This window comes from Vipera ursinii (genome assembly GCF_947247035.1).
Source record: "Vipera ursinii genome assembly, chromosome: 8".
Lineage (NCBI taxonomy): Eukaryota > Metazoa > Chordata > Lepidosauria > Squamata > Viperidae > Vipera > Vipera ursinii.
The window spans coordinates 19,213,128-19,357,306 of NC_139519.1; the positions used below are offsets into that span (position 1 = coordinate 19,213,128).

General features: G+C 40.5%; 1 protein-coding gene across 5 annotated transcripts; it reads right to left on the reverse strand.

Moving 5' to 3' along the window:
* Positions 1-22,911: 22,911 nt before the first annotated feature.
* ARHGAP32 (Rho GTPase activating protein 32) lies at positions 22,912-115,734 on the reverse strand (the record flags this gene model as incomplete). Of its 5 annotated transcripts, XR_014493198.1 has the most annotated exons (22): positions 22,912-25,511; positions 25,556-30,143; positions 31,159-32,087; positions 32,862-33,731; positions 34,628-34,702; positions 35,775-35,920; positions 36,265-36,466; positions 38,187-38,332; positions 39,383-39,490; positions 42,434-42,516; positions 43,135-43,279; positions 43,961-44,063; positions 52,708-52,857; positions 75,352-75,433; positions 75,880-75,957; positions 76,846-76,968; positions 78,346-78,438; positions 78,968-79,105; positions 85,817-85,903; positions 103,263-103,347; positions 105,129-105,220; positions 115,624-115,731. XR_014493198.1 is itself a non-coding variant. In XM_083368660.1 (21 exons), 21 exons carry the CDS (start codon positions 115,729-115,731, stop codon positions 27,897-27,899), a joined length of 6,090 nt encoding a protein of 2,029 aa, XP_083224786.1. In that variant the 3' UTR covers positions 22,912-27,896. The 5 variants fall into 5 exon arrangements, 4 of the variants coding, with proteins under 4 accessions (XP_083224786.1, XP_083224787.1, XP_083224788.1 ...); XM_083368660.1 differs by having other exon boundaries at positions 22,912-30,143; XM_083368661.1 differs by lacking the exon at positions 85,817-85,903 and having other exon boundaries at positions 22,912-30,143.
* Positions 115,735-144,179: the final 28,445 nt, after the last annotated feature.

Below are 144,179 nucleotides of genomic sequence, written 5' to 3' on the forward strand. Positions count from 1 at the left end.
GAGGAGAAAACGGAGGATTTGGGATTAAATTGATTAAAAGACCATGACATTGGTTAATTTCTTGAAGGGAGCTGTTACATGATGAACTTCTAGAGCAGGGGTCTTCGAACTTGGCCCTTTTATGACTTGTGGACTTCAACTCCCAGAATTCTTCATCCAGGCACACTGGTTGAGGAATACTGGGAGTTGAAGTCGACAAGTCATAAAGGAGCCAAGTTTGAAGACCCCTGTTCTAGAAGTTCATCATGTAACAGCTCCCTTCAAGAAATTAACCAATGTCATGGTCTTTTAATCAATTTAATCCCAAATCCTCCGTTTTCTCCTCCAAATATTTGGCCAAAACAGAGTGTTCCAGATGATAGATGAGGGCTCATGAGTGCAGTGCTGTTAGGCTCACACTGACTACTCCATTTATCTCAGCTGGGCAGTTTTGATTTAGCATTGATGGTTGTCTGGATAAGATTAGCAATAAAATATCAAATTAGCTTTTGGCGTTGTGGGTCGAAGTCAGAGAAGTGCTGCACACAAGTACTGGATCCTGCCAGGGAGGGAAGGAAGGAAGGAAGGAAGGAAGGAAGGAAGGAAGGAAGGAAGGCCAACAAACAAAAAAATAAGGCTCTTTGTTCAAGCTAACATTCTTGCTACACTGCTGTGCAAAATCCTTCTGATCAAGATATATCCTGGGACAGAAAAGTCTCTGTGGGAATGAGGTTTACTCTCGGTGCATTTTCCAAGCAGATGGTTCTCTTCCTCCACCCAGCATCTCAACCTTTACTCTACCAGGGGAGAAAGGAGCTGTACCTAGAGATGAATGGCAGCAGGCAAAGGAGAACATTGATGATGGAAGAAGAAAGCGAGGGAGGGAGGAAGCTCCCTGCTAAAAAACCAAAATGCCTGCAGGAGCCCTGGGGAAGCTGTGCATCCATTGAGGCTTGTTCTACAGGCTGTTTATTTCGGAAAGCAGCAGCTGAGCTTTGATCCCAGGTGACCAAAGCAGAGGAATGAACTTCCTGTTCTGGTTTCCTGGGATACCGAGTGAGTTTCAAAGCTATAAAACAAACTTCCATTAAAGAAAAAAAAAAGCAGCGTCTAGCCCATGGCATCTGGTCCTGCACAAGGTGTGCCATATACTCAGAGCTGTTTTGTGATAAGGGTGCGTTTAGTCAGAGTACAGGTTGTCCTTCTATAAGCGGGTCTAAAATCAAAGCCCATCTGGAATCGTTAGCTGAGGGTTGCAAACATTCTGCCTGATGGAGAATATTTGGAAGCCTACAGGGTGCATAGACAGTTTTATTTTGCGCAGCCTTATTTCTCTTTTATCCCGGCCTTGCCCATCCTCCTAAAGAGGCATGTAGCGATGTTCTCTGATTATTTAAGAACAGGGAAATCTTGGAAGAAGGATAGTTTGCCTACCATAGAAGAATGGGTGTTTAAAGTATCGAATCTTGCAGAAATGTCTAAGATTTCTGCCTATTGGAAGGATCATTCACAAGAAAGATATATTTCAGTTTGGAGGAGATGGATAGATTATATTCAGAATAAATATGGGACTAAAAAGTTCCATTTAGCTTATGAGTAGATTTTAGAGGGATATTGTTATTAATTTTAGTGTTAGTACTTTGTATGTATCTATGTTAGAGGGGAGTTAAAGCACATTATGAATTTGGTTAATTTTATATTATGGATAATTTTTAGTTAGAATATGATTATTATATCTATAACCCTGTATTTAGCTCTGGGAAGCGGGGGGGAAGGGGTGTGGTTTGGGGTGGGTGGGTTTTGGGGATATGTATTGTAAAAAAATTTTTTTGTAAAAATCTTTAATAAAAAAAAAAGAACAGGGAAATCTTTAGCTGACTGGCTGGCTAGGGAAAATACCAGAGTGGATTGATAGCCCTTGCTAAGGCATATTGCCTTTTTATTTAATGTGTTGAGCAAAGCTAGTCAGCGTTGGTTTTAAAGTCATGATTCATGACTAGCATTTTGTGTGAACCCAGCCACAAACTGTTACTCACAGTTTATAGCTTAGCATGATGTGTCTATCCAGCAGAACCTAGCACGGTGCGGAAGGGACAAATGGGAAGGAAACTAGGCGCGTGACGTAAAGACAAGAACACGGGGGTCCAATGATGCACAAGGGTGGAGTTATTTGGCAACGGACTCTTCCCAGAGATTGAAACCTGGACGAATGCCTTTCTTTCCCACCTTTGCAAAAATACAAAAACTGCCTGTTAAAAACCAAGGGAGGTGCAGAGGTCCCTCGAGGGGCAGAAAGCAGAAAGCAAATCGAGGCTGTGTTCTTGCAGATGCATTTTTCTTGTCCCTTCTTAATCTCTTGGCCCCGTCCATTTCAGAGGATAAAGCCGAGGGAGGAGGGATAGAAAAGACAATCAGCACAGAAATTGCTTTCTTCCCTCAAGAACAGGAACCGCTGTTTCTTGCCACTCTCTAATATATATGAGTACTGCTGATAACAGCCCTCTGCCAGTAGCCTTTGGATTAAATTGACACGCTGGGCTTTGGGGGGAGGTAGGAGAGTTTTTGTTCAGATTTGTGAAAACATATCCTCACAGTTTTGCTGCTAACTTCACCCAGTTTGAGAGTCCCAGGCCCCATCCTTGGTCTTCTTCTTGGGTTCAGAGGAGGAGTTGCTACATTCTTAAATTCAGGAGTCTGTGGAGATTCTCAGTCATCCAGGTCGCGGTTGTCCCAAAGGTGCTTTTTTTCCAAAAGGCAACTCGACTTTGTTTTGTTTTTCCTTGAAGATGTTTTGTTTCCTAACCAAGAAGCTTCTTCAGCTCTGACTGAAGAAGAACTGAAGAAGCTTCTTGGATGAGATGTGAAACGTCTTCAAGGAAAGACAAAGTCCGGCTATCTTTTTTTTTGGGGGGGGGAAGCACCTTTGGGATTTAAATTCCGGTGATCCTCGATTTGCAACTGTTCAGTTAGTGACTGTTCGAAGTTACAAGGGCCGAGAAAAAAGTGAGTTTTGACTAGTCCTCATATTCACAACCATCACAGCGTCCCCACCGTCACACAATCAAAACCTGCACGCTTGGTGACCAGCATATATTTACAACAGTTGCAGCATCCTGTCAGCATCATTTGCAACCTTCCAAGTCAGCTTTTGGCAAGCAAAGTCAATGTGGGAAGCCAGTTTTACTTGTGATTCATTTAACAGCTGCAGTGATTCACTTAACAACCATGGTAATAAAAGGTCATAAAATCAGGCACAACTCATTTAAGAGCCTTGTTTAGCAATGGAAATTCTGGTCCTAATTGCAGGCATAGGTTGATGACTGCCTGTATGGAGGTGGCTGTTTGCACATAGTTCTAATGGGCAGGCTGACAGGTGCCCCAAATGGTTCAGAGGCACCTGATTGGCTATGCCAAAATACCCTGGGGTGGGGTGAGACACTGACACCAATTAGACACCTTTTCTGGCAGAATATTCATTAACAACCTAACACAGGTTTTTTAAAAAATGATTTTACCTTCCATATTTGACAGCTTGTATTAGCAACCTTTTCCCTGGGAGCCCAGAAATTGAAGTGACAGCATCATTTAAAAAGTATCCCCCCAAGCATCTTTAGCTGCCCTATTTCTGAGTCGTTTTTAAATATTTTTCCCTTTTCCTACCAGACTTTAGCATTAAACACTGAAAACCGTTTGTAAATGGTAAAAAAAAAATAATAAAACCCTGAAAAGGCCAGGCTTCAAGGGAAATTTTAGCCTGGTTAAATCACTATCCGCTCTGAAGGTCTTTACAGAACAATAAGATAGCCAAGGACTTCCTTTAAAAAAAAGAAAGAATGTGTAACAAAAGTCAAATATCTACAATATATTACATAGACACCGTCTACCAAATCCAGACAGCGAAATGAAATTCTTTGCCTTTCAGGGGAGAATATTACTGCTTAGATTCATCTATTAGTTACCATTTGCTTAAGGGCTTCTCGGAAAACTTAAAAGGCCTCTGTCACCCTTCTCCAAAATGCAACCTTATTTCAGTCATAGATTATTCCAGACAGGTTTAAGCCCACATCATTATGCTATTCCTGTCCATAATACCTAAATAAAAGAATCGCAGTGCAAAAGAATCAAGCACAAGGGACGTGAACGCTGCGATAAATTCACAGCATGCCAGAATAAAAGAGCCTTGGTGGAGCAGTGGGCTAATGCCTGCTTAAGTAACACCAGCTGCCTGCAATTAGTGCAGGTTCGAGTCCCACCAGGCTCAAGGTTGACTCAGCCTTCCATCCTTCCCAGGTAGGTAGAATGAGGACCCACATTGTTGGGGGCAATAAGCTGACTTTGTAATAATGCCTCTTGGGTGTGTGTGTGAAAGCCCTAACAAGCAGGCATATACATAGAATGAAGGCTACTGCTAAGCTTGTAAGCCGCCCTGAGTCTTCGGAGAAGGGCGGGATATAAATGGAATTAAAATAAAAATAAAATAAATAAATAAAATAAATAAATAAAAACAATCTTGTTGAAAAAGGAGGAATCGAGATGGCGACACACAACCAGCTTCTGAAATAAGAATGTTGTTAATTTGGTTCTTGTTGTTACCAATGCATGTAGGCATGTGAGAACATATACTGTATGGTGTTTTTCTTTGTTTGAACCCCACCTGGAGGTAAAATGAAATTTCAGTGGGATGAGTTCTTCCTTCAGGACGAGAATGAAATTATAGCTTATGTGGTTAAGGATTGGTTGTTCCCAGGAAGCCTGGGTTCAAGCCCCCTTGACTATAAGGTTTACATTTCTGCATTCTTGGACATATGCTGGATCAAAATAAAGCGACAATACAATCTCCTTCAGTCTCTTCCATTTCTGTTCTAGTTAGCTCAATTGGCAAAGACAATGATTGGGAAAGTGACCTACATCATCCAGTTTTCTGTCCCTCAAAGCTAACCAGATCCTTTGGGGAATCTCTGAAGCAGGACGTGGATGTACTATGTCCAGCCCTACTAAGAAGGACGAGGAGTGACATAATAACAGTGTTCCAATATCTATGGGGCTGCCACAAAGAAGAGGGGCTCCAAAGTGCCTGAAGGCAGGACAAGAAGCAATGGATGGAAAAATAATCAAGGAGACAACCTACCCAGAACTAAGGAGACATTTCCTGATGGTTAGAACAGTTAATCCATCCATTCCAGCAGATCCTACATGTGGCCATCATCTTTTTGCATGACTGGGAAAGTCACCTATCTAATCCAGTTTTCTGTTACTACCCCCAACAGGACATGGGTGTGCTAGCATCTGTCACTTCAGGCCATCATCTTATTGCGGAATGAATGAATGAATGAATGAATGAATGAATGAATGAATGAATGAATCTTTATTGTCAAAGTACAACTATGTATACATTGAGATTAGCTGAGCCTCCCTTTGTGCTCCCACCCCTCAACACACAGTGACAACAAACCCTCCATCTTACTACACCATGTGAACCAACTACACCACACACCGGCCTCCCAAGTCAATTCTGCATAAAATTCACAAAAGTTATTTCTCATTCAAAAGCCTAACAGCCCACGGATAAAAGGTGTTTTTCAGCCTGTTGGTGGAGCTGGCTATACTCCTGTATCTCCTACCCGATGGTGGGAGAGTAAAGAGATACCATCCAGAGTGTGAGTATATCCCTGAGAATTTTCCTCACTCTTCCAAGGCAGCAAGCCCTGGCAATGTCATCCAGTGGTGTCAGGGGACAGCCCACAATGTCTTGTGCTGTGCTCACCATCCTCTGTAATACTTTCCTATCCGTGGCTGTCAGACCATCATACCAAACCACAATACCATACGAGAGGTATGGGGAAGATGACCTACCTCATCCAGTTTATGCTTCCACAGAATAAAACAGAGGCTTTAGTGGGTTCCACAAGCAGGATATGGGTGTACAAGCACCTCCACTTGACTTCACCAACATCTCATATTGAGAGGGATGTTGTCTCATTGGGCGAGCTGATATATAGCCGTCACAACTAGTAGCCTCCAATATCCTTGTCATCTCTAAACTTGTTAGGGTGCTTGAATTGGTGTCATAACTGTCTGTTATATTACCAAATACACAGGACAACTAAGCATTAAAAATCCATTTTAGCGATCATAATATCCAATATTCTAATCCAGAACTCTGGCATTATTAGGAAGGGATAATCTTATTCTTATCCAATTAATCTACAGCATGCAAAAATTTTGTTGCTCGCTGCTTGCAGAAGCAGGCCTTAATATTCTCAACCATAGCTATTTCGATGTGATTTTATATAAGATTGCATTGTAAGGAATTATTAAGTCCAACCTCCTGTTGCCAGAAGAGATTTAAAAAGACGCCTCTGAGAAGCCTGCAAAACATTGTATTATTCTAGTTGATAGTGGAACATTCTTGATATTGATATGCTGAGCAGAAGTTGACTTTAATAACAGCTTATTAAAACTGGGTCGATACGAACAAATCCCATGTACACTGACTGAGGCATCATGGCAGAAATGGAGCCTTGATTAATTTAAATATGGATTTTTAAGTCTTGACATCATATCCTTAGTGATATGTGTACCCTATCTCTGCATTTTTTTTAAAAAAAAGAGATTGGTAATACAGGTATTCTTTGACTTATGACCACAATTGAGCCCAAAATTTATGTTGCTAAGTGAGACATCTGTTAAGTGAATTTAGCCCCATTTTACGACCTTCCTTGCCAGAGTTGTTAAGCGAATGAGTTAGTAAGTTAGTAACACGGTGGTTAAATGAATCTGGCTTCCCCATCGACTTTGTTTAACAGAAGGTCACAAAAGCGGATCACATGACCCCAGGACAGTGCAACAGTCACAATTACGAAGCAGTTGCCAGGTGTCTGAATTTTGATAATGTGACCATGGGGGATGTTGCGATGGTCATAAATGTGAAAAAAAGGTCATAGGTCACTTTTTTCAGTGCCATTGTAAATTCAAACAGTCAGTAAATGAACTGTTGTAATTTGAAGACTAGCTGTATCTACCACCAACAATGTTCAGCATGTGCAATCCATGTTTGATCCATGTACAATGGAATGGAATTGTAGTTATGGAATATATTCCATAAATAAGAATATATGGAAAATGGAATATATTCCGTAAGTAAGTATTACAGAGGGTAGTGAGCACAGCACAAGACATTGTGGGCTGTTCCCTGACACCACTGGATGACCTCGCCAGGGCTCGTTGCCTTGGAAGAGTGAGGGAAATTCTCAGGGATGACTCACACCCTGGACGGTATCTCTTTACTCTCCTACCATCCGGTAGGAGATATAGGAATATAGCCAGCCGTACCAACAGGCTGAAGAACAGCTTTTATCCGTGGGCTGTTAGGCTTTTGAATGGGATATAATCTTATGCAGAGTTGACTTGGGAGGCCGGTGTGTGGTGTAGTTGGTTCACATAGTGTGGTGGGATGGAGGGTTTGTTGTCACTGTGTGTTGGGGGGAGAGAGCACAGGGGGAGGCTCAGCTAATCTCAATGTACACATGTTGTACTTTGACAATAAAGGTTTATTATTTATTATTATTATTATTAAGAGTTTTACTGGACCCTGCCAGGGGCCAATCTAATCCAGTTTCCGTCACGTAGTGGCCAAACCTGTGCATTTAGAGATGGCCAAAAAAGGCAACATTTTCAGTATACTGCTGCATAGCTTGGTGGGCAGAAAACCACATGTTAACAGTTGCTTATGGTGTGCCTGGAGCAGTTAGCTTGGTCCAGGCATTAAAAAGACTCTCTATGGTCTTACATAAAGTAATAGTAGAATTTTTTTTAGGGGGATGTTTCAGCAACAGACCAGGACAGATTGCACTGAAATGCAGATTGGTTTACTGACAGCACTGGACATAAAAATTGCCTCAACTGGAGGAAGGTTACAGACCCTCTTTATAGGTTGATGCAAGCTAGAATGTGCAGGCAATTAGATATTGCAGCCGGGTATTTGATTGGCTGTAATGTATCGTGTGCCCTGGTGAGGTAATTTGGCTGTACCTATGACTAATGGGGAAGGACTACAAAGTCAATGGGGTTTTCAAAAGAAACAAGGAGGCTTTGTTTTTTGTTGGTTTATTTGACCTTTTAGATCAGGGGTCTTCAAACATGGCCCTTGTATGGCTGGTGGACTTCAACTCCCAGAATTGACTTGTGCCTGGCTGAGGAATTCTGGGAGTTGAAGTCCACCAGCCATACAAGGGCCAAGTTTGAAGGACCCTGTTTTAGGTCTTTTATTTAGTTAGTTTATTTGATTTTTATCCCAGCATTATTACTTTTAAGTAGTAACTCAGGCCATGAACATAAAGTACACCATACTCCTTCCTCCTGCTACTTCCCCCACAACAACAACTCTGTAAGGTAGGTTGGTCTGAGACAGAGTCACTGGCCCAAAGTCATCCAGTCATCTGTCATGCTTAAGGCGGGACTAGAACTCTCAGTCTCATGGTGATTGGCCCAAAATGACTCAGCCGGCTTTCATTTAAGATAGCACTAGAACCTACTGACTCTGTTTTTTTAGATCAGCACTTTAACCACTACACCAGCTTGCTTTCGGCCTTCTAAATGTTTTATGGTTAACCCTGACATTGTCCTTTCCTGGGAAAATGTCTTTTTTTTTTCAACTGAGGCAATTTCCCAATTTGACACAGATAACTGAATTAGCATTTTTATTATCCCTGAGAAGATGGATTTGAGTTAGGGAATTTAACTTGAAATAAACCCCTCAATTATCCATATGTCTCTGATGAACAGAACTATTTTTTTTCCTACACAAGTGAATGATGATGATGATTCCTTACACCTCCATTTCCCCAGGTGCTGAAATGTTGCCTGCCTTACAGTAAGGCAGTAAGAGGTTCCACTTATGGCCACCACCAGAATATGAACCCATTACCCCCAGCTTCCATTATCTCTCAAGTAAAAGCTTTTAAAAATGGAGAGTTTCCAGAGTGCTGTCGGAAAATTTTTAAAGATTTTACAGGTTACTTGCTCCTGCTAATTTAGTTGTAGTTAATCTATGAATTATTAATGTGCTGCCGGGATTATTATGGATCAAAATGACACTTCTGGATTTATATCTTAATAATGCACAATGTCGAGTAGTTTCACGCCCAGAGCTAGTTTACTGCTGTGACTACAGATTTCCATCTGGTTTCACAGCCTAGGTCAATATGCAAAGCCATATTATACAAAGGGCAGCTGTCCAAAAAAAGTGTGTCAACAGCAAGCAAAATTCGGGCGCATATTAATATCACTGTTGCAACAACACGTTTGAATCAATTTGGGGAACTTCCCAATTTTCCCCATTTCAGCTCTGCCAAATCAATTCAGTGTAAAATCAGTTATTTCACAATACTTGACATCAGCTCTAGCATTCTGAAAAAGCCAGCCTGGATGTTTACCCATGAATTTATTTTTCAATATGTTTACCATATGTCTTCATGGTTCTTGCCTTTATTTGTTATGCATGGCCTGCATAGAGATAATCAACAAATAAATTTCAGTTGAGGCTGTCAATGATACATTCATTTGGTCCTAATCTATTTCACTCCCAAGTGAGGCTAAGTACTTCATGGGGGGATGCAAATTGCTTTCTTTTTTTAACCTTCTTCTAGTGCCTGGTGCCTGACTATGTGTTGGGAAGCACCCAGCCTGGCAGGGGGGAGGGATCAAGAGTGGAGCTAGCCTGGAGTCACTGCACAATCACAAAAGGGCCAGGACCCTACATTCCTTGGAGCCCTATTTAATTGTTCCCAAGAATAGGCTACAGGGGGTGCAGTGCCTCAGTGGTTAAAGACGCTGAGCTTGTCAGCTGGAAAGCTGACAGCCCAGGTTTGAGACCTGAGCACTGTGTGACAGGGTGAGCTCCTGTTGCTTGCCCCAGCTCCTGCTCACCTGGCAGTTTGAAAGCATACAAATGTGAACAGATAAATAGGTACTACTTTGGGTGGGAAAGTAACACCGTTTTGTGTTCCTTTGGCACATAGGGATACTGGCTACATGATCTTAGAAGCATCCTTGGAAAATGCTGACCCCCTTGGCTAAGAAACAGAGATGAGCACTATCTCCTAGAGCAGGGGTCCCCCAACCCCCTGTCTGCAGCCCAGTGCTGGGCCACAGCCTGCTGGGAACTGGGCCACAGAAGTGGTGGGTGAGCATGCACACATGCAGCTGCATTTGTGAAAGCAGCGTGCATGCCTGGATGAAAAATCCCCTCTCCCCCTTCTCCTCTGCTGCTGACTCCACCAGTCTGCCAAGCCAGAAATATTGCGCAATGCTGCCCTAAATTTGGATACGACCTTTCCCTCACTTTTAAGATTAAGCTTCCAGTCTTGGGAGATTCCTGTACTGTAGGCAGAACATAATAAAGTAGTTGGCTCAAACTCTGCACAAGTGGGTGTCTGAGTGTTCATACCTGACATTATATGGACGTATGTCCTGACACCTGGCTTTACCTGCAATAAAATTTGTGACCAGCTTTGAATCAGCTTCACAATTATTGTTTCAGCTGTAATTCACATTGGAATCTCCCTTAATTTAACAAGAGACTGCTACATTCCAGGAATACATGATTGAGTTAACAATAGGCAACATAACAGATTTGTCCATAGCTCCCTCCAGTAGCTCCCTATAATATGCAAACTAGCACAGCTTCTTGTTGCAAATAACCCCCTGGTTATCAATCAAAATTTGGCCATAGTTATGAAAAAGTGGAAATAATAAGCCCTAAAATGCCATTAGCTCAGCAACACTAAATTAAAATGAAAAGGCATTTTCATTTTTCCCCCTGCAGAATTAATAATGCATATGCTCTCAGTCACTGTCCTACTGTATAATGGTTGCTATAACTGTGAAACCAGGGTGAGTTTTCATAACTGAAAGATTCGCCGGTTTTGATGCCCCAAAATGAAAAACAAGCATTAAGAAATTATTTCACCAAAATAGACTAAAGGGATAATGTAAACCAAGAGGATGTGTAATTCTCATTTAGGCAAATATGATTTGTGTCAATCCTGGTGGATCTTGGCATCCCCAACCAGGCTGTTATTTTATTTATTCATTTCTAAATCAGGACCAATCGTGATCAGATTGTTACCATCAAAAGGAATGTTGATGCTTCGATGAGACTATGAAACATTTCCTTCCTCTGTTCCATTTTGAAAAAATTTACATTGAAGCAAGATGTTGGTACATGTTGAATCACTTCCAAATCAAATTCACTTTGTACAGAGCCACAAAAATGTTGGCTCTGCAAATTTTAATCAAAACTTGTCATGTTATGAAGCCTCCAGATGAGTTGCTTCAAAAATTGGGCAATCTTGGCAATGTGAACTGTTCCTCATTAATGTTCTATATTTGTTCTACTACAGAAAACATAATGATTTCACCATTAAATATGCATCCACAAAATTTTTAATTCATCATAATGCATATGGGAAAGAATCTGATATGTCATAAAATGGAAGAACAATTGTGGAATGAAGTGGCAACGATCTCCACCTAGGGAGGCATCAGCTGCTCAAAACAAAATTTTACAGTGTAATATCAAAAATATTTCAACATTGGTGGATTTTGAATATGTATTTTTCCAACAGCGTCAAAATACATTTAGTGCTATTCCGGGGGAAAAGGCTATAATACTTAAAAGATATTGTGGTAAATGGGATTTTGAAATCATTTGATAAGTTAATGGAGGTGATGGATGAGCCAACTTTTCAAATTGCAATTATCATAGCTCTTTGATCTTATCTTTAAGAGAGTATGTGAGATATCTTTTTGTACTAGATGAAAATGAGACAATTGGATTATTAAAGCAACTGTAGGACTAAGGGAATATATCCGATGCATCAAAGTAAACATAGGAAGGAGATTTAGATAAAAACATTTCAGATAAAGTATTAAATTGAATGAAACATTTTCACTTGAAGGAAAGGTTGATAAGATTTTGTTGAGAGATATTTGTTTCCTAAGAAACTAAGACTTCCAGTTTTTGACCACCGCTTGAGATAGATCTAATGACATATATTTCAGACAAAGAAGGAAGAGGCCCAGAGACTGATTTTCCCTGCCAGCTCCATGGAAAAAAAATCACAGTATTAACTTTATGAAGTTGCAGCTCTGATGTCTGAAGGAATAAAATGAGTTAAGCATACGGAAGTGATGCTTGACTTAAAAGTAATGGTATCTTCATAGTCCCAACTATGAATCCAGATGGGGAAGAGAATTTATGGAACACCAAAGGTATCTTTCATATCTCATTCCCCTTGTCTTTTTGTATTTTGAAAGTATATTTTCACTAAATAAAAAAGGGAGAAGTGGAGATGGTTGGCCTCAAAGTAAAGCATCTTTTTCTAGTCTTATCTTTATTTCCAAAATTGGTTCTCATCCTTGAATAGACCACATAAGATTTCTTAAAGATTTTTTTTAAGGAAGCTGGTTGATGCTCAATTCTTTGTTTTAAAGAATGTGTATCCCCTTTCCCAGAAAAAAGGGAAAGATAAGCATGGTAAGGAGGAGAAGTTGGATGGGAACTAGATGTCTGAGAAATGGATGTTTTTCATTGGTTCCTTGCAACCACTTTGGAAATGAGCAAATTGAAAATTGCCTTACCACCCAGTTTTCTACTAATTCTACCTTTAAACTGTATTTGCAAAAGATACATCTTGCACACAGGCACCACTACTAGGATAGGAAAACAAGGAACTCATTTAACTTCCATTTAAATTAGAAGTGTTAAATTAACCATGACTTGGAGAAGAAAAAGCGAGAGAAAGCATGGCTTGCTAGTTGCTCTCCGTGGTGCTGAAGAGTTAAAGCAAGTTAGTTGACCTCTAACTAAGCCATTGGAACTGGCACATCCAATTATTTAGTCCAGTTAATCCTTCAGAACAACATTACTTTTAAAGTTTGGAGTCTTGAAGCCCTTTTCTCTGTGGGCACCCCGGAGCTATGGAATCGGTTGCCGGTGGAGCTCCGGATGGCGCCTGACCTTCGCTCCTTCCGTCGCGATCTGAAGACGCTCTTATTTGAACAAACCGGCCTGGCCTGATGGGGGATGGGTTGGGTTTTTATTGTCATTTTTAATATATGTATTTACTGTTTTTAGTTGGGCATATGTTTAATTTTCTTTTAACTTTTGTATTTTTGTATTTTTTATATATCTGCCCTGATCACCGCCCTGAGTCCTTCGGGAGAAGGGCGGTATATAAATAAAATTAAATAAATAAATAAATAAATCAGCCATCTTAGTAACTCTTTTGAAATGTTTGCCCCGCTGAGTCAACATTACCATCGGATCCCTGTACAATGGGAGAAAACTTTGGTGGTTGATCTTGAAGAATTCATGGTAGCCCCTTCCCCCCCACACACACACCTCCCATCTGATGTCAGACAATGTGGCTTGCAATTGCGCCTGCTTCAGTTTGCTCCTCCCAAGAGCCACCGTTGCAAGAAGACCCACACCAGGCTCACTTCTCCTTGCCTTGCATTGTTCTAGTCTTGAAATATGCTTCCTCTCAGTTTCCTTGGTTACTGATCTCCACTCACCCCACTTGTGTTCACTGTTTCCTTGATTGTGCATTGAAGCTTCATCCTGCACATAAGGACACACAATGGCAAAAGGGCAGGAGGCTGAGGTCTCTTCTCCTCTTGGTGCTTTTTTTAAAAATTCCATTTATATCCCGCCCTTCTCCGAAGACTCAGGGCGGCTTACAAGCTTAGCAGTAGCCTTCATTCTATGTATATGCCTGCTTATTAGGGCTTTCACACACACACCCAAGCGGCATTATTACAAAGTCAGCTTAATTGCCCCCAACAATCTGGCTCCTCATTTTACCTACCTCGGAAGGATGGAAGGCTGAGTCAACCTTGAGCCTGGTGGGACTCGAACCTGCACTAATTGCAGGCAGCTGGTGTTACTTAACCTAGACTTGACTCAGTGAGGACAACTTTGAATTCTCTAGAAGCCTATGGCTTAACCTCCAAGTCCATTGTGCATGCCCATGGCTGTTGAGTACAGAAAAAGACAACAACTTACGGACAATCCTCAATTTATGACTACAATTTATGCTGCTAAACAAGGCAGCTGTTAAGGGAGGTTTTTTCCCCCCATTTCAGGAGGGCAAAGGATTTTTCCCACTGAATAAAGTTTGGAAGAAGAAGTGTCAGGAGAAAACCTACTGGTCTCCACAAATCCTATAATCCGTTTAACTGTTTGTGAAGTGGGGGGGGTGGGGGGAACATTGTGGCTGTGTTTGAATTTTGCCCCAGGCCTTGCTGACCTTATAATCCAACAGTCTGATAGCAAACATGAATTGCAAGTCTAGATGGCAGCAGAGATAGGCAGATAATTGTAACTCTTTGTGTCCACCTAGTGGTCAGCTGAAGTGCTGAAAGCCAGGCTGATGGCTGGGATGGTTATTGAGGTGAACAGAATTGGTTGCTTCTTTGCTACACTTAGTGTGTTAATAGATTACAGTTGTTATGGCAGAGCCCCAACAGAATAAATTTCCATTAATGCTACTGCAATGTCATATATTCAGTGAAATATTGAGGGGGGGAAAATGCTCCTTGGGTTGATTTTACATACAGGGGATCCTAAATTTAATTAATATCTTCTTGAGAGGAGACTCAGAAAGCTGTCTGAAATTCTGGAGAACTGCTGATGATATTGTAACTGCTGAGTTCACATACCGTTCTTAAACCGTGGGTTACTTTTGTCTTATGTCAAACACAATTAGCTGGACTTATACTATGTCAAATCTATGACGTATGAAGATAATGGTTGGATTTATATATTATGGTAAACTACAAACCATGGTTTACAGAACAAGACAGGTTTGCAGACAAGTTAAGGCTCCTTTGTAATAGTCCTTGCTCTGTGAAACACCCTTTTCCCAAGGTAGTAAAGAACCTAACCCTTCCTTTCTTTTCAGAAGTGACACCAGTGTTATTCAATCATGCATTTGACTCAAGCTGATTACGGAAACCATCTCAGACAGGATTGTTTGAATTAGCTACTATGATTACTTTGGATTGTCTTGCACTGGGTTTACACATCAGGCTAAGTGACAAACCATGCTAAAACCAAAATGAATGCAGTCACTCAGAATTCAGAATTTTCTGGCCTATGCTGATTCTTCTTAAACCTTTTTGATAGACCTCATGTCTAAGGAATCAACACAAATAGAAATATTGTGTTACCTTACCTGGGCAGAAGGTTTTACCCAGTAGCTAGGATCTTCCATGACTGTCCTCCAATATCCATTCACAATTCACTACTGGTTTTTTGTTGTTTTTTTTAGAAAAAAGCTCACCATTCAAAGCACTCAAGGTTTATGAATCCACATCTAATGTAATTTGTGTAATTGATTGCTCATGAGCCATTTATCTAGCATCAGTCAGCAAGCTATTTCTCCAGCATCTATGAACAAAGTACACGGAAGAAAATTAACAGATGTCCTTGGGCCCAGAGGAGCAATATATTAAATAATTACTATTTCCTTTCAGAGGAGATAGTGTCATGATTTCACCCATGTTACATCCACCATCTTGGATAGATAGCCCCCGACTCTACTGCATATTTAGAAAAAAGTCTCCATAAGCATTGGAGATAAAATGGATGTGAGAAGACTATTCTTTGAACCTGAGCCGTTTCAGTCTTAGCATTTTTCCACTTCAGTATACATTCAGAGCCTGGTAACTCGCCTGTGTTTGCCATCTGCCTAAAAATATCCTCGAATCTCACTGGTATGTGACAGCAGCGATAACAAGAGGACGGCAGCCACCTTTGCCCAGTGGACGTTGTGCCAAGGAGGAGCCCGCCTTTTGCCCTCTGAAAGTTGCTTTCATGGCAGAAGAAAAAAAAAAGAGGACCACATTTTGCTGGTCTGATTCAGGGACTGCATGCTTTCTGAGGACAAGGTGTCAATTATCTATGCACACCCATTGTGTTAAATTGCCCTTCCCAACTGGAACACTGCCCAGTTCTCAAGCTTAATTCTATTCTAAAAGGGGCATTTGAACATGGAGAAAGTGGCTGATCAGACCAGAGTTTCTTCTGAGTTTTCAGTTCGGCCCATAGATTATTTTTTTTACCCTGGCTCTTCACTGTTTTTTTTCCAGCTTCTCTTGGGCATATGCCAATAACCAACGGCTATTTTTAAACAAGACAGTATCACCACAAGGAGAATGAATCCCTACACTTCAGAGGAAGACATTTGCCAGAGATTGCAATTCCACAGCCCCAGATTCCTCAAGTGCATGACGACAAGCCGACATGTGGTGGGTAAGAAAGCTTGCACGGGATGCTCATGGAGCCTTCTCTTAGCAAAACCAACCCTACTTTCCCAGCGTTTCCTTGTTCATTGGATACTCATAGGGATATGTGGAAAGCCCTTTACATTTGGCTTGCTAAGGTTTACATCTGTCAGGCCAGCCAAAGCTCAATTCTTGATTTGTTCACGCCAAATAGACAGAACCTTGCCAGACTAAATCTATATTCTTCTCGCCCAAGAGATCTACCCTCAGAGATTCCAGGGAGGGCCTGTTTACTCTCTTTCCTGTCCAGCTCCTAGCTGCCTTATGTCTTGTCTTGCCTCCCAACTTCCTTGGCATGTGCTCTCTCCTTCCTGGGAAAGTGTTGCTTCACTGTAGCTCATCACATCACTTTCCCCTTCAAAGGCACACTTCGCCATACCATCCTTCCTCCTTAAGAGTCCAAAACTTTCCCTAAACAATCACTTTTCCTTCCATCAAGACAAAGCTCTGACAATAAATACGTCAAGCAATTAAAAGTCAAAAAAATAAGTGTTGGATGTAACTCTGCCGTTCGTTGGCGGCATCCACCTGTAGTGGATTGGCTTAGAAAACTACTCAAGAACAAATGAGAAGGCGAAGACCAACTTTGAAAAACCGGATGTGTTATCCTCGTAGCCCTTAAAACATAGCAGTTGTCTCATCCCAGTTCAGGCTATTTTTCCATCTGGCCAGATATTACTGTATCTGTTCCAGCAGGCCGATCTCTTTTTATTAACTGAAGTTTCTGTGGCTAAGCCTGCCAACTTCAACCTTCAAAGCATTCGCTTAACCGCAGACTCTTTATTTTTCTTATTTTTTGCAGACATTTTCTCTTTTGTATTTGATGAATTCAGTGGCCAGGTTCACACAGGGCACTGAAGTCGTAGTTTGTTTAACCATGTTTCACCGAATCAGCCCCGCCTATTCACACTAAGGCATAAATTGTAATCTGCAAGCTACAAAAGCTGGGTTTACAGGATACGCTAAACCCGAACCAAGCAAGCTACATATCAGCTTAAAATCAAATCACAGATTCAGCCAATCATGGCTCACTCAGCAATCTATGGTTAAGATGATCCTGGTTTAAGCACAGCATGTCAACCCAATTCCCAGTTGGATCCACTGCAGATTCAGAGTTTTCTGGTGGTCAAAGCAGCCTGTACAGTTGTGATGCACCTTCACAACTTGCCTCCAGAAGTTGTGAATGCTCCAACACTGGAAGTTTTTAAGAAGCCATTGGACAACCATTTGTCTGAACTGGTATAGGGTTTCCTGCTGAGCAGGGGGTTGGACTAGAAGACCTCCAAGGTCCCTTCCAATTTTGTTATTCTGTGGAGAGCAACTAATAGTGGAACTAATGGGGTGGTTTTGACTTAGCAATCATTAAATACAGTGGAGAAAGAGAAGATATGACAAAGATCTGGCAGATTTACGCCCCCCCTCCCTCCCAGGCCACTTGAACACCAGTACTCTGGGAAATATCTATAATTTATTTTACCGTACAGGAAACATTTGCTACCAGTTTCCACTGTGGAAAGAGCAGGGAACATAATGTAATTGGACCAGTAAATCACTTCAAATGTAATTCAAGATTTAGAGTGGGAGGAAAGAGTGGGGCCCTTGGGGGTCCGTCGCTCAGCTTTTTGGAACCCCAACTACACAGTTTCAACATTATTTTGCTATCTGGGTATAATGATTTGGTAGGCCTGAATGAAACATCTCCAACATCTAATTAAACCGAGCCATTGAGATGCACCAATCTTGGTCATAGATATTTTTAAAAGGCAAAGAGGGGAAAAAAGTAGACAAATTATAAACCCCTCCTGATGGCTTTCTAAAGAAGAGATTAAACTTCTTCACAGCAACACCTCCAAGGCTGTTAAGAATGTGACAGTTAATTCAGATGCAAAAACAACATTTTAAAAATTTGAGGGAGTATTGTCATGTCATGTCATATGACCCGTCATCCCTTTTTTAGGCAAGGAATCTTTGAATTTCCAAAAAAAGTCCTCTCTGAAGATCCAGAAATGAGTCGATGATTTCCTGGAGTTAATATGTATAAGTTCTGGATACCCCATTTAAAAAGGGAAGAATTATTTTGCATCTGGAAAAGTACAATCCAGAAGAGCAGCACTTGGACCAAGTCTCTTCTAAAAGAATTGAGATACTTCAGTGTAGGGGCACACAAAAGCAAGAGATTAGGCAGAATGGAGAAAGGGATTAAAGGAGAGCGAAGCAAGGGTAGTGCTCAGATGTTGCCACGAATGGATTGAAGCATTTTCTCTCCTCTCCAATTTCCAGTAGAACTGAAATGCAGCCCCAATTGCCATAATTTTCAAAATGAGTTTATGGAACTCATTAGTATGACATTAGCCCGCAGCTTATATGACTCTAAGACCCATTCATGAAGTGTACGTGTGGAGTTGGAAGGAAGGAAGGAAGGAAGGAAGGAAGGAAGGAAGGAAGGAAGGAAGGAAGGAAGGAAGGAATAGATAAGGAAGGGAGGGAGGGAAGGAAGAAGAAATAGACAAGGAGGGAAGGAGAAATAGACAAGGAGGGAAGGAAGGAAGGAAGGAAGGAAGGAAGGAAGGAAGGAAGGAAGGAAGGAAGGAAGGAAGGAAGGAAGGAAGGAAGGAAGGAAGGAAATTAAGGGCTAAGAGGTGCGTTGGCTTTCTTCGTCTTCCAGCTTCCAATTTTTGAATACTGAGCATGAGCAATCTGCTTGATGCTTTACTGCAGGTTGAGGTTCATCAACTGGGGATTTTTTCAAATAATTTCTTTTCTCCCAGAATCTCAAAAGTACCTGTCTAAAACTAGAACCCTCAATATCATTTGTTATTTACTCCTCTTGGTTCAAGGATTTGGAAGGTGGAATTGCTAACCTTAACTAATTTATAAAGCTCTTTTTATGCTGGTAAATTCCTGCCTGGGTGACTTGCAACTACGGACCAACTTTTTGAGCCCGTGGGCACTCGCACAAAATGGCTGCTACAGGAGGCCTCTGGGTGCACGAAATGGCTTGGCAGAGCGGTCAGACACAAAGCACAAATTCCTCAGAAGACACACTGGCAAGGTTTTTTTTCCCCTCACTCTCTCTAATCGTCTAGGAAGCCTCCCTCACGTCCCCAGTCAAATCTGTCTTTGTCACTTAGGGATGAGGTGAGCACACTTCCGTCAAAATACCGAGCTGGTTCCATCTATCATTTGTATTTCCTAAGAATGCTAATGAAGCTTCTGCTTTGTTGCCTGCCAGCTACATGGAGAAAGGTTTTTTTTAAAAAAATACCGGCGTTCCAAATTCAAGTCTTCTTGTGCAAAGGGCAACCCTTGGTGCTTTCTGGATATTTTGGATATGTGCTCCCTAGTCACTGCCTTTGTTTGGAGGGTGTGTGTGGCAGGAATGGAAATCCAAGGTATCAGGAGTCCCCACACACACACATTTCCCCCCACTCCCCAAGTTGCCTTCCCCTTCTAACATTTATTTTGAACTTCAGTTTGGCTCTTTATGACCCAAGTAAAGAAAAAAAAAACACACCACCCATCTTTCATGTGACAAAGACACTATCTCTGACACCCCAAAGCAAATGTTGTATCAGCTGTTTAGCCGCACTCAGCACTTCAGCCTCTTAACATCACCTCAGCTGAGAGGCTTATTAATAGCCGGAACAATCCGGCTTTCTGACAGCTCCTATTGTTGTAACACCCGGAAAGTGACAACGTTCTACAGTACAGATCACCAAGGACCGGGAGGACTCAAGCTAGTGTCTAGCTATGATAACTCCACAAGGCGAGCCTTCCTTTTCCCCATTAGTATCCTCCCAATTTAAATTTGGGAATGTTTTTGATCCAAATGTCAAATTTCCCTAGACTAAAACTAAAAGGGAGCACAGAGAGGACTCAGGGGTGGGGAAACCTCGGCTCTTTTATGACTCGTGGACTTCAACTCCCAGAATTCCTGAGCCAGCATGGCTCCGTATGGAAACCTCTCCCTTTCCCCTCAGCGTGGCCGCCTCAGGAATTCTGGGAGTCATAAAAGAGCCAAAGTTGCCAACCATTGGAATAAATATTTGCAACCAGGTTTGTTGTCCCGGACAGCTCTGAATCTCACCCAAGCCCCTCCATACAGGAGGAGGAATGGAAGGATACTCGCAATCCTTTTTTGGAGTTGAGGGCCAAGAATGGAGTTGAGGATGGCCTGGGCAGCCACCCAACATTACGGGTCCCACCTTTGTGTCCTTTACGAATAGCAAAAGCTTTTGGTGTTTTCACTGGTACACTCAAGTAGAAATTAAGATGTTTGGTCCAACAAAAGGAGAATAAAGGGGGATTGTCAACCAGTTGGAACCAGAATTAATTAATGGTTAGGTTGAGGTCTATCAATACAGGGCTAAAGTAAATATTCTGAGATGGTCACCTATAAGCCCTTCCAATAGAGAAAATTTATTTTTTTTAATTTTAATTCCATTTATATCCCGCCCTTCTCCGAAGACTCAGGGCGGCTTACAAGCTTAGCAGATGTTGCAAGGCTGGTAAGTAAAGAGGGGAGAGGGGAGAGGGGAGAGGGGAGAGGGGAGAGGGGAGAGGGGAGAGGGAGAGGGAGAGAGAGAGAGAGAGAGAGAGAGAGAGAGAGAGAGAGAGAGAGAGAGAGAGAGAGAGAGAGAGAGAGAGAGAGAGAGAGAGAGAGAGAATAAAGGAAGAGTTTCATGCTATTCTTAGACAGGACACTCAGAAAGCCATCAGATTTGACAGAACACGTTTTAAATCATACTTTTCTGCATATAACCCACTTGTATTTGTTAAAACAAAAATAAAACCCTCAACCATGACCGGCATATGCCTAAGCTTTAATGAGTCCCACTGAGTTTCAGGGGCCCTGAAGTGTCACAGAAAGAATTGCAAAAGGGAATTACTGCCCCCCAGTGGCAATAAAGAGTATTGGCTGTTTTTTATTGCAACTGAACCTGTGCTGTGCAAAGCCTATTATTCTAAGCAGGGATTAAGTCACTACGCTTGTGCGTTCTCTTCCAAATTCTTTCTTAATCAAATTCACTTTTAAGTGGTAACCCATGTCTCCTGGTGACTGACCCAGGGCAAAGTCCCCTAGCGGGCTTTCATGGCAAGACTGGAACCCGTGGTTTCCCAGCTTCTTGCCTACTGCCTTAAGAGCAGATCAAACTGGCCTTATAACTGGAGTTTTTATTTTGTGACCTTATCCAGCAGACTGTTGCTTTCGCCCCCCCCTCCTCTGCAGGAAGTGATGGCTTTGTGTAAAGATAATCTGAACAAGCTCATATGGTAAGGGCAAGAAATGTGTTCAAATACAGGCCATTCTTTAAAAATTAATATAATACCAATGCTTTCTTCTCCCCTGTTAAACTTCTGCACTGGAAGCCTGCGGCCAGCAATTTATTCTTTCGCTGCTATTATGCTGTTTGGGGAGCATTTTGGCTGAAGAGAGGAGTAAAATAGGCTTGAAATAAAAGCGGGCTGCAAACAAAGTGTGTTTTGATTTCCTCCACGTAAATAGCAGTCAAGAGTTCCTGCTTGGAGGGGTGATGGCTGGGGTATGAAGTACATAACTAATAACCACAACAACATTACTAGGTCATGCCCCTGAACACAGATGTAGTTAAGTAGCACATAGTTATGACTCACATCACTATCTGCAATTGTCTAATGCAACTATCTAATGCTCTGGAACTGAAAACGTCCCTCTATTTTCTCTCCTTTTTTTTAATGAAGTCTTGTTAAATTAGGGTAAAGGTTTCCCCGCACATGTGTGCTAGTCGTTTCCAACTCTAGGGGCCGGTGCTCTTCTCTGTTTCAAAGCCGAAGAGCCAGCGTTTGTCCAAGGACATCTCCGTGGTCATGTGGCCGGCATGACTAGACGCCAAAGGCGCACGGAACGCTGTTACCTTCCCACCGCAGTGGTCCCTATTTTTCTACTTGCATTTTTACGTGCTTTCGAACTGCTAGGTTGGCAGAAGCTGGGACGAGTAACAGGCGCTCACTCTGCTACGCGGCACTCAGGATTTGACCCGCCAAACTGCCGACCTTCTGATCGACAAGCTCAGCGTCCTAACCCACTAAGCCACCGCGTCCCCCTTGTTAAATTGGATACGCCCAAAAGTTAAAACAATAAAAATAGTGGATTTGGGCAAACCGATTCTTCTTATTCTGGGTAATATTTCCTTCCCCCATGAGAATAATCTGATAAATTTCCCAAGATCAGTAACTCTCTCCCATATATGGTGACCAGTGGATTGTCAGGTAGTGTTAAGATGCCAAAACTGTAGGAAGCTTCAATAGAGTTGAAAGCTGGGCATTTTTTATATATTTTTTTAGTTCTGTTTTGGGGGACTGTTGTGGAATTGAACAGCATCTTTGTGTATACCTTGACGTATGTTTCCACAGCTTCCATTTTTAAAAAGTGATTGTGTGGTAGTGAAATAAAGACAAAGGGAAAATTGTACTGTCTAGAAATTTTTTTAAAAAAGATTCAGTGTTGTACTTCGTGGTTATTGTTGACAGCTGCTTTTATTTTATTAAATTTAGATGCTGCCCAGCTCTCCAATACGGTGACTTTGGGTAGCTTAGAACAGGGGTCCCCAACTTGTGGGCTGATTGCAACCAGACTGTGGAAATGACAGGCGAGTGTGCGCATCCTCATTTGTGTAAGCAGCAGGCGAGCACGTGCGCTCCATTTGCAGCAGGCACACATTGCACACCACTCGCACAAATGGAGCTGCATACGGGCACACGCTTGCAGGCTACTCAGCGGGAAACATCCCCACACTCCCCACCCCGCCATCCACAAAGCTGGAAACGTTGGGGAACTCTGTAACAGAACACACACAAAAAAAGTAGAAAAGCAATTAAAATGGTTAAAATGGTACAATTATGCCCAAAACACCCCACCCCAGAACCAAGAACAGTCTTGTTTTGCAAAAAAAAAAAAGCTTGTGGTTTCTATTGTGTTTATGCAATACTTGCTGAAATGTAATTTGGACTGTTTGATCCTTGAACCTCACTCACCTTTTTAAAAAGGGCTTCAGGTCAGTAACAGGTAGGGGAGAAAATTTTACTTTGAACACTCTTCGATGAAGTAGAAAAAATCTGTGGGATAATGGTGATGTTATGTCAAAAGAGTACCAATCATAAAAGAAAGGTCAAGCTGTATGATGAACATAGTAAAATGAAAACCAGTTGGTTTTAGCTCCGATTTCTCAGGTTGCACGGAAATTGTAGGTGCAAATGTGAATTTTGGTGTTGATAAGACTCACTTATGTGTTCAGGATATGAGAGATAAACCATTGTGCTTGGAAAATCATAGTGGTGTTATCTGTCGTGGGCAATTTTAATGCTCCAGACTACGACTTCTCTCTATAAACTCTGCAAATGAAAATACAGGAAAAATAACGGAGACCACAACGTAGACTTTAACCTGGCTTCATTAATTGCTGAGTTGTACATCTGAGGTTTGTGGGACTGTTAGGTTGTTCTGTTTTGTTTTTAATAGCACAAGACACCTGAAGTCTGGTCATAGCATTACAGTACAAATTAAAAATAAGAATAGTAAATGAACACATCCGCCCCCATACAGCGCGGAGAAAATGAGAATCTAAATATTTACAGGGGAGGGGAGGAAGTGGGAGGCACAAAAATATTTACACAAAAGAACATGAGCTCGTCGGCATATACATTTTATACCAGTTCTTACGCACAAGAGTAAAAAATAAAAATAATAAAAAATAAGACACTCTATAAATTAAAAAGAGAACACGTGGGAGAGCTCCCCAATCTTTCTGACAGGAGTCTCTCATGTGGCTCAAAAAGACGGGTCAAGTTTCCACAGCAGGAAAATAAAAACCACACAACAATCATTTCTTGTTCGTTTTTGCAATGGAGCTGTACAATATTAAACTTACTGGAAACTCTGAAGTCACTGAGCACATGTTAAAAGGCTACCATGCCCGTTGCCTGAGTTTCCACAGCAGAAAAATCTGGAGAAAATGTCATGCCGAAGCCACCTTTAAAAATTAAATTCGGGATCCTCTAAAGTCTACAATACCATTCCCAAACGCTGCGTTGTCAGGCTAGTGATGCTTTTTTTTTAACCACCAACCTGTTGAATTGAAACGGGGCGTCTGGGAGAATGCGTACAAGGGAGGGGGGACCCATCTCTCTTGGGCTGAAGGGGGAACATCGCTTCAAGAAAGTTGCGTTGCGTGTGGTGGTTTCGGCCAGAACTGTGCAATTCTCATTGTGACCCTCCCTTCCAAGCGGTAAGGGCCCCCCCACCAGATTACGTCTGCGAAGACCTAGGCACAATGTTTTTCACTATCGTCTGCATAAACTTTTACCCCTGATTAAAACTTTTCTTTAAAGTTAGGAACAAGGATGCAGGACCTACAAAAGCCCGCTAATGCTACCAAGGGAGGAAAAGGTTTTCCCCTTAAGCACACATACAAACCCTTGATTTAGATGGGAGCATATTCTACAGTAAGACTCTGAAGTGTCATCCATAGAAGAAAAGAAACTAAGGGAGCAACCGCTGAGGTTCCCATCCTCATCAGACTCCTGCCTGGGACCGACGGCCAGTTGCCACAGCTAATCAGAGCTAAGGTTGATGGCTGATCCGACAAGCATGGATTTTTAACCACCTCAACCCCCAGTGTTTGCAGGAAAAAGATGAACAACACTTACTCTTCCTACCGTGTGGGAGTGGAGTCTGGATTGGGTTCGTTAAAGAAGAGGGAGGATGTCTCCTTTAAAGTTCAGTGTTCCAAAATTAACCAGGGTACGTGAACAGGCCTGCATAGTTAATTCTATGGCTTTCATGGGGGTGGGAAGGAAAGAGGGCTTTAAAAAAATAAATAGCGATAGAAATACAGGAGGAACAGAGCGATGGTCGCAGCTCTTTCAAAAATCGGGAAACTTTGCTGAATTGATGCCATTAAACTCTTGGCACGGCACTTTCCCAACCGCGCAGAGGCCCCACGCGACAGGCGACAATATTTGGTGAGCGAACGCTCAGTTCCACGTCGAAATTAAGTTTTGGTTAAATGCTTTAAGGGGGTGGGCAGGCAAGGGGCCCAAGGATGCAGCTCAGGTATTTATGGCAATAATTGAAAACGGTATTAAAAAAATTAAGTGGAGTGGGCTCTTCCTCCACTAAAAAAAAAGAGAGGAGGGGTCATATACTCGTCAGCTCGGTACAAAAGTGACAAACGCAGGAGCTACAGACATGAAAAGAAATCTGCTTGGTTCTGAGCAGCAGATGTAAGGGGAGAGAATACAAGGAAAAGGAAGATACAGGTTTGAACTCTAGGTCTTGCTACCTGAACCTTAATTATCCTAAAAGACAACGGTATAACCCTGCCCTAATCCTAGAGGAAAACCGAACAACGTAATTCAATGGCTAGAACCCACAGCGGCCTTGTGCCACTCATAGGTTACAACTGGGCTTGCTAGAAGGGGCAAGGAAAGACCTTGGCAAAAAAAAAAAACAGTTTGCTTCCAGACATTAAGTGCATTGGATGTCCCTTCCTCTGTTTCTCACTTATGCAGCGTAAATAAACAAAAACAAAGTTGTTATTGTTATTGTTGCTTAAAAAGGGGGGTGGGTGGGGGTAAAACAGATGTAAGCTTAAATCACAGTGAATTTTCTGACCCCTAAATCTCTACTGAAGACAATCGGAACCTCAAAAGAAATATGCATCAGAAAAACCAAAAGAATTTCATCTGACTGTAGCTAGGGGACAATCTGAACAACTGATATTATGCTGGTTTTGAGAAGCTTCTGTTACCCTTATGAGTTACCTCAAGGCAAACCTGAGCGTAGGTAGTATTCTGGGTTCATGCCCATCAACTACGCTGTTAAGAAGGGCCCAGAAACAGAGAAATGACGCAGAAGCTTCCCACAGGCCTTATTCTAACTTTACATTGTTGTGGTGATCTCAAAGAAGAAAGCACTTTATTCCTGGGATAGACTCCGGCCACTTTGGAAAACTTTTGTAGCGGAGCATTTACACATTGTTTGAGCTAGCCTAAGGCAGCATGAAAACCTAAGCTCTGGCAAAGACACGGAGATTTAAGAGCCGTGCATATTTATAACTTCTCCAGAAAAGCAATTCAACACAGTGTCCCCTTTCAATGGGCAAAATAAAAATTTAAAAAGTGGGAGTCAGCTGTGTACTCATAGGGCACCTACTTGCACACAGGTCTCCCTAACAGAATGGGGGAGCAAGGGACTTGCCTCCATCATCTGCTACCAGTATCATGCTGGCTGGGACTGGTGGGAGTTTAAGAGTTCAAGTACTAAGTACCCATCTCTATCCTATAAACGCTACACAACAGGTGCGTGTGTGCTGTGACGTATTACACTGCCTCTTCTGTCAAACCAACTGGAATTTTCCTAGATCTGTAGTACCTTCACCCTTTTATAATGATGACCTTATCATGACCAGTTGATAAGCAGCACCGACTGAGCTTTCAGAAAGAACATAGAATTGTTTCCTAAGACCAGTGTTGGTTAGGCTAGGCACAAGGCTACTTAATATGAAGTTGAAATAAATTTCCATTGTTGGGACAACGAAATGCATCACAATTCTATATCCATGACTGGGGAAGGAACACAGCACGGTGTTTCTCAATGGCTCTCACTCAGGAGCAAATCCCTGGATATTCTGTTGTTCAAAAGCTTTTTTGCAAGCTTTTGCTATGGAAAAGATCTTCAGGAAGATTATTCCCTTTATGAGATAATACAGGCACCACCTGGAAATGCAAAGCTCTGTTGATGACATACTAATGGTTCCTTACCCTCCCACTCCTAACTTCTCAAATATATGAAACAGCTTATTACAGATTTCTTCATGGGGAAATAGACCAGGTTACATGCCTTAGACCTCACCACCTTTTTATAGATACCAGTCGCCCAATTTGTGACTGGCATGCACCTTGACAAATTATGGAAAGCAAAATTTAGACAAAAAAGATATAAGAGGAGGTGGTACAATTAAAGGGAGAATTACACACGATGCAAAAAAAATTTTTCCTCGAGTTTGAGGCGTAAAACCTGAAAAGACCAAGTTAAAATATTTACTAAAGCTTGGCATTCCATAAAACTTCCTCTAAATGATCACATACAAGGGACTTTTGCCTGGAGAAGAAATGTCCATCAATACATACATCATGCGTGTGTGGCTTGGAAGGACAGTGACTGTGAAGGGAAATGCCATGGTTTGAAATCTATGGAAACCGAGAGTCTTTCACAGTGCAACTCGTCTCTTCGTTCTTAATTCTGCTCCTCCTGGAGACCGGTTGCGTCTTCAAGTTTTAACAAAAGCCTGTACGGTTGCTGCAAGCTACATTTAAACAATGGAATAAAACTATACATTTAGTGTTAAACCAAAAAAAAAAGGTCCCTATAAGCGGCATGAGGACTAGACAGGGCAGAAACTCAAAGAGGGCTAAAATGGAAGGAGTTGCTTTGTGTGTTCGTGTGCATGTTTGTGCATCATTGAAAAAATAAACCAGTCCACTGTCCAGCAGAGGCTGCTTACACTCTATCCCTTCGGCCCCCAAGCTCACTCTGCGTGGACTTCCGTCTCTGGCCTCTGAAGGCAAAGCTCAGATGGTAGGAAGGCTCCTTGGCCCAAAGCTGTGGCGTAAGTCCTACTATGTGGATGAGGAAAAGAAGGTGCAACTCCTCCTCCCCCTCCTCCTCCTCCTCCTCCAGAGTATCCCCCTCTTTGGTGCTGAGGCATAGTATGGTAATCATCCAAATTATCATACTGGGATACCACAGTTGTACTTTGGCGTTTGCCAAGGGTTTGGTATGGGTACAGGAGACTGGCATCCCGCGGTGTGCTCTCAGAGTGCTGGAACCGGAGGCTATGGCTCCGTTCCGGCTTAGGTGGTGGTGGTCCCGGAGGATGCCCATAGTGCTCACTCTCTTTATAGCAGTCTCTGGAGTGCTTCTCAGCCGGAAGTCTTGATCGAGCCCGTTCGCCATCCGGCCTCTCCTCAGCCAGCTTTGCCTCTTTGTGGTTCAGTCTCAATACGTCGTGGTTAGCTGGGAGGTATTTTCCACTCGAGTGCTGATACGTCAGGGATTCGGCGGGTTCCAATGGGTGGCCCTTTGGTCGGTAATCGGGGTAGGAAGGGGCATTTTTACCCTCCAGCGGCTGCCTGTGGGCCGCTTCGTGTGCAAGGTGCATTCTGTGCTCCATGGAATTGCAACCGACCTCGTGCGGATTTCTGCTCCTGAGACTGCTTTGTTTCTGAGGGAGCAGAGGTTTCTCTGACTGTCCGTTGCCATAACCCCCGCGGTAATGGGCTCTCTCAATGTCAGGCTCTAACTGGGGCCCGTAGTAGTGTTCCTCTCCCTCAGTTGCCCCTCCCTTGCCTAGGTATCTCCCTTCTTTCCCATCGGCCACAGTCAGGAGTCCAGTTTTCCCAGGATCGGATTTGCTGCGCAAGTGAACGATGTCCGTGGCCCGTACCTCCTCTTGCAGCAAAGGGGCTACGTTGTCGTACTGGGACATGACCGGCCCCTTGACTTTCTGGCGAGCTCGACTCTCTCGGCGGATGGACTGCATGCAGTATTTCTCCATATCTTCCAAGTCCCAGGAGACATACGTGGGTTTGGCATCAGGGGCAGGCGGCACATCCCTGCTGACGAAGCTATGCTCTTTGCCCGCTAGGTGCCCAGGAGGACCTCCCCGAGAGTAGGGAGGTAAACCGGGACAGCGATAGAGGCTCTTGGTCGGTAACTTGGAGTAGGAGGCAAAATCTCTGCCCGGGAGAGGATGGAACTGCCTCAGCCTCACTGTGCCATAAGGGTCCAAGTCGTAAAATCCACCCTCGCCCGCGGTGTAACAAGGAACGCTGGAGGAGCTGGAGTAAGGGCTGTATCGGTAATGAACGCGGCCGTTCTCAAAGTACGGTTGCAACTGAGTGACGTGGTAGTCGCCGTGGGGCTGATATGGCTTGTACTGGAAGAGAGGTCTCGGGCAATAAAGGGGATCGTCGTCGGGAGGCACCTCGGTGCGGGAGATAGGAACGGATCGGATGGCGGAGGGGGTGGACACGTGCAGGGAATGCACCCTTCGGATGGTGGGGTAGGGCGGAGCTTCCTCCGCACAGCTGCTGCTCCTCAACGTTGGGCTTAGGGAAGACAGATATTCAACCCGGCTGCGAGGCTTAGCGTAATGGACGTACGAGCTCTTTCCTTGACTGGCGTGGGAGTTATATCGGGAGCCCAGGGAAGGGGGGGTCTCCGACAGAGAAGGATAGCCCGGGTGCTGCTCAGACTTGCTGTGGAAAAGGTGGGGCTGGCTATTTTCAGCCCTGTATTGATGAGCCGAGGAAGGTTTGGGATGCGCTGGGGGCTCTGGCGTGCTTTCTGACTTGGAGGGGGGGAAGTAGGCAGACGGAAGGGACACCTGCTTAGACAGGCTTGGTGGTGCCAACACATCCTCTGCTGACAGGGGCAATGCGGAGGAAGCCATAAAAGCATGGAAATTGGCAGGGTTGATCGTATCGTTGCTGCTGGAATGCATGGCGGCGGCCAGCTTACTCTCCATTGTCCTCACAGGGGGTGCTGGAGGCATGAAAGCGTAGGACGATTGAGCTGGGACAGACTCGGACCTCATCTGTAAAGGTGGAGCCCTGATATTTTCTCGGGCTTTCTCCAAATGTCCCTGGTGAAACAGAGCCACTGGGGTGGCCGAAGTGCACTGAATTGCAGCACTGGCCTCAATGGCCGAGACGGGAGCCGACTCAGCTGTTCTAGGCTCCAGCAATTTGTCTGGAGTTGCCTCTCCTTGTACCTGATAGAAGAAAGCACAAAGATTAGTTATAATCCCCAAAGGGTTGCCGAGATGAATACCGACTTCACTTACCAAACCAAACTGGCCTTTTTCTTTAACTAGCAACTCAACAGTGCTTTTGCAAGGGGGCGGGGGGGGGGGAAACAAAAGTACAACTTTTGACGGCAGGTGATTTATTCACAGCCAAGACATCAACCAACTTTTTATTCACTTTTCATTCACTTCAACGGGAAACGTAATGAAAGGAAGTAAGTCAAGCAATTTCTATGAATTGATACTGCAAATTTGGGGTGACCTTACAGGTAGGCTTTTTTCAAGTATTCTGCTGCCGCAGCTTGCCCATATATAGTACCTTCTATCCCTGTAGGCGGGAGAATTTAAAAAGCTGAATCTTAAGCAATGTTCCTGTATCCTTCGTTAACCATATGGCATGCATTAGTTTACTACTGCCGTGTCATTAATGAAAATAGGACCAAATAGGCAATGGAAGGATTTGGTTCAAAGTAGGTCCCTGTGGAACACCACGATAGTTGCTTATGAACAATCTTACTATAGTTAACTAATGTGTGACAGAATAGCACCCCCCCCACTGCTACACTTAATTTAGAACTACAGGTTGTTATGACCACCCTAAACTTCATCCAAAGGAAACCGAAACGTTCTATTTGACCATTCCTAGGACATCTCCATCCGAGCATCTTGCCAACCTCTCGCTTTCTTAGGAGAAACCGGCAACCAAAGTCTCAAATGTTCTGTTTTCTCCCAGGAGCAGCTAAAAGACCCTGGAAAAAGCTTGAGCACGCTATACTCGCCGTGAGGAACGTGGGCAGAAGAAAAGCCATGAATTAAAACAGGAAAGAGAGGCCAAGTAAAAACCAAGTAAACCAAGGTGGGGGAAGGATGGGAGTAGATGCCAGTTCATGTTTGAGGGCAGAAAATTTTTCCTGAATTACTATGGACAAAAAAAAAAGAGAGGGCGGAGAGAATGGAGCCCGGAGCCCAGTTAACGTTTTACCTGGCTGAAGCCTCCTGAAGGTTTTGTGGGAGGAGTCTGTCCCACGGCCGGCTGGTCCCCTGGTCTTATGGGTAGAACTTGGTGACTTCCTGTAGGAAGAACTGCTTCCCCCCATGTAATGTTGCTGGTGCCTGTGGAAGGCTGAGTTGGGACGTTCTGTCTGGACAGGCCGGGATTCGATTTGCCAGCTGCTGAGTGGTTCTTCATGATGCAGGCCAGATCTGAAGGAAAGTGAAGTCTGTCCTCCATTTGACAGATGGGAAGATGAATCCTGTTGGCCTGGATCTGGTTCTTATCCAAAGGGACACCAGCATGCAGAGGAGGACTTTCTAGTGGCATCTCCGTTGAAGACGATTCTGCCTGAACAGTTCGTCCAGGACAGGAATGAAGATGACTCTGATCTTCGGAGGCAAAAGATTCAGGAAGAAGGTGCGTGTCCCCCACTGTACATGGATAGAAGTGGGAGTGGTCCCAGCCCAGGTTAGTACCACCCTGAAGGTCTCCTGCCATGTTATTGGAGAAAGTGGAGTGGTCCCGATGTTCAGATGTGCCAACGGGGAGATGGTCGTCGCCTTCAGACGTGCTTTGGGGGCCCTGAACTAAAGGCAATCCACTTCTCTGAGGATCCCCAACCGTCTGAAAATTAAGTGGGTTCTCTGGCAGAGAAGCATACAGCTGGAGCCTTTCTGCAGCGCAGCCAGGATATGGGTGGAACGTTTCCAAGGTTCCCGCACCCTCACTTTTCCCACAGTTGCTACAGTCTGAATAGATATCTGGTTTCTTCTGGGATTGAACTGAAGCTTGTTGTTGGGCAGATTCGGCCAGGGCAAGAGCCAGGATGCGTGCGGCATTTTTTGGAGGTGGAGGAGGGACAATAGAAACAGAATTGACTGGAACAGAATCCTGGGGGGTGTCAGGGGCAACGGCTCCTAGTGGGAAGAAGAGTAGAAACAAAACAAAACGAAAGAGAACGGTTTACTTTATCCTGTTAAGGAGAGTGAGCAATTCCTAAAGATCACTATAAAAAAAAATCATAAGTGTTTTTTTTTTTAAAAAAATAGTCCAACATTTTCACAGTGGCCGCTCCTTGGCGTGACAAAGTGCGTCTTCTGCCATGCATGCAAAACAGGATAGCAGTTCGGTGGGGGAAAAAGCGCGAGAGATTGTCTAAACGTTCCTGTTGCGGTCCTAACGACTAAGGCAGTACGAAAATGCCAGATCGCTTGATGGGATCTTTCGCAACAACTTAATCACGGGTTACTCAGGGCCAAAAAAAAAAGGGGGGGAAGCTCCCTCCTTCGAGTGCAGCCAAATTCATTTATTTATATGGTTAGTTTAAAAAAAATAACGTTTTATCAGGAAGCGTTCTGGATGGGGAGAGATCGTCTCCTGTTATGAAAAAAGTGAAGAAGAGACAGGGCTATATAAAATATTCACAGGGTTTGTGGGGTATTTTTGTTTGTTTGTTTGTTTTGTGTGATACAAGGAGGCTGCAGAGAAGCTTAGGTTATTTAACGTTGGCTACCGAGACCCACGCAGCATCTAGAGGCTCTGGAAGACACATACTTTTGTTACTGTTATTATTGTCATTACTACTATCATCATCGTTAAGAGTGTTTCCCCCTCTTTTTAAAGGCGGGCAGAGAAGCAAGAGCTTGGCGGCTTCTGAACTTAAAGAAAAAATGGAGGAAAACACACTGTACCTGGCTGTGTCAGTCCAGAAGGTACAGGTTTACTCTGACCGCTGCTGAGAGCAAGTTGTTCCACCTCTTCTTGAAGCTCTGCTTTCTCGCTATCTCCCGCGTTCTGGACTTCATGCTGGGCTTCCTCGCCGGGCCTGCTTGCACTGCTCTTCAAAGGTGACGCCATGAGCTGGGAAAGGGACACGCCCGAAGCTTCGTTGTGGTCAGCGTTTTGTTTAGTCCAATCCAAAGGGCCGCCGCTCTCCGACACCCCTCCAGTAACCACATCGGGCATTCGGCTGGGGAGAGCATAAGGAAGGGGTTCGGAGGCAGGCGGCGGCGGCGATCTGACTGGCTGTGGCCCCAACTTGGGGGAGTAGGCACAGGAGAAAGACTGGCGTTTCGAGGGTTTGTCTTCGGCTGGGCTCAAATCGAGAGCGAAGAAGGGACTTGGGTTTTTCTCTTGATAAGGAGAAACTGGCTCGGAGCTGGTGGCGCTGCAGGGCGTATAGGACTGGCTGCCCGAGTCTAGCTCTTTCTTAAAGAGGCTTGGCTTGTCCTTGCTATAGTCCGCTGACTCCAACATGGAGATGCTGCTGTCGAGACACTCGGACTCTGCTTTGGGGGGGCTGCACTGAAAAGACATGGGATCGAAATCCAAGCTAGCCACCCCGATCTCGGGAGGGCTCAGATCAACGTCCTCCGACGACCTGGGGGAGATGAGGGCAGGAACCTGCAGGTGTCCCTCGTCCCCGTCGCTTTCTTGGTCGGGGGGCAGATTGTCGTAAGAATTGCAACGATTCAGGTTCCCCAACAATTCCCCGTTGAAAGAAGCGGATAAAGCGTCACTGCTCGATCTTGGTCTCCGGGGTCGAAAGAGTTTAGATTCACCTGGCCCCCCAAAAAAGAGAGAGAGAGAGAGAGAGAGAAAAGACAAGTTGTGAATACTTTGCCCAGTTATGGAAATGCTCCGGTTATGTAAAATGGTCAATTGCTCTGCTTTTCCGTGAAAAATACACAGATATATTCTCTTCTAAGTCTTTGTAGTTAGAATACACAATGTGCTTAAAAGTCTGGTCTGCCAGTTTACACACCTACCTGCGTCTATATTAGCGTCCCCCACGGTTTTTCCCTGCTAGGACTGGGGAAACGAGAAAGAAACTTTCAAGGCTTCTCTGCATCGTATTATTTAAGGGAAACTCTCTTTTTCTCCCCAAAATTGCACACACACCCCAAAAAAAAGGCGGTGATAAAAAGTGACATGTTAAGGCGTTAAAAAAAGCACACATTTCTTCACCTAATACAGACACAAACGTGCCTCCTGAGACCTTTGCCTCCTAATTCTTTGTAGATGTGATATTTGCTGAAGTAAGCATTTTGCGGTCTGTAGAAGAAGCTCTTATAGGGACGCGGTGGCTCAGTGGGTTAGGACGCTGAGCTTGTCGATCAGAAGGTCGGCAGTTTGGCGGGTCGAATCCCGAGTGCCGCGTAACAGAGTGAGCGCCTGTTACTCGTCCCAGCTTCTGCCAACCTAGCAGTTCGAAAGCACGTAAAAATGCAAGTAGAAAAATCGGGACCACTCCGGTGGGAAGGTAACAGTGTTCCATGCGCCTTTGCCGTCTAGTCATGCCGGCCACATGACCACGGAGACATCCTCGGACAAGCGCTGGCTCTTCGGCTTTGAAACAGAGATGAGCACCGGCCCCTAAAGTTACTAGCACGCGTGTGCAGGGAACCTTTACCTTTAGAAGAAGCTCTTAGGAAAATATAAACAAAAGCCAACTTGCCATCGATAGCATGCAAAGATGAAAGAGACTCTTCGCTCTTGGTGGACCGCAGGGTTCCACTCTCAACTCTTCCTCCTGGCCAGTCAGAAACAAAACGATGGAATATATTTAAAATATGACTACGCATTCCCAGAGATGAAAATGTATTTGTCTAAAAACAGCGCTTCTCACTCAACTTGGTGCAACCTGAAGATGAGTGGTTTTCAACTGCCAGAATTCCCCAGGCAGCTATGGAATGCCATGCTGCTGGGGAATTCTGGGAGTTGAAGTCCACTCACCTTCACGTTGCACAAGGTTGAGAAGCACTGGTCTAAAAGAACTGAACCTTTAGTCTTTAAAACAATTACTATACCAATCAAGTGAAGCAGAGACCGGTCAAAGGTTTTGCAAGAGCACGGTGGACTGACCACGAACATAACTAAGATGGTCAAAGGCCTGGAGACCCAAACATATGAAGAACGGCTGGGGAACTTGGGTTTGGCTTGTCTAAATAAAAGAAGAAATAGGGGAGACGTGATAGCGGTATTCCAGTATTTGAGGGGCTGCCACAAAAAAGAGGGGGATCACGTTATTCTCCAAAGCACCAGAGGGCAGGACAAGAGAGAATGGATGGAAACTGACCAAAGAGAGAAGCAACCTGGAATTAAGGAGAAACTTCCTGACAGTGAGGACAATCAAGCAGTGGAACAGTTTGCCCCCAGAAATCGTGGGCGCTCCATCACTGGAGATTTTCAAGAAGAGACTGGACAATCACCTGTCTGAGATGGTATAGGTTCTCCTGCTTGAGCAGGGGGCTGGACTAGAAGACCTCCAAGGTCCCTTCCAGCTCTGTTCTATTCTTAATAACAAAGTATGTTTTCAGGCTGCAGTGAGGGGAATTCAGCTCCACAAGAGTGCTGCTGAGCCTACAAAGGTTGTTTTAGCAATACATGCTAAGAAATTAGAGCAATGTCCCCATCTATAAATGCCTCTGTGGAACAGGGGGAGTTTAGGCATTTCTGAATTACATTCCGAGCAGAGCACGTGGTGATATATTTTAAAATAACCGATACTAAAAAGAAACAAAAAACAGGCCAGGTGGAGTAAACCTTCAGAAGCATCCATGCAGCCCAGTCTCTTGCGGTTGTGGATAACAGGGCACCCTCACCTGCCAGAGCTATTGCCTTCATTTCTGACGGCTCGCTTGGGTTGCGCTGCAGTTTCCGTTTGGAAAGGGAGGAGGATTTTCCCAGGTTGAAGAAGGAACGCCAGCTGCCCACGGGAGATTTTTTTATCTTGCTGGGAGGTCTCTTTCTACAGCGAGAGAAACAAACAAACATGACCCTTGAGAAAATGACGGAAAGGCTCCGCGGTGCCCCCCCCCAAAAAGAACATTAGCAATTTTACACATGAAGAAGCTACAAGTCCACATCCTTTGTGCAAGCCAGCGGCATTTACAGGCGTACGCTGAGAAAGAGCGAAGAATGTTTCAATTTCAAAACTGCCCCAACGTAACCATGGGAAAACTAGGTGTAGGACAATGGGATTACACACAGACAGACAGACAAGGCAATTACACGCAGACAGACAGACAGACAGACAGACAGACAGACAGACAGACAGACAGACAGAGCAGTAAGATAGACAAATCCTTCTACCTTTCAGATGGAAAGTCTATGATGGTGTGGAACTTTCCCTGCAAAGCAGCGGGTCCCTCGCCTACTTCGATGTATTTGCTATCTGCCGGTGCTGGAGAATTTATCTGAGCCTGAGTCCTCGCCTGGGCTTCCTCTAAAGTAAGCAGCTTTGTGGAGGGGGAGGACACCAGCAAAGATTTAGGTCGTGACAAGGAACTGTGACCTGCCACAGAAACACAAGGTGAAGCAGAGAGAGAACGATGTGAGTTAACGAGAGATTGTGAGGAAAGAGGTTCCTGAATTAGAGCCAAACATTTCCTTTATCGCAAGACTTAAGCAGGGAGTCTTCAAAACACATTATGCTTTTTCCAAGAAAGTCTGGAAAGGGAAAAAATTAAAGTTTGGGTTTAACGTAATGGACGTTCCATCCAATTATTTTGCCTTCCCTTCAGTACACAATAGGACTTGGGACTCAATTTTGGGTCACCATTTTCTTTTTTTTTTATTTCTATCATTTTACCTCCATAAAGACTTTAAAAGGAGTTTCTTTTCCCACATAATGGCCTTAACGAGCTCTTTCATTAATATAAAATGTTTTGCAAAATGCCATTCTCCCCCGCCCACACACACACACACACAAAAGAAGTTGGTGAGTTTTACTCCCAATTTAAATTCAAGATAATACTGCTTTAAGACTGTGTGTAGCTTTTAACATTTAAACATTACTGACTTGCTTCTAACAGAGATACTGCTAAACCCAGTGAGTTCAGAAACCATCTCTTTAAAAAAAAAACCACACAACCTCACAGGAGAAATTCCACCGCATTTAGCACTTTTTCACACTTTGAAGAGAGTAATCAACAAGTCAAGAGGTAGCATCAAACAAGCAGACACTACCTTGTAACGGCAACTGTGCTGAAAATGTTGGGAATATACATCATGCCAATTCACAAAACACCTGTTTTGTGTTTTGCCTTTAGTACAGGGGTCTTCAAACTTGGCCCTTTTATGACTTGTGGACTTCAACTCCCAGAATTCCTCAGCCAGCGTGCCTGACTGAGGAATTCTGGGAGTTGAAGTTCACAAGTCATAAAAGGGCCAAGTTTGAAGACCCCTGCCTTAGTATGTTGTGTGAATTCAACCACTATGACTTTTAAGCCATCATTAATGGCTTAATATGTTGTGAAACCCACCCAATTACATGTCTTTAGGGTTTGTTTGTTTTTTTAAAAAAAATAGTTTTTTTTAAAAAAGAATATGTAAATTCAGTATTTGTCTGCTGTGTAGGGAAGGCAGGCATGGTTTAGCACCAACGGAAGTCCTAAAGTTTATTGTCCACTGATGTTCTAAAGAATTTGTTGAATTTCCTATAAACATAACGTTTGCCAGAATGGTGACAACGGTGACAGTCAGGGAATTGTTTGCCGAACTCTGAGACTACTGCTGTCACTCAAGCTAAAATGGGATCCCCCAACTTGAAAAAAAAAAAAACACCAAACAAACATATTTTACAACTGTGATGGTGGAACAAAGGCTTGCTCCATGCTTTTAGAATGGACGCTCTACAGTTAGAGCAGGGGGTCTCCAAACTTGGCAACTTTTAAGACTTACGGACTTCCAACTCCCAGAATGCCTGGCTGGCTGAGGAATTCTGGGAGTTGAAGTCCACAAGTCTTAAAGTTGCCAAGTTTGGAGACCCCCCCGAGTTAGAGAGCTCTGCGTGGTATGCAAATTGTTAACAGAGGGACCCTTTTCCATGACGGAGGTCTGTTCTAGGACATTCGCTAAGCTTCATGAGCCTCCAATGCATGCGAGGTAGTTGTCTATGAAGCTGCATTTCTCTATTTGGTCAGCCAAGCAGAAAAATGAAAACTTGGGACACACTGCTCTGCCTACCCTTTTAATGTTTGTTTCAGTTTATTCCTGACTCACGACACACTTACCTGCACTCTCTCGAATAACAGAGCTGAGTTTAGAGCTGAAGAGGACGTCCACATGATTGAGAATGAATTCCACAACCACCGACTGGATCCGCACTTCCATAAAAGCTGCTGTTCCACTGAAGCAAGCAGATTCTATCTGTTTTGATCTAGGAAAAAGAGGGCGAACATTAGCCACCCCTCCAGCCATCACTAACGGTTCCTTTTGCAAAGGAACAAATATTTGCATAGGAGTCGTAGTGTGACGTCTACACAAACAGCGCTGCAGAGACATAAACTGATAGCTTGTGCATTCTCTCTTCCGTAGTATAATACAGAGCAGTTACCACATATGGACTTTGCACCTTTGAACAGGAAGAATCCTTCACCTCTTTCTTGCAAAAGAGGGGTTCATAATTTCTCTGTGAGAATTTACTACCTGTGGCCATTTTTCCTAACAGGGACAAAGTTTAGTCTATCACTAAGCTAATTCGGGGCAAAGCCACAGGTGTAACTTCTGACGTGAGCCAAGCGTCTTTCTAGTAAAAACAAGTAAAGCTTAACTTTCTGGCTCTCAATAAGTATCCAGCCCATCCCGCTGTTTCTTTACAAATCAATCATTACCTAGCTGGTGCCAATTTCTCCAATGAGTATTTTCCACTTTTTCCTTAAAAAAAAAAAAACTCTGACAAAAAGTAAAATATTATAAGCTACTCTCACACTATATAAAAACACTTTAGTTTTCCAACAGCTTTTTAACATAAAAAGTGCTGGTGGAACGTTTCTAACAAATGTTATTAAAAGGTGTAAGCTATCATGAGCTACAGCTCACTTCAACAGATGCAATTTAATTTCCGTATGCTACAAGATTCAAAGACACACTGAACAAATAGGGCTAGCCGGTGGCTTCTGCCCTTTGTGATTGTGGTGATTTGCAGACAACAACACATATGTATATCTGTCCTTTGTGTCCTCATCGGTGTACACTTAAGGACCTCATAGCAGTGCGACAGAACACAATTAATGTTGCTAGTTTTGGGGCGAGATCTGTTTAACTTGTACATATTTTGATCTTATATTTTAAATTCTATGTCACTTAGTATGCCTTATTTTAATTGTGATGCTTCTGACACGAATGAACAAACTAACAAATCTCTCTATCGTTGGTTACTATAGACCAACATGGCTTCCTTCCTACAAAGTCTGCAATCAATAGATACCTTAGTAGGTTTGGTGCCCAGACAATGGCTAAGTTCTTTGTATGCATGTTTGTGATGGCACAATATTCAGCCAGGTGTGACAAATGCCTCATAAGGAATTCCAGAGTCCTGGAAAAAAAGGTAAGAATTTCAGTTAAATTAGCCTATGATGCCACAGTTTCAAAAAAAAAAAAGCCAAGCTAAAAGGGGATTGGGGAAAATACCCTAAACAGACTAATGTTTCGCTTTTTGAAAAATGGCCAACTCTTTGCTTCCTTGTTGCATTGCAAAAGCCAAGGAAGACAAATATATGCCACGTGGATCAACATACTGCAAGATGTCTCCAGCAGTCAAGGTTTATGTAGACATTGTGAGATTCCATTACTGTTTTCTAAATGGCAACTGCCATCTTTGATGACCATTAGAGGGAGCCTTCACAACATTATCTAGCTAAAGAATATGTATATTTTTCCTATGTAGGGGGAAAAAAGAGAAAGAGAGAGATGATGATGATGAAAGGGGCATCAAGTGATTGCATAACTGACCAATAAAAGTATGCTAAACTTTTGTTAGTAGATTTTGCACATAGGAGGGACACATAGATCCTTTCAAATAATTCTAGGAACTTATGATATTTTGAGTATCAATATCTAAGATACTTTAAAACAAAGCACAGTTAATTTCCCCTGGATTCTGCTCCCCAATTTAGGTTGACATCCATTGTGGTCATAAGTCAAGGACCTGCATTGCAATATAATCCAACGTCAGTATAAAACAGGACGCAAACCAAATCTTTCGGTCCTTTATGCTGATGACTCAAACATTCAAACAGCCCTGAGCTAAGCTATTCTGGTCATGCTTAAGAAAGAATGTACACACTCCAAACTGCTACTTCCTGTAAACCTGGGGCGCATTTCAACCTTGACAACTTTAAGACCGGGGGATTCAACTCTGGAATCCACGGGTCTTAAAAGTTGCCACAGTTGGATAGCCTTGCTCTAAACAGGGATAAGTATGGTGATGTGGCAAGGAAAAGAACAATTGCCAGACCCTCCTAATTCTACAAAGCTGTATGAAGCAAAGGAGCAAGTACAGGAAGAGTCACAGCAGCCCTCAATATTCTACGTGGCCTTCACTGTGCTAAAAATTAGCAAGAAATCTTAAGACTTTCGTAAGATCTATTTGTTTTCATCCCCAAATGGGCTTCAGATTCAGTTTCTATGGCATGCTGAGCTAGGCATCTGATCAAAGGATCAAGTTCCCAACCACAACATGCCCTTCCTCTGATGCTGGATGACCACATACTGTATGTAGCAAGCAGCAACGTTCTCCAAGCCGGCCAAAAGAAAATCTCTAAATGTTTTCCAGATCTGTAAACCACTTGTCTGACTCACTTCTGCCAGCATCCTCATCTTATTCTTAATGCGGATAGCACTGAGATGAGCTGTCCTACTTCCCATGCTATCTCTTGCCATGATGCACAGAATTAGACTTGCATTTCGACTCTTATTAAATTTTTAATTAACAAGTCTGCCCAAAGGGCAAGATAACAGCCCATAATTTCTTTTAAAAAAAATGTTCCCCTTTCGCGCCCTTGGAGTTTTATATTCCTATGAGGCGTGCTGAGTTTTGCATGATGCCTCCACACCCACTTCTGTTCTGTCCCAGCCTACGTGAGTCCTTGTTCTGCTCACAAGGAGAAACCCCTCTTCCAAGAAACAGGCAGGAACCACAAGAGAAAAAACAACCCCTTTTATTCTCACAGACCTGAGTCAATGTCCAAGGCAAACAAACACCGTCCACAGAAACTCGATCCTCAACACGAACGGTGGCCATCAGCAACCAGCACCTCCCACACCTCCCCTTTTATAATTCAGCCAAGGCGTGGCTTCCTAATGCCTTCTCCTTTGCCTTTGGAGCCGCCCCATTGCATTCCTCTGTCCTACTCGCGTCTCTTGCCAGCGCTTTCATGCATCCTGGATTTGTCCCTACTGTTCTTCATCACTGTCCAACTCGGGCTCCCAGCACAGCTGTGTCTCAGCCTGAGTGTGAGTAGAGGGGCCCAGACTCCTTGTCTGACTTTAAGTCTTGGAGCTTCTCAGAGCCTTCCTCTGAGGCCCCTCCTCTTCATCTCATTCCTCAGACTCAGCTGCCGGATCCACTGGCTGGCGAGGAATCACAACAACCTCATGGAGTATCAGCAGAGAGGACAAGGATGGGTTATCTGTCTTGTTACTGAGCTTAAATAAAGCAGAAGGCAGTCTTGTGTCACCACAAATCTTTCAGGATATGCACTCGGCTCCTTAATTTCACAGAGGGAAGATGGGATCCTCAGTAAACCAGTAACTTACAGGACAGACAAGTCCATCTCTTCATGTACAGGGAGTCCTTGACTTACAATAGTTCATTTAGAGACCGTTCAAAGTTTCAAAAACACTGGAAAAAATGACTTAGCACCATTTTTCACACTTACGACCCCAGGGTCACATGATCAAAATTCAAACGCTTGGCAACTGACTCTTATTTATGATGGCTGATATGTCCCAGGAGGTCATGTGATCACCTTCTGCAACCTTCTGACAAGCAAAGTCAATAATAACCGTGCTATTAACAGCTGCAGTAGTTCACTTAAGCACTGTGGCAAATGTCGTAAAATGGGGCGAAACTCACTTAACAAGTGTCTCACTTAACAGCAGAAATTTTGGGCTCCATTGTGGCCTAATGCAAAACCCGCATGTCCCTAGCAATTTCTCATCCAAATACTAACCAGGCAAGATTCTGCTTAGTCCTTGAGCCGAAACAAAGTCAGCTTACCTGCTGAGCAAACTAAAAACGTCAACGTCTTTAAAGAATGATTTTACTACTGTATATGGAATGAGGAAGGCAGAAAGAACATTGCTTATAAAAAAGGGTGGATGCAGATTAGCGTTAATATAGGTATACTACTATGTCTGCAGGGAAAATAGGACACGAGCTTCCACAAAGTCACCTAGGGTTCTTTTTTTAAACAACATAATCATCAGGCTGTGTAAACACAGTCCAAATAATTGTGCAATAGCCATGTACACAGACCTGTAGTGTGGTGGTGGCAACTGCTGGATGACATCATGGATTTTCACCAGTCTTTCTTCGTCAGTTGCAGCAGATACAGCATCCTGGGGGGGGGGGGGGAGAAGAGATCACAAGTCTCAGCACAGCACATTTGTTTCTTTTTTCCTAAAGCCTTACAGAGGCATACCAATAAAAAAACATAATGCAGAGCAAAAATAAACGCCTCGCTAACTTTTTGTCTGTCCTAAATCACAGGATGTTATATGTTACTTTGGCATTCTGTACCAGTTCCAATACGCAGCAGTTTATAAGGCAGAGGTGTGCCACGTTGGCAACTCTGCTGACTGGGGAATTCTGGGACTTATTCAGTTATCTGGATCTCTTGGGACTTGAATTGAGATCTCTTAAATCCATGCTAACGCTGTCAACTAAACCTAGTTCCCAAGTGGAAACAATCAGCTGATTTCGCTGCAACTCTAAATAAGCTTAAAGCTTCTTTCCCCCCAGAGAAATGCTATCCCAAACTTCATGTTCCATAACGTACCGGAAGAACGAATGGATTCTCATATAAATACACAGCAACGATATACAGGGAATGTGCCAGTTATTTTAAATGTGATGCTGTTTCTCCAAATTATCCATAGAAAAAATGTTAAGGAATCTCTGAAACACTATTAAGGATACCCATACAGTAAGGGGGGGAAAAACAACAACAAACTTACTGAAAATTTCTCATAGAGCTGATAAGTGAGCAGAGGATTCGGGAGCTCCCGAAAGTAGAGCTTGCAGAGTGAACCCACACAGTGTATATCCTGAATATAGACATCTTTTGTCAAGTCAGGGATTTGTTCGGAGTCAAACTCGTGCCTGAAGATAGAGAAAAACGAAACGAGACGAGGGTGGTGGTGGTGGTGGGGAAAAGAATATGGTTTCGCCTTTAAGTAAGATGTAAACAGCAACTTAAAACATGCTGATTTTTTTTTGTCAAGCTACAGGGTTTTCTGACAAGCAGTTTCAATCATCTTATAGCCAATTAGTTTGCTCAAAAAAAAACTAGCTCTAAAGTGGATGAGGCAAGATAGGTGGCCCGTGTCAGAGTCACATTAAGCATTAAATGACAGGTTCCTATTTAGAGAACTTACCCATCTGTCAAACCTACAACGCAAAAGATGAGTGGGAGAAATGAAATAAGGTCAACAAAAGCCACCCCCAGGTCATATACAAGCCGAAGAAACCAGAACCTCGTGCAGAACTTATCCAAACTATTTTTTTTTAAAAAAAATTGCATCTACCAAAGTACAATGCTTGTACAACACCTGCAATCCTGTTGAATACTTTAAACAGCAGATAGTAGCTCCAGAACAATCAACCGCTTTCTATCCTGACTATGCACTTTGGTTTTTCAGACAGGAAAAAGACTCTTAAAATCCAAAAAGCAGCTATGGAGTGAAGGAGAGATAGAGTCTGTCTGCTTTTTTTAAGGAAAAAAAAAAAAGAAAAGGGCACCCAACAGAGAATGAAACTCACAAATAGTGCATACAAGCCTACCGTAGTTTTTGGATATTGGATGCAATCCCAGACAGACGGTATATTCCATCCACGATACCGTGTTTTTCAATGAATTCAGTGCAACTCTTGAGGACCTGGGGAACTTAAAAGTAAAAGTAAAAAGGGTTAGTGGACCATCAGATGACCATCCGTATCAGCAGATTTGTCCATGCAAGATTTATTGGATCACGAAACAGTTCTGCACAGGTAACAGTTTTCTTAAAACTCTTGCTTATCCCATTCATTTTTACATCCAAATTGAAATCAATACATTTCTAAAAGTGGCCTCAGATTAAGTTAAGTGCCACTGATCAGTGTTCATTATACTGCAGGGTTAAACTCCTAGCCTTTATTTAAACCCACTCCTCTCTACAAGTACTGAAATCCTGGCAACGTTCTATGATTTACCAACAACCACTGACTCAGAACTCATACAAATACAGACACTAGACACACACTGGTTTGATTTTAGTTTTATATGTTGTAGAAATCCAGATACTAGAATCTATCACCTTTAGACTGTAATGAACATTTAACCAACTGTGGTTTAGTCAAGAGTCCATGATTAAACAAACTTATGCTTAGCTGTGATATGTGATTCTACTTTCTCTACCATTTCATCCACAGCACTAAGCAGATGGAATATTTTCGCTAGGATAATGGCTAATTGATTATTATTCATCCATTGTCACCCAGTATGTTTTTCTTTCTTTCTAGGGATAAATAGAAACAGGCAGTATGGATGATGGTTTTAAACAAAGGCTAGGAGTTTAACCCTGCACGATTAATAATGTTGATGTTCCTGACTCCTACACTGTATTTTTGAGGCATATTGATGCTCAGGGACAAGATTACACATCCCATGGAGGACTGAAGCCTCCAGGTGACTGGAATGCTTTGCTTAACTTGTAAAGACAGCTAAATATTGCTATAGTACTGCTCCTGGATGTATTGTTTCTTGACTGGCTGCAGCTAGAAGATCCCAAGGTCTTTGGATAAAAATAAGAATATCAGCTTAGGAATGTTGGCCTTTAGTCCATTCACTCTTGACCTAGACAGTTTCAGATTATCAAACGAACAACAAGTTACTCTTAAGTTAATTATTAAAGTTTCTATATGTGTAAGGATATATATTTGAGTATATTAATCGGGGGGGGGGGGATAGAAAGAAGGTAAGCCACAGCTACAGTTTCCAGAAGACAACATTATATGAAGTTAATCTGTAACTGAAAAAGCAGCAACACAGATTAGGATCAATTGAAAACCAGTCAGCAGTAGGCACACATTAACATTCAAACTAACATACCAAACAATCCAACAGCAAACTGTTCAAAACAACCAATCCATATACTTTTATCCCTCAAAGGAGTAAGACAGATTTAATAGTGGACATCTTAAATACCACTTTAAGCTGGTATTTGCCGTGGTTAAAAAATAACAACCACTCACATTTAAAACCCTGGCAGGTACTCTGACTAAATAACTTTGAAAGATTCCTATGAGAGTTTAAAACCTATTTGTATGTAATCTGCCGATTCTCATAAATCGAGAACTGAGAAGAGATACTGAGTGGTTAGTTCTTAAAGCAAATCTGTACATAGCAGGTAGCACTGTCTCAGTGTACAATTACAATACTAGTTTTCCCAGGCAATTAGGCTCTTACTGAGCTGGAACATCCCAAAAATTATTAAAAGGAATGCTCAAGAAAAAGATGCAAAGGGGAGACCCAAAGAAGATGGAGAAGGAGGGGGAAAGAGAAAATCTCCTAAGCCCAACAGTGAAATTGCTCTGCTTATAATAGATCACGCCTGCTCTAAGCTCAAACCCAGTTTTGACAGCAAAATATTTTAAAAAGCATTTTAAATGCAACAAACCCTTTCCAAGGACAGATGTATTTTCCTTGATTATTTTAATCAAGTTAGTGTTGATGGGAGACAGGTTACTGGACACAACAGGCATTTGGCCAAATCCAGGAAGGCTTCTTTTGCAATTTCACTAGTTGACAAAAATCACTGCTTTTTACAAGTTTGCTTCTCTAAGCCATCACCTCAACATGTAGCAATTACACCTTTTTGAATTATGGATTCCAGACACAATGGTTTGTTACTGTTTTTGTCCTGAATTTACTGAATTTTATCTAGCATTTTTTAGAAAATAGTTCCTATGCTCCCTAGGAGCCCTTGTGAGGTATTAAAAGGTAAAGGTTCCCCCGCACATGCGTGCTAGTCGTTTCCGACTCTAGGGGCCGGTGCTCATCTCCCTTTCAAAGCCGAAGAGCCAGCGCTTGTCCGAGGACGTCTCCGTGGTCATGTGGCCGGCATGACTAGACGCCAAAGGTGCACGGAACACTGTTACCTTCCCACCGTAGTGGTCCCTATTTTTCTACTTGCATTTTTTACATGCTTTCGAACTGCTAGGTTGGCAGAATCTGGGACGAGTAACAGGCGCTCACTCTACTACGCGGCACTCGGGATTCGACCCACCAAACTGCCGACCTTCTGATCGACAAGCTCAGTGTCCTAACCCACTGAGCCACCGCGTCCCTTATTGTGAGGTATTAGGAACTACTAAAATGAGAAAACATGACAAGGACTACCCTGTCAAAATCGTAAGAATATATAACAATAAGTCATCTTCTCCTCTCCTCTCCCATCCTTCCATCCACTTTCCTCCCTTTTCAACTACTAAGTCTTCAATTTAAGACTTTTTCTTCCCTAATTCCTATTGAAATCAGTCCCCTAAATATTTGCCTCAAATGAGGCATAAGATTTCAAAACCAAGAAGAAAATGCCCCTCCAAAAACTATCATCTTATGTGTCTTTGCCAATGGTTTAATCTATTACTGAACATTTTAAAATAAAGGAGTAAGATGGAGTTAGAGAGATGCTGATGTATTCAATTTTAAAGAGCATGGCATCTGTCTTTCCCTCTTTAATTAACCCCATTCTCTTCTAGGAAGACGTTAGACCCTGCACAAAAACATCCAGAGGTTCTCAATGATCCCCATCAACACCGCTCCTACCTCTCTGAATTGCTTTATTGACACAAAGGATACGGAGAACAAGCTCAGTATGTTTTTCTTCACATCTGCCTCCTGGAGCTTTCCAGCCTTATAACAAACAGCATCACGGAGAACTGTTATATGTCATCATTAAATTTCAGGAGCACCCCCCACTGTGACATTTAACATCGAGGTAAAAGAGAAAACAACCTCCTCCCCCCCTAAAAAAAAGTGAAGAGGGGGGAGAAGTAACAGTTCTTCCAATGTGGTATATACCTCATTTGCCATTTTATTAAAGGGGGGGGGGGTTGAGAGAGAGAGAGAGAGGGACACAAAGTTGGCCAAACATTCAACAGCCCAATTTGTCCTCCAGATATTGGGAGGACAATTGAAGTACAATTCGTTAATTCTCTAGTCTCCCTGTCAAAATGGATAAGAGGGCCTCTTTTCACCATGCCACTGTGCCAGAGAATGGCTAATTCGAAAGCCTTTCATCGCATGAGGATACAATTAAAATCTTTCACATGAATTAACTACCCTGCTTACAATGAAGAAATCTACAGCATAAATGTAACTGCTTGCATGTGATTAAGCAAATGTACTTATTTCCTGATCAACAATAGTTAGTTGGACAGCAAGCGTTGAGTTCAACTCAGGGGTCCACTACCTTATGGTTCTTCCTATGTATCTGTGGATGATGGATGTAGGCAATTGCCAGTTTGTGACCTCAACCTCCTTGGATTTACACTGCATTCAGATCCAACGTTAGACTGACAGATTGGACTCGATATATTATATATTATGCTGAGGGATGTTGATATTAATGTGAATGGTATACTTGGGATACTAGTTTCATGACTCCTTTTAAAATGGACATGTGTCTTTTCAAATAAAATACCCGATGAGAAGAATTTCTCCATTTTTCATACAGCAATGTCCTAATTTCCCCCCTCTGATCCAACTGCCTTTCAGAATATTCTCAGACCTATGTATAAAACGTCTTTTGGAACAAAGTCCCTTCGCTGAAATATCTTTCTTTGAACCAACAAAACTAAGAACTAGTAAATTTGATCTCAATATAAGGCATTATTTCCAAAACAGTACGCTTCCTTATGTATTACTGACGATTATATAATCATCCTTCAATAATACTTCAAGGTTAGCTTGCAAATGCTAAAAGCACAATATTCATGAATTAGGAATTTTATCTCACAAGTATATGCTACTGCTGTTTTCAAGGCATGAGGTTTCCACCTTATTTAAAAGACATGAGTGCAGTGCTCAACTTTTAAAACCTGAAAAGGTCAGGAGGGGGGGGGAAAACAAGAGTGGGAGATGTAATATTTGTTGTAAAAACTATACTGCATGTTCCTTTTTGTATACAGGTGTATCTGTCAAGCCCAGAACAACTTCTGCCAGATGTCATCACTTGTCATGGGACGTCTCAGAAAATCAGCTACTGAGGGTACAACATTTCCGAATTATAGTAGATGAAACGGAATATTATGCTGAGGTTCCCCTGATATATTGGGATCTAAGATGCAGAATGAGATTTTGACTTTTGTGAATCGCTGATAAGGCTGAAACATCTTAGCTATTTATACATGAAATTGCAATTAACAATGCTTAATCAAACGAGAAGCTCTTTTCAGGCCTTTGGTTTCTAGGCAACCTGCCATCCATGTAGCCTAGAGACTTCCTGATTTGCAGGAACCTCGGTATATTTAACCACTATGAGGCTGTAGGAGAGGCTGTAGGATCCTGAGCACAATAAACATCTCCTGTTGAGAGATAAAGCGAGCAGTCTGTGTTTCCTCTTCCTAATGCCAAAATGACGACTCGACATTCTAGAAACAGAAGTGCATATTCAACTGTAAAAACTTAAGCAGCCCATCCTGTAAAAAAGTCCTGTCATTTCTGGTGGAATAAACACCACATGGAGGATTTCAGGATTTTCCTTCATTTCTGGACTTAAATCTGAACTGGTCCAAAGTGAAAACCTGTATTAAATAGCTACAATAGCTCCCTCCAAGTCTCCAACCAATCTTCCCGTGTCTCCCTAACCCTCGGCAACTCCACAGCTACCACTAAGCCAATCCTGCCCAACCTGTTTACTTTAAAAGCAGCTTCAGGGTTATCAAGGACATCTTAAAATAAATATCCAGGTGGTCAAAATCAATGGCAATAAGGAGCTGTGTGCCTAAATATCACAGACCAACGGAATTTAACCATACTTAACCCTTTCAAGATTTTATCCAACACTGCTGCTTAAGTTTGTAACCACTGTAACTGGTCTTAGTTTACTGCTTCATAATCCCAAATTCAATCCTGCTTTAAGAATTAATATGCTAAAAATGGCCTAAACTAGCCTAACAATAATTTGGGTAGTAACAAAAACACATTACAGCTTGTAATGTGTTTTTACAGGAGAAATGCTTTAAAATGTCTTGTTAAGGGCCCAACTGACAGTGATTACTTTGGTGATGTGTAGATTTTGACGCACAGATGGACTTTAGAGCTGGCAGTTAAGCAAGATTAATTCCAAGACAACAGGTTTTCTAAACTCAGACTGTCTGCCTTGAGTTGCTCAAGCCATTTTATGCTGCCTATTACAATTGCACCTCTATGAATCAGAAATCTTTGTTATTACTTATTCTTTACAAATCTCCAAAAATGAAGGTTAGAACAGGGCTATTTTTTTTTAAAAAAAAAACACCTTTTGGGGGGGGGGGTCATTACTGACCACATTTCTCGCCAAGCGTGAAACATTTCTGCTCTAAGGAAAAATACGACAATAAGGCAGTCCTTGACTTCCGACATTCATTTAGTGACAGTTCAAAATTACAACACCCTGCAAAAACCGGTATTCACACTTGTTGCAGCATCCACATGCTCATGGGATCAAAATTTGGGTGCTTAGCAATTGGTATGGATTGATGATGGACGCATTGTCCTGGGATCCGGAGATTGCCATTTGTCTCCTTTCCAGTCAGCTTCCAAAAGCAAAATCAATGGGGAAAGACAGATTTGCTTAATAACTATGTGTTAAGTGATTCACTTAACAACCATGGCAAACAGGTTGTAAAATTGGGCATGACTCACTTAATCATTGCCTTGGTTAACGAGGGAAATTCTAGTCTCAGTTATGGTGGCAAGTCAAGGTAAGTGGTAGGGGACTGAGAAAACCTGGCTTTCCTGTTTAAGTAGTAAGGATACAGCACAATGCCATCCTCTTGCCCTATGAAGACCAACTATTTCTATTCCTCAATTTTAGAACTAATGTAGAAAAGGAAAGTTATCACCATGGAAAACCATGAATTAGGCACTGTGATTGTATTTTTTTGTCCATGTGAAGGATTAGCTGTTTGTACTGAAACCAGTACCGTGTTGACACGAATTACAAGTACATGCTGAGGTCTCCTGCGTTGCTTGGACAACTGAAGGCAAAGTCATGGGTTATTCCTATTTTGTGATTTTTCGGTTCTTCAGAAAGAAAATAGTTGAACCTCCTGTTCAGACTTAATATTGTACAATCCAGGGGTAGAGATGGTCCACTGGGTGCTAAGTTGCTTCAACTGGCAGGAAGAGCCAAATAAAAGTGATTAAAGCTCCTTTCCTTATTGTTAGGTCCAAGGTGAACTACAGGAAGAAACCTACTCTCTTAAGTCAGCCAAAACACTTCTGTTGCTTTCCATAGCTGTCACAACTGCAGGTGTTCATCCAATCAAACACTTAATGTACCTGTGGAATGCACGCAGGCTCTGAGCCAAAAGAAAGGCATGAGGAATTTAAAACCCGTCTTAGTGCCTCCTGGGGGATTATATAATTAAGCAAAAATGATTTGTGTTAATTGCATAAGCCTTAAATCTAGGGTGAATTCCCCGAGATGAAATGTCCACGGGATGAAATAAAGTCTAAGTATGGAAGAAGGCAAGAAACAACAAAGAGTAACAGTATCATTAAGACATCTTAAGGACACACCTTAAGGAACAACTCAAAGACTAGTTTGTCTGACCTCTGTTTCTTCTCCAAGATTTAATTCACTACCACTGGAGTAGCACATACTCAGAGCAATGTTTTGGTAAAGTCTGACTTGAGAACATGGAATAGCCATAGATTACTAGACAACAGCAATAGCATTTAGGCTTATATACCGCCCCATAGCACTTTACAGCATTCTCTGGGCAGTTTACAATAGCAACCAACAATCTGGGTCCTCATTTCAGAAGGATGGAAGGCTGAGTCCATCAATCTGTCAGGATCGAACTTCAGGCTGTGGGCAAAGTTTGCCTGCAATAATGTACTTTAGCCCCTGTGCCACCAGACAATTACCCAACTTTAAATAAAATTGATATTCCAAGCATATGACACTCAGTTATATATAAGGAATGTTATAGAGCAGGGGTCTTCAAACTTGGCCCTTTTATGACTCGTGGACTTCAACTCCCAGAATTCCTCAGCTGGCATGCCCTGGCTGAGGAATTCTGGGAGTTGAAGTCCACGAGTCATAAAACGGCCAAGTTTGAAGACCCCTGTTATAGAGGACCACTCTGCTCCTTCTTTCCCTGAGGTGAATAACCATTATTCTAAGTCAGGCTGCTGAATAACAAATTGCACATGATGCTGTAATTCTATCATGGGGACCAAGGATTCTTTCACAGCATAGCAATATGAATAACTTTTCAGTTCCTCTTACTCCTTTAACTAAGTTTGTCTGTAGTTCCAGATTCCTTATTCATACAAATGCCCAAGTACACTGGAACTCAATTATTGCTGTATATTTATATATCTGTTTGCTTGCTAACTCTGTATGCCCATCTCATGTTTGTGTATGCCATGTATGAAGGCCTTTACCTTAAAGCATAAGCCGGAAGGTGTAATAACATGCATTCTGACACCTGATGAACCAAACTGCTTAGGGTATTATTTATGTCAATATACTTTTTTTCCCAGTAATGGCAAAACTTAAAAGATTGGGGGGTGGGGGGGTGGGAGAGGACAGGACGGGAGAGTTTAATTAAAGACACTGAAATCATCTATTGAACTAGTTTGTTTGGTGTGTGTGTGTTTTAATATCTGTAGCTTCTGAAAAAAATTTAAAGACCTGGTTCTTTTCTAAGCAAACACTATAAAAATAGCAAAAGACCTCTGTCTGATCTCAAAATACAAAATTACAAGCAGAATGGATTCATTATACAATATACACAATTGGGGTGTTAGATGAAAGTCTACATGTAATAATTTAAGTATTTCAGAGATGATCTACCAGCTGAAAGAAATCTTAGACATGTAGGCTTCTACCTAATTATGTATATGCAAAGTTTCACTCGAGCAAGAATATACCATTTGTCCCCTCCGCCAGTCATTCCCACTCCTCTTGGTTAAATGGGCAGGCCAGAAGAAATTTTCCATCAGACAGCTGAAGCACTAATTGGACATCACTCTATGCCAGGGGTCTTCAAACTTGGCCCTTTTATGACTTGTGGACTTCAACTCCCAGAATTCCTCAGCCAGCGTGCCTGGCTGAGGAATTCTGGGAGTTGAAGTCCACATGTCATAAAAGGGCCAGGTTTGAAGACCCCTGCTCTATGCCATAAGTTCTTTAAATATCAAGATGTAGATTGAAGTACTGGAGATAAAATATTCTAATGCTCATGTAGAATTCATTGTAATTAAACCCAAGTTTCTTTCAGAAGTGATGCTGTGGTGGTTCTTTTAAACAAACCATGTCTTTTTTTTTTCTTACCATCGTGGCCAGAGTTGAGAAGATGTTCTCCAAGATCACAGCCAAACACCCTCTCCTTTAAGATCCCACGCTGTTTCAGTTTCTGCTTTGTTGGTCGAGACTTCATGAATGTACGTAAGAAAGTAATAAGCTTGCCGTGTTTTTTGGACACTGTCAGATTGAAACAGAAAACTCATTTTAGGGGAAGATAATTGCAAAGATATTTTATTAATATGGGTCTAGTCAATAAGAATCAACCTTGTTGCTCCACCAGCAGTTTAAAGCAACCTTCTCTTTTTCCTTTTCCCACTATCTTAAAAATAACTGATTGAAGTGAAGCAGAATCCGTAACAAGAGATGTATTTAAAATAAAGCACTCAGAGTAGCTTAATTCCATATACTTGTAAGACAATAGGACAGGATACGTTACAGGAAAGGAAAGACAGCATAAAAACAGGTGATGCAGCTCCATATTTTGTTCCATAATTTCCAATCTACTTTCAGAAATCCAGAGCTAAACAGTAGGTTAACCATTCACGAAGGGAAATGACATGCTCCATGCCTCTATGTTCAGTTATACCACAGTTCAACGGCCAGCCTAAGGATTGATATTGTTCCCCAGCCTGCGTTCAAATCCATTTTTCCCCAACAGGATAAAAATTCTTTCAGCCTCTTCATAAAAACCACAAGCATTTAACTTTGGAGATGAATTAAAGGGCTTTTAAGGTTCTACCATGCTGCTCACTTTATTTATTCATTTATGGTGCTCCCATAATGAAAGACTCAACAAAAAATGAATCCTGGCCATTTACACTACTTACATGAGTGATGGATAGCAATTGATGGCTACATTTGCATAATCCATTTACCAATTAAACAAACTATTAAGTCTGTAATTTCTTGGGTTTGCATGACACATTGAATACACAAGAGTTCCCACAACAGATGAATACACAAGAGTTGCCACAACTCCAAACTAAAATGGGTTGACTAGTTTGTGCAAACACAGCCAGTATGTTTGATTTGCTTTTTGCTTGGTTGTTAGCACTGATAAGTTCTTAAAATCTTTGGTATTTTCAAGATATACAATTAGATCATTCAAACTTAAGTTCAGGCACCCAATGACTGGTTAGAGCCAGGTGACAATACAGCTCTCCCATCTTTGTACTCAGTCGTTGGTTGAATGGCCATCCTTTAATGATACGGAATATACAAACACACATACGTGTATATCCTACATACTCTCTTTCAGTTGGTATGTTTATACTGTAGGGAATTTGAGAAAGTTGTATATTACATCTAGTTATTTTTTAATTAGTGCTCAGCTGTTATAACATTTTATTACTAAGTGATTCACTTGTTTTGATTTTTTTATTTCTGTATTCATCTTGATAGGATTTTGATGAGATATGCCTTCCCTTTTAAGGAAATATGAAGCGCAAACTTCAATGGGAAATCAGAAAATAATCTCATAACTTTGATGTTGATATTGGAAAAAACCCATTATTTTGGACAGCTGTTGTTTTATTTCCACTACAACGATAAAATAGCCAGCAAAGAGAGTAATATATGGAAAATTGCTCCTGGTATCAGAAATCAATAGGAAGAAACTCAAGAACTCAAGAGCATTTGCTATTTCTTCAGGATTATTAATTGCATGGTATGAGTAGGATCTTTAAAAGCATAAGCCTTGAGTATTCACACACCAAATACAGTGGTATCTTGGTACTCAACTTCTTTGAGACTCATCAAGTTTGGTATTCAATGTATTTTGATGTGAAAATGTTGTCCCGGTACTCAATTGTTTGTTTGGTACTCAACATACAAGCTAGAACTTGTCAGTGTCAGCTGTCTTGTGACTCAGTATATTATTTCTTATGGGAAAAATCTGTTTGGTGCTCATTGTGCCTCCCAGAACCAATTAATGATGAGTACCAAGGTACCACTGTATCCTCATAATCCACAAGTATGCAAGTAATATATGGCACAAAATGAGGGGGTGGGAAACATTTTAAAAGCAACTGGCAATGAAAGAGACTGACTGCCTTTGTTTGGAAGCAAATCTCTAAGGATAATTTATTGAAATAAAAGCCAAAATACATAGCAAATTGTCAAAGGAATGCCTATGTCTCCAACTTTTTAGTATCAGGAAATTATCAAGGGCTCAACTGTGTAGTAGTATGAGCAGTTAGGTTACTTGAGTTTGTGCTCCTTCAAGGCAAAAAGGAATAAGTCACTGTCTCTTTTGAAATAGGTTGTTGTGGCAATCAAACTATAGCAGAGTTTGTTTGAAGTGAGGAAAGCATCCTGAATTAATTTCAAAGTAATTACACAGTGTGTTATTTTACATAACTAAACCCTGGGTGAAGACATAGGCAATTCCGAGGCAAAGACGCTTATATTAGGTAACAGGGTGGTTCATCAGATTTTCAATTTGTTAGAGGGGAAAAAATCACAATCATGCAAACGTTTGTGAAAAGTGCCACTGATAGTACACAATGACAGTGTAAACTTAAGGGAAGTGGTTGATGACTTTCCTTCCCTATTCAGGATAAAGTTCAAGTTATTAGCACTTCCCCTAATTCCTTATTTTTAATCAGCTAACATTTTTAACATCTCAGCATCAGCTAGTACCACAGTAGATATTATTATTATGGCAACGCTGAAAGAGGAATTTGGGGCGAACATGACAGCCTTTGTTAAAATGCCAACGTTCTTACAGAAATACTTTTGGAGAATAAAAATACACCATTACACAGAGAAAAGGAATGTGGGTGAAATTCAGCTCTCCTTGTTTGATGGGGAATAAGCTTCTCTCTGTACTTTTTGCTGATATTCGTTTTGAAACATCACAAAAAAATTCAAATTTGATCACACTCTCTGGTTTGATGACTACATTTCGTTGAATGACTCTAGCTCAGTATGGTGGTTTGCTGAGAGCTCACTTTCCTGATCTTGATTTACAGACCAGGATATCTGCAGGGTGTAGTCAAAAAATGTTAAAATTGGTGGCCACCACAATGCAATTGAAGCTCATCCATTCTTTATTTGCGTCCTTGCAGACATCGCTGGAAGGAACAGAACTGACATGATAATTTCATTCTTGGCGCTGGATGAGAGAATGAGGATGTAGCTTTTTTTCCCTCTCTTTGAACTTGCTATTTAATCTCACTAATTGCATGGAGAAATGAAAGATTATTAATAGAACTGTCCAAGAGAATAATCTGACAACCTACGAGAAAGCTCAAAATTAACTACAGTTTAATAATAATGCTTTAAAAAAAACCTCTGAGGGGTTTATTATTATATATTTTCTTAAACTAGGGGATTGTATTCAATTTAAACTGTAGCTTAAACAAACCAAGGCAAGAAACAACTGTTTCAATCAGAGTCTGGATGTTAAACCAGGTCTAAAGGACACAACTATAAAGTTACTGTACTACGTTAGTTTTAAAGACTTGCAGTAAATGTGGCAAGGAAGGTAGTATTTTCAATTAGTGTAACTAAGAATTTCACTTCACTGTTTACCACGCTGAACCTTTATCAAAGGAATGGTCTAAAGAAAAATACACTTAGAATTTTATAACAGTGGAGCACAACAGGCTTCAAGGACAAAAGAACCTTGCTAATTAGAATCATGACTGTATTCTTTGAGAATTGGCTGCAGGGACTCCCTTTACTCTAGATGTTTTATGACCATGGCAAAGGCAGAACAAACAGAAAGAATGAAAGTTCGGTCTAGTATTTTTAATTATTTCTTCTTCTGGTGGTGTTTCTTCATTCTTCCAGTATTGTGCAAATATAATTCTTGCCACTAGACTGGGCGGAAATGGACAGACTTACTTTAAGGTTGAAAGAAACAGAAGAAACAGAACATTTTCAAACTTGGGACCTATTTTATCAGTGGTTAGAGAAAAGATTTAGGGATTAGGAATTTAATTTGTATTAGTGAATAAAATACTCAGACAACACGTTCTGTTGAATGATTACGATTGAATTCTGTTAACAAAAATTAATTAATAAAACTTTATAATAATTAAAAAAAGCATGCATGTAGGTTCGTCCATTCCTTCAGAAGGGGCATTCGGGGGGGGAATGTTGTGTTATGTTTTTCTTAGAATTAAACTTCAGCCTATTCACTCTACGGAAGCTAAAAATTAGGAGGAGTCTAGTGGCACATTTTGTGACTAACGTTTTATTGAAAGGCACATCCTTGTGTGAACTGCCTTTAATGCCTTACAATAAAATTAGTCAGAAAAAAGGGCTACCGGACTCCTGGCAAGTTTTCAGAACTTACAGGATACAATTTGCAACTAAGAGTAGGTGCGGCCTCATGGTTTTTCTATCCTGAGTTCAAAATCCTATGCAAAGGACTTTGTCATCGATAACAAACTGTGTAACTGTAACTGTCGTAGCTTTATAAGTGACCATTTCTGTTTCAAGGTTTTACTTACAACTCATTGAAATATGCCCTGCCCAAATTAGTTTCGGGAAGAAAATAAAAGCAGGCTACTCTTGCCTATTATTAAGCCTAGATATTTGAATTTGAATTCAAATATGTAAGATATGTCTTACATTTTAGTCTGATGAATTCATAACGCCTTCTACAGGGTAAAAAAAGACTGATATGAGTTACTTGGTATTAGCAAATAAATTAGACCTGTATGAGATGACTTGGAATTACTGCAGTTATTATTGGATGAAGACCCAGAGAAGGTGAGCAAGACAAGGACAATGAAGCAAAGCATCCATTTCGGTTTAAGAAGCAAGGGGCCTGTGGTTGTTAGCCGAATCTCTGCTGAATAAAAGCATCTTTTTGAAAGGCTTCACAATCTTTAAATATTCAAGCTATGCACTCTTACACCCAAGATCTGCCAGTTGAGGAGCTGTTAGATTATGCCAGCAGCAGAACATAAGGCACAGCTCCGTCACTCAAAATAAGCCAGCTTTAATTTGCAGATTTCAATTGCTAGTGCATCTGTTATGTATGACGGCACATTCCCACCAACTCAGTAGCCAAATTAAGAAAGTCGATCTGTGCTGGCCAGGGAAGGAACAGATTTCCATCGAATTCCATGCTAGTCAGACTTTGAATACAAGCACAAACGTAAGACTCCAAGACCAAATCAATTCCACCTGAGAGTTCTGAAGGATTCGTTTTAGAGCCTCTTTCTCTTGACCTCTGAAAAATCAAACAGGATAAGCTAGAGGATGGAAGAAAGGGAAATGAAGTTCCCATCTTTAAAAAGAGCAAAATTATTGGTAGCTGTATCACAGAAGTAACTGGCCGCTAGAATGCAGAATCACTCTGTCTGGCTGTACAATATCTGTCAAAAATCACATTCACACATTTTTCGCCTTGAAGACAGTTGTGCCTTTATGGTTAGCTCATGAGTTCCCATGACAATATAGCAAGCATTTGTAAATTAAAGTTATGCACATCATAGCAAATTGTGGCTTGTAGAAATGCATGCAAACAGTGCATCTCCTGCATTCCAGATGGTGACGGGTAGATAATACAGAATTTTCTATGAGCACGGAGAATGACCCACATTTTCAATTCATTATCAGCATGTTGGTTGAATTTCCTATGAATGATGCTGTTCCCTTTTGCTGTGAGGAAATTGTTGTATTATGGGCAATCAACTAAATTATATGTGACTGCATCACTTTAAGTAGATAACGGTAGTTTGATAACAAAACTGAAGTAGCAAAAGAAAAAAGAATTCAAAATATTATTTATCTAATAACTATTATTTAATCTGTACAAGGACTACAGAAATTTAAACCAGTAATTTTAAATTTAAACCAGTATTATTCTAACACAATAAAGAAGTCTGAATTCTAAGAGTGATGCACATTATTCCACTTAGATGTGTGCATGTGTACAACTATTTTTTTTAAAAAAAAAACTACTGCAAAATTGTTCTGCTTTTAGTTGGAATGACATTGAGGAATCAATGCAAGAAACTAACATCCCAGTATCATGAACCTTGCAAATACTGATTCAGTCTGGCTTTTGAGTTAAGAGCTAAAAAGCTAATTTTTTGTTATAATTAAGTTAATTAATGTGAGACAGACTAACTACTTAGCAGTGAATAATTTCATTATAAAATGCCTGCCTGTCCACACATGTGTATCATCTTGTATCATGCAGTCCAAATTGATGTCCTACAAGATAATTTAAGTGATACATAAGAAATCATGTCACTTTTAATGTACTAATAGGATCGCAATTACATAACTGCCAAAACCAAAGATGAACGTGTTTGTCTATCAAGGTAGAAAACATAGAAACTAGATTTAGTTCAACATGTTTATAAAACTTGTTTCTGTGTACAATACTCATCTTTGTTTTGAGGAGGACATTAATGCAGTTACAGTCATGATTGAGAAATGTGAGTATGTAATTATTTGGCAATAAGCAGGTTTTCTTCTTCTCTTGCTTTATGTACATATTGTATACATAATATATATGAGAGAGTATACAAACTAACATCTCAAGGAGCAGCATTAAACAATTCAAATCTTTGCAAGAATAAAATTATTGGCATTTGGAATCAGGTGTTTTTTTAAAAAAAAAACTTGATCTCACCCTAAAAAAACCCTGTTCGGATAATTGAAAAAAGGCCAGAATTAAAGATAGGTTAACCTTTTTATATTTTGTTTGTTTGTTTGTTTGGGGGGGGGGGGGGGGAAAGATGTACATTAAAGCCAAAAAAATTTCAGTTGACACTACTACCGGGAAACAAGGCTACTTAAATCTCTAGGAGCAACTGGCTGCTCTGGATTTTGCACAAAATTAATTTTTCAATATTCTTTTGCTCAAATAAGCACTATTTAAGACCTCTGGTGTAGATTTATTGGTTCCAATCTTCACTTTTTCTCTAGAAATTGCAACATTTCACATTCAAGGTTGCACCCTCTACCTTGTGACTGAGCATGGTGAGCTATTTTAGATAGCAGCATGGCACTATTAATTTTTAAACAAAGAAAACTGATGTAATCCAATTTATATTAGCTTACATTACCATTTTAAAGTCCAATAAAATACAGAGTTTGGATTACTGCAGTGTCTGAATATTGATACTATCTCAGAATATGTGTATCACTTCTTGGGTAAATGAAAAATCAGCCAAGACATTCTCAATTTTCTCACACATAAAACTATAAAAAAAGGAAACAGTGGATGGGGGGGGGAGGACAAAAAATAAGCAACATTAATCAAGCCCTCTTGCTCTGTTATTCCATAGCCTGATCAACTAATATTCCATATGGAACTAATTCTAGTATCTTTAACATCTTCTTGTAAAGTTGTGTTGCTCAATAGCTGATGAAGCAGTTTTTTCCAGCATTTTGGAAAACAACACTTTTAAGTTGCTCTGAACCTTGTTTCAATAATGCAGTAATGTTCATTACAAATATACATTGATCCTACAAGGGTCAATGAATTTAAAGATTGATAATAAAAGGCATATACTGTTAAAACAGCCTCTACTCTCCTATATCTCTAAACACAGAACGGCCTTCCAAGAGCCGAGGGGAAGATTGCTATCCAAACCTATCTGTCTAAGGAGTTACCTTATTAAACATAAACTAAACAGATAACTCCATACGTTAAACTAAAATCAAGTACATAATTGCTTTAGAGATAAATAAAAATTGTTTTTAAGGATGAAACCTTTTCATCTGTTTTAATCAAATCAGCTACAGTCACATTTTCGATCTGTGTAGCTTGAGTATAGTATCACTTAAGCTTAGTATATTTCACGTTTCCTCAGAAAAGCTAATGGTACCATACATTTTAAACACCTATTTTATCTTCACAATCACCCTGTCAGATGGACCAGATGGGAAGTTAATGACTTGCTCAAATAAAGGAAAACAAAAATGTTCAAAAAAATGTCATGGCCAAGTTGGGTTTTTACTCTAGGTGTTGATCTTGCTTCAGCACCACACGGACCAGTTCACTCTAAAAGGCAGCACCTGGCCAATCGTGTTTGGGCTTGGAAGCTAAGCCAGGTCAGACTTGTTGGTACTTGAGTGGAGAGAGCCAGGGAAGTCCAAGGCTGTAGGTAACATCAAAAATATCCTGGAAGACAATGATGGCAAACTATTTATATACTGTTGCCAAAGGGGGGGGGAAACTCTCCATGGTTGTGTCCATGCAGTCAGCAAGAACATTTTATGTTTCCTAAAACAGAGATCCCCAACCTTTTGGGCACCTGGGACTGGTTCGGTGGAGAAAGGTTTTTCCGTGGAACGGAGAGTGTGTGGTTTGTGTGCTGCCTGCATCCCACGGATGGGGCTTTGCTTGTTTGTGCGGACCGGTTGCTGGCATGCCGCAGCCCAGTACCTGGAGGCTGGGGACCCCTGTCCTAAAAAGAACAGGAAACCACACTCAACCTCCACTGAAGTCTCTGAAAGGTCTTATTCTCCACAGATCTAGAAGCAGGAAATTAAGAGAAATCCTGCTAGATCTCATCAAGAGTCCACTTCATTTCCCCTGCCCCCCCACCCCCAAATTTAACATACTTCAGGTAGATAGGATTAAGACTCAGGATTTTTCATGAACTGCCTGAGCAAAATCTTTGCGCAAGACACTGGACTTTATATTTCTTTTTTATAAACTCAAGTGTGATGCCATGGTTAGGTCAGGGCTTGGATGGAGAACTTTGCAGTCAGATTAAATGTATCTAGGTTCTTCCCACCATTAGAATTCTCCTAGTGTACTAAACAAAAACATATTAGAGATGCAGCATCTGTTTCCATGGCAACTTCAATGTTATAAAGTTGTCAATTCTTGACAGAATTTCAACAAATTTAGCAAAGGAAACCCTATTCGCTGTTTTCCTATATATTGCCTCTGCATAATTTGCTCATTTCCCCCCCCCCCAAAAAAAAAACAACCCACCAGAAATCAAACAAATACATCTGAGATTTTTATGTATCTCACTTAAGAATGTTTCAGGAAACGAATGGGGAGAAAAAGAACTCACTTTTTTAGAAAATATTTTTCAAGCAGTATACCACTGATCTGAAATAAGGCTGTTTTTTTTTTAATCATGTTAAGGTATCCCCTGCAGGATGTATTTCCAGTAATTACTAGAAATATCTAGCAGTGACCTCTACTTCATGTGATGTTTAAGATTCTTGCTGACACTGCATGAAAACCATCTACACACTCATTTTTATCCAGCAACCCTCACAGGAAATGTTGAGATGCTAATAGACTCACTGTTAAAAAAAACAAAAAAAACAATGGATCCTTTTTTAAATAGGCAAGAACGGCTCAAACCTTTACATTTAAATTTAAAAAGCAATTTATCAGAACAATAGATTTATTATTTCCCCACCTACATTACTTTAACATGTTTTTGACCTGATATGCAAAACAAATAAAGGTAGATACTCTTGGTATTTTAGCATATCACAGACTGTGTTGCAGCTGTTTTGAGCTACGGAAGACTTGATTGGAAAAGTTTTTAAATCTTCTACGGCGGAAAGTGGGGACAAAAAGTGGTGGGAGTCCTGATCTGATCTGAATTGTTGCCCTAATACTTTTCATACACACAGATTAAAAAGTTATTTATGTGGCAAACCAATATCTCCAACATCTCTAGAGGTTTGCTGTGAGCTCATGTCTACTTGAATAAAGCTTTGTTTTTTCCACATTGGAGTTAATATGTATCTACAATTCCAAGAGACCCAAGGACTGATATTTATGAAAAGGCAAAATAATCACAACAATGTCTAGTCTATAATTAATGCAAGCTAGGGAAAATGCTCCTTCTTAGAAAGCTTTTATTGGCTTGACAAGAAGTCTCCCAGTCAGGCAAGTGGTTGTAGGGCATAGTTCCAACAATCCTACTCGCTATAACACAACAAAACTAGTTTTTCTAGATACGACAGTTACAATCGCACACCACGCTCAGTCTTCCTGAGTAACAGGTTCTTGTGTGTCTTTCCCCATGTAGGAAAGAATGAAATGACAGATGCGAATAAAAGAAACCACTCCATTTTTCCATCCTCTCCTGAAGCACACTTGATCAGATCCTGTTGACAATGGCACTTATCGAAACTCCTTGGGCTCAAACAAACAGCCTCCAAGCGCCAAGCTATATCTCACGCCAGAGGGTTCTTTTTCATCAACGCCTCTATCCCACATTGTATTACATCACTTTAGAGGCACAGAAACAAATCCACAAGTCAGCAAGCAGAAGGTCTACATGCACTTACACACACACACACACACACACACACACACACACACACACACACAAAACACCACCAGACAATCGGACAAATCAGCAGCACAGTCTTACCTTTTCTGTTCCCTATGATGGGCAAAAATAAAAAATAAATATAGCTCCAAGTAGATCAGTCCTAGAAGAACTCAGCAGCCAGCTTAACTGTATAAAGAAATCGCCAGAGTTTCTCTCTGATCAGTTCTGGCTTGGTATTCCAGCTACAGAGGGGTTTACAGCCAGCAGTGGGAGAGATCAACTGCACGGCACAAAGTCCACACTACATACACACACGATCCATTCCCCCCCTCCCGCCCTCCGAGCCGAGCTCTCCCCTCCAGTTAAGAGCCTGTGGCTTCCCCCCCCCCGCACAGCTTTATATCTGGAGAAGGGGGGCGAGGCTTAAGCACCTTCTTGGCACGCCCGCAACCACGGATGCCCCTCCCAAGGATCTCACCCTTGTGAAACAAGCTGTGCGTGTCCAGCTCCACCTTGCCCGCCGAGCCACGCCTCTGCTCAGGTGACTCTTTAAGAGGCTGAACAGAGGCCAGCCCATCCTTGGAAAGCCTCGTGTCATTTCTGGTCCATCAACCAAGCAAGGGAAGCAACAGGAAAGGGGAGGGAGCAGCCATAAAAGCAGAGATGACTCAGTCGACAGGGCAAAATTCAAAGCAAGGGAGATCGGAGAGTTTGCACGAAAGCACTTCTGTCCGTCCGTCTCAAGTGAGATGGTGGAGGGGGGAGAGACTAATAAAAGGCAGCCCACTGCCCTTTTCCCTTTGGGCGAGTCCTAATTATAATGGGCAGGGAGGGGGGAAACAAAGAGAATGTAAGGAGACGGCTCTCATTTTTTTTTATGCCTTAACAGGCATCCAATTAAGTTATTGAGGAAATGGATTAAGACTGGTTTAAATAAGGCTAACAAGCGTATTTGCTAAACAGAACAAATAAATACAGCTCTAATGGTTTATGACACGGTTTAGATTGACTTACTAATGATTTAGAAAGGCCACACCTGGAATACTGCATCCTGTTTTGGTCACCACATTACAAAAAAGATGTTGAGACTTCTGGGTGGGGGGGGAGTGCAAAGAAGAGCAGCTAAAATGATTAAAGGCCTGGAGACTAAAACATATGAAAAAACGGTTGCGGGATTTCGGTTTGGCTAATCTAGAGAAAAGAAGGATTGGGGGAGGACATGATAAAAGTATTCCAGTATTTGAGATGTTGCCACAAAGAGGAGGGGATCAGCTTATTTTCTAAAGCACCAGAAGGCAAGACAAGAAGCAATGGATGGAAACTAATCGAGGAGAGAAGCAACCTAGAACTGAGGAGAAATTTCCTCACAGTGAGAACAATTAACCAGTGGAACAGCTTGTCTTCAGAAGTTGTGGGTGCTCCATCACTGGAGGTTTTTGGGATGGAAACTAATCGAGGAGAGAAGCAACCTAGAACTGAGGAGAAATTTCCTCAGAGTGAGAACAATTAACCAGTGGAACGGCTTGTCTTCAGAAGTTGTGGGTGCTCCATCACTGGAGGTTTTTTGGATGGAAACTAATTGAGGAGAGAAGCAACCTAGAACTGAGGAGAAATTTCCTCAGAGTGAGAACAATTAACCAGTGGAACGGCTTGTCTTCAGAAGTTGTGGGTGCTCCATCACTGGAGGTTTTTTGGATGGAAACTAATTGAGGAGAGAAGCAACCTAGAACTGAGGAGAAATTTCCTCAGAGTGAGAACAATTAACCAGTGGAACGGCTTGTCTTCAGAAGTTGTGGGTGCTCCATCACTGGAGGTTTTTTGGATGGAAACTAATTGAGGAGAGAAGCAACCTAGAACTGAGGAGAAATTTCCTCACAGTGAGAACAATTAACCAGTGGGACGGCTTGCCTTCAGAAGTTGTGGGTTTTTAAGAAGTTTTTAAGAAGAGACTGGACAGTCACTTGTCTGAGATGGTCTCTTGCTTGAGCAGGGGGTTGAACTAGAAAACCTCCAAAGTCCCTTCCATCTCTATTCTAATTGATTGACATCTCTGCTGTTTTGGAACCCCCGTCAAATAATTCTTCAGCTGCTTGGATGTGTTCATGATATACATTAACACTTCTTGGCAGTTTCCTTAAGTTAGAAACAATTCCCACCCACCCACCCTCCCACCTTCCTCCCCAGCCCATGATTGCAACTACAGAGATATGCCAAAATCTGCAGATGGTGAAAGGAGGAGATATATTTAGAAGGAATATTAATGTAATTTCACTGGGTTTCAGCCAACTTGGTGTAGACACCAGGCTAGAAACCAGGAGACTGAATTTTAGTCCTCCCCTAGGTATGAAAGTTGGCTGGGCCAGACAGTCCCTCTCAGATCAACCTACCTCACAGGGTTGTTGCTGTAGGGAAAACAGATGGAAGCAATAACTTGAGTTAGGCAAAATAAATGTAGGATCTACATCTAACAATAAACAAACAAAAATGTAGGTACAACTGAAATAAGACTCTGAATCCACTACCTTCAATTGTATTTTTGTCAAGATAGGCAAGATCTCCAGACAAAGTGAGGAACATGTTTAAACTTGCAGAATGTACATACCCACAGTAGGACTACAAAGTTCATGAAAAACAAATTCATCTCATTCATAAAAAAACAAAAACATTATCTTAACACTTAAGAATCAGGAAGAGGGAAACCTGACTTCAATTGTCATACTCAGGGTCACAGTTACATGCCATTCTATTTCCTGCAAAGAAAGTAAGTATTGTGACGAAAGAGAAGGTCTCACTGAATATCTCCAACTGCTCGTCATTTATTCATTCAATCCTCCCTGCCATCTTTGTGAATGAAGGCAAATAGATATTTCCCAGGATAATGTTGCAAGAGATTTACTCTTCCGAGCTTTTGGATTCATGCTGGAGCCCAACTTCAGGGAATACCTGCTTTGGGCTATTTTGTGAGTCGTATTTATATGGTGCCTTCCTATTGGCTGACTGATGTGTTGATGGCTGGCAATTGGCTGCTGTTTCCTTGTGCCGCCAAGCTCTCGGCTCCTAAGTACTTGGTAAGCTGGTGGTAAATCAGCCCTCCTGTGAACTGACAAGGAGCCCAAAACAGCCCCTTGAAGCCTAAGACAGAAGTCCCCAAACTTTTGGGCACCAGGGACCCGTTCCATGGAGAGAGGTTTTTCCGCGGATCGGAGGGAGCGTGGTTTTGTGTGCTGCCTGAATCCCACGGATGGGGTTTTGCTTGTTTGTGCGGACCGGTTGCTGGCATGCCATGGCCCGGTACTGGTCCACAGACCGGGGATTGGGGACCACTTGCCAAGGAAACAGATCCCTTGTCAGTCAATAGAAATGCCGATTTACCATCGGCTTATCAAGTACTTAGGAACTGAAGGCTTGGCGGCAGAAGGAAACAGCAGCCAATCGCCGGCCATCAACACCCCAAACAGCCAATAGGAAGGCACCATATAAATATGACTCACAAAATAGCCCAAAGCAGGTATTCCAGGAGGGAGAAGCTCCCTGAAGTTGGGCTCCAGCATGAATCTGAAATTTCTGGTCCCGGTGACCGACCCAGATTCAATCTTGAAATAATCTTTTCTCTCAAGATCTTAGAAGATGATCTTTCTCCAGACCAAGTGGGAATCTTCTGCATTAGAAATAAAGGAGTGATAATACTGACTGTCTCACAACCTGCCAACACTTACACTGTCAGTGAGAATTCCAAATATCCAGTTTAAGCAAAGGAGGATTGGTATAGGCAGGGGAAAAAAAGAGCATTGAAACAACACCAAGGCAGGCCGGTATAGAATTTGACAACTGCCCACAATGTTTAAAATTAACGAACGGTGACTGAATACATTTGTCCTTAATATTTAACTATAACAAGGGGTGGTAGAGCTACGTTTGTGGAAAACCATCTATCGAAATAATGGTAGGAAAATGTAGAATATTTCTTATCTTAGGATTCCCTTCCCCCCCCAAAAAAAATCAGTTTTCTTCAAAGGGAAAGGAAATCCCCATCCCCATCTAAAATCCATTATTTGAATTAGCTAAAAAAAATTGTGACGTGTTCCCTGGCTGTCAGTATACGGTGCTGTCAGATCAAATCAACTGTGGTGCAAACTTAATTCATGCATGCTTGACATTCACATCAACAAACAGGAGGGTAGGGGACTGTTTTATCTATCGACAACTCATTTGGTAGCCTGCTGTGCAAGATGTACCAAGTGCTGGAATAATTCCGTGTCTCTGAGGACTGAAAAAGCACTAAGAGTTTACAAAGACATATAAAACTGCAGATGGGAAACAACCCTAATTGTGATTCGTCACAATGCCTCTTCCATCCTTTCTTGGTAACAAGCTGATTTTAGCCCTTGAAGGCAGCTGCCCTGGGTCGGTATAATGGGCTTGTCTGATGCTGGTATTCAGCTGTGCTTGCTCAGTTCTCACACCTCAAAGCAGTTGCATAGAAAGGAGAATAAAGTATAGTTCAAAGGGGCACACAGGGGGAAAACAATATAATGCTCTCCAGGAACTCAAAGGTCCCACTTCAGTCTCTAATGTAGACTGACAATAGCTCACAGCCAGAAGATGATGAGAGATATAGTCCCATGTATCTGGAGAAAGCTAGCAAAAAGTCCAAAAAAGAGAATGCAATCTGTGAAATGTCTCTCCATCCCCCAAACTTTCTGCCTCTTTTTATGCTTATCCACACCGAAGAAGTGGGGGAGGCATTAGAAGCAAATGGAAGGGAAGCTCATTTACCTACTTGTAAATAGGCTTTTAATATTAAGAAGATAGCTGTTGTGGCATAGGGTGCATGAAAAATGGAAGATCTTCCAAACAGAGAATTCAACAAGCTATGCTGACTCAGGAATTCTGGGAGTTGAAGTCCAGGAGTCATAAAAGAGCCGAGGTTGCCTATCCCTGGGTTAGACGATGGTAGAATATTCTCTGTTATTTGGCTAGAATATTGCAGTCTTTAATGCCATTCCAATCTTTATCAAGCTGTTGCTATTGTCCAATAACTACCTTGGGATGAGTAAATGAAAGGGAGTATTATGCTATCAATTCAGGTTAAACCACAAACGTTCAGCCATGATTTCTGGTAATATATTGTTTCCTAAGTCAAAGTATGATTAAAGTAATTAATTAGGAAACCAGTAGGGGTGGGCAGAGCTACAAGCAACATACAAGAAAAAAACAACAAAATCTAGTAACTGGAAGGGATCTCCCATCTAGGAACCCTTAGCTTTCAAGATAGTCGGTATGGGTAGCGTAAAAAAAAGATCCTTGGGGTGTGTGTGTGTGGAGAACTGCACTCTCGGTATATCAAGGAACTGATTGCCTATGCTGCTACATTATGCTCCTTATTATTTTAGACTCATTATTAATTTACCCACGTTAAAAAGGGTAAGAAGCTATGCATTTCTATATCACACATTTAGGAGCGGAAGAATGTGGTTGTATGAATGTAGGATATGACTTCAGACCTATCCACTTTCACTCAATATGTGGAAGACCTTAACTCAGGGGTCTTCAAACTTGGGCCTTTTTTTGACTTGTGGAATTCAGGGCGTTGAAGTCTACAAGTCATAAAAGGGCCATGTTTGAAGACCCCTGCCTTAACTCCTAAGAGTCTGTGACCTCAGAACTACATTCCATGGGATCAACAGTAAGACACCCAAAGAAATGCTCCTTGAGAGTAACAGTCTACTCATGAGTCATTACTGTTCTCAAGTAGCCTTGTGTTTTGAGGGAATAGTATGCACTTCTCTTGTGTTGCATTGGAAGTTTGAAGCTTTCTAGGTAGAACTTCCCACATGGGAGTACAATAATGCTGGGGGGGGGGGGATGCCAGTGTTATGTATGTTCCTGGAACCAGCTGTCCTGACCTTTGGATAGATTTCTTAAGATTCTGACTGGTTTGTGCTCAAATGGTGCTTTCCTTTTTTACTTTATGGATTTGGACTCTGGTTACCATCTCTGTAGTGACCTTTGGGTTCCACACTGACTTCAGAGATGCTTCCACTCTGCTTAGCTCATCTACTGAGACTTGGTATGCATGCACATATAATTTAGATCAGGGGTCTTCAAACTTGGCCGTTTTATGACTTGTAGACTTCAACTCCCAGAATTCCTCAGCCAGCATACCTGGCTGAGGAATTCTGGGAGTTGAAGTCCACAAGTCATAAAACGGCCAGGTTTGAAGACCCCTGATTTAGACTTACAAAACTATCCAACTCCATACTGATTTGTGAGTAGTAACAGTTTGGGAGAAGACATGACTCATTGTTATTGTTGTTGTTGCTGTTGTTGTTCACTTAAAGTCATTACAGCCATTCAGCCCCATAGATTGTGAGCTGCTAGTTGTATTATTACCCTACTTTTTATGTCAACCATTCCATGTCCTCAGACTAATTGGTCCAATTGACAGAATTTACTTTTGGCTTCTTACTGGCAGGAGCAAGGTTCATGTAGTGAACATTTCATGTTTAGCCTCTTTATAAAAGCACTTTCTAGCTAGATTTTAGCGTGCTTGTGAATAGTTTGTTCGTTGCAAGGAATCCGCTACTACCTTTCCTATTTCCAGTCAGAGGAATGGATCTTAGCTATTAGAACCAAAGCTGATGTGGTTTTCTACATGTAGTTTTGCAAACAAACATAATTTGGGTTTTCTGACTTGCTGAGTTTCCTTCTCAGAATAATGTGTGATGCCCATATCTATAGACTCCAGGACTCTAGGCTATGACGACAAATGGTGTGAGTCACAAAAGGCAACAACAGGAGTTTCAGTGAAAGTCTCTAAACTATTGTTAAAATAACCATCTTAATGCAGAGACATTACCCAACATACACAACCACATCAGCATATTCTGGTTATTTTTATCCCAATAAATGTACCTCGTCTGAAACTCTTGCAATGTAGCTATGACAACTATAGCACAGCAGTTTCTAGTTTTTACCGTGGCAGCTCTGTATATAATATGGCTGTTTAAACAGCTATTAAAAATATGATTTCAATATTTACTCTTTGTTTTTTCTACCCCATTCCCTTGTCATTAATTAGAAATAACAGAGATGTACACGAGGGGTGTATGAAGGCTTTTGAAATAGCAATTAGATAAAATTTGGTAAAAATTGATGTTGACACAAATGGACAGATCGCAATTTGTCAGACATACATCCCAGGCACCCATTCTGGAAAAAACCTTAATTCTGGTTACCTCATTGATTTTTTTGGCATTGCATATCCATCAACATAAATATTTTTACATACACATATAGTAGCGAAACTCTTTTCTAGCTTTTAGAAGACAAGCCTGCGGTTACAACTGGAACTATATTCTACCTTGTAAGAAACAAACAGTTAAACAGACTCAAGTAACCATTAGTTGGCATTATTACTACAACATACAGAGTTAGACTATGGGTTAGTTCGTTTATAAACTGTATCAACTATAATCCATTCTACCTGAGCTCAGTTGGGATTGGTTCAGAGGCTCTGAAATAGATGCTGAACCATTACTATCCATCTCCAAATCTGGATGCAGGTGTGGAGGGTGGAAAATGGAGCAAAATAGGACAAAAAAGTTATTATTTTTTAATGATGGACATGAGCACCTTGATTTTCTAAGGCACTGAAATTCTAATTCCAAAGTTCTGCTAGGTTATGTTCTAAAATATGAAAGTAAATCCAATGTGATCTTTGGTTAGAATGTATTCTCTTCTACCTGAAAGCATGGCAATTACTAGTTTGTCAAAACTATTCTTCTTAATGTCTGTTACGATTTTGCTTAACTGGGAAATTCAATTAGACTGCTTACAATGGGTCCGTTTCCTTGTCTAAATGGAATTGTGCTATATTTTTGCTGCAACCCTTGTAGGGCATATTAAAGTTTGAGGCTAAGGACGTCAGCAAAGTGCTCCCGTTAGTCAGTCACATGTAACCACCTGACAGGGCCTTTAGAATAACCTACCGATTTCACCGCTGCCATGGTTTTGTTTTATTAATAGTTTGGTTTCCATGGTTTTGTTTTATTCATAGTATACTGAACAAAATCGACAGCATATGCTCAAGTATGAGATTATGAAACTGACAGACTCATTGAACAAATATTGCTGCAAAGCGTGTCTAGTATGGAACACAACAAAATATTTTTAGGGCCATATGCTGTGATATCAGAGTAGGAGAAGCAAATTTAATCTGTCTGATGAAGCCATATTCACAAAGCAGAAAGGAATGAAAAAGCAGCTGTGCTAGCCTCCATGTTGCTATGTCAAAGCAAGCCAGAAAATCATGCACACTTTATGTTTTTCCCTAAGATTGTATCATATTACAGAAAGCCGTAATTTCCACTGCTTTCTCTTTTTCCCCAAATGAAATTTCTCTAAAGCTCATCTCACACCCATGTAGCTTTCTCCAGAAAGCAAGCTCCAAATGAAGTTATGGAAAGAAGCTGTACCCTTCCGGATACAGAGTGGAGATTCAGTGGCAACACACTTGGCCATTCCTTGTTCTGTACCTTTTTTGCTGCAATTTTGGAGTATAACATGTCTCCATCATAAATATAAATAGATAAATACAGTATTAAAAGCTATAATCTTACTGCACAGGAATGCTTTGCTACTACAAAGGGAATGTAGGACAAAGCTTATGTGCTTCTACTACTGCTAAAGACTCTTAACAATGAAGAAAGTATTATAGATTGTCATGAAAATTATTAATACTATAGTAAGTTATGCTTATGCAATTCTCACTCTCTGATGCCATAGAATTCAAAAATTTATTCTAGGAATTAATTGTAGAAAACACTAAAAAGTGTGTATGTGTGTCTGTCTGTCTGTGTACTAAAAAAAACCTTTGTGTAATTGTATAGGAAAATCAATATTTTTCCAAAGCATACACTTTTAAAATTATGTAATCTCTCCTACTCTGGGATATGATTTTACAAATACTGGATGTATAATAAATAAATAGATAGTGGACAATTTTACTTACTCCTAAAAATTGGTTTCAAGCTCATTCTTCTTCTCCCCTATTTACCTTCTATTGTAGATTTCATTTTAATGCATAGTGTGAAATAAAAAAAATGTACAAGGAAAATCACAGTGTAAAGGTATTGCACATTCCTCGGATACCAAGTACATTAATATACAACAATATACCAGAATTCTGACTTTTTCAGGAATAAACATAAATGCAAGTATCTTGCTCAATCATTTTCACATCATCCCAGACAGCATTTTCCATGGTCTGTTTGCTGTGATATTCTCTTGAGAAAGGAAGAAAAAGGTAAGAACAAATTCTGATATCTGATTTTGTTTTGTTCAGAAAGGAACATGGCAGAGTTTCTGATTTACAAACCATGACCAAAAAAACCTTATGACAGAACTTGTCCTTGAGGGCTCCAATGGGAGCTAACAAGCATTCTGGTTTACTGTTGCATATGAATGCAATTACAAATTCGGCTGATTTTTTTTTTTACAAAGAAATTTTTTTACAAAAAAAAAAAAAGAGGAAACGAAAAGAAAAAGAATAAATGAAAACGTACAAGGGGGAAAGTAGCTCCAGGATGCTGGACGGGCTCCAGGGGCAGGGGAGACTGGGAAAGTACAATTGGAGAGAAAACACATTATTAACAGGAATATCCACCTAGAAAAATAAGACATTTTCATTTCAAAAGACTAGACTTGCATACACCTATTTCTTTGACATTGTCCAAAGAGTTAAATGCTACTCAGCAACCCAACTCTTGCATGCGCTGAGCACTTCCACAGTTGTCTGAGCATGCCCCAAACCTCTTCTGAAAATCAATGGAAGTTTCTATTATTCAGCAGTACATTGTAATTAGAGTGTATTTACTTTCAAAACACTTAAATCATTCAGTTAGAGGATGAGTTACCATTCTTCAGCTGGCTAACCACTGACCATCAGTGCAAAAGAAACACAGAAAATATTTTTTTTTTGTAACTGTGGAAATAATTATCTCCCTGCATCATTTCCCATACTAAAAAAAACCTGACTGGGCATTGCTTTCAAGAGAAGCCCTCTCTCCCTAGCCATCCCCAATTTGCAAAAGCTCTAAAAATATTTTTTTTTAAAAAAAACCTAACCAGAAAAACAGCTGCATTTTGAATGACAATGCTATGTTTCATTCATAGGTACCCATTTCAGCATTATCCTGGCATAACCTCTTGGCTGGCTGCAGAACAATACTATAAAAAATAGCTAAAGAATTTCACAGAGGTTTATTTAGTACCAAACACCATCCTATAAGCTGTCAGGTGCTCAATTAACCTGAAATATGCTTTCCTTCTCCTTTCAGACAACTTTAAGTCTGCTTGCAAAGGAAGGTAGTTTATGACCACTGGCTTTCAGAAACTGTATTAATGAATTGTGCATCCATCACAATCTTTCATGTTCCAATAAAAGTCAATTAGGTCAACACAGATTTTCTTGTGGACCAGTTCAACCACCTGGCTCAAGGGGATGGCATGAATTATTTTACGTATCAGATCTCTGGTTATATGCAACCTGTCATGTGCTGCTGTTCCATACCCAGGATGTGTCTATCCCAGCAAATTCAGCATTTGCAAGCATCTGTAATGGTACATATTATCCATGGCTTTGGACAACCTGCTGGAACAGTTGGAACTCACCAATTCAATGACTCCAAAATGGCTGTCAAGCCTCCCGTTCTGTATAAGTTGCCTAGGTAACCTTGAATTTTACTTTATATAATGGGATATGATTAACTATTAATACTTTTAAAAACTATTATTTTAAAAAGATACTGAAAACAAAAGCCACGTGAAGACTATCAGATTCATGAGCTATTATACTTTATCCCACAAATAGGATTACATTTATCCAGGCGCTGCCAGGATGAACTCCATTTGCATAATAGTATTAGCAGTGTTTTTGAGTTCTACAAAAGGCACAAATGTTAAGAGCTTTTTAACAGCACGTGTCTCCTAGACAAGCAACTCCAAATCACATCTTCTCTTTTGTTAAAGTGCTATTTCAAGAATCACAAACGTTAATAAAAGCGCTTCCAAGACAACATCAGAAAAGCACATGTAAAATGAGATGAACAGCATGAGGTTAAGCTAACAAACAAAACATTCACATGAAGTGGATGACATCTTTGACATCTGCAGTGATATGACACCAATCCAAATGATATAGATAGCACCCAAAAGAAAAGGAATTGGAAGAGACCAATAAAAATGAAGGTATCTGTTTGCATGATTTTTATAATGTAGAGAGAGCTGAAACATCTGTTCCATCTTTATCTTTTATAGCACTATTCAAAAGACTGGTGTCATACAACTAAGAACGGAATTACGGTATACACCAAAAAGGAACAGACAACAACTATGTCTCTACATTCTCTTAGAAATTACAAGGTACACATCATTACAGTTAATCAATGTCATAAAGAATACACATAGCATTTTCCCAAAGCAGAGACTTTTAGTCCTACACTCCAGATTTTAAATATTTGGGGCATAAAGAGAACATTGCATTTTCCTTCGTGGAACTTTTATGCCAGTTGTAAAAATTATTACTATTCCCTATCCTTAACACAAATTGCAACAGAATGATCTAGAAGATTTTGCAATTCAATTTGGAATTGGGCAATAAGTCTCAGAGAGAAAGAAAGTTGTGGAATTTATCTAAGTCTGTTCTTATCCCAAGCATCTTAAATTGGACAATCCAGAGAACACAGCAAATTTGTTGCTTTGTCTATTGAGAGAACCCGTTTTGATATGCTGACTCTCATTTTCCATCTATATAATTCTGCCTTCGGGTATATGATGAAACAAGATTCATGTTCAGGTCTGTTTAATCTTATAAAATGCTTTGCAACCCTTTATCCCTATGGCATCTGTATTTCTTAAAACCAAAAATTTTCCTGATCCTTCTGGGAAAACATGGGCAACTAAAAAGTGATGACAAGAATACCACCTGAATTGACCTCAACCATAATATAGTTAGTTATTAATCTAAGCTGTAAAGAAGATTCACAATTCACCAGCAATGAATCAGTTCTGAGTCTGAAATGTGGGGAGTTTAAGCTCAATGGAAGAGAAAGCAAATTATCTTTTCCATCTCTCTTACTTGGCAAGAAATTAACTTCCTCTACAGAGTAACTCTGAAAAGCACATCGGTTTATGATGATGACCAAGCAATGATTTGTAACAATAGTTACAAAAAAAACCTCTTCTCTCACCCAAACTGATAAAGAAATCGGTGCAAAGGAAAATGTTTGACCAGCACAAACTAGACAATAAAATAAGCTTGCATGGATGAATGCAATGAAATAACTTTATCCCATAGCAAAGGTACAGAAAACTGTAAGATGACAAAATTTAAATTGGCATTTTGTGGCACATATGCTTGAAAAGCACACACACATACCTGGCTTTGGTACAGAATTGGTCACTGACTGAGGAACTTTGTCGTTAATTAGTTCAACACATTCACTAGGAAAGAAGCCCACCTAGAGTGACATATAGAGATAGGAAGAAAAAAAAGAGAACTTGTATCCATAAGACATTTAAACAATCTCAACAGAACCATGGAATGAGGGAGACGTCTTGATGATTTTGCAATGAAGTTGATTATTCCAAATCCTAGACAGTTCTAGTAAAAAGAGTGTTCTTCCCCTGCTTTATATGTGAATAGAGCAGGAGTTTGCTAGACCTGGATTTCATTTTACTCTAGATATTTTGCCTGTCCACAGCTTCCAAAGACAGAGATGTATTACTCTTTCAAGAATTTTCTCTTACCCTGATATTGATCAGGGAGATTTTCAATTTCCCCCCCCAAAATTTATGCAAACAATACATTGTAAACAATTACAGAGTAATTTTTTTTTAGAACGAGTATCCATCCTCCACTACTTTTAGAGCCTGCCGTATTAACTAACCTAATAGTTGGACCTACCTGAAATCCGTGTTTCCCCCTCCACCAAGTGGTCAGTTCTTTTGGAGGCATATCAATAACAGAAACTATATCTCCAACCTGGAAATTAAGAAATGAAATATTTTCTCACTGTGATGCAAAGCACTATCTTGTTGTTTACTTTTAACGGGCTGGGAATACAAAATACTTTAAATAGTACTAGTTCTTGCCTATTAAACATGCACATATGAATTTATGAGCATTACACGGTAGACATTTTATATGTTCATAAAAAGAAAATGTTGAAGAGCAGCTAAAAGATAAAATAGACTGCTGGTTAAACTGAGTGTATAGCCACACTGTGTGTACGGAAAGAATGTTGAACAAACTAATTAAAGGTAGTCCTCAATTTATGATTGGCCAATTAACGACCATTCAAAATTATAATGGACCCAAATAAAGGTACTTACGACCTAAATTCAAAATTCTAACAGACACACCCCTTCCCATGGTTACCTGATCACATCTTGGGTGCTCGATGCTTAACCTGCATTTAAGGCTGTTTGCAGCTTCCCACGGTCATATGACCACATTTACAATTTTGGCTGGAAATCGGCATTTACTTCTGGTTCCTTGCCCCCCCCAAAAATGCCCCCAAGATGCCCATGGTGACTCCCTTAATGACTGTCACAAAAAAATGTCAAATCAGATCCTTAAGGTTATATGTCCTGCTTAATGACTGGCACAATTACGACCAAATTTCTAGCCTCAGTTATGGCCATAAGGACTACCTCTACTTAAAAATCTGCACTTATTTGCCTATTTGTTTCTCTGTCTCCATTCTTAAAATTAAGTGCAGAACCTCAAATTAATTTTCCCAAAGAGAATTAATGTACTGTTATACAAGCAACACAGAGAGCTATTAGAAGCTTTTAAAAACAATGTTTTAAAACTTTTTCTGGGCAGCATGCACTGAAATCCTTACATATTTATCCTCCCGTTATTTACCTCAAAGGAGAGTTCATCTCCTGCCTGGGCGATGTATCTCTTGATAACATGAGCAGCTGCAATAGCAGGAACATTAATGGACGACTCCTCGTGAACCAGGAGGCGATTCCCCTTGTTATCAATCTGCAACACAAGGTAGGTGGTGAGGAAGCCAAAGGTGTACAGGTTTGAGCAGTTTATTTAATCAACAAATTTATAGAGGAGAATTTCACTTTGATTTTTAAAAGAAAGCAGAGCTAAATGGAGCTTCCTGCTGAAAAAAAGGCAGAAGTAGACTACGGGCACTGTGGTACAGAACAACAAACTTCTGCAGAAAGTAGAGCTCTGTTTTATAGGGCTTCCATTACTTAGGAGGAGGAGGAGGAGGAGGAGGAGGAGGAGGAGGAGGAGGAGGAGGAGGAGGAGGAGGAGGAGGAGGAGGAGGAATAATCATTTCAGCTGTCCTTTCTGGAATACCCCAGGGCTTCATCCATTATTTTCTACTTTTTAGCATTTCTCATATTTCCCCGAAAATAAGACCAGGTCTTATATTAATTTTTGCTCCAAAAGACACATTAGTAGGGCTTATTTTCTGGTTAGCTCTTATTTTTGGAGAAATACGGTACTAAGTGCTAAGCCTGGCTGATGGGCTTAATTGGCACTTATTTTTTGCAGTGGGCTTATATTACGAGCATCTTGAAAAACCATGCTAGCAGGGCTTATTTTCTGGTTAGGTCTTTTATTTGGGGGAAAATAAGGTACGTTAAGATGCTGGGGGAGGCCACGATTTGTTTGCATAGCTAAATCATGGATACATTATCCACTGCTATCCGAAGCTGTGCAAGAGATGCTATCAACTTCTTGATTTAGTTCTAGAGGCTACGAGAGTTTACACAGGGCAAAACAGACCACAGCTGAACCCCTGCGCAAGATGAAGTCAGCTCTTCGCTACAGGTTCCTGACATTTCCACGATTGCCTCCTGGTGGCCAACTCTCCTTCAAAGAGCAGATCTGGGGACTGAAGGACATCTTGGACTCTTAGCTACTACTACATGGACAGTTCGAAATCAGGGCTCGGGAGGGAGGCAGAGTTATCCAGTTGTGTGCCAGATGCAGCACTACCTGGAATCTGAGGTCCTGGCTAAGTGACTCATGCTTTCATTACTCCTCGCCTAGACTCCTGCAAGGTGTTCTACCATGGGGCTGCCTTTTAAAAATTTCAGCTGCAGGCCGAGAAGCTGAAAAACATCGATCTACAACATACACATAGTGCTGGTCTATATGGGCCATAATCTCAATGGAGATGGACTTTTTGCTAGGTGACTTGATTCAGGAGGATCTATACAATGAAGGATGAGGATGTCACTCCTGCTTTTATCTGGTGTAGCCTAAGAGCAGAGGGCCTGAGTGGCCATTTCCAATTTTGAAAACTTCCCTTCTTCCCTTCCATTTGCCAGCTGGCAGACACGCAGACACAAAGCATTTGATGAACCGAGGAGAAAGTGAAGCGGGCTCTTGTACCTCCATCCATGTGAGAGCAGGACCGCAATTTATCTTGTTGCCAGCAATGGCTGAGAGTCGGGAGAGGTAAGCCATCAGCATCTGGCTAACAAGCTGCAGAGGATGAGGGAAAAGTATGGTAATTCTACTGATGGAGAACATATTTTAGGGACATAACTGAAGCAATCTCTCTCTCCCCTCTGCCCTCCCCCTGGTGTGTGTGTGTGTGTGTGTGTGTGTGTGTGTGTGTGTGTGTGTAATAAATAGAGGTAAATATAGAGATAGATAGAAGTCTCTCTAAACAATTCAGAGTCACCAGGCTGAAGCCAGGAGACAGTGAGTTCTAGTCGCACCTTTACGCATTAAAACTGGCTGCGTGACTTTCGGCCAGTCCCTCTCTTCCAAACCAACCCATCCCACGGAGTTGTTCTTGTGGGGGGGAAAAATGGGAGACAAAGGAGCATTAATTATGTTTGCCACATTGAGTTATTTATTAACAATAAATAAATAAAAAGGTGGGATATAAATAAATAATTAAATGAAGTGTGTGTGTGTGTGTGTGTGTGTGTGTGTGTGTGTGTGTGTGTTATTCCATAGCTAGAACTTTTCAGCTAGTTAAAAAACAAAACTTCATTGTTTTTACCTCTGGATTATCCTTCAGGGCATCAGCACGGGGCAGCTCGGAAAGCTGAGAAAAGCGTCGGTCATAAATACATAGGTGGAGATGTTTGTCAAGCACTCTAAAGTCTTCGTAACTCCTCTTCACAATCCAGCTCTTGCCCTAGGGACAGGGAAAAAAAAACCCTAGAGTGTCATTTAATTCATTCCTTCATCAATGTGCAAGGACTCTATGAACCTGGTTATTACCGACATTCTTCACAATTAATCACATTTTCATTCAACCAGGCTTTGCTAATCATTTTCAACCTCTAAGTGAAATTCCTTACGTCACTGTATAATAATAGAGTGCTTTGAATGAACACCAATATATTAGAATGGCAAGTTAAATGCAATTTTCAACAACAACCTCCCCCTATGCCTGAAAAGAAAAGTTTTCGATCCAAGGTGTGCTACCTGCTCTAACCTAGGCCAGCGAAACAGGGACACTAACTTCACAATCGATACAAAAGCTAAAAGATGCCGCAAAGAGCCATGGAAAAAGCTACCTGCTAGGTATCACAAGACAAGATAGAAAGACCTGCGCATGGGTTAGAGAACAAATGAAAATATATGATGCCATCCAAAGAGTAAAAGAATGGAAATGGAAATGGGCTGGTCACATAGCAAGAAGGACCGATGGCAGATGGATCGAGGCAGTCATAGAATGGATCCCCCTTGATAAAAAAGCGTCCACAAAAGAGACTTCAAACAAGATGGAGCGATGACATCACCAAGTATTGCAGGCCCAACTGGCAAAAGAAATCTCAGGATTGTATTGGTTGGAGACATGCAGAAGAGGCCTTCCTCCTGCAGTGGATAGACAACAGCGAGGAGGAGGAGGAGGAGGAGGAGGAGGAGGAGGAGGAGGAGGAGGAGGACGAGGACGAGGACGAGGACGAGGACGAGGACATGGAGATTAGAATATGAGCTGAGCTGCCTTAATATGTCACATTAAATAAATTCCAGCACCCCTTCTCAACAGAAAGAAAAATGTAAGCCAGTTAGTTAAAAATATCTTTGAATGCTGAGATATTAGAACTGAAGTTGGCATGAATATTCAGTAGTTATTCAAACTGAAGGACGAGAGTCACAAAAGACAGTTGTTTGCCTTGTATATTATTTTGGTGTCTTTTGTGGCCTTTTTGTGGCTTTTGAATTCAAACACTTCCAAATCATATCAAACAGCGTAGACAGCCAAAAAAACAAACAAACAAATCAAGAAAACAATTTAACCCCAGCCATAACATTTCACGCTCATGTTTTGGATAGTGTCTAATAAACTGCGACAAAGTACCTCACAAAGTATCTTAGGTGGATGTACTTTACTAATGCATTTATCCTACACCGAATATTGATGGCATTCTTTCCTCGTGTTAATTTTTCAAGCCAATCCTTAGGAAACATATTCAACTGTGGGTAAGCATCTAAATAATATGTTTGCTGAGGGAAATTATGATTAAGAAGTGTGAAAAAGAAAAAAGAGCACAGAACCAGGTAACCAAAGAATACTGTAATAAAGGGTTTCTAGGCATTCAAAATTGTAGTGCTGGACTATTTCTCTTGATTAAATCTGCTTCTGAATGGCAGGATGAAAAATATACAGCTTAAGTCTCTGGCTATTTGAAAAGAGATTTGCGGCTTTCAACACTTTATTACATTCCAGTCTCCCTTTACAACTTCTAATTTAAACAATTTGCTATCAGTCACATTCCATGAAAAACATGTAAGTACAATAGGTCAGGGAGGGAGGGAAAGAGGGAAGGAGACTGAGATAAGTGCTGGCAATTCTGATGTAAGAATATTGAGTGCAACACCCGGACGTAAATCTGTAGCAGGCAGCATTTTTTTTTAACCAGCACTATATTTGAAATACTTAACAGCCAAACAATGAAAACTGCTAAAGAAATGGGTTTGTATCTCTTTGAAGATGGGGCTGTGAATCATCTGGCAATATAATGAACAGTTTTCTCCCCTCTAGATGACAGCGTCTCCAGTTAAGTGTGTTACTTACTGGCTTAATAGTATCTTTCATCTATGTATCTTGAAATTATTTAGAATTCCTCAGTGCCGATAAATTTATTTTACTAAGAGCATGACTGTTTCAGAGTGGTAAGCTGGTTACTCAAGGTCACAGAAAAAGATATAGTAATAGAACATTTCTGACTAATATGTATGCTGCATTGAGAATACTCCAGATAGTATTAAACCAGCAAAGCTTTGCTGTTCTTTATAAGCAATCGTACTGGGATGACTTTCTAAGGGTAAAAAGTTTTAATAACAATAGCTATGAAAACTTCTTTGGGAAAATCTGAGATAGGCTCTTTTCCTACCTACCAATGAAGATCTTCTGTTTAGTGCTAAAAAAAAAAAAGTAAAAAAACTGATCACCATCTCCCATGTTACCATGGATGATGCATTAAAACTTTTAGTTGAGAACTATCTTCATTGACACTTCTTAGCATTTCCGTAACTTAAATACAGCCTGTCCTAGGGTGGTATTCTCCAGATCAGGGGTCCCAAACCCCCGGTCCGTGGCATGCCAGCAACCGGTCCGCACACAACAAGCAAAGCCCCATCCGTGGGATGCAGGCAGCACACAAAACCCTCCATGCACTCTCCGGTCCTGGAAAAATCTTTCTCCACAGAACCGGACCCTAGTGCCCCAAAGGTTGGTGACCTCTGCTCCAGATAACTTAAGCTGAGAATTGTCAAACAAAAGACCATGTTAAATTTGCAATTCTGGCAATCAAGGCTCAAATGCATTAAAAAAGCACCTGTTGGTGAAAATGCGACCTAATATCACATAGTATGAAGTCTTTAGGTAGAAATGGTTGGTTACTGTAGGAGAAAGAGTAGCAGAACCTAGGAGCGTAGTTAAAAGAGGGATTAGCCTAGAATCCTTATGTAGCCACTAGCAAAGTCCAACCTCCTTTGAATTCCACTGACCCGTATCTAAATCCAAGCAGCCGCTAACCATTAGTTGAGAAGATTCCTGCGCATAAGCGTGACTACAAGTAAATCAGTTTAATTAGACCTGCATGTGTGGACCTGGTCTTTCCCATCTTGACAGTTTCAAACCTAACAACATCCATAAAGTGCATGCCATTTTTTTCAAACACAGCAAGTTAGCTCCTCATGAACATTGAAGGAACAACTTACGAAGATGGGGCTCCTTTAAAGACCTGAAAGGAAGAAGCTTCATACAAAGCAACCGTCTTGGGGGACTGTGGCTTATTTACATCTAATATCAGATTGATGGAAGAGGAGAATAAAACTGGAAATTGATTTTGAGTTCACGTACAGGTACTACCAAGAAGAAAGCAATAGAGAACCACTTCTGTCTTGACCCAAAAGCAACAACATGGACACGTCCATGCAGTTACTAGGAGTCAAAGAAGGAAAACTTTGCCTTTACTTTCACACTTATTATATTTCAGGGGTATTCAGTTAAGTATAACCTTTCACTACGATTTACAGTTAAACAGTACCTTGCTCCATAATAAACAGAAAGAACTGCCAAGGTACATCACTCACTGAGACTGTAATTGCCAGCCTTTTGTCCAGTCTCTCAACAGAACTGCCTGACATCTCTTCAGGCTTAAAAGGAGAGAAAAACTAAGCTGGGACAAATGGCTGAAATTTCCAAAGCTAAAACATTGTTCAGTGTGCTAAAAACAAGAAAAATAAATCTAGCAAGCAGGTCTGACCTGACGTTTAGCTCAACTAAGAAACAGAAATGTGCAGCTGCTGCAAAGAAGATATAAAATACACGAGACACACAAGAAATGTGCTAGTTTTGTCTATTTTCATACACCTCTGAGAAAACGGATGTGCCGTATTGGGACAACAACAGGAGAAATAATCAATATGCCAATAAATAAATCTAAAATTTATTTCTTAGCTATTTAATTCCTATTCTCAGTCTATACCCTCCCCAATTTTCAATACAGACTTACATACTCTACCACTTTTCAATCAAATGTAATCCGCCGATGCAAAGCTTGAATATTATTGTTTATCATTCGGGGGGGGGGGGGGAAAGAAGTTAGAGGAGGAGGAGGAGGAGGAGGAGGAGGAGGAGGAAATCAAAACAATTCTCAACAGTTTATCCATATGGTTATTTTGACAGAAAGATATATGGGGAAAGCAGGAAAAGGAATAGAATTTCTCAGCGATACCCAGTCTAAGATGGTTGAGTAGGAAAACAATGTTGTCTTGTTAGTCAAATGTCCTCCTCATTTGTTTCAAGCAACCGATAACTTAAAAATAGCATGCTAACCATTATGAACTCTCCCCTCACCTGCCAAAAGAAAGATGTTTCTGAATCACAGATATTTAGTGAGACAAAGAGTCAGAGAATTTCAAGTAGGCCATGTTAAAAGTAGAGGGTATGAAAGCTGCGGTTATTTTTTTTTTAAAAGTCTACTTATCTGCTACAGACGGAGTTGATAAATTGAAGTGCATTCAGCAAGCTACTCAGTGAAGGGAAAGAAACAAATTTTCCAGTCCAGAAGTTTTAAACAGGCTGTTGCTAGAAGGACTCATTTCTTTTGCTTTCTACAATGCTCCTCTTATTCGCAACAAATTGCTTCTAAGCAGCCGAGGCCTTTGAAAAGTATATGGATATATGCCAAACTAATAAGCTAATTTCTGGATGCAATTTAACCAATGACCATCTTCCACTAGCACATTTGGTTTTTCAGATTTTATATATAACGGTAACAAACCCAAGACTTTTGTTTATGTCCAATGGCCATGCAGATTTCCTTTTTCTGAATGCCATAGCCTTCTTTGCCCTCGTGTAGATTACTCTTTCGAAAGTGGCACAGACGTTGACTGGGGAATGTCAACTTTTGTCTCTACTAGGAACAACATTTGTTCCAGACCAGACAACATATCAGTCCTAGCAAAAGGGTACTGAATACACACAGATTTTCTCTCCTAAAAGAGGAGGTGTGCTGTAAACCCCTCGAATCTGCTGTGTGCTTGGAAAGATGTTCCTGGGGACAGACAATATTTAAAATTGCCAAAAGTGAAGTCAATCAGAATAGAGCTAGAAGGGACCTTGGAGGTCTTCTAGTCCAACTCCCTGCTCAAGCAGGAGACCCTATATCATTTCAGACAAGTGACCATCCAGTCTCTTCTTAAAAATCTCCAGTGATGGAGCACCTACAATTTCTGAAGGTAAACCGTTCCACTGGTTAATTGTCCTCACTGTTGGAAAGTTGTTCCTTAATTCCAGGTTGCTTCTCTCCTTGATTAGTTTCCATCCATTGTTTCTTGTCCTGCCCTCTGGTGCTTTGGAGAATAAGTTGACCCACCTCTTCTTTGTTGCAGCCTCTCAAATATTGGAATACTGTTATCATGTCACCTCTAGTCCTTCTTTTTTCTAGACTAGCCATACCCTACAATGGTTCTTCATATGTTTTAGTCTCCAGGCCTTCAATCATCCCAACTGCTCTTCTCTGCACTTTTTCCAGAGCTTTTTTTTTTGGGGGGGGGGGGGTTAATGTGGTGACCAAAACTGGATTCAGTATTCCAGATGTGGTCAATACTGCATATTAGCAGAGCTTAAAACAGTTCTCTCCAGAAAGTCTTTTTTTTAAAAAAGAAAGAAAAAGAAAGAAAGAAAGAAAGAAAGAAAGAAAGAAAGAAAGAAAAAAAGAAAGAAAGAAAAAAAGAAAGAAAGAAAGAAAGAAAGAAAGAAAGAAAGAAAGAAAGAAAGAAAGAAAGAAAGAAAGAAAGAAAGACAGAAAATGTCATAGCAATAAAAGTGTTAAAAGGATGAGATGGACTTTAAAAAAAAAAACAACCGTCAGACTCTGGCAGATGAAAAAGGTGAAAGAATATTCTGTAATTGGAAATACAGTACAGAAGGCCTGTTAAGATTAACCACTAGGTATACCTCCGTGCCCGAGCTCAGGGATATGCAGAATACTGCAGCTGAAAGGCACAAAGGCCGTTATAACCTAGCACAAATACTCGAATTCTCTGCCCTGCAGTACAAGGATTAAAATTCTAAACCTCTAAAGCTGTTTTTCTGCTTCCAGCGTGAACTGTGAAAAACAGACATTTTTCAAGGTTGCAATTAATGTCCTTTGAGGTTTCCTCATCTGTGAATTCATAAAACCCACCTACCCTCCCCATCTCAAGTGAGGGCTTTCTTGCCCTTTCTGAATAGGGGAGCCATACCTAACTTCAGTTATTCCTCGACTTATGACCACAGTTTGGGGCCAGGATTTCTGTTGTTAAACAAGGTGATTGTTAACTGCACCCAATTTTACACTTTTTTTTTTGGGCCACAGTTGTTAAGTGGGTGTTAAGTAAATCTGGCTTCCCCTGTTGACTTTGTTCGAAGGAAGCCGATTGGGAAAGTCATAAATGGTGATCACATATTCAACACGTATAGAGCAAATTATTAATACGTTAGCACAGGTTGCAGAAACATTTTGACTAAAGTCTGAATCATCACTTCATGGATACTCCTTAGCACAGGGGTAGGCAACCTTGGCTCTTTTATGACCCGTGGACTTCAGCTCCCAGAATTCCAGCTGGCTCAGGAATTCTGGGAGCTGAAGTCCATGAGTCATAAAAGAGCCAAGGTTGCCTACCCCTGCCTTAGCGTAATTGAATTTCTCATTGTATGCAGGTCCAACAAAAATAAGTAAGTGATTCCAGGACAAGTGGATCTAATTGAGTAGTTACTCGGGTGTTTCCGGAAGCCCAATATTAACTTCATGTGTTATAAACAGTGGGGAAAAAAGAATCACCCAAATATCACTCAGCTCATGACTTTTCATAAAATCAAGAGAAGAAGGGTAGTATTATTTACCTGGCAAGAGATTTGTACCAGGTAGACAAGTTCCTTGGACTCACAGCCATTTCTTGTTACTTCATTCTGTTCCTCGGGGAGTGAAAGCTATTCGGGAGGGGGGGGAGAGAGAGAGAAAGAGAGATACAGAAAGACTAGGTTAGTTAACAAAGATAAGCCAAACATATATAAAAAATAGAACATTTAAATCCAACTTGCTTCAAAATGTGTTTTCCATCAAAGAAACAACTATTATAATGTGGGCTGGCTGTTTTGGTTTTGGCTTAATAGATTAGAAACATTCTATACTCTGCTATAAATCCAATAACATGCATCTTGCTACATCAAACTTCTTAAATAGCCAATACAGTTCAAGAAAGTTCAAATAACAAAATTCCTAATCAGCAGGGGTTTTAGTACTAGGTTCATAGAATCAGTTCCACAATCCCCCAATACTTAAGGCAAACCTCTATCTATACCAGACGTGTCAAACACAAGGCCCGGGGGCCAGATCTGGCCCGCGAAGTGGTTTCATGCGGCCCGCGAAGCCATCCTGGAAACAGTGAGGGAAGAGCCCCCACTGCCTTGGCCCTGGCCCAGAGACCCTCCTTCTGCCAGAGACCCTCAGATCTGTCCCACTCCTGCCCAGGCCCCCATAGGCACCCTTGATGCCAACGATGTAGAGCTGGCCACACCCACCCAGTAGGCCATACGCACTCTAGCCACACCCACCCAGTAGGCCACGCCCACCCAGGCCACGCCCACCCGGCCCCCTGAGGGCAACCGCAATGCTGATGCGGCCCTCAATGAAATTGAGTTTGACACCCCTGATCTATACACTTAATCATCTTTAAAGATTAAATAGTAAAACATTTCCAGATGCCTATCTATATCTATCTATTTCTATCTATCTATATCTCTATATATTTATCTCTATCTATTTCAATAGATAGATAGATAGATAGATAGATAGATAGATAGATAGATAGATAGATAGATAGATAGATAGATAGATAGAAAATTTACCAGACACATTTTGGAAGACTGTTTAAATTTATTGATTTCTCCTACAAAGTATCAGGCAAAATCTCCCCTAGCCTTTACACATTTGTGACATGCAGAAATGTGGGGATTTGTGTACCACAGGTAACCCTTGATTTACAACCACAGTTAAGCTCGGAATTGTGATCATTAATCAAGATGGTGGTTAAGCAGGATCATCATGTGATCATGCCCAATTTTACAATCTTTTTTGCAACAGTTGTTAAGCGAAAGCCACGAACGACCTTTAAGCAAATCCATTGTTCACAATGCCGATTTCCAGCATAAAAATAATAATAATCTTAAAGCGCAGTCATGTGACTGTGGGTTGCCACAAACAGCTGTAAATGTGGACCAATTGCCAGGCACCCAAAATGCAATGCGTGTGTGTGTGTGAGAGAGAGAGAGAGAGAAAGAGAGAGAGAGAGAGAGAGAGAGAGAGAGAGAGAGAGAGAGAGAGACAGAGACAGAGAGACAGAGAGACAGAGAGAGACAGAGAGAGACAGAGAGAGACAGAGACAGAGATAACTTTGAATCTGGGTTGTAAGTAGCCCACAGAGGCCAGTGGTAACTTCAAACAGTTGCTAAGCCAGTCGCCTTTAAGCCAAGGACTACCTGTATTGTATTCATGCACGTCATGTATTATGTAAGTTGACATCAACATTATGTACAAGCTGGACAGAAACTGAGGATCTCAGGAAGCCGCTTTTTATCAAGTCAAATCATGGCCTTCTATGCTGGCGCCAATGTCAACTAAGATTTGGTAGTCTTTCTATATGTAGAGATACTTCATTATCAAGTATCCAATTCCACTGAGCGGGACTGCTGGAGTTAACATTCAGCAACATCTGAAGGACTGCAAACCCTAATTTATGCAAACTGGCTGGATATTTTTTTCCCCCAGCCTTATCTGGATATGTTAAGAGGCTGAATGTCTTATCTTTCACATGCAAAGCATGTGCTCTAAATCAGAAAAGCTTTTCCCTAATTTAAAGTTTCCTTTAGGAGATAAGGTCAAGCCCTAGTTGATTACTGCATCCAAACCCACAGCCTGTCAACAAGCTATTATCATTGTTAACATAGCAAATAAACATTGATCTGTCCTAACTAGGGAGGACATTATGCAAGACCAAGGCGTGAATGAATATCCAGCCAGCCATGAATGATTGGGTGTTATGTGTCAAAAAGATTACGAGATACCAATAGGATTTTCTTAGTATGAAGCTGGCCCTAATTTTATGATGTCTCCAACATTAAAAACCGCCATCTTCTTTGACTGCTTCCTTGTACAAATCCTTCTGGGATTACTTTACTTCAGATGAAGAAGAATAAAATGCTTAATGCTTTCCAACATTAAAAAAAACCTACCAAAAAATTCTGACACATCTACAGTGGAGCAAAGCTGTTACTTCTCTCAGGAAGAAATGTGGTAATCCACATAAAGGAAACACCTCTTGGGGGGAGAGGGAGAATATTTAAAAAACATATTGTCCTTAAAACAATCTGGAGGAGCCAGAGATTTATTACAGCCCAAGACGTATGATTTTTGCGGAACTGGTAGCTCAGCTCCAGCAGAAATACAAGATCTACATCTATGAGAAATAAATTCAACACATTTGATCTGACATTTTACCCAAACTGTTTCTTTCTACTGCACAAATTTAGCAACACTATACCAATCACAATATTGGAAAAGCAAAGGCGCTGACAATAGAACAGAACAACAGAAATCTTTCTAAGAAAACTTTGCAGATTTATGCATACAAGTTCTATTACGCAATGGACACATAAAAATTAAGGTAGAACAATATTTTTAAAAACAACAACAACAGTGGAACCAAAACAGGTGATGAATGTCTCATCGCTACATTACTCCACAGCACACGTTTAAAGAAGATCTGAGTAAATGGTTATCTAAAGCAGTAATACCTGGGCATACATCTCTACATCTGCTACCCTCCCTTTGCCATCTTTCTTTAAATGTCATTAACCGGGTTTCTTAAGGGCCTTTTCTGCAGTAGTCCTATCGGCAAAGGCAACCAGTTTCGTTTGGGATGTGTCATCTTACACTTTTTGCTCAAGCAGTCCGCCGAATGGACTTTATTGCTGCGTGCAGGTCAGTATTTTAATCGTTGCTGTACAATGGTTTTCATTGTTATGTTTACATCATACTTTTCATTGTCTCTATATTTGTAAGTCATCCTGGAATAGTGCCTTTAAAATGGAATCTACAATTCAAAACAAGTTTTCTTTCTCATCCACATAAGGGGGCCTTTTCCTTGTTTTATTTCTATACGGTACATCACATCTGAAAACAATCATGGTTTTCAAAAGCTCGTCTCCAATAGAAACAATGAGGTATACAGTATGTCAGTCAGAGTATTTCTGTAGCCTGATTCCAACAAATTGGGCTTTTATAAACTGTACTGCTATATGCAAGCAGATAGGGCATATGCATAAGGCATTTAATAATACATATCAATGCATGTGAGTACTAGAAACAGATGTAAATAAAATTAATGTAAAAATAGTATTCCACCTAGGCAGCTTCCAAATGCTGTCATTTCTTTGCAGCTTAAGCACAAAGACTGAAATCATTATTTGAAGCAATAAGAAATCCTGACATTAACTTTATTACCTCTGTATTTTATTATTAAGTCTGATTATAGGCACCAACTTTTCAATGCATAAAAAAAAATCAGTCATCAAAAGGTTAATCTTCAAACTGAAGAGAGGAAAAGAAAATGGATTTCGGGTTTTTGGTTTTTTTTTCCCCTTCAGCTGTTACAGTTGAGGTTTCTTATAAAACAGCTCTTGCTACTACACTAAGTAAAAGCATACATGAAGTTAATAAAATCTATTGATTCTCTTAAAAATGCACCTTTAAATGCTGCCACACTCAAAACATGTCCTGGCTGCTTCGATCGCTAAGATCCTTTGCTGTGAAAAAGATTTTTGCCCCAAAGATGCTTTTAAAAGCAACTCTGCCATCCAGTCTACGCTTATTCTTGCTACAAATGACCGTTCATTTCCATGGCTGGAATTTCAACCAAGGCCTGTGAATTCCAAGGCAGTTTCCAGCAGCTAATTGGGGGGGAAGGGGGGGAAGAGAGAGAGAGAGAAAAAAACCTTCCAGGCATCATCTCCGAAATGCAAGAACAGCCAGTTGTGAAACCAAGTGATAGACACACACACACACCCCACGTTCCATTTGGTTGCCCCCTTTCCTCATTCCAATGTCCCTTGGGATGAACGTACCTATGAAGAGGGACAGAGATGCCCTTTGGTCCCCCAGTTATCCTTTTCCACACTGCCCATTTCATGCTGAATTTATGCTGTGGAGAAATCAGTGCAGTTCCTTTCGTTTTGGGGGTGTTTTTTTGTTTTTTTCTCACTTGCGCTCTTGCTATGAAAAGGTCCGGCCACATGAACCCATGTAAGCTTAACCAGTGCCAAGAGAAACAAGGGGAGAGAGGGAGATGCATGCAAGACGGTATTCCAGGCTAGACATTCAACTGGCTGCCTCAATTCAAAAAAAAAAAAAAAGCAAAATAAGAAACTACCATCCAACGCCTGGAATAAAAGCACCATCTCATTCTGTTCCATTTCCAAGGCTTTGCTTCATTTCTCTTGAGGTTTTCCTCATCCATCTTTGCAAGCCCAAGAAATCCCCTGAAATCACGAAGGCTGCAGAGAGTGCAATTGAGGCCAGTATTGAGAGCCTTAACATCTCACCGTTTTTTTTAAAAAAAAACACACAAGCAAGCGCTGCTGCCACCTCGCAAATTACTGGAAAAGAAATTAATAACCTTGGAAGGTTGGGTTTTTCTGCGGCTGGAATCCAACAGCTGCCAGAAATAGGATCCTACAGAATTATGACCCGATCGTGGTTAACAGTTCACAGACAATATTTTAACATGATTGTAATTAAAACTTAGAAAAATAAAAAAAAATCAAGAACTGGGGGGAAAAACCAGCATATCTCACTTTGAAATAAAAACCTTTGTTTCCCACTAGGGACACAATTGGTCTCTTATTCTTATTAATCCTAGCCTTGTGGGAAAGCAAATGGATTGATTGACTGACTGGAAATATCAGGGCATATGTTTAAAATCGACAAAAACCCAAGAGAGTCCCGAAAGTTTGCCTTTTTTAAAAAAAATAAAAAAATAAAAATTGTATTTTGGCACTAGAAAGATATGAAGCACCAGATACAATTTCTTCAGCAGCCTATTCCAAAATGAATCTCACTGCTGACAAGTTCCTATCCAGAGATACTAACCACCAGCTAGAAGAGTGGTGGGCTACAACCAAATAAACTGCATGAGTATTTTCCTTTCCTTCCTGTAACTCAGAAGGTTATGCATTCCCCTCAAATTATTTTATTTATTTTATTTTATTTATTTTATTAGACTTATATACCGCCCTTCTCCCGTAGGACTCAGGGCGGTTCACAAGGTTTTTAAAAAAACAATACAGCAAATTACAAAAATTAAAAACAATTAAAATGATTACGTTAACCTTGAAATAAAAACCCCAATTAAAATACAATTGAAACCCCAGTTAATACTCTCAGTCCGGGCCAGAAAGCTCAAAGAGCCAGGTCTTCCGGTCCCGGCGGAATGAGCGAAGGTCAGCAAGTAAGGGTTATTTCTCTTTTTAAAAAAATCAAACATCAAATGATTTACACAGCAGAAGCAATAATCTAACCAGCTTCATCCTTTCTGTAGGTGTTGAACAGACTTTTCACTTAAAAAGGCATTTTAGGATCTGTCTGTCTGAGTACTCTCATATTGCAATTCAAAAACGCTGCATTGATCTACTGCCTTTTATTCTGATTGCTCAGAAGCCTAATGTACAATTCTGTAAACTCCTTTTCATTTAAAAATGTACACATGCTTTGATAATAGTACTACTTCACAGGATAAAAGCAATTCGAATGACAGTTTAAAAGATTAAGAGAAAATCTTAAGCAGCTATTGCTTGGGCTGGTCTTAATTAGTAGTCTAATATCTGTGTTTTGAATTTTAAGATGTCACAGTCTTCAAACACCAAATATGCTATCTTCTGGGAGTTTTATTCAGACAGGATTTCATAAGCATGATTTAAATGAATTTTCCCCATTTTAGTCTTACGGCCACTTTGGGAAGACATAAACAGAAACCCAGAGATAAATTTAAGGTCATTTTCACCTGCAAACCCATAAAATTACAACTTCCTATGTATTAGGATAACCTGGAATGATTGGACCTAGGGCTGATCTTTTCCATCAGGAAACAGCAAAAATAGTTCCTTTCCCAAAGTATCACTGAGGGATGTTTATAGTGGATCTATGCAATTGTACATTTTAGAAAATTGAAATCATTGTCAGTAAAAATTAAAAAATGCAAGATTAGTGGGCTTATCTTTCAACATTTCAAACCCCCATCTATATGCATATACACTTCCCCTTCTCCCATTCCAGAAGTGAGCCTCACTTAAAAATCAGAATTTGATTTCTCTGGGTATAAATTAAAGTTGTGCACTAACATCCAGGAAGCAGTTAAATCAGGTCTGAAGTGGTTGCTAGGTTACAATGACTTTTTTGTAGGAATTTACTTCAATGGAACAGTGCTATTATCTTATGGATCATCTGGGAATGTCACTCCATAAATAGGTTAAGGAGACAAAATAATAATTTTTTTTTTACAAGCTCACCTTTATATTTCTTTAGCTCTCTAAACCAGCAATAATGTATCAAGCAACTACCATCTCAGAAAGATTCTTCTGCCAGGGTGTGTCTGCGCATGCACGTGCCTAGATATTTATGTATCTGAAAGGAAGATTAGTCTCCCTATCCCCAAAAGCAATTTAAAAAGAGACAAACCTCTCTGATTCATTGAGAATATGGTAACTAGGTGACTATTTTCCCGTATAATCTTTAGGGGGAGGATTGCCTTAAATTCAGAATTGCTTCATTACTGAGCAAAGGTGGTTCAGATATGGCTGTGCATTTACATGAGTATACAAAAAAGGGACAATGCTGAACTGCAAAAATCTAGATCATCCAGGAGATCCTTTAGAGACCTAAAACAGCCACTGTACACGTCTTCAGACTCTGGAATCTTTTTTCTCCCCTGTTGCCTCCTTAAATGAAGACTCATTTCTTCCCTGCTAAATCCGCATGACTCAGAGATGCCATTTCAGCTCCAGACCTAAGTTTAGCCACATCAAACTGGATCAGAATATTTCAGAATATAAATTCTGGGATGCGGGTGGGGTATCTAGTTCCCCCTGGTTTCAGTGTTCAAACTACCCTCCATAATTAAAATGAAATATTAGATTTGGCCACATGGAATAATTTCCAGGTTGAAATCTCATAGTCGTAATTTTTTTTAAAAAAAAATGTGCATTGCAGAAAGCAGTACTTGCTCCCAAAGAAGTGCATTTCATATTAGGATACTAAATATTTTTTTCCCTCCCAATTATTGACCAAGGGCTCTAATGGACATTTTACCTGTAAGGAAGCAAATTCAGCCAAGTGTTATTTTAAATGTACAGGCTTCACGGTGTGATGCTCATTTATTGAATTAATTGCAATCTCTATTACCACATTCAGGATTTGGTCACCTGTCTAGTTTTCACATTATGCTATGACCAACGGCAGGTTTTCAAGCCACTACTGTGATGTTGAAGTAAAGATTAACCCATTATCCCTTAATTGACTTTTGAGCCTCAAGATATAATTGGCAATTAGTTAGGGGACCAGCTGTATTTGGAGAAGTGATTTTATGCTTCTCAGATTTCTGCTCATAAAAAATGGAGACTGTGCTCTCTTATTAGTGAGCAGGCTCCTAGTGACAGCTAAGAAGCTGTAGAAACAGAGAAGATTATGCATGAAAGGTAAGGCCACATTTATCAAGACTGACCCGATTATTTCATAGACAAGGCCATGTACACTTTTGGGGAGAGGTTCGCAACTGCCTGTTCCCAGGGTTGTTGTGTGGTGTTTTTTTTTTACTTCCCACTCTAGGCTATAGTCCTGGTATCTATAATCGCCATACATACACTAGTCTGGTCCAGATTTCTGAGGCTATATGGTAAATTGAAAATGGCTCTACTTTAGCAGAGCTGACAATTGTGGAATTGGAACCTCTCCGGATAAGCAAAGAATGGAGATCACCCATATGTACTCCGGGCAACTGCTTCTCATGAGAAGTCCACAGGAGAGTGGTTTTCTATGGTTTTGCACACTGGAATACGATGGGGTCAGCCATTTTACTTGCAACTGTGGTAGAGCCTTTAAAGGGCATTAAGCTTACAAACCTCACTTTCTAATCACTTTCAGGAATTATCGATTTACCATCTTGCATGTATTAAAGATCTTTAAACAGGAGTTTGAAAAGTCTTCATTGGATAGGTTTAACTTCAATTCTGAACAGAACAATTATAATTATAATTTTAAGAAGAGAATTTTAAATAAACAACAAAAAGCTAAACAATTTTTGTCTAAGCAAATGATAAACTGATTAAGGGTCCAGATAAATTTGGGAGATTGTCTTTTACTATAGGTTTTTGGAATCGACTGTAAAAAAACAAATAACAAACTTCTTTTGGGAAAGTCACTTGTGTTGGTTATTTTGGTTATTGCAAATCGAAACGAAGGTAGTGATTTTAGAAACAGGACATTAGAGGGGACTAAAGAATCTAAGCCAGGGGTAGGCAACCTTGGCTCTTTTATGACTCGTGGACTTCAACTCCCAGAATTCCTGAGACCAGCATGGCTCAGCTTGGAAACCTCTCCCTTTCCCCTCAGCGTGGCTGGCTCAGGAATTCTGGGAGTTGAAGTCCACGAGTCATAAAAGAGCCAAGGTTGCCTACCCCTGATCTAAGCAGGGGGCGAAATACACCCCTGTTGTTGATATCATTTAATACTAGGGACCTTCAAAATGACACAAAACATTATAACATTGGAAATTTTAAATGAGAGCTCAGAAGAATGGAGCCACAAATTAGAAAGTACAATATGAATGCTGTCAGTAATGACATCTGCTTCTAGAGATAAAGACTACAAGATGTTAATGAAGGAATGACCGACGTGGAACAAATTTTATTTGACAAGACAGAGATAATACCAAAACTGGGGTTAGAAATGGCAGACTAAGAGAATGATTTGAAAAAGCCGTCATCACTGGATGTACAAAGTTTTAAATTAAAAGGGAAGTACAAATGATAAACCAAGAGAATGATCTAGAAAATGCTTTCTCATCTACAAAAGAGGCTTGTTAAAAGCTACATTTATTTTATTCTATTCTGTTATTTGATTCCTTCTGTCCTAAGGAAATGTGAGCTGGTAGATATAAATATATAAAGAAATACATTAAAAAGTATAAAAACCAACCTAAAACAAAGAAAAATAGACGTCAAGATGTTAAAAATTGTAAGAGATGTTGAAAGCCAAATGAAGTAAAAGGCATGGGATGTGTATATACATACTTATGCAAACAAACACTCCATCAATCATTTTATCCGTGAAGCTTGCTCCACAGACAGGAAATTACAGCCCATGACACTAGCCCAATTTCCACTGGAAATGTTATTCAGATTTCAGCAGCCACATAAATATGGCCCTTTAAAGGAGGAGGATCTGAATGATGCATCTATTTGAGTTATGTCTACAGGGCACGCTTGACAATACATCTTTACCCCTGAAAGGTATCAACAAAAATTGCTGGTTAATATGACTCCTCACACTGTGGAAATGAAGCATCGACTGGACCTGAGAAAAAGTAGATAAGCAGAATAATGAATGCAAAGCAACATGGAGAAGTAAGATGCGGGATGTATATGCCTGCCTATCACCATGACAATAATGTTTATATGATGACCAATTTACTGTTTCTCTGGCGATGCTTTCCATACTCCCCAAAATTCAATACCAGAATCCATTTAGTCCATTAGCCATACAAAGAGAAATTGGCACTGGCTGCTCTCTACAGTCTAAAATGTTCTGTTTTGCTTCCTGCCGCTGAATAACATGCATCTCCAAGAGCTAAAAGGTAAAGGTAAAGGTTCCCCCGCAGATGCGTGCTAGTCGTTTCCGACTCTAGGGGCCGGTGCTCATCTCCGTTTCAAAGCCGAAGAGCCAGCGCTTGTCCGAGGACGTCTCCGTGGTCATGTGGCCGGCATGACTAGACGCCAAAGGCGCACGGAATGCTGTTGCCTTCCCACCGTAGCGGTCCCTATTTTTCTACTTGCATTTTTACGTGCTTTCGAACTGCTAGGTTGGCAGAAGCTGGGACGAGTAACAGGCGCTCACTCTGTTACGCGGCACTCGGGACTCGACCCACCAAACTGCCGACCTTCTGATCGACAAGCTCAGCATTCTAACCCCTTAAACCTCTTTTCAGCAACTACATCCAACCAGTTGCTGACTCCCACCTACAGTAGTAGCATCTTTCCATCACAAGGGTCTAGGAGGATCAGTGCAAACGCTCTCTTCATCTTTCCTATGGCCAATTATCATTCTCATCACTATGGAAACCGATACTCAAGGAACACTGCCAGGAGCCCATCACCTCCAAACTTAACCCTGAAGCTTGCAAAATATGCAAAGATCACTTCAAGCTCACAAGCTGAATCAGGCGTGTGATCCACAAAAATATAATTAGCCAGAAATTTACACACACACACACACACACACACACACAGAGGGAGGGAGGGAGGGAGGGAGGGAAGGAGGGAGGGAGGGAGGGAGGGAGGGAGGGAGGGAGGGAGGGAGGGAGAAGTTTACTATCATGGAGAAAAGGCAAACTACATTTCCCTTTATTTCTTTGGGCTGTTCAAGATCACAGAAGGCTTTTGGGAAAGTAAGTGTTGAGGTCAAAGCAGCCCCTCAATTATTTTTCCTCAAACCAATTAATTCATGCAATTGCTCACATGCCAATAGCTCCTTCTGGGGAAAAGCACAGCAATTGCCAGAGCAAATGCAGTCTAGCTTCAGCAACTGTGTACAGACCTTTAGAGACTTAATTTGCAAATAAACCTGGAAGGCATTCAAGTTGCTTCCATATACCTCGCTGTGCCCCCCCCCCCAGAGCCAGGATCATTTTAGAGAAGAATGTTGCTTAGAAGGGTCAATAGGAGAAAACAGTTGACTGGATGCCAACAAAATGGCAGAGATAACAGAATAAAACCCTGAGAAAGTCCCTGGTACAAGGAGGACACCATGGCCTTATTCACGTATAGTAATATTAAGCCAGAATGGTTTAACATATTTATGAAGCCCCAAATCAGCCATCATGGTTTAGTTTCTCAAGCAGATCAGTCCGAAATATACAATTCTGAAAAGTGAGGCAATCTCTGTGTCATCGGCTGCTATGATATATTTGTATGAGCCCTGGTGGCGCAGTGGTTAGAATGCAGCATTGCAGGCTAGTTTTGCCAACTGCCAGCAGTTCGAGTCTCACCGGCTCAAGGTTGACTCAGCCTTCGACCCTTCCGAGGTCGGTAAAATGAGGGCCCAGATTGTTGGGGAAAATAGGCTGAATTTGTAAACCGCTTACAGAGGGCTGCAAAGCTACTGCTATTTGCAACAAAAAATCTGTTAAGTAAAAAACTGACTTACAAATGGCTTGACTTCAATTCCCTCTCAACCAACCCATAAAACGCAAAAAATTTTGCAGGTCCAACACCTATTTAATAACACATGATGTAGTTAATGGTCAATAAAAGGCGAGTTAGCAGCATGATCTTCCTGTACTAACTTTTGCCTATCCAAAAGTTATCTCCATACAGGTGGTCCTCAACCTACAACTGTTTTGTTGTGGTGGTTGTTTAACAATGCCTGGGAAAAATGACTTATGACTTACCGTCACACCACCCTCAGAGTCATGTGGTCTCAATTCAAGCATTGAGCAGCCAGCTCGTATTTACAACCACTGGTTGTAGCATCCTATATTCATGTGATTGCAACCTGTGACCTTTTTTTTTGCTGAGTTCAGACAAAAAACAATAACAACCCAACATCCATTTGGGAAGCGAATTCACTTAAGGGCTGTGTGACTTGCTGAGCCACCACTGTAAAAATTGTCATAAAATTAGGCCTGACTAAAGTTATGCTGATGTTCGACAGAAATTGCAATCCCAATTGTAGTTAGAAATTGAGGATTATCTGTAGGTTTTTATGTTGTACCTCTCTTGATGCACCTGAAATCTGCTCTGCATCTATTTCAGCCTGTTTATAGTCTCCAAATACTACTTGGGATCCTATATTAACGTGATTGTGATTATAATCATCACACCATTCCTCCTCTTTCTATAAAAGTAAATCAAAACCCCATCACTAACTCTTCTTACAGAACAGGTAAATCTTAAATCTAGGTTAATTCTGTGGAAGAGTTATCTACTTTCTCAACGCTTGGTGGCAGTATACTGCAAAGAATAATTTTTTTTCCATGCAGCAACATAAAATCATGTTGAGGCCAAGAAATTATCTGTTAGGCTAGAAGCACCAGCAACACCTACCTCTAGATGCTGACTTGCCACAAAGATCCATTTGCCAAGGAAATCTAAGATGGATTAGTGCCAGGGACTGAATTTAAAGATCATTTGGAAATCACAATGGTTACCCAATGAAGCCACTTGCCCTAATGGAAATGTTTTAGTCAGACTTTATGAAACTGTACTATACTACCGGTACTTGTTCTTTTTTTTTTAAAAGATGCTAATCCAAAACGGTTCAGGTTTGGTCAGCTGGCCTCAGTCTGTATCATGGGTGGGCAATTCATTTTCCCAAGCGGCCACATTCTGGAGGGCCGAACCAATAGGCTAGACTGAATTCTGCTCAATATTAATTTTCTCACTTTTTAAAAAGCAGTAAATTACATGATTTTAATTACTATGAAGGTGCGTAGACACACATACATCAACATAATTTTTTTAAAAAAAATAGCAGTTGCCTTCAAAAGCAATGCTTTTGTATTGTGTGCATGGGGTACACTTATTTACATTTGATTTCTAATTTCTAATTCAATGCCCTGGGAGGGGAGGGGGGGAGGAGGGGTAAAATGCCCAGGTCTGGTCTATATATTCATCTTTTGAGAACAATGAAAGTAACAGATGCATTTGTTCTCAGCTTCATCCACTGTTCATCCAATAGCATTGCTAAGGAAACTCTTATAGTTGGGGTTCCCCTCTCTCAAATATGACTTGCATTTCACTTGTTCCTATTTTACTCCATACAACCAGTGTGAGATTTCCAGTAGTCCTTCTGGCACAACTACATTTTATGAAGAATGCCACCAAAAATAAATCACGCTTCTAAATATAAGCCCAGATATAGCTACCCTTCGCTTCTAGGCATCACCATTTTTCTCAGCAATTAAAAAAGAAATGTACTGCAATGGTTAAGAATGACAGGAGTATATACAAATGGAGGGGGAGAAATGTCAATCATTCAAGATGAACGTTGTTCTTTCAACAGAAAATATTAAAATTGCTGTCTGAGGAAGCAAGGGCTGAATTCCAGGTGGAAATATCTCAAATGAATTCAGTGAAATTAAATGGCCCGGTCTGGCTGCATTTTTTTTCTGCAGTATCATCACACTTTGGAATTTTCATCCTCACCTTGCTGCTTTCTGCCTTTTATACCACTGGGCCTTTTTCAACAGCCATTTCGCTGAGCTTTAATACTTACAAGCCAAGAATAAAAGAACAATTGTTTATAACAGTGTGACATTATCTGACAGAGTCAAATTGTGCTTTTAACAGGACCCCCTTGCATATATTTACTCAGCATTGAGAAAGGGAACACTTATAATTCTAGAAATAAATTATTTTCCCATGTCCACTACTGCTTTGCAGCAAATCTCTTCCTTACAAAACTGCACACGCTCCAGTCCTTTGGCACTGAGGAGAGGGGTAATTTAAATTCTCAGCTCTTCTTACATTTGTGAAGTTGAAGGCTGCTTACTAAGTGCCAGGAGACCTGGAGGCCCAACCTAACATAAAGTTCTTTATTAAAGAATCTTACTTTCTCTACAGGACGAAGAGAAATTAGGTCAAGTGAAATATATAAAGAATGGGAGAGGGTTTCCCCCCCCCCCAACTTTCTGGGGAATGCCAACAACTCTTGCTTTTGTTGCTAAGAAGCTAGAGAGAGACACAGACCAGCCAGATTTTTCTTTTAAGCCCATGAAATACAAGAGTGTCCCACTTCAGACACAACATATTGTTAAAAGTATGTTTCCTTCATTTTACAGCAAAACAAAAATCCATTTCATTGTTAACTATTTGCTACCCTTTTTTGCGCTAATTTTCTCTTTGTTTATTAAATAAGGATTGCTTGAGCAGGACTTTTTTTTCATTAGTAAAGCTAATATTCCAAGAGGAGAGAATATATATTTAGCTCATCGTTGGACTGTGGAATCCTTGGTGTTCTCTGGGCTTGGCTGTTTGCTTGAAGACATTTCTTTACCTGACTAGGTAGCACCTTCAGTGCTAGGTAATGTGGGGTTTGTAAACAACCAACCTCAGAAAGCCCCAAGGACTCCAGAGCTAGTATCAGCAGCAGCAAAAAACGCAAGCTCATTTGGTAAGTCAATATAATCAATCGAAGACAAATACATATATTAGCAAGTCACTAACGTTATCAACCAGATATTTCTTGAACAAAAATGCCACCTCTGCTTGAACAAAAATTATTCTGCAGCTCTAGCAAAGGAAAGTCTGTAACACATTGGTCATTTTATCTTTTTGCAAATTGAAGTCAACATGATTCACACTGTGAGCAAGCGTTTTTTTTATATATATACCTCTGCCAGGATTATAGGCTGATGTGCTAAAATCAACATAACTCAACACTCGTTTTACATTTTGGACCGGTAAGCAGGTTTTTTAGAAATATTGTCAACTGTGTAGACAAATTCTCCCTGGAACAAAAAGAAACACTGGCCTGTTACCAATGTCCCCTCTGCGGTCAAGGTATTAAGAAAGTGATAACAGGGCTGTTATGAACATTTGTTAAAAGGTGGGGGGGAGGCTACCTTGACTCATCCTAGTTTGCTTTCAGACAAAAGATGTGACAAAAAGGTTATCAAGTCACAAACTGCTTAGGGTCTCAGTAATTGAAGAAGCTCCTCTCTCTGCATTTAAGTCTGCTAAAAGGAACTCTTTTCTGTGTGAACAAAATGAGGGAAGTCAATCGTGCAGCACTGTTCCTCAGCTTCAGAGGTAGGGGTGGCGTCTTTAGGAGAAGCTAGAAAACCTCAAGGTCCTGTTGACTGTAGTTTAGAAGAATTTTGTTTTGTGATTACTGAATTTTCTCAAAAAGAAAACTACTCTGAAAGAAAGGAAAAGGAAGGAAGGAAGGAAGGAAGGAAGGAAGGAAGGAAGGAAGGATAGAAAGGATGGCCTGTGGGATTCTCTCCAACCCATGTTATCAGCAGTGGGGTACCAGAAAGAGAAGTGAACAGCATTCTCAACCTCCTCCCCTCTCCGCCCCCACCAGGATGCTTCCCCCATAGAGGCACACTGACAAAAAAACATTCTGGATTTATTTTTTCCCCTTTGCAGCTTCTAGCCTGGTCCAGTCCAATTTTTAAACCCCTTTTTTAATATCTTCCGCTAGCTTCTCCGTAAACATTAAAAGTGATCCTGTTCAGTTTTGGTTCTGAACGGTTGGCCTACTATGCACAGAGTCTCAACTCTCTTTCCATGCTTTCTTTCCAATATTTTGTTGGGTTGGAAACAATAAAAACAGAAATAGAACTCTTGTGCAATGCTTAGGCTCTCTACTTTGTCAACCTGCCTCCAGCTGGACATCAATTCTGGAGGTTCCCTCCTCAATTTAATGTGCTGTGACATATTTACATTTGTGTCACCTGTGCACGTCTGTATGTATGCTGGTCAGAATCCCCCCCCCTTCAAAGAGAGCATGTTTTAAGTTGTATCCATCAAATTAATAATTCAAATCAAATTAGTAATTCAAATCAATTGTCTATAAAATAAAGTAACCCGGTTTAGGGGAAAAAAACACTTTATTTGGCAATCAATATAGCTTTCTCTTACATACAAAGCCACTCTGGCACACCAAGTCACACTTTCCTTCGCTTCCACCAGAAACAGGAAAATAAAAGGTAGGTGAGGGGGAAGAAAGGAAGAGAAAAGGAAGGAACAAAACTGGAAGGGTTAATCCACACTTTTGGCATTCAGTGTCTGATACCATTCTGTTATTTCTCTATTCTGCTCAGCAAGTGTAAGATGACTCACTTTCCCACCCACCCCTCACATACCGTTAATGAATAAATACATCAGCATTTATTTTATTGTCAGTGCTGGATTGTGACTTTTGCTTAATGTCAGTGAATTGTTTAATTACTACTCCCTGCCTTAAAATTTACACAGGGCAGGCTAATGATGTTTTAATAAATAAAGGCACTTACTATATACCAGCAGGAGTCTATCAACTGTTGAAACTATTTTGATAGGACAGGTTTGTCTGCCTTGCATGGTGGCCTCTAATTAATTCTGCAATTTTCTTTATACTGTGCAACCCATAAAATGCACTGAAAGTTGTGCTACTTTTGGCACAGCCTTACTCTGAAAAACTGGCTTTTAAGAAAATACATCTGTGAGAGAACATGTGCTAAAAGTATATCTAGCAGGAAGAAAAAAAATGATAGAAGTTGGTCCAGTCACTATAATGGGGCTGCCTGACCCTCAGCATTTATACTACCAAAACATGACTGGGTCTTTGTTGAAGTTATTATCTATGAGCTCATTTAAAAATATATAGGTTGTTACCAACTTAAGCTAAAGCAACGGCTTTAAAATAAAGAATAATCAAAAATTAATAGATAATATTTATAAGATTGCTTTGTCTTTTAGACTGGATTCACTGGGAATTTTACATAAGCCATTTAAATCACTTTTGTGACACTCCCGTTACCGATTCTTATTACTAACACTAGTTTTAGTATGTACATATTTTAATGTTGCTTGAGTTTTTTAAGAAAAAAAATGGACTATCATTCCAAGGTCCCTTCCAGTTCTATGATTCTATGATTCAGTATACATATCTCCTTTAGTCTACTCTTATTTTTTAAGAAATAAGAGAACTGATTTTATTTATGAAGCACTGGGGCAGAATTCCATTATTATTCCCAAGTGACTAGCATAGAAATGACCATGTTCATTCAAATATACAGGGAAAGATTAAGGATTCAAAACAGGACTGACAGTATGTGGTGCAATGGGCATGCATAATAGAGCCTGCTGATCATAAATCACTCCGGAAGCAGGAAGTTTGGAAATTGAATACAAGATTGCGAAACAGGCAGAAGATGAACCTATAGCATCATTAGGTGAGGTCTGAAAATATACGCTAAAGACAAAGCATCTCCCAACACAACCCGTGAAAGAGTTTAACCCGATTTAACATTCTCACCTGTATATTGCCAAAGTCCACATTTTCATAATGGAAGTGTGCACACTCTGCCATCTTTGGAAAATGGCCTTTGGTGAAGGACAACCTGAAACACAAAAAACAAGCCTGGAGTATATTACTGCAGAAATCAGAACTGACACTTTAATAAAGCAAAAGTTCTCCTGACATTGTCTTATCGTTCCAAATCCCCCAGAAGAAGGGAGTATAGTCTTTGTAACACAAAGAAGCAGTAAAGGAAAGGTTTCTAGGGAAGAAAGCAAATTATAAAGTATTATTTGTTGTTAGGAGACAAACTCCATCCGGAAAGACCCTGCATCTGAAAATGAAATAGGGAGGCAAGGAGTTTGTCTTTTAGTGCCAAAAGAGGTAGAAGGTTGAAGGGCAGAGAAACAACCAAGAAACGTGAATAAACTTCATATATCTATCCCAGTTGACAGGTATTATTTGTGAAAGGAATTCCAGTCCATCAGTTCTATATACTGGCAGATCTGGGAGCCAAGCATGCATTTTAATTATTTTCTGGCTTTGACTTGGGGTTACAAAATGATAGGTATTGCTGAAGCTGTATTTTAGCAGTGCAGAAACAGTGTCCTGAAGCACATTTTTGGTTGTGAACAAAGCATGTATGATCATCGTTCATTCTTCCCTTAGGGCTTTAAAAGAAAAATGAGAGTTAGCACCTGGTCTTTCCCCACGAGAAAACGGGGTCATCCGCTTCTCTTGCAGAATCCACACATGATTGATGAGAGTTCCGAACAAATCCATTTCTGGACACTTTTCTGAATTTCAAGTCATTACTGGATCAAATACAAGCCCACCCTACCAACAGATTAAACTGGAACAGAGGGGAATTACGGAGGAAGAAAGGAAGTGAAGCTCAAAAAAAGTCCTTCCTCCAATTTGTGATAGTTAAGATAAGCCTTTCGCCATACTTTTCTTGTAAATGGCACTGGGAGGCAACTTTTTCTTCTTAGATATAGAAAGTTCCTGCCTTGGTTTGATGCCTGATTTGAGATAGGAGGCTCTGCCACCAGAATCAAAAGCAGTGAGGTAGAGTTGGTTCATTCCAGTGACAAGACTGCAGTTGAGATAATGCTCTATCTGCGGAAGCCACTGCACCAAAAGACTGGAGCCTGAAGGCACAGAAGGTGAAAGCAGACAAGCCGGCTTTAAATAGTGGTTGGTATAGAGATCTGTTAATGATAGTTACTCTGGTAGCTGAGATGCAGCACAGAATCCCAAACCCTTAACCCATTTAGAAACCAGCTCATTTCAGAGATCTGCACAGTTGCAGGAGGAGGAGCTTGGAAAAAGAGAAATCAGCAAAACACTACCCTGCCTTGGTTTCTGGTGGTTAAAAGGGGGGGAGGGAAAGGCAGAGAATGTGGGCAGGCTTTCTGTTGAAGTGAGCGTATTTCCTACTGAAGGGGGGGCACAATGGCTCAGCAGTTAAAGAAACAGAATTTGCCAACTGGAAGGCTGCAAGCCAGGTTCAAGAGCAAAATGCTTGCCCCCAGCTCCTGCCATCCCAGCAGTTCAAAAGCATGCAAATGCAAGTAGATCAATAGGTATCACTTCTTTGAGCCTCTGATGTATAGTGATGCTGACCACATGACCATGGAAAACATCTTTGGGCAACATTGGCTCTCTCAGCCAAGAAACAGAGACGAGCACCAAGCTCTAGATTTGGACATGACTGGACAGGGAAACTTTTACCTTTTATTTTCTATTGCTTTTGTTCAACAGGGATTAATTTACTTATTCCACCTGTTATACCGACAACAAGTCAACCAGTATCTTGGGAGTCGACATTTAAGAATACTGAGAATTCCACTGACGTTGCAAGGATGAAACAAAACATCTTACTTTTTCACATTTTTCACTTTCATGCTAGCTGTGCTGCCACAGGTTCGCAAGGATAACTCTCCAGAAATCTCAGGAATGTCTGCTCCTCTTGCCTGCAAAAAGAGAGGCACAAACTCAGTGATTTTGCAGTTTAATTCACTTTCAGCAAATATAAGACACCAATTCTGCTACCTACAGATTAGCTGCTACCATAGGATTTGGTCGACTTAAGCATGCATATGATATTTTACACTTCCAGATGGATGACGTGACTTGTCTCTGCACGTACCAAATATTTTAACAATGTGAATTATGTGTCCAGAATATCTAAAATAAGAAAAAATCTGTCTATTTCTGAGAACGCTTTGAGCAGCAGTGAAACAAAGAAGCATGATTCTATTTAAAATGTATTTTAAACTTAGTTGGGCCATTGTATTATAACTGTAATCTCTTAATGTTTTTAATTAAAAGAAATAGAGATAGAATACTTTTTTTAAAAAAACCTAGGTGTAAGTGACACATACTAAATTCAGTCCTTATCTTTTTATCTGCATCAATATCTTTTCCCGAGTTGGACACAACAGATTGAAGAAGGAACTGTAAGTAGAAGACAATTCCTTTTGGGGGGGAGGAATTGTTATCCTGTTTCCTACAATTGTCACTGAACAGTTTCCTATCATTGTTAAGTACCTGCTCATAACTCAATAATTACTAGGTAGATGCCCCTTGTAGAAAAGGCAGGGTATCAGCAGAACTTCCAATAGGCAGTTTTAATCTCCCTCTACAGGGTATAACATGGACACAACAATCGTCTCCAAGCTTCTCTTAGAGATAGAGGCAGTTTCCAATTACAGCTGTATATCTGGATATCATAAGCATGTTGGTGGCAATTGCACCCTCAAACAACTGGATGATCTCTCTCAGCATCTTCATTTAAATGTTAAAGAATAAAGAAGAGGGGGAGGAGTCACTCAATCTTAAATTCCTAACCAAACAGCTTTAAATGAGTCAAACCTAATATTACCTCCATGGTGGTCATGGAGACTAAGAACCCTACCCTATAAAGGAATATATATATCTAGCCTATCGCTTCTTGGAACTTTTGGTGAAAGTCAAGTGTAAATCTGGCTTGGGAATGGTGAAGGAATACAAGAATCATAAAGAGTGACTTTCAGAACAAACTACTGTCCCATCATCCACAAAGCCACATCAGAACCATATCCTCTAGGTCAGGGTCTTCAAACTTGGCCCTTTTATGACTTGTGGACTTCAACTCCCAGAATTCCTCAGCCAAACTTGGCCCTTTTATGACTTGTCGACTTCAACTCCCAGAATTCCTCAGCCAAACTTGGCCCTTTTATGACTTGTCGACTTCAACTCCCAGAATTCCTCAGCCAGGCAAGTCCACAAGTCATAAAAGGGCCAAGTTTGAAGACCCCTGCTCTAGGTCCAAACCCCTTCAAACATCTTCTATCTACTCCATACCTTCAAAGTGGACTGGTCATCTGACAAACCATCCCAATCTTCATTTAATTCGTATCCTCTTCCTCATACTTCCATTTCCAACTATTCGTCCCTATGTTCTAAACTCCAACTTGTTCCTGGGTCCGCACCTCTTTGACCTCTTAATGGAGTGAAGTGGTATGGTGCTCCAACTCAGTCTCTCCAATAAATCTCTCCAAGATACTGTGAGGCAGCTATCAGAGATCCTCATCTTAATCATTATAATTGGAGCTCCAGGCCTCCAAAGCAATCTGAATGGTATCTGTGGCTGCTATGGGAAACCAATTCCTGCAGGACCTCTATGGAGATTCTCAATCATCCAGGTTATGGTTGTCCCAAAGGTGCTTTTTGAAAGGCAACTGGACTTCCTTGGGTTTTTTCCTTGAAAATGTTTTGCTTCTCATCCAAGAAGCTTCTTCAGTTCTGAAGTTCTGAAGGAGCTTCTTGGATGAGAAGCGAAACATTTTCAAGGAAAATAATAAGGAAGTCCAATAATAAGGAAGTCCAGTGAAAAGCATAGGTCAGGGGTAGGCAACCTTGGCTCTTTTGTGACTAGTGGACTTCAACTTCTAGAATTCCTGAGCCAGCCATGCTGGCTCAGGAATTCTGGGAGTTGAAGTCCATGAGTCACAAAAGAGCCAAGGTTGCCTACCCCTGGCATAGGTGATGCATGGAAGTGCTACCGTTTTTAATTAGTCACCCAGATACACACAACTGAATAAAGCTGCTTGTTCTGAATGAAAACTGTACACATATTTGGGACAGTTAATTACTGATCAATTACTAAAATGTCACAGGCAAAGTAATTCCATAAAGGAGTTCAGTACTCCTGACAATGATTCCAAATAAATTTATGTAGGTTTATAGGCAGAGTTAAGGACGACATTTAAAGGTCATTCATTATGGCTTCATTTTATTACAATTGGAGAATCTTTTCCAAAGAAGCAGAGCTCACAACCAAAAAAGAAAAAAATGAAACCCCAGCAATTGATGGTCAATTAGCCAAAAGGGGAAACTTAGAGGCTATTGTTTTCATTTAAAATTAGGCATAATTCATCCATTTGAATGACTGGATTTTGTTCACCCCATATATTTATTGTATTAACTACAATAAATCATGGTTAAAATTAATTATAATTTACACTTCAAACAACAACCTAAACTACAACTGAATCAAAAGCAGAAGCTGTGTGTCAAAGACCCCAACTGGGGAAGGAATCATATTTTTTTTATTACATTTATATCCCGCCCTTCTCCAAAGACTCAGGGCAGCTTACAAGCTTAGCATATGAACGTGGAAAGAAACTGGACTTATTCTTAAAAGAGGAAATCATTGTTTTCTATTATAAGTATGTAGACAACATGACTTAGACTACTGCTACAATAATCACCCTTGTGTAAAAAATCTTTACATGTTTATTACCCCTTTGATCCTTCTTTAAAAAATAGAATAAAATTTGTGCAGTCTATTGTTCATAAAAAGGGCCTTGTGTATGGTGTTTTTTTCTTTTGGTTTTACTTTTAAAATGATAGATGGTATGAACAATTTCCAAATCAAAATGCGAAGTCCCTTCTGAAGATCCACATGGCTCTCTTTCTGAGTCTGTCTGTCTGTCTATCCACCCATCCATCCATCCATCCAATCCATCTATCAACCAATCAATCTATCTATCAATTCTTATACAATAATTCTAGACGGCTTAGAACAAAACCAATAAAACAATCATATCACCAATATAAACTAGCATCACACTTTCCACCATAACTTCCATCAGTGGCTCATATCAATCTTAGCCCAATGCTAAGGGACAAGACTGTTTTCCCAACCTTCCAGAAGGTCAGAGGTTCGGGGATGTCTAACTATCAGAGAATGATTGTCTAAAAAGGCTGGGGCACCTACAGTACAGGTGTATCTTTGAGGTCCTATCAGATAACAATGTTTAAGTGAAGGGACCTGAAGCACACTTATATATATATATAAACATATTTTATTCATTTTTATAATCATAAATCCATAATATTTTATCAGCAACATGTTGTCTGGGTTCCAATATTTAGCTTACTAATACATGTTAAACTCCTTTCTCTCTACCTCATTTTTCTAGCCACTGATAAAATGGGTCCCAGGTTCTAAAGTTTTCCGAATCTTCTTTCTCCTTCATTTTCAATGTAAGTCTGTCCATTTCTGCACAGTCCAAAATTGTCCTGATTATCTCTTCCTCCGCTGGTAATTCTTCATCTTCCCAAAGTTGAGTAAATACAATTCTCGCTGCAGTTAATACATGTAACATTAAATATACACATTCTTTCTCATAATTTCCTGCAATTACACCCAACGGAAATAATTCTGGCTTAAAATCTACGTGGTGTTTTTTTTTTTGTGGTCGTTTTCTCTAACCATATCTGGAGCACGTTTTTAAACGTGGACCTGGCAGGATGGGCAAAAGTCTGCTGCAGTAATGCAGTCAGGAAGCGGCTAAGAATTGACTGTGAAAAGAGTGATTGCAAGCAAAGCATCTTGATCTAGGAATGGGTTCAACTGACATACAATATTAATTTTCACAAAGCCCCCTCCCTTGCTATGGCTGCCATGTGCTCTTTCAGAAGGAGTCATAACACCAAGAGGACCCCCACGTTGGACACCAACTCTGCTTGGGGGAATGCTACCCCATCCAGAGTCAATAATGACAACTCACTGGAATTTAGCTCAAAAACCTAAAGCCACTTGTCTTATTAGGGTTGAAATCCAGACAGTTCCTCTCCATACAGGCCCTTATAGCCTCAGGGCACAATCTTCATAATCCAAAACTCCAGCTTTATCCTTCTCTGAAGTTACTGTACAGCACAAGTATTCCACCTGAACTATGGCAGAGGAATCCTTGCAGCTGCATTTTTAAAATAAGTGCCAGGTTGAGCAGGATGAACTCATTATAAAGATAGCAAGCATTTTGCAAGTCATCTTCACCCAATTCCCCAACAACTATCACAGGGAGAATGGAAAGAAAAAAAATAGGTAGAAGCTGTTTTCTGTATAATTACTGTGGGGAAAAGATTCTGTCTCAAAAGAGAAATGCTGGTTTTAATAAACAGGTCAAGAATCTATATTTAAGTCCATCGGATCTGCCAGAAGTTTGGAAGCAATTATGTCTTAATTTCTTCATTTAGAACCTATTTCCAAACAAACTCTCATGTTAGTAGCCATAACAGAAGTTGCTCTGACCCAATGAAGATGAACTGGTTAACTGGGACATGAACTTCATCAATTTACTCGTAGCTATTGGCAATATTTTGCATTTGGCAGACAAGGCAAGTCAAAGAGCTGGGGGAGAAAATGTTGCATACTGACTACAAACCAGGTATGCAATCGGAGAGCAATGGTGATGCATACAGGAAGCTTACGGTGATTCATGAAATCTGTTATCAAATAAATGAGTTCCAAGGCAAAGAGAATCTGATGTATAGAAAGGGGCTTATTCCTCACATGGGAACACATTTTTATTTACGTTTACATTTACGTTTTATTTAATTTATATACCGCCCTTCTCCCTAGGGACTCAGGGCGGTTCACAGGGCATATAAATAAAAATACAGTACTATACAAAAGTTAAAACAAAGATTAAATCAGTGCCCAATTAAAAAACAATAATGCAATCTAAAATGACAATTTAAAACCCAGCTCCCCCATCAGGCCAGACCGGCCAATTCAAACAAATGGGTCTTCAGACCACGACGGAAAGTTCGGAGGTCCGATGCCGTCCGGAGCTAGTTGGTTCCACAAAGCCGGGGCACCCACAGAGAAGGCTCTCCCCCTGGGGGCCGCCAGTCGGCATTCCCTGACCGGAGGCACCCTGAGGAGGCCCTCTCTGTGGGAACGCACAGGGCGGAGGGGAGTTGAAGCCGGCAGCAGGTGGTCCCCGAGGTACCCCGGACCCATGCCATGTAGGGACTTGAAGATCATAACCAAGACCTTGAACCTCACCCGGAAGACAACTGGTAGCCAATGCAGCTCGTGGAGCAAAGGTGTAACATGGGAGTACCGGGAAACTCCCAAGACAACTCTCGCGGCCGCATTCTGTACCAGTTGGAGCCTCCGAGTGGTCTTCAAGGGAAGCCCCATGTAGAGAGCATTACAGTAGTCAAGGCGAGAGGTCACGAGCGCATGAGTGACCGTGCACAGGGCATCCCGGTCCAGATAGGGCCGCAACTGGCGCACCAGGCGAACCTGGGCAAAAGCCCCCCTAGTCACGGCCACTACATGATCTTCTAGGGTAAGCCGTGAATCTAGGAGGACTCCCAAGTTGCGAGCCCTATCCACGGGGGACTCCCAAGTTGCGAGCCCTATCCCACCATATGTCCATGGTGCAAGTTAACAGCAATTTCACGGACACACACACAAAAAAGTTCTGACCTAAGAGACTAAAAAGCTGAAATAATGAATTCTCTGAGGACACTGTAATAACTGTTGAAGAATATGGCAGGTTATTAATCATTGACTCCTAGCCTTCTGTTAATTCTGATTTTTGACTGCTGTGCCTCCTTTTGACCTTGAGTTTGAAATGAGAGAACCAGGAAAGCAAGCCGTCTCTGCAGCTAAACTTTTACCATCCCTAGGAGGTCAGATAAAATTTGCTCTTTTAAAAACCTCCCATAAAATGAATTCAAGCTATAAGCAAAGTCCAGGTGGTTAACAACTCGACCTGCATTGTTGGAATCAATCCTACTTATCTCATAGTGCCAGACTTCACGCAGGCACGGCTTGATTCGCAAATCTTCAGCTGCTCAGCCCCCACATTCAGTCATTTTAACAGAACCTTTCAAACCTTCAACAAGGTTAGATAAACGTGTTGTTGTTGTAAAGTACTCATAAGATCAGCTACTGCAGAATGCAGAAATCAAGGCATACTATACCATCAGGGTGTTGTGTCTGTGTGTCTGTTTCAACTTCCAGGGTTTCAATTAGGTCCCTTTCTCTCAATACGTGGTCATACTAATCGATTATTTTTTTTTGCTTCTCTTTTCCCAGCCTTGTATATAAAGAATATAACCATCAGATCTGATCTGAAGCGTTTTAATTGCCATTTTGCCAGAGTCATCCTCAAACACACAAACAGAAGTGCACTTAGATCCCTATCTAAAAACAAGACTAATAGGTATTGAAGCCGGATCCTGAGTTTTGAACAAGTATGTAACATGGCCATCATCTTCACATCAAATACTTCTCACATTCTGGAGGAACTCTAAAAGGCTTCTGGATCTACCTGCCTTATCGTACTAAGAAACAAGCTTCAGCAAGACTATTTGAAAAGCATCGGGCTCCTCCACACAGAATGGCCTTTTATACCAACACCACATTCAAAAAAAAAATTTATTAACTTAGCTGCATAACGATAAGATCCACCACTGAATTTAGGAAAGTTGCAGAACTTTTTTTTTAATGAAATGCCAGTTTTTGCATGAGCTGTCAGAGAATAAATATGTCAGCGACAAGACTCGTTTGAGAGGAAAATAAAAGCCTACTGCAAACATTATTTTATTTCTAGGAAGCTGGGTGATGGGAAATTTGACAGCTGCAGGAGCCAGGTCTTAATTATCATACACAACTCCTGAGTTCATTTTTAAAAAAAATGACTCTAGCAAGATTTCCAACACCAGTATTTGATTTAAAAGACATTATATCTCCATTTGAAAAGAATATCCAGTTTCTAACACTCCTCCGTGTGGATATTTATCAACTGGGTGAGTTTCTAGAGGTAAAGAAAGCATCTTCTCCCCCTGTAGCAGAGAACTAGAGCATCATAGCATTTAAAAAGAATGTACCGGTACTGTTTTAGATTAGAACTTCATTGTGTATGCGAAGGCTTGGTGTATATACAGTATAAAGGTAAAGGTAAAGGTTCCCCCGCACATGCGTGCTAGTCGTTTCCGACTCTAGGGGCCGGTGCTCATCTCCGTTTCAAAGCCGAAGAGCTTGTCCGAGGACGTCTCCGTGGTCATGTGGCCGGCATGACTAGACGCCAAAGGCGCATGGAACGCTGTTACCTTCCCACCGTAGTGGTCCCTATTTTTCTACTTGCATTTTTACATGCTTTCGAACTGCTAGGTTGGCAGAAGCTGGGACAAGTAACAGGCGCTCACTCTGTTATGTGGCACTCGGGATTCGACCTGCCAAACTGCCGACCATCTGATCGACAAGCTCAGTGTCCTAACCCACTGAGCCACCGTGTCCCTTATATACAGTATACTAAATCTAAATTAACAAAAACACAATGTTGCATTCATGTCATGCTGGGCCCCAGTATTACAGGTACGGTCCAGAAAACTTACAGGACCACCTGTCTCTGCTCATCCCACCAAATCTGAACAAGGCAGCATTGCAAAGATGTGCCTTCTCTGTCACAGTGCCAGCCTTATGGAGCAAGTTCCCCTGAAATCTAGATAGCTCCAATCTTTTCTTGCCACAAACCCTTAAAGACCTGGTTATTCTCCCAAGCCATGGATCAGAATATTCAGCAAGTTGGTTTGCGTGGTGATTTCCATGTCTGGAGGTGTTCTGCATCAGACTTCAGTGGAACGGTATATTATATTGGTTACTGCTTTTTTTTTAAAGTGGGATTTTTTTTGCTATTGTTAGATTATTATATGCCAGCCAGAATTACATGTTGAAGTCTTGTACACAAATAAATGTTTAATATTATGACCTGACATACTGACTAAGACAAGGGTTAAATTCTCCCAATATACCGAACTAAGCAAGCTTATTTTAGCTTTACTCGCCATGTATGGATGGACCCCAGCTAGATTGTAATTCTCAGTTGGCAAGTGACTTTTGGGATGAAAGCAGGTAGAAGTAGAATTAAAGTAAATGGGAAAAGTATAATCTGTTTCATCCTCAGAAATTCTAATTGAAAATCTGGCTGAGGAGTTCTGGGAGTTGAAGTCCACAAATCATAAAAGGGCCAAGTCTGAAGACCCTGATCTAGAGGTACTAGGTTGGGAACATCCGGCTTAAAATGTAGGATTACTACTTCACTGAAAAACTGGCATATGTTCTCAATTTATGGTTCATTTTAAGGAAAAATGGCAGATTTCAAGCTAGAAGAAACAAAAAGACTTGAGAGTAATGTTTGCTAAGCTAATACTAGTAGATTTGATAAATCAAACACTAAAGGAGCTATTTCTGGACAAAGAAATGTTTCCAAAAAAAAGTAATTATGTATTTAAAGTACATCATAAAAAAGCAACAATAAGGAAACCATCCTTGGTACTTTCTATTAATAACAATCCCATGTATCTTTTGAAATCATATAAAATTTGTATTCAATGTAGATTTCCTAAAGAAAACACTGTTATTCCACCACGTCTGCAAAAACAGTCCCCAGCATTGCACAAACAAAAATAAAGTAATTCAGAAGAACAAAACTGCAATGAAGATGTAGCAGTTCAATTGGTAAAACTTCCGTATTCAAATAAGACCAAAAAAAATGTATCTAACAGCCATTTAATTTTCAATCAGAGAAAAACAAGCAGAACAGCCTCATAACACTAGGAAAAGATCTGAACAGAAGATGATTGGCTATTAAACCAATTAACAGTTAACTCACTATGAAAAACTGCACTCTCCCTAGAGTTCCCCTAATGATCACTGAATAACAAAAGCAAATAAAAGACATCAGCATCATAAGGAGAGGGGGGAAAAAGCAGATTTTCTTAAAGGTAAAGCTGTCCTGAAGTCAAGCTTGACTCTTGGCAACTGTATGGACACAATCATGCAGTTTTCTTGGCAACAACAGGAAGTAGCTTACCGTGCCTTCTTCCCAATCACCTTTACAGCCCTGGTGATGCTTTGATCTTTCTTATCCATGTACAAAACCCCAGCCTAGACAAGATTAGTCAGAGGTGCTCCTTAAGCAACCCTCACAAGAACGGTTGGCAGCGATATTCCGCATTGATAAGAGCTACTCTAAATAAGCATACAAGTCTCCAACTAATGTTCACATTACTGAAGAATTACAGCATTATAATTTAAGCATTTTGGAAAAAAACGCCTTCCCCACACAGACATGAAACTTATCATTTACAGATTTGAAATAAATAATGAGATCTGCTCATTGAAAAACAGTTCTGCATTGAAAAGCAGTATAGAATAGATGAGGCATTTTTTTTTCACATGGACCACTTCGCAATATTATGGATGTCTACATATACATACATAACATGTGTGTGTGCATACACACATATACACACAGACATACTTTCCTTGCCCTACTTCACAGAGCAGAGATTGGAGAGAAAGGGATTATAAGAGAGTGAGCAAGCACACAATAGAGAGTACACTGGAGTGTTTGTGTAATGCACTCATGACTGCCAGGATTAACACACTGCTTTCGATTTGTATTTTCCATTGTGTGCCTTCTTACTCTCTTGTAATCCCTTCCTCACCAATGAACGTAAATACAAAAATTAATTCCCTTCATGCCAATTATCGCAGCATCAGTGAATATTCCAAAGGGCAGGGGAATGATTAGGAGACAAAAAGCTAAAGCTGTGAAACTGATTGCCACAGTCATGACCACGTGATTTGCCACTCAGTTTTGCTTAATGGAGGAGTTGTTGGTCCCAATTGTGGTCACTAAGTGAAGACTACCTTAAATTCATGCCATCTGGATTTTCCAGACTAGATTATTATAATGCGAGTAATATTTACGCTTGTAAGATTAATTTCCTCAAGGAGAGGGATCACATTTTGTGGATCATAGCTAACGGGGAAATTAATGAAGCCTGAGAACCACTGCAGCATGATTGACAATAAATAATCACAAGCTATGCTATCTAAGATGATTTAATGGAAGACACTCAGTAGGCACATCGTTATCTTCCCTTATGTAAGAACATTTTATGATTTTCAAGCTTACTTTCAACTAATCACTGCATTTTTAAAAATTCTACACATCGAAGGTCATTTAAGTTAATTACAAGCAGAATGTATCAAATAATATTGTTAATAAAGCCTTACCATTGCACTGAGGGTTTCTTCCCAATCTGGTCTTTCACGGGGATGAATACTTCTCTGAAGCTCAGGCACAAAATCATCCTCTTCTGCATGTAAAGAGGACTTCATCATTCTTGAAGAAAAAGATGAACTCATAAATAAGTCGAATCTTTCGAGTAAATTAAATACTTTTAATAATTCTGAATCCATAAGCCTTTATCATTGGTCCCCCAATATACCTGCTAAGGGCACAAACGCTTCTATGGACACCTTCCCTGTGGCCCATTAGCTGACACCTGACTTTCCTATTTTTTTAACCATTCTTTTAACTTTAAGAATCAGCAAACTGGCTCGCTGGAAATAAAAATGTTGCCCCTCAGTTTCATCTTTACTTCCAATTATATTTCTGAGTCCCATAAGCCTTCTTAGAACATAAATGGGTATGTTATTACAGTCCAGTGGTTTGTATAGAAGTATATTTATCTACCTACACCAGGGGTCGGCAACCTTGGCTCTTTTATGACTCGCGGACTTCAACTCCCAGAATTCCTGAGCCAGCTATGCTGGCTCAGGAATTCTGGGAGTTGAAGTCCGCGAGTCATAAAAGAGCCAAGGTTGCCGACCCTTGACCTACACAGACCAAGATAAACCAGAGTTACAGATAGTCACGTGCACAGGGAACTACAAGTAGTTCTTGACTTACAACCACAATTGAGCCCCCAATTTTTTGTTGTTAAGTGAGACATTTCTTAGGTGGGTTTTGCCCAAACTGTGACCCTTCTTGCCACAGTTATTAAGTGAATCACTGCAGTTAGCGTGTTAGCAACCCGGTTGTCAAATGAACCTGATTTCTCTATTGACTTTGCTCGGGAGAAGTCGCAAAAGGGGATTCACATGACTCTGCAGTTACAAGACACAATAGGAACCAGTTGCCAAGCATTTGAATTTTGATCATAGGATCATGGGGTTGCCACAAATGTTGCAAGGGTCAAAAATGGTCATAAGCCACTTTTTCCAGTGCCACTGTAACTTTCAACAGTCACTAAATGAACTATTGTAAGTCGAGGACTACCTATGAGTATTTTATACCGGATATGTCACTTTTAGCCTAGCTAGGTAGACCAGATAAGAAGCCTCACAAAGAGTACTTTGCTAGCTTTAACTTTACTGTAAGGCAGGGGTCTTCAAACTTGGCCCTTTGATGACTTGTGGACTTCAACTCCCAGTATTCCTTAGCCAGGCACGCTGGCTGAGGAATTCTGGGAGTTGAAGTCTCACAAGTCATCAAAGGGCCAAGTTTGAAGACCCCCTTGCTCTTGAAACTTGTGTTTTTCAAGCTTGGCTACTTTAAGATGGATGGACTTCAACTCCCAGAATTGAAGTCCACCCATAAGTCTAGGCCAGAGGTCTTCAAACTCGGCCCTTTTATGACTTGTGGACTTCAACTCCCAGAATTCCTCAGCCAGCGTGCTGGCTGAGGAATTCTGGGAGTTGACGTCCACAAGTCATAAAAGGGCCGAGTTTGAAGACCCCTGCTGTAAGGGTTACATTAACAGAGTCCTGCAAGTTTGAATCTATCCTTCTTTTCCTTTCCTTTTATTCTTTCTAAAACTAGGAACTGTCTCTCCTGAGAAGCTTTTGGAACCCTTCCTCCTTTGGACTCAAATTTTATCTGACTATTGTCTAAGCTGCAGCTCTTCCTCCCGTCTCCCAAAGTCAATCCCACATACCATTACAACCGCATCTTATCACTTAACAGAGATGGGGATCCTTATCCTTTATCTTATCTTAGTCCTCAGTTTTTCCCCCTCTTGGGTACAGTTTGAAGTCTTTATGCATGACTAAACTCTAGCTGGCAGCATAGCAATAGATAGTATATAGAGATTTAGATGCCAATAACTTAGCACTTAGCAATAGCACTTAGCCTTATACACCACCCCACAGTGCTTTACAGAACTCTCTGAGCTTCTTTGCAGAGTCAGCCTATTTTTCCCAACAATCTGGGTCCTCATTTTACCAACCTCGGAAAGATGGAAAGCTGAGTCAACCTTGAGCCAGTCAGAGTCGAACTCCTGGCAATGGGCAGAGTCAGCCTGCAATGCTGCATTCTAACCTCTGCGCCACCACATAAACTTTATGAAGTAATATATATATATATATATATATATATATATATATATATATATATATATATATATATATATATATATATATATATATATAATATTTAGAAACGCTCATCTCAAATTGTGTTTCTGCAAATGTGACATTTTCAATTGTACAAATAAAGATACACCATCACTATGTGAGACATGAGGGAGGGGAATGCTCAGTAAGATTGGTCATCAAGGATGACGAAGAAGAGCAAAGTAATCTAAGAATAGAACGCAATCCAAATTAATACAGCATATGGAACAGGCAGCAATACACAGTAATCCAAATTACTCCTAAACCCAACTATCTATGGACTACCTATGGACTCAAGAGTGTATAACATCAGTAACAATAAGAAACAAACGAGAAAAGGGTCTGACATTAGCATGGCATTATGTATTCTTTATCATATTAATAGTTCCACAAACAATGAAGGTAAACACCTGTTATTCCTAAATATTTAATATATATTTGGCTTCCAGCCACGTACCACTGCATTTTTTCCATTTGATCTTGTTAACGCCAGGAATATATTTATATTGCCCTGATATATCATCTTGCTTAGTAAGTTAATAGTTGGGAGGGTTGAAGCCAAGACATGCTAAATGTAATCAGTTTTGAAAAACCAAGAATTCAAACAAGTGAAGAAAAATCTCACTTCAAATACTTGAGGTTCAGCAAGATCATTCAATGGAGGTGATTGCCTGAGAACAGTTACATGTTTTTCTGGGAACAATCATTGAAAATTATCTGCTCCAAATATTACATTATTTTGCTTGCTATGTAAGAATGGTTTTCCAAATAAGATTTTCTAAAGAAAAAAACTTGTTTCGGTGGCACTGAATAATTCATCTCTGATTAATCTAATTTAAAAATGACATTATGCTAATTCAATCGTTAATACTAGACCAGAAAGCTCTCAACTTGCCAGAAGTAGAACAACTAGGCTTTGTCCCATGTGCAAATATTCTAAAATTGCTATCTAAAACAGGACTCATTGCTAATTTAATAATGTAAAAATCAGAGATATTTACCTGCTTCAAAACCTGCTTTCAATTTAAACTGTTAAATCTGAATTAATATGAGAACATTGGGTTATTAAGGTAATCACGAGGAATTATTGAAATAAGATGTTAAAATCATTTTCTCATTTTCCTCCTTCTGGTATTTTTATTTATCACCATTTACATATGGAAAAAAAATATAGACAAGAGCAACTAAGATGATTAAAGGCCTGGAGACGAAAACATATGAAGAACGGCTGCAGGACTTGAGTTTGGCTAGTCTAAAGAAAAGAAGAACTAGGGGAGACATGATAGCACTATTCCAATATTTGAGGGGCTGCCACAAAGAGGAGGGGGTCAAATTATTCTCCAAAGCACCAGAGGGCAGGACAAGAGACAATGGATGGAAACTCAGCAAGGAGAGAACTAACATGGAATAAGGAGCAACTTTCCAACACTGAGGATAATTAACCAGTGGAAAAGCTTGCCTCCAGAAATCATGGGCACTCCCATCACTGGAGATTTTTAAGAAGAGGCTTAGGGTTAGGATTATGTCAGTGAGCAAAATGGATATTGCCAACAAATTCGGAGTGCTTGGGTATGGTTAGGAGGACACTTACTTTTCTAGGCTGCCTTATCTATGTTTCCTGGTAAAATACATGGGAAAATCCCACTGGAGGAAAATTCCACTTAGGGTTAGGGTTAGGTCACCATGAACTCATAGAGAAAAATGGACATCGCCAACAAACTCGGAGTGCTTGGGTATGGTTAGGAGGGCACTTACTTTTCTAGGCTGCCTTATCTATGTTTCCTAGTCAAATACATGGGAAAATCTCATTGGAGGAAAATTCCACTTAGTCACTTGTCTGAGATGATATAGGTCCTCCACTTCTTGGAAGAAGTGTGGCTTGGAACAGAGACAGACCAAGCCATGGCTTGGTTCAGGGTGGTTCCTTGGCTAATGACTGGTGGAACCGGGTTAACAGACGCAACAGGGAGGGCTGGGATTGCCCTCAGTAAGTGATGTGTCATGTGACATCACACTATGTGATCGCAACATTTACTGAGGGAAATTCCAGTGCCAATTACCGTCGTCGTGACTACCTATAACAACACGATGACTTTGGCTGTGTCTCCTTTCTCCCATCTGTTCACGCTGTTGCTGTATTTATCACACCTTAAGAGTTACAACATTAATGAAATGCACTATGTAATTTAGGTTATTTTCAAAACTTTCAACAGATGGTACTACAGACACTTCTTTAAAAAGTGTGGAAATCAGTCACTCAAGTTTATTCTAGTATTATGCTGTCTGTTCAGTTGAATCAGACAGCTCCCATGTAAAATGTCTACATTTCTGTTGGATTATGCCACTCCGAAAAAGCAGCAATTCTAGCAGAAAAGGAAAACGCTGCAGAGATTTCAAAGTAGAAATTCCTCTTCCTATTAGCGATTTGTATCTGGAGGACTAAAGCCTGTTTATCAAAACTGTTATTGTTCTAGTGCTCCTGAGATTTATCTCTGAATTAAGTTTCCTTAATACTCCCATTCAATTTTATTACAGAATTCCTTCATTTTATCATTTTAACACACATTCCAAGGTTTAATTCTACTTTCCATGCAATACAGGTCACAAACAAACAAACACACACACACACACACACACACAACCCCAAGCTTCTGTTCTTCAGACTTGATAATCATGCAAGTACGGTAATAAAGGCGGCTCAGATTAGCATGATCGCTTCCTGAAAGCCTGGAGGCAAAACAGTTTGAATAAATACACAGGCTGAACCATTTCTTTACCTATTTCCTTTTATGATTACTGATGCAGTTATTGTTCCAAATGATGGTCCTGCATAAATCTTTATGAAACACATACTATGCATTAGGGGCATAGTTGCCAGCAACTCTAGAAAAGTAATTATAAAGGAATTGGGGCTTTATGGCTGTCTAATAATTCCCTGATTCTAGAAGAGAGAAAAAATAAACAGAAACTCACAAGACAACCTAAAATGCTAATGTGCATTATTTTAGTTGCAAACCCCTTCTAATGAGACTCTTGGAAGCAAGAAATAATTTATTTGGCAATATTAGTCATCGGGGAATGCGTTATAAGCTTTCAGTGTTTATTCTCTTTAATTTATTTGGAACAAATAACAGGCGCCTATATCACTTTACTACGGGGAGAGCTTCCTAGAATCCAACACTTTATCATTTTAAGTTTTTAAAATTTGGGTCAGCCTTCCCATGGTAGCATCTTGGCAGCACAAGTATTGGTATTTAATTAGGAGTTACAAGTCACTTTTTCTTTTGAAAAAGCAGACATGTTAAAACAAATGTCCAATGCAAATTCCTGAATTTTAGGCAAAAGGCAAAATGAAAACAAACCAATGTGCAGTTACAATAATAGAACACAGTGAAATACAGCTGTTTAAAATGTTGGGCACCTCGAAAACTGGTGATTTATTCCTTGTAGAAGACGGCAAAATGGAGATAAGAAACTTCCAGAAACTCTGGAACTGGAAGAACAGTCCTTTCAGCTGAAAGTAGCAGGTCTGCACAGTGGGCAAGGCTGTCACAGACACAGTGTTGTCCTTCACAATTATACCTAAGCCATTGAAACCGTCATCTGTAAACTAAACTTGAATGGAACAAAAGAAATCAAAAAGATACTGAAATGTCTTACTGGACAGCCATGACTTAAATCTCTCCTCAGATTTTATGGTGCAACAACTCCAGGCTGGACTCTCCATGCTGCAAAATATTTAGTTCCTCAGCACAATACCAGAATTAAATCTGAATCAGCTGTCCTCTTCTGGGTGTTGCTTGTTCAAAAACTTAGAGTAACCTGTTTAACAATAATTTAAAAATAAAGTGCTTAAGAAGGGGAAAAAAACTGTTTCCAGCTGGCAGGTCTATCCACATAGTTTACCAAGCACAGCAAGCAGCTAAGAATACTCAAATCACCCTATCCTGAATATATTTTCTTAATACAGCATGCATGTGTGCGGACACGCACACACAACATTTATATACAAATATATTCATCAGATCTTGTCTTCTCCAAAAATATTTTGACAACCCAAAAATAATTTTCTCTGATAAATGTAGCAAAAGGGATGAAGTTGAGGGTGTTATTTCATAGAAAAGTTACATTTTATAGCTTTACTCTTATTCAGTTACATGTCATACTAAACCAGGGGTGTCAAACTCAATTTCATTGAGGGCCGCATCAGCATTGCGGTTGCCCTGGGGGGGGGGCGTATGGCCTGGGTGGGCGTGGCCTACTGGGTGGGCGTGGCTAGAGTGCGTATGGCCTACTGGGTGGGCGTGGCCAGCTCTACATCGTTGGCATCAAGGGTGCCTATGGGGTCCTGGGCAGGAGTGGGACAGATCTGGGGGTCTCTGGTAGAAGGAGGGTCTCTGGGCCAGGGCCAAGGCAGTGGGGGCCGTTCCCTCACTGTTTCCAGGATGGCTTCGCGGGCCGCATGAAACCACTTCGCGGGCTGGATCCGGCCCCCGGGCCTTGTGTTTGACATGTCTGTACTAAACAGTCGGTTCAAAAATAAAGATGAATTTTAAATCACCTTTGACATCTCAGAATGAGAATCAAATTCTACACCATCCAGACTTCAATCAGTTTGAAGTCTGCTGAAACTATAAAACAAGGAGTATGACTATTTAATCAAACTTCTGTTTCATTCCACCATAGTTTAGAAAATTGATGACTTCCTATTTATTAGTGTGAACACATTTAACAGTAATAAAGTCATGTTTTATTAATTTTCATATACAGTTTGGGGGGGGTAGAGCTTCAGAAGCATTTTTCAGCCTTAACTATGAACTCCAAGAGTTCCAAAAGCTTGAATGAAAAAAGGTTTATGGAATCGGCTTTTATAATTGCTATCTTTTATCAAAAATCCATGCGTCTCCTAAATCATGATTTAGCACAAAGTATATGAGCTGAAACAAGGCTGACATAAAGAGGATTTTAGCAGCAGTAGGCTTCATCATTTTATTCCAATTTCAGCCAATTGCATGTGTTCCAGGACCAATGCATAACCAAAATTGTCATTACTAATTCTACTTACAAAGTGGCTTTTCCACACAACTCAATTTAATACAAATGAAAGTTAATATTTAATACAAACACAAAGTCACAGTTCAAATGCAACCTCTGTGATATTTGGTGTGTTAAGTATCTAAGATGTGATCTTCAGACATGGATAAAGTTTGACATGCATATTCAAGCCAAACACCTGCTGAACACAATATTTTATGAAGAAAAAGGAAATGTAACACTACTTCAAGCAGCTGAATAAAGAAAAGTCATTATTTCTGCATGGATCAGAACCTAACACTGGCAAAACAAAAGGCAAATAATATTTCAAGCATCCAAGCAATCACAAAGAAACATAGTCAGAAGCACGAGGGAGCATATTTAGTGGAAATTAACACTGAAAAGAAGAAAATTAAGGTCAACAAATCTGGACAGCATAAAAGGACCAAAAGATATATTGTAAAATGTTATTTATAAATAATACTGTATAGTTGACTTGCCTGCTGTACATAACTATTTACCAAAAATAAGCCCTTGGAATAGTTTCAGCTCACCTAATTTAAAAAAAAAAGCTAATATTGCTTCTTTTCTTTTACTACTCAGGAAGAGTGACAGTCTGTTTACTTAAACAAACTGTATTTAAACACCGCGTTTGATATTTTTGACCTCAATAAGCTTTTTAGCATTATCCCACTGGCATAAACAAGCATCACTTTAAAAGCTGTTCTCTCATACATTTCTCAAATCAAGGTATTCACTGTCCTTTTGTGCAAATAAAAGGCTGGAAACCGGGAGACCGTGAGTTCTAGTGTTCTAGTTCTGCCTTAGCCGTGAAAGCCAGCGTGGGTGACGACATAAAAAATAAGTGAAAGCAGAAAGGTTTCAGACCCATTGTCTGCATGCAAATAATTGCTATGGTATAAAAGGCCCCCAAGAACTGCATAACCTTAAAGGTAAAGGTAAAGGTTCCCCCGCACATGCGTGTTAGTCATTTCCGACTCTAGGGGCCGGGGCTCATCTCCGTTTCAAAGCCGAAGAGCCAGCGCTTGTCCAAGGACGTCTCCGTGGTCACGTGGCCAGCATGACTAGACGCCAAAGGCGCACGGAACGCTGTTCCCTTCCCACCGGAGTGGTCCCTATTTTTCTACTTGCATTTTTATGTGCTTTCGAACTGCTAGGTTGGCAGAAGCTGGGACGAGTAACAGGCGCTCACTCTGCTACGCGGCACTCGGGATTCGACCCGCCAAACTGCCGACCTTCTGATTGACAAGCTCAGTGTCTTAACCCACTGAGGCATAACCTTAGGCACTGAATTTAAATAATGCAGACACTTTCATATGCATTTAAGTAATTATAGAAAATACGGAGTATTCCTAAGTAAATAAAAAGAGAAATGATTTCAGTAATTCTGACCCATCAGACTTCCGATCATTCGAAAACCAAACTTTTGTCCTTAGCTGTACTATGTAGCTACTTTTCTCCCTCCCACTTCCCTGGACTTCAGATCACAGCCTCTCCTTTACTTGGAATCCCTTTCGTCTCTTTTCTCATGTCTCAATCTGTATACGCCTTTCCCTGAATTGCTTAACATGTCTGATCTTATCTGTCCATCCCACAGGTTTGTCTAAGCAAGGAGCTCTTTCTTCTCTAGATTGCGAGAGCTACCTATGACATAAATCATTAAAGAACCATTAAAGAAGTGAAACCAAATAAGAAATGAAGTGCCCAGCAACTTCCACTTAAAATTTCAGTTCCTGAAAACAAAGGGCATCGGATTTACCATATATATATACGGTTACAAGCTCTTAATTAGGCATTGGTCATGTAAGCCATTACTTCATGTATTAGGAAATCTAGCAGAAATGTTTTCGCAACACTGGGTGATATATGGGCCACACCCCATCATAAGGATCAAAATTAATTGTGTGCAAGTTTAAATAAGACTACTTTACAGCTTTTAAGGATAAAAATATGCTATACTTTCGGCACAGAAAGTACCTTTAAGTAGGTTTTTATATTATAGATCCCTCTTCAAAATCCACAACAAGTACGTAAGAGAATAAAAGAGTGGGAAGGGACCTTGGAGGTCCCTTCTAGTCCAAACCCCCCCCAAAAAAACCCATCACCATTATCTCTACGCTGTAGACACACTTTATATACTTTACTTGGTGCATCTCTCTCAGCTTCCATTTTGTAAAAAGTAACCTGGCTTGCTAGCTAATGAAAGAAAATGAATGTCAACAGGAATTCATATTATACAGCTACAAGCACAATAGTATTACAGATTTAATGGGCTGGATCCAAATTTGGCCTTTCAAGAACAGAAGGGTTTCTATTTAGATAAAATGTCAGCTCCAAGGTAGGAAACCTAGCAGAGAAAAGAAAAAATGCAGTTTTTGTTAATTCACACTTCCCTCTCCTGGAGTCCCTTCTACCTCCCCACAAAATCAGCTTTTGGCTTTTGATGTATACTCTTGGAATAAGAGGGGAAGTGTCACTTAGAACTGTAAAGGAAAGAAGAAATCAATGGAAATTATCTTTCCTTTTTGCTAGCAGGAGCTACTGCTGGCAGAATGTTTAAAAATCCAGTTCCTTTTCTCCTTGCGCTTTACTATACAGAGATGTAGCAGTGACAGATATAATATGCAAAAGGCAACCTTGGGACACACTGCAAGACAAACCACACTGATCTTACTCTTGCAATATCAGAAGATCATGTGCAACACAGGACACACAACACAGGAATCCCTTAAAAACTGTAAAGGCTTTAATACCTTTATTTAAATCAACACTGAGAATTGCTTGAAGCTTGCAGCAGCCCTGTAAAAGAACAAAAAAATCCACTTCCACCTTTGTTACTACAACCAAGGGGTACAAAAAAACTAAACCAACCACCAGTAGCTACAAGAATAGATTCTGCCACCAATTACATCTATCAGTAATGCAGTTTGGAGCATGAAGGACGCCATTTAGACAAATGCTGTGCATTCTGGGCAGAAAAAGCATAATCAAAGAGCTACACCTTTTCACCAATTAAAACTTACCTATATTCTTGGGTAATACTTTTTATAAGTGTATGTATATAAAGGTAAAGGTAAAGGTAAAGGTTCCCCCGCACATGCGTGCTAGTCGTTTCCGACTCTAGGGGCCGGTGCTCATCTCCGTTTCAAAGCCGAAAAGCCAGTGCTTGTCTGAGGATGTCTCCATGGTCATGTGGCCGGCATGACTAGACGCCAAAGGCGCACGGAACGCTGTTACCTTCCCACCGGAGTGGTCCCTATTTTTCTACTTGCATTTTTTACGTGCTTTCGAACTGCTAGGTTGGCAGAAGCTGGGACGCATAACAGGCACTCACTCTGTTACGCGGCACTCGGGATTCGACCCGCCAAACTGCCGACCTTCTGATCGACAAGCTCAGCATCCTAACCCACTGAGCCACCTTTATGTATACATACCTTTATGTATATACATATACTAAAATAACAATTCCATACGTAAGTGACACAGTGGGAGCAGAGATACTGAAACTTCACTGGCTAAAGAGAAAGAGGGTATTTTTAATATCAATCACAACTGGAAAGAACCACTATTTCATAGTGGTACAATCATGGCAAACTGTTTCTCAAAACTCAGCCTAGGGCCGTGGTGACGAACCTATGGCACATGTGCCACAGGTGGCACGCAGAGCCCTCTCTGTGGGCACGCGCGCCATCGCCCCAGTCCCAGGCCTTCAGCTGGGTTTTATAAAACCTTTTCGCTTTAGGCCTCCTCTGCCGTGTGCAAAAAAAAAAAAAGTTCAATCAGTCAATCAATTTCAACTTCTCGCGGGAAAAATAAGATCTCGCAGTTGGAATGGATTGATTGAACTTTTTAGTCCCACCCTGTCTGCCGTTACCACTGCAGCCACAGCCACCCAATGGGCCACGCACACCCATATAAGTGGGTTTGGGGTTGCAGTTTAGGCCCTTGGTCTCTAAAAGTTTTGCCATCACTGGCCTAGGGGGTTAGTCCAAGCAGAAAAAACAGCTGCACCCAGGATTCCACTTCCATTCTCTGTAGCCCATCAGGAGCATCAAGTAGGTGGAGTTCACATAACTTTTAATACATTTGCGTGTAACTGAAACAGGAGAACTCAGAACCACCCACCTCACGATCATAAATCACTTTTGGTCTTGTGAAACAAACTGGGTTCAGGTGCTGCCCACCTTAACTCTCCTAACTTTAATTGAATAAACAAGGCTCAGGCTAGATTATTAGAAACTGAATTCATCTGATTCACCCATACAGAATATAGGTCGAAACATTAAAGAATTTGCTACAATTACATTCGTGATAATTCTTTTGAGTTCCATTGTTAAGCCTTGAATTACGCTTAAGAATCAGGTGGCAGAATATTTGATGACATTTATCAAATGTAAACATTAATTTATTAAACGTAATTAAGTAAAGGATCTGAAGAATAGATTTTTCACTGTGGTATTTGAGTGGTTTGTTTTGAATTATCTCCATCGCTCATCTATATATTAAAAAGCAGTGGGTGCTTACGAAAAGGCTTAATTCTAAATACCACGCATTGCATTTTGGTTACCAAACACACTGGATAAACCAGAATGCGGAATGTTTTCTTCGCACTGAGATAGGTAGGCAATCTCCTAGTGATCAATCAATGTTCAATCAACCTTGGAGGTCTTCTAGTCCAACCCCCTGCTCAAGCAGGAAAACTTATACCAGGGGTCGGCAACCTCGGCTCTTTTATGACTCGTGGACTTCAACTCCCAGAATTCCTGAGCCAGCATAGCTGGCTCAGGAATTCTGGGAGTTGAAGTCCACGAGTCATAAAAGAGCCGAGGTTGCCGACCCCTGACCTATACCGTCTCAGACAAGTGGCTGTCCAGTCTCTTCTTAAAAACCTCCAGCAATGGAGCCCCCACAATTTCTGAAGCCCAGGTGTCCCACTGGTTACCTGTCCTCACTGTCAGGAAGTTTCTCCTTAATTCCAGGTTGCTTCTCTCCTCGATTAGTTTCCACCCATTGTTTCTTGTCTGGCCTTCTGCTGCTTTGGATAATAAACTGACCACCACCACCCCTCCTCTTTGTGGCAGCTCCTCAAATACTGGACTGCTTTTAAAATACTTTTCAAAAAAATCACAGAATTCTGAGAAAAACCGCACACATCAAGAAGGGGCTGAAAACATTTCTCAGATGCCTTCCTCTGGGCGATTTATTGGTAACACTGACCTTTTGCATTCATCAGGATAGCGCTTCCAGTTCTTATCGCTCCTGCAGTGGAAACTGATGAATCGGCAGTAGGGGAAACAGCAGCAATTGCTCCAGTCCCTTCAGGTTTCACTCAGATACACACCGCAGAAGCAGCTGCCAAAAGAAGCCAATGCACAAGAACCCAACCTTGCTTCCCCTCCCTCCACCTTCCCATCTCTCTCTCTCTCTCTCTCTCTCTCTCTCTGTCTCTCTCTCTCTCTCTCTCTCTCACACACACACACACACACACAAGAACCCAACCTTGCTTCCCCTCCCTCCACCTTCCCATCTCTCTCTCTCTCTCTCTCTCTCTCTCACACACACACACACACACACACACACACACGAACCCAACCTTGCTTCCCCTCCCTCCACCTTCCCATCTCTCTCTCTCTCTCTCTCACACACACACACACACACACACAAGAACCCAACCTTGCTTCCCCTCCCTCCACCTTCCCATCTCTCTCTCTCTCTCTCTCTCTCTCTCTCACACACACACACACACACACACAAGAACCCAACCTTGCTTCCCCTCCCTCCACCTTCCCCTCTCTCTCTCTCTCTCTCTCACACACACACACACACACACACACACACAGACAAGAACCCAACCTTGCTTCCCCTCCCTCCACCTTCCCATCACACACACACACACACACACACACACACACACACACACACACACACTCCTGCATTTTTACAGTCCATGGGATGTTTTGTGCTCAAGCATCTTGGCCGTTGACAGAAACTCTTTAACCGTCTGGGGTAAAAAAAAGCCTGACAATAAGAACCTATTAGTAGCTCGCACTCCTCCTTCCCTGAGGGATTCACACTTTCTCCAAACTGCTAGAGCCATTTCAAGGGTAACCCTTTCCGAACTGGGGTGTCAGTAGACAAATCAATTCTCCCTGTGCTGCAAAATGACACCTCCGTAGTTTTGTATACAAATTCAGGCAACCATCTGTTATGAGCCTTTTCCCGGGGTAAGTAATTCCATGGATTCTATCTAATTACAGTTGAATTCGCACACGGTATGCCATCTAACCTTGAACAGGTCACTTAATCTCTTTGAAATTTAGCTCTTCCTCAAAAAAAAAAAGGTCTGATGCTGCATTGGAAATATAATTAATATTTATGATGCACTCCAGCATCTTTTGTGTTTATGTCACTTTTCAAATTTGCTGCAGTGTATAAAACTTGAGATTGCGGACTTTAATTGATGAATCAACACATGCCTGCAGCCCCAGGTAGATTTCACAGCAATGTGTGGCCTACAGGCAGTTATCTCTAAAAATATGTTTGCTATGTTATTTTTCCTAAGCCAATCTTTTGAAAACCAATTTTATATTGAAGAACTAGATATATTTAAAACATAACACATGGATTTCCCCCTTTCTGGCATATCTGGCATTTAAAACAGAGACACATTTTATCAGGTTAAACCAACCAACAGAAATGAAAGCAATTCTACAAAGGATTGGCACAGAGGACAGCGTCCAACGTACAACACAAGAAAATGGCTTTTAAAAATATGGTTTTCTCATAAGACAAAGTAGTATTAGTTATACAGCAGGAATCCTAAGTCATGAGGAAAAAGTATGAAGTATTTTAAGACTATAAAAGCATAAAATATTCTGAACGCACATCAAATGGATTTTTTACTACACAGATGTCTTGATTCTAAGAATCAGCATGCTACAATTCTGACATGCTTGCATGCTACCATTCATTCAAATTCTATTTCTGCCTTCTCAAAAACTGTTGTGCATAAACTAGGTTCTCTAATCACATTAAATCTGTGTGGATATCTAAAGGAAGGCCCGTCTTCTATGGCTTTTGCCCAGCCTTTACAATCAGAGTTGTCATGCTATATAGGCCCTGCCCCTTAAGAAGTTATCACGGGATGGGAACCTAGGAAGTTAGTCTTCTCTATTGCAGAACTTGCCCTCCTGAACACCATCTCCACCAAGAATACATCTAACCTCCACCATGGTCATGTTCAAGAGAGCTGTGAAAACCTAGGTTTTCCCCAGGCCTTGAGTTAAAAGTAGGGAGCAGAACCTACATGTTGGATTGTCTTTTAATGGTTGCTTTTCATCTGGAGTTGAGGTTTGCCAGTTTGTTTTATTGTACTATCTGATCATTTTTGCTGCACATCACCCATAGTTATTGTAGAAGCAGGCAGTTTTTTAAATTTCTAAAACAGAATTAAAATTAATCACAATGTGGTTTACAAAGAAGCAATGCATGGAAACTAATCAAGGAGAGAAGCAACCTAGAACTAAGAAGAAATTTTCTGAAAGTTAGAACAATGGAACAACTTGCCTCCAGAAGTTGTGAATGCTCCAACACTGGAAGTTTTTAAGAAGAGATTGGACGACCATTTGTCTGAAAATGGTATAGGGCACAGGTCTGCAACCCGCAGCTCCGGAGCCACATGCGGCTCTTTCAGCCGTCTCCTGAGGCTCCCAGTCCTCTGCCATGTGCAGTCCCCCCCCAAAAAAAAGTGGGAGTAAAAAAGTTCAACCAATCAATTCAAATATGCAGGGTAGGTGCATATCTCGCCTTGGCTCCACTCTTCAGTCAAACCCTGTTCTGTGCATGTACGCGCATGCGCACACATTTTTTGCGGCTCCCAGTTTTTCCTTTTGTGAGGGAACCGGTTCCGAGTGGCTCTTTCACTGTTTCAGGTTGCTGACCCCTGGTATAGGGTTTCCTGCCTAAGCAGGGGGTGGGACTAGAAACCTTCCAAGTCCCTTCCAACTCTGTTATTCTATTCTATTCTAAATGTAAATTATACACACAGAGACACATACTTATATAAAAATTACTTTGCATGTGGCAAAGCTAACAGGTCTTCTCACTATTTTGTGCTGTGCAAGCTTGAAAACAAGAGCCTTTGCTTATTCTTGGTTTATGCAGCTTATGAATAGGAAGAGTCAACAGTTAAAAGCAACAACTAGCTTTGACAACTACTGCCCACTATATCATTATCAAATAATTTAATGGATTCTCTTGCCCACCACCTAGACACACAGCTCCCAAGAAATAAAATTTAAAAAAAAATGTTCAGAAAATAAAAATGCAATGTAAAAGCTTTCCATTTCATATACAGGCGCTCAGGAGATCAGCTGTTACCACATCTGCAGAATTAACATCACTGTGTGCAACTAAATCATAAGCAGTGTGTTTAATGAAATGCTGATTTTGCCAGTACACCATGGGGTACAAGTAAATTTATCACCACAAGATTTTTTGTTAATCAAAATAGTAGTTGGATAATCAGATTTTATTAGCAAGGCTAAAGAAAGCAGGCCCCATGCCTAGCTAAATATACTCATATAAACTCATGAAAAGGAAGCCTGTTTAATATTTTCAGTAGCTTTAAAAAAAGTCATAAATATGCAATATTTTAGAAATATATATATATATATCTAGCTAGGATCCAAGATAAAATTTCTACAATTAGAAAGTGAGTGTGCTATCCACCCCCTTACCATCTTTCAGCAGCCTACAAAAACACAACTGAAACAAGGATGGTTATTTTTTTCATTTTTCTAGTTAACCATTCCTACTGACGTTATTTGATCTAACCAGCTATACCGTATTTTCCGGCGTATAAGATGACTTTTTAACCCATGAAAATCACCTCAAAAGTTGGGGGGTTGTCTTATACGCCCAGTCGTCTTATACGCCGGAAAATCAGCGAGCCCAGGAAGGCACGCCCTCCCCTCTCACTGTGGAGGAAGCAGGGCAGGCTGGCGTCTGGCGGGAGCCGGCAGGGCAGTCCTGCGCATGCGCACACGTGCGCAGGACTGCCCTGCCGGCTCCCACCCGACGCTCTTCCCTCTTGAGGCAGCATCGCTCCCCGGCTCCTAAGGAGTCCTCGGGGATGCTGCCTCAAGAGCCATGGCAGGCGCCTCACACTCTTCCCTCTTGAAGCAGCATCGGCGGAGCCGTCCGGTGTCAGGCAGGAGCCGGCAGGGCAGTCCTTCCCTCTTGAGGCAGCATCCCCGAGGACTCCTTAGGAGCCGGGGAGCGATGCTGCCTCGAGGGAAGAGCGCTCCCGCTCGCTGATTTTCCGGCGTATAAGACGAAAAATCTTGAAAATCATCTCAAAAGTTGGGGGGTTGTCTTATACGCCCAGTCGTCTTATACGCCGGAAAATACAGTATTTCATCTTGAAATGACAATCACATTTGGGTTGGTGTTATTATGTGGTCTATGCTCTTGAAGGTTTCGGCTGAGCTACAGAAAAAAAAGTAGGCAAGGATATACGAAGAATTGCTCTTTCTTTCTCAGAAATTATTTCAAGGAAGCCAAGTCAATAGTTGAAGTTTAACACAGATATCCAGTCAACTGCAAAAAGATCTCTAGAATTGAGAGAAGGGGTGTATAGCTTGCGGATTTTACATGAGCTTACTCTCCCTAACAGAACACTAAGCTCTCCAATCATAATGGCAAATGAGAATCAAAGTACTGTACCTATAACATGAACACACCTTGAGAAGATATTTCAAGTTCACATAAATACAATTTCATCTAACCAGGCTACAGTCACACTATCCTGTGAGCATATTAACTGAAACTGGCAGCATAATGCGGCGATATTTTTAAATGAAAATTCCGCGCTGTGGAGGATTATAAGCACAGGGACTGAAATTTTAACTGCAAATATTACGATGCCTTAAATCTATTGTGCGGTTATATTGGAAGCTACGGAACAGTTCCTCATTCCTTTATCCACACTAGGTTCTTTTTTTTTTCCTTACCCTCTCTCATAAGCCTGGGTCTCAGGGTCACCCAATTAAAATGACTGGCAGCAGGCTCAGAACAAATAAATACTGTAGCACTAAATTAATTATGCATTGTATGAAAAGCCTATCTACACTCTGTTTAGGAAAGAGCCTTCTGCATTTTCAACTAGAGTCGACTGCCAGGGATTAGAACCTTAAATCCTCTGCACACAAATAGAATTCACCCCACCCCTTTAATATTTGCAAAAACATTCTAAAGCTTATTTATTTCCAAAATAAAGCATGCACCATAAAAAAAATATTATTTACTGAAAGCATACTTTTCATCAAAACTGGCTCAGATAAACATTTCTGAACAAAGTTTCATGACTAAACCATTGCAACCTCTTCTCTTGGAAGAATTATGTTATGCTACTGAACTACAAGTGTTGTTTTTTTTATTTTATTAGTCTCTCCGTTTACATACTGTAATATATATTACAAATGCCTGGACTGGAATTATTGTTGACTGTGACTCAAATTTATATAGCTACCAGTCTCACAAATGACTCTGGGCATGTTTACACTTATCCTATTACTGTCCCACTTTTGATCCCTTCCTATTATCACCGAAGATTCCAAGAGTGGGAAACATATTATGCATATGTACATTATTTAAAATACTTAAAATATATCTTATTTAACTTATCCAGTGTGATATATAAAGAGTCGATCTACAACATCTAAAGCTGTCTTTGTTGAATACATAAAACCAATGGGAGATTTGCTTTAGGATAGAAAAACTTTACTGCTAAGTTTAATGTACATGTATTTCTCTTTATTGCACCTTCACTCAACAAAACGAAGGTATTTGTTGTTTCTATTCGCAATTGTTTTTATTTTCTATTCATTTAAATAAAAAGTTCTACCCCACTCTTTTGATGCATATCCCCCTTCAGGGCAGTTGACTCCTATTTGCTTTAATGTCTCCAGTAAAATGTTGAACTGCGGGGTCATTTCACGGGATGACAAATTCTATGTTTACAAGTTTGTTGTTAGTGTTCCCCAATCCATTTTTTCAGGATTCTGCAACAATAAGCACATTATTTGCTCTTCTAGGTATAAAAATAGAAATAGAAATGCCACGTTTTTCTTTCATTACAGTTCTTAGAAAAAAATAAGCATTTCTTGCTTAAAAAAACTGAATAAATTTTCTACATAAGAAGGTCACTTACAGGATGGTGTGCATGTCTGAGCGTGCATGTGTGCGCCCGCACACACACAAAAGTGGGTAGTGATTAATATGTAGAATGCAGAGTTGCTTCACAGTTCAACATAAATCTTAACTTTTTAAAGAAAGAAAAAAGAACTTTCCAGGACATACAAAGGCCAAGGTCACTACAAATCAAAAGGCTACATTTTGAACCTAGGACCAGCTCTTTGAAATGCATTAGCTAGAACATCATATAAATAATATTTCAAACCTAAAAGGCAAGCAAGAAAAATCATGCTGCAGTGTGCTTCATCTGGAAAGATATATGACCTACTTTAGGCTTTACTTTGATCATAATTATCACTAATTTGTTCAACTTCCAATTTAACATACAAACCCACTCAGTAAAAAGGAAAAAAACTAGCTAGTTTAAAGCCATAAGCAAATGCTTAAATATACTCCCAGATATTTAATTTAGAAAAATAGAAATCCAGTTTCAGTGAGGATTATGGCAGACTGGTATCTCCGGAGGTGTTGACAGACATTAAAGCAGAGAATGCCCACTGGATGGTAATTGTTGGCCAATGAAATCTCTCTGGATCAAAGAGAGATTGTGAGATAATCAACTTGGACTCTGTACAGTTGCTCCTCTTGAGTCAATGGCAAAAATGGAAGCTTTTGCAGCTGGCTCAGGAGTCAAGCAATCAAGAGTCACAAGAGCCTATATAGGTAAAATATAGGTAAAATATAGCCACTCTCATTTCTTAAGCACTTTTGGAAGCAATTGATCTACAGATAAAGAGAGATTCCCTATGTAGCAAAGATAAAATTCTTATTGGTGAGTTTAACTTTTTTCTAGATTACAAAAATAGAGACTTTAAGGATGCAAGGATTCAAGAATTCTTCACAAAAAACTTAGCAAATAAATGTTTAAACTTAAGGAAATTTAAAACAGATAAAATAATAATTCGAACTATGCCGAGTTGTAGTTCTGAGCACTTGTCAGCAACTCTTTAAAACAGCCAAGATTTCCCAGGATCGTAAGGCAGAATATTTCAGTATTGGGGAAGACTCCTGGAAACAGTATTCTTGTTCCTTCTGCTAACTTCCAACTTATTTCTCCTTCTTTTCTCCATCATAAGGACAAAATAATTCAGAAATGTAGGCTATTGGAACATGTTGACTTGCTTAATATCCCTTCCTGTCAGATCCCCCAAACTGAGAAGAACACAGAGTTGCTTGTAAGCAACTTTATTATAATATATATATAATATTCCTTTATTATTCCTTACCTATGGACAATAATCTTGCAAAACTAAATGATGCATCAACTACTTGCATCATTAGAAATATACTCTAAGAGGTTCTAGGGAGGAGCTACTTTGACTCTATTTCTCCCAACTAAACTATTGAAATTTCGCTATCTCTTGCTACTCTGGAATGCAACCCTTCCTTACTGGGAATCCAGACTACCTTCTACCACTTTTCCTGGTCCTTTTTTTTCCACTGTAAACACTGATCTTTAGACACACTTAACAGAACTGGTTCTGTTTGAATATGACTGCTCTACCAAACATTGAGCCTAGCAAATGAAAATGGGAACTGGGTCCCAGTATTCCAACCACAATTTATTCCATCTATTTTACTTACAAAAACATTTGTAAAGTTTACACCCAAAGGTACGGAAAGAAGTAATCAGCACAAGAATGTTATCAGGGAAAAAACAGGAATCAGAATTTGCCTAGGAGTTACTACAAAGCCAACAACACTCATTAATAGTTTCCACACTGTAGCTGGTGAAAGCAGCACTTCCACGATGTTGTCAAGAAAACTGGATCAATGTATTCAGGCATTCACCAAGAGTCAAATTTGGCTCAAAGACATATTTAGTTTTTTTATATATAATAATGTGGCATAATTTATGATGTATTGGTTCGTAACATATCAGATTTATGTAGCACAATTACCATCCTCTACAGCTGATGCAGTTTTCTTCTATTTTTATAACTACAGGGAAGTAATCATCCACCCACAGTTCACTAGTGATTTGGCGAGTAATACTTTACATAAATTTGCAATGTATATTTGCTTTTCCAGTCATGGATATAATCAAAATTAAGTTATTGTTCATTCTACCACATGCATTTTGCTAGGCTGAACACTAACCTGCAATTCACTTTTCTATTTTGTTAAAGTACCCTCATGTAAAATGGTGAAATTAAAAGAAAAGTAAGATAGAATGTTTAATGCTCTTAAGAACGCAGATGGCAATTCAAAAGCCTCTCATCTATAACACACAAACGCTGTCAGGATTTCTACTTCAGCAGGAAAGTTCATTTGAATCTTCCATTGAATATATCTGATTGACCTCCTTAAAAACCTCCTCTTCCAGGCATTTCTCTTTTTATCTCTTTGTAAACCATCTTTTCTAATTTCAATCACTGCTGAAATACTGTCAAATGAATGTTTACTTTCATTCAAAACCTTACCTTCCTCTTCAAACTAAAGACACCTCCTCAGCCACAGAATCTGACCACATGTTCTACGGCCTAAGTGAATTCATCTAAAGCAATTGACATTTAAATTGGTCTACCTGAATAGCTATAAATATAAATCAAGAACAACAGCCAAGCAGACTGTCTCTGTCTTCAAATCAGATGTACCTCAAAAGTACTGTGCGTCTAAAAATTCAGAAGCTTATCAACATGCCCCAGTGAAATAATCAATAATATTTGAGGAAGTTCTTCTCCCTGTATATCCTATCAAAATTCTGCCACTGGAGAATCATGACAAATTCTAAACTCTAGCATTACATATTGCTTACCAGCAGTTCCATATAGGTGAGAATCTGAGAAAGGATGCTAGGAAATAACAAATTGGTCAGATTTTTTAAAAAAATTATTTATTATAAATGCTTATATAGCACCCAATCGCCTCAACATAAGTGGCTTATGCGCAATAAAAATGCAAGTGTATCATAAAAACATGAAATGCTGCACACAGCTAAAAAGATTGTTATACTATCAACCTATTTCTTAAGCATATTTGCAAAAAATAAATAAATTATACCATCGTTAATGTTGCCTCTTCACTGCTAACTTGCATAAATGTCTGTAAGGCAGTCTTCAAGGAAAACAAGAGCTTTGTATATTACAAGCATCTTTGTTCCTTAATGTTCAAAATTTGTTCCCCTACAGCTTTCAGATTCTGAGGTTAAAGGCAATGATTGCTAGCACAGGAAATTATCTTCCTCCTCTCCTGTCATCAGTAGAAGGTTACTGGAGCTTATGATGTTAATACACATTTTAATTGACTTTTATCTATTGAAAGAAGCATATGGGCACCCAACTTGAACTCTGACTCTAGGCAGCTTACAAAAAAAATAATAATGATGATCTAAGATAAAAAATAATAATAATAATCGACCGCAGGCAACCTAGCTCAGCATTTCTTTAATTTGTGTTATGCCAGATTTCTCTAGTCAACGTTCTTTAGAAATATTAAGCTGCTCAAATGTGTCATTTGTCGCCATCTTTATTAAACGCCAAATGTTAAGATTTGCATATAAACGTTTAACAACTTCAACGATAACCATTTCAAAACTTGCAGATCACACGGAGAATAACATAAAACTCTAAAACAATAGGCTGACTCAGAGAGAAATTCATGGAAACAAAAGACTGATGAGTTTAAAATTGGTTAAGATTCATGATGCTGTTACTGAAAAGTATATTAGGAGCAAATATGCATTTCATACTTTGTTAGCACTGCAGAGCAATCTTAGTGCCTTGAGCAGCTGTTCAAGGTTGCTCAGGATATAGAAAAGCACCCATCTGTTCCATGCTCTAAAAACCTCTTGTTCACCTCAAAAAAGAATGTGCCTAATGGACTACATCAGGTTCATCTTAATATACTGAAGTGGCGCAGTGGTTAGAATGCAGTACTGCAGGACTGGAGCTACCTCTGCTGACTACTGACTGCCAGCAGTTCAGCAGTTCGATTCTGACCAGCTCAAGGTTGACTCAGCCTTCTGTCCTTCCAAGGTCGGTAAAATGAGGACCCAGATTGTTGGGGGAAATATGCTCACTCTGTAAACCGCTTAGAGAGGACGGTAAAGCATTATGAAGCGGAATATAAGTCTAAGTGCTATTGCTACCTTGTTCTGTTCTACTCTATTGCTGTGGTGGTGCAGTGGTTAGAATACGGAATTGCAGGCAAATTCTGCCCACTGTCAGGAGTTTAACCCTGACTGGCTCAAGGCTGACTCAGCCTTCCATCTTTCCAAGGTCGGTAAAATGAGGACCCAGATTGTTGGGGGCAACAGGCTGACTCTGTAAACTGCTTAGAGAGGGCTGTAAAGCACTGTGAATTGGTATGTAAGTCTAAGTGCTATTGCTATACTAATATCTCCTGGAAATACAAACAATAGCAACTACAAGAGTAAACTCGACTAATACCTATTGTCTATTAACTCTGAAAACAGATTTTTATATAAGCCAAGAAGGTATTTATAGTAATTCTAGAATGGAATATTTGTCTTTCTGCTCATTCTCTGCACACAGAACTAAATCTTGATAAAAGGGACCCTAAGAGACAGACTAGATAAGAAACACATATTACGTATTATTTTTAGTGTCAATCTAAAATATATTCCAATATATACACCCAGCACCAGAGACTGGAATCCACAAGGAATCTTGCTGACACAGATTTTAGATAACCACTGGCTCACTGTATTTTATGATTACAACCTTCTTAAAAATGCTGGCTTCTCAGAGTCATTGTGCTTTTGCTTCACTGAAGAAAGAGTAAAAGATAAATAGTTTCTGCATTGCCCTAAATTAAGAGCAGCTGCCGTATTCCATCCTTTGGATAGCTTAGAAATATTTTTCATCCTCCCCTGTGCATTTTAATATCATTCTTCATAATGCCACCACAACGTGTTTCATCTCTGGCAGGTAGGCTATATGTAATGACTATAAACTCACCACTGGTTTTAACACTATCTTGAAGAGAAGATTCTATTCAAGAAAATAAAGAGTTACTTGGCCTAACAACTACAAACCATCTTACGCTGAACAGAGATTTCTGCAGAACAGTATCAAATAATACAAGCAGAATATTGAATAGCATAATTCTAAAGTTCTAACACTTCTGCAACATCGGAAACAATGGGAGGCTGGTGACTGTGAGTCAAGAATAACCCAAAAAGGAACAAAAAGACCCATGCGCCTGTCCACCAAATCAGCACCAAGATCAGCAAAGATCAGTGATGGAGAACCTTTTAGAGACCAATGGCTCTGGGAGGCTATTTGGTTGTCCAGTGCTTTCAATTTCAATAAATGCCTTGGATACATTACTCACATATAAAGCTTTTAAAGCTCAACTTGATAAGTCACTTATATGATTAGCCTGTCAGTAATCACAAAGGCTTCTTCATGCCTTTTACAGTATGACACTCGTTTTTCAGATTCAAATCATAAAATCTATAAAGGAAGATTATTTCAGCATTTCCTCCCCACCTCCTTAAATTCCTAGTCATTTTAATAGCGTACATTTAGATACAAATGTGTGTATTGATTCCAATATGAAATGCTCTAGGCTTCTTGTTCCAAAGCACAGAGATTAATTTACGGGAAATGTCAAGGATCAGTGCTAAAAAGCTTCATGTGCAGGCCTATAAACAGGGGGGGGAAAGTTTGCCAGAAGAAGCCCATCACCAATATAGATGGCTAAATTAGTGGCTGATTCAACTGAATGTAACCAGGTAATCTATGATGTGTTCTTTTTTTGCTCACTGTTAATTTCAATTAGCAATAATCTCTAATTACAATAAGATAAAAGTTGTTTGGAACCCCATAGTCATAGACCAGGGGTCAGCAACCTGAAACAGTGAAAGAGCCACTCGGAACCGGTTCCCCCACTAAAGGAAAAACTGGGAGCCGCAAAAAATGTGTGCACATGTGCGTACATGCACGCATGTGCAGAACAGGGTTTGACTGAAGAGTGGAGCCAAGGCGAGATATGCACCTACCCTGCATATTTGAATTGATTGGTTGAACTTTTTTAGTCCCACTTTTTTTTTTTGGACTGCACATGGCAGAGGACTGGGAGCCGCAGGAGACGGCTGAAAGAGCCGCATGCGGCTCCGGAGCCGCGGTTTGCAGACCTGTGTCATAGACTAAAGCTCTGATAATTTGATTTTCCTTGGATATTACCCAAATTTCCAGATTTTATTCATAACATAGCCTCCTATAATGTATTATAATTACCAACAACATACAAACAATAAATCATGTAAATGACTTTATAAACTTGGCTGTGATTATTTTTTCTTCTTAAAACAAGACAGCCTTCATAAAAAACAACAACACCGGACATCTGTTTTTGTGATATCTGAATGGTAACTCTCAAAAAATAAAAGGGGATTTGTGAGACATGGATATGATCTGACCACAGGTCATGAAATTCATTGAATAAACAGGGGCCAGTTATAGCACTTAAGCCTAACCTCCTTTACAGGCTGAATTCCCACCTTAAAGATTCTTAAAACAATACAGTATACAAATCCGTGAATTAGAAATTAATTCATCGGCTTGATGGAGAGTTTAATAATAGATAACAGTCTTGTGCCTAAGAAACCTGATTTTACCTCCTTCCATATACAAGTATGGAGCACTATTTCTCCTTGTATAATTGTACTGTCATAAAAAGAAATTGTGGAGGCATCCTTTTTAAAATACTACCTTAACTTCCAGGAATTATTCAGTTTTAAATACCTCCACAACATTTTAAAGTTTGGTAACATTAAAATTATTTTTGGATGCTCAAAATGCATACATCCCTGTTTTAATTAAAAGCAAGAAGCATTCCTATCCAAGGTTGAACTTGCCAAACACATGGGGGCAGCTGACCAAAACATTGCATATTGTGTTCAACTGTTCACAAAACATTTCAAAAAGACAAGGACACTCTTTTGCAATTCAAACATCTTCTTTTTCTCACGCTTAAGTTGTGACCTCTTCTTAAACATGCATATAAGATACAGTGCAACAAGAAGACCCCAGATCTCAATCTACATCTCAATCTATGTACAGCTCACAATTTTAAAACATGTTTAATACTTACATTTATTCAAATGGTTTAAGTTTTGATACAAAAAAAAAAACAGATTAAAAATAGAAGATGAACACCAAAGCTAGCGTGTCAAAATAACTCTGGATGATCAGCCACTACTATTCCACATGTTGCAAGATGAAAGAATAGCTGACAAGTGAAAAATACAAAGCTTTCCCAAAGTTATACAAGAAGCGCTGTTCCAAACTCCCAGGGTGGGTGGATGGGTGAATGGCAGAGCTATTGAAAGTAAAAAAGCAATTCACGGTTTTGGAGGCAGATCTAGTGGTGGCAAATTTGGCTCCGAAAAGATGATTCCAATCTATAAAATAATGACTCTAATAAAGTGATGCACTGAATCAGAACATTTCTCTCTCGTGTATCTTGGGACTATGTTAGAGCTTGAAGGAAGCTTCCTCTTAACGTGCTGTAGCCATTAAAACACACGTACATAGAAAAACACACACACACATTAAAAAAGGGGTCAAAATTAAACTGCCAAGGCCATTTTCACTACGTACATTTCAAACAGGATTTGTAAGAGTACCAGAAAGGGCAACAAAATTATCAGGAGACTGGTAATCGGGTGTTTAAAAAGCAATTAATGGAAGACGAGCTAAGAGTATAAAATTTTACATGATGAAGAAAATTGAAGGGAAATCCCACATGCCTCTTGTTCCTCTCTTTCTCTAGATTAAATGGATTAAAAAGCACCTCCAAATTTCTCTACAACAGACAGTAGATCCCATTTGTAGCCATGCACTGGAGAGTAATCTTTGATACTGCAAAGAATCAAGAAACCAAAGGTCATTCTGGGATTCCAAACAATATGAATTATTAAGAAGCAATGATGACAATAATATGGCTTTGCAACAATCAAGGACTTCACTTTAAAAATTAATGTATAGCCATGAGTTCTTGCACATCTCCACCTTTTACTTCAGAAACAATATCTTCACAATTAAAAGCTAATATCCAGTAGGAAGGACAATAGTGCTGTAGTTATTAAAACACGCACATACATATGCTCAATCATAAAATGCAGTTTGCTAATCACATTGGTTCCTGATGTCAGTTGCCACAGGCAATAGTAGGGCGAAAACAATTGTTTAGATTTGATTTCAAAAAAAGTACTTTATTTATTTATTTATTTATATTTAATAATATTTATATACCGCCCTTCTCCCGAAGGACTCAGGGCGGTGAACAGGGCAAGAATAAAAATACAAAGTTACAAAAATTTTAAAAAAAGAATTAAATATATGCCCACTAAAACAATCAATACAATATTAAAACCCCAATAAAACCACAATAAAAAACCCCACCAATCCCCCATCAGGCCAGGCCGGCTTGTTCGAATAGGAATGCTTTTAGGTCGCGGCGAAAGGAGCGAAGATCGGGCGCCATCCGGAGCTCAACCGGCAGCCGATTCCATAGCTCCGGGGCGCCCACAGAGAAGGATCTCCCCCTGGGGGCCACCAATCGACATTCTCTGATCGGTGGCACCCTGAGGAGACCCTCTCTGTGGGAACGCACAGGGCGGAGGGAAGTTGATGCCGGCAGCAGGTGTTCCCTAAGGTACTCCGGACCCCTGCCATGTAGGGCTTTAAACACCATTACTAGTACCTTTGGTAGGCGCGAGGGCACAAATAGGGCACAGAGCCTTGGTGGAGCAGTGGGCTGATGCCTCCTTAAGTAACACCAGCTGCCTGCAATTAGTGCAGGTTCGAGTCCCACCAGGCTCAAGGTTGACTCAGCCTTCCATCCTTCCCAGGTAGGTAAAATGAGGACCCAGATTGTTGGGGGCAATTAAGCTGACTTTGTAATAATGCCGCTTGGGGTGTGTGTGAAAGCCCTAATAAGCAGGCATATACATAGAATGAAGGCTACTGCTAAGCTTGTAAGCCGCCCTGAGTCTTCGGAGAAGGGCGGGATATAAATGGGATTAAAATAAAATAAATAAAAATAATAAATAGAGGACCTGTGCGCCATTCTTTCATGCAGTTGGGTCTTTTCCCACAACCAGGCAGATGCTGCAGAAGGCAACCAAATAAGAAAATGCAGTTCCTTTAAAGAAGTAAAAAAGTAAAGCTTCCTTCTTACTTCTGTGAAGGACACTGTGGAGTTTTAATTTAGACAATTCTGAGAGTATAAAAGGTGACTGTATAAATGCCATGGACCTTTTCTGAATATTCAGTCACAGAGATGTCTTTCCTGCATTTTTCCAAAAGTAGCAATAGAAACATGGAAATACTTCAAATGAAGTTTTCATTTTCTCCAAAATGTTGCCGTTTGTTAATTTAAAAGGCATCCAGATTCATAAATCTAACACCACAGATTTGTTGAGTACACACTTACCCAAATCCCCAACAAATAGCAGGAATATATGCTAAGCAATATTTCAAGAGTCATTGAAGCATTCTGTGCAAGTATAGTGAGAATCAATTTAGTCTGCAGGTAGTCCTCAGCTTACAACAATTGGGACTGGAACTTTGGTCACTAAGTGAGGCAGTTGTTAAGTGAGTCATCGTGTGACAATGTTCAATTTTACAATCTTGGTTTTTTTTGGCTGCGGTTATGGGGCAAATCCAGCTTACCGAGGGACTTCCCTTATCCGAAGCTAGCTGGAAGGTTGCAAATGGTGATCACGTGAACACTGGGATGCTGAAATGGTCATGAAGTGTGAGGACCAATTTTATTTATTTATTTTTATTTATTTTAATTCCATTTATATCCCGCCCTTCTCCGAAGACTCAGGGCGGCTTACAAGCTTAGCAGTAGCCTTCATTCTATGTATATGCCTGCTTGTTAGGGCTTTCACACACACCCCAAGCGGCATTATTACAAAGTCAGCTTAATTGCCCCCAACAATCTGGGTCCTCATTTTACCTACCTGGGAAGGATGGAAGGCTGAGTCAACCTTGAGCCTGGTGGGACTCGAACCTGCACTAATTGCAGGCAGCTGGTGTTACTTAAGGAGGCATTAGCCCACTGCTCCACCAAGGCTCATCCAGTGCCACTGTTTTCAACTG